The following is a 126,783-nucleotide window of genomic DNA, read 5'->3' as shown; positions in this document are numbered from 1 at the left end:
TTCGGTCTCTGTAGGGCTGAAACAGTGAGCCACTTGAAGGCGCACAGGATCCTCTGCAGTTAGGACTTGCAGGGCGACACAAGTGTTCCCACGTAATACTAGAGGGGTTACAAACCTGCAGGAAACATGGCGTACAAGACAAATATATTGTTGTGTTGCTCTGGTTATGTTCCTCTTATACTCGCCTTACGGCAATATTTTGGACACCTGCTTCTGCCTGAGTGATCCATAATGGGTTATGTTTGACTCTGGCCACAGTGGGTCCGTGACACAGGCCAGCTTTTCCACACTGCAATAGGTCCATCTGGTGGACAAATCAGAAACACTGTGTAACCTGCTCATGCGATCACAATGTAAGTGATGGGAGACAAAATCCACAGTCCTCATTCTGTGCAAAAATACGATCCAGAATTCATCTGAAGTTGATATAAGGCTTCAGCAGTCCGACTTAGACAAATCAGGTATCTTAGGGGTCCACGTCCTTTTAGTACAAAATTAGTTCTTTATGTTACTGTCCCTCCACTACAACACAGTAAGGAAACACTGTCCAGGAAACACAAAGAACTTGTAGAAATGTGGGATTTTCTTCTGCCTTCATATCCTGTAAATGACCACAGGACCCCTGTGATCGAACTCAAGGTTGTGGTGGTCCCGCCCCTCAGGCTGTGAACCACTGCTTCAAGAAGCACAACATCTTCCTGCTAGTTTCCCAGGTAGGGTCAAGGAACAAATTTTGAAATAAATATTAATCAATGACTAGTTAAATAGTCCTTGAATAATGATGACATTTAAATCCAATGTATATTTAACAGAGAAAAACAACTAATAATTATTTCATTATTTATATAAATATATACTGTATTTCATATTTTTGTGCCCCATTGTGTACCATTACTTTGTTCATTTGACAGTACTGTATCACCAGTACCAATCTGACAACGAGCTCTGATATTTTACTGGGAACGCACCTCTAGTTAATGAACGACACAAGACAGAGAAAGTAGAATTTAAAAAAAAAGTATTTCAAAATATCATATTGCATGCATTTTTACACTTGTATGCACCGTGTCTGTGTGCGTTATTTTCTAACATAGCCACACCAGATCCTAGCTATACTAACTATATACTAAATTTGATTTTTGTAATATAAAGATTATTTATTTATTCATTTATTTATTCAATGATTATCTCATGAGTACAAGTACACAAAACTCAGTCAAAAAATCATGACAGCAAAAAACACACACAATGATACAATAAAGTTACCATAAAGCTCAATGACAAGCACCACGTCAATCATGAGTACACGACTGATACCTCTCAGAAAACTGTTTCAGCATGAGTTTAAAATGATCTGTTTCATGGTCCATTTTGAGTGCTGTGGGTAAGAAGTTCAACATATTGATCCCTCTGAGCAGAAACAGAAAACAGAAATAGTGTCCTAGTAAGGTGCTGGGCTATACCACAAGCCTCCAGAACAGCTTCATTGCTCCTTGTCATAGACTCTCCAGGTCCGAGAAAGTCTGCTGAAGGGATGTAAAACCGTTCTTGATGCAGGTGGAGGGCGCTGTCCAAAACAAAATTACGCTGAGGTTTTTACCACGTTTGAGAGCTTCAACATTCATCTTCACCATTTTCATAGTTATCAAACCATGCAGTGACCCCTTGTTCCCTGCCTGCAGGGAGTTACAATTGTTATGGCTCTCCAGTCATTTAATCAGGTTTTTCTCTGTCACTTTTCTGTGGGTAGCCAGGGATCCATGGCTCGCAACGGACACGTTAACTTCTTCACCATATTTACCAGTTTCATTTCTAACAGCTGCAAGACATTACTCCGGCTCAATGATGATGCAAAGGCTTTGCAAATGCAAATCGTCCGAACGTCACTTAACTAAATCTCTCTGAAAAACTCTGAAAAACTCCAAGGGCTGTTGTTCCAGCTTCGCCTCAGTTAAATTTGAATAATTTTTTTCTGGTACTTGTTGTAGGTAGGCAGTAAATGGTTGTTTCTGTGGGTACTGTTAGTGTTGGATATATCTCCAATCATGTATACTAAAAATCATTGTTACCAAGAGGGATGTGAAATGTAGTTTGGCTCACTGATGAGGATGTCACCTTCTCTTAACCCTCTCAGAGAAAAGCGTCAGCCACTTTTGCAATTCTTTTGGAAAAATATCAAATAAATATCAAAACCCAGTCAATTAGTGGTGATGCTAACTGAACATTAGTATGAGTGTGTGTATGTCTGTGTGAGAGAAAGAAAGAAAAAGAGAGAGCGGAAGGCAAAAAGGTATTTGTGAATGACCATAAACTCCCGTCAGTGTTTCCATGGAAACAGTGGCTGTGAATTATATGTGGTCTGACAAGACTTTCTGACAGTCAACTTGGCTTGGCTCGAAATTGCACACACGCAAACACGTACAAGCAAACAGAAAGTAACAAATTCTTACACTCAACATTTTTTTCGGCTCCCGCCGTTTTTATTTTTTGGAGAACAAATACATAAACAAGTAACGGAAATATGCTCAAAGGTATGGCCTCATGTATTATAGATGACTGCCCCTGATGTGCACACAGATGTGTGCTTACTCACACATTCACACACACACTTTCACAGACATCATCAGTCAGTGACCCTACAGGTGCATACATAATTGTGCACATTTGTGGATACACACACACACACACACACACACGCCTGTGCACATAAGTATTCAGGCCCAAATGTAAAGAAAATAGAATTTTTTTTTTATTTTGTTTACTAATTTGAAATTAAATTACATGTCAACAACCTCTCTCTCCCCTTGTATTTCCTGCCTTTATCTACTGTCTCTACCAAATAAATGAAAGAAATGCCAAATAATAATCTCGAAAAAGATGTTTCAAAATCCATCTTAATTCATGTACAAACAATTCAAACACTAGTTCAGGATCAAGGTCAAATTCATAATACACAGTTCATTTTTCATTGACATATTATTCTTGATTCTTGATATTTATCAAGACCATCAACAATCAACCATCAACAATCAACCTTTATTTACACTCAAGAAGGGAGACACTCATTCATAATAATTTTTAGTCAAATTACATAAACAAAGAAAAGGAAAAAAACAGCAAGGAGATAAGCCAATAGAGAAAAGGCAGTACCACACCTATCTAATGAGAAGTCATTAAAACATTCCAAATAGATTAATATCACTTAAAATGTAAACGTAAAAAAATAAAGAAATTAAATAAAGAAATAAGTTATTGACACATTGCAAAATAGTGCTGTAAATGTTTGTTTGTTTTTTTGTTTTTGTTTTTTTTTTAGAAATAATAAAACCTTTTCCCGTGAATAATTGAAGTCTCTTCTTTATGTTTGCCAGAGCAACGTACAAAATGCTGGACAGCCTGAGGCTGACTCCGTAGACCAAACACACAGTATAATATGCAGTCCCTGTCCCTTTGAGAGAATGTAACAACGTGAAGCTGCATGAGTCAATGTTTGGCCACCAGGGGACAGAAAACATCAAAACAAGCTGGCAGACATATCTCTGGCTTATAGACAAAGGTTGTTTTAGCTCAGACTTCAATTCATTATGTTGAGATTTAAGTCCAATATTCAACCTCCTTTTAGCTCTGTTTTGGTCTCCACCAAGCCATGCTCTAGCTAGATTTGGCAAGATTCTCAGCTGTGATCCAGCAATTTTTGGTGCTGGGCTGGTACTCTATCTGTTCTTTTGATGAGACTGGGGGACTGATGAGACTTAGTCATAAAGAGCCAATTGAGTCAGTGTTGGAGTAATATGAATTTTAAAAAAAATTCATGCAGGCTTTATATGTCTGTTGTCTCTGTACATGTGACTTCCCTTGTACTGTACTGACATATGTTAGCATCATGCTCTTTTTTGCTACTACATCAAGTATATTTTGATTGTCAAAGTCAGTTTAATTCTAAAAACAACACTTAAACAACCCAAACATGCACTGTCTTTATTTTAAATGCTGCACCCAACAGAGCTCCTCAGCAGAGAATTAAGGGTTGAGTCATTAGGAATTCACAGCACTAACTATTCATCCTCCTTTCCTCATTCAGTTTTACTTCTCTCTTTTATGCAAATATAATCCTCCATTCTGTTTCCATCTGTGTCAAGTGCTGCTTCATTAATATTTGATGTGACTTAGGATAATGATGCACTTAGAATCTATGTATGCATGCTGTGTGTGTTTGTTTGTGTGTGCGTGTGTGTGTTTGTGTGCCTGCAGGTGTGTGTGGATTTGTGTGAGACACTTGAACAGTTCTACAATTTAAAGTTACAAACTGTGCTGTGCTTAATTTAGGATGCACCACCAGAGGCCAGTATGCAACAGAGTAATGTGAGCTGTGTGATTTGTGCAGACATTTACGCAGATGAGCATACATGCAACACAGTACATTATTAATGAACTTGAAGGGTATTTATACATATTACAGTCAACTGCTTCCGTTTCATGGTCCAGATGAATTGCAGCAGAGACACAATGAGGTTTTACTCATTGTTCCCATGGTTTCAAATTCATTTCCAAGCCAATATTACAGATGAATGATTTATTAGATGTTGTAAGATGGCTGTAATTCTCAAATCAAACTCTCACTTCATTAGTTTTAATGTAATTTCATTTGACTTTGTGAGACTCCATTAAATTTTTATTGAGGTGAACACAGCAATGGAAATAGACACTGTAGAGAAAACTTCAGGTTTTAGCAAACACCTTTTCTGTGTTAACATAAGAACAATATCGACCATTACAGGCCAAAGGAATCAACGACGCAAAAGGAATGGAAATTTCTCTTTGCACACTCTGTTTATCCAAAATAGTCATCTTTTAGCAGCAGGCAGGAAGATCTGGATGTATGTCAGCCTTCAGATGGAGAAGTTTTTATTTAGTAAAACAGGGACATTGCAGCCAGACAGCATTGTGCTTTAGTGTTTTGTGTATTGTGAATACAGATATAGCTAACTATGGCAACAAGCCTCTTTATAACAGGTCTCACTAAATATGCTTCACTATTCATACTATGGGAAATATGTATTAGGAAATATGCTTGCATCTTATCCAGAGTTAGGTGAGCTCATTATGCATTCATAATCCATGTATGCATGTATCTGTATGGTTTCTATGACTAATCTTTATTTTCAAAAATATTTATTAGATGTACTGTTTTGTTTCGCATCATATATGATGATTTCAATCATTCATTTGAAACTTCACATACCTAATTTTTCATATTCTCTTAAGGTAAATATTGTCAGGGATTTTGTATCTGTTCTTTTGCATCTGTAACTACATCCATATAAATTTTGTTTTCAGTCTTTCCTCCATGAGAAGATGATGGGATGCGTTTTGACAGGATGTTAGCTTTTGATAATTTCTGACAGATCCTGTGTCATTACACTTAATCAATTCCTCACCAATGCACTTGTCTGTGAAAACCTATACAGAGCTGTGGTCCCACCTTGTGCCTTTTCACATGAGCAAACTATTGCATGCAGTTAGCACAAACACACACGCAAAGTAGGTCACCTTGACGTGTGATGTTGAGCTCAGCTGGTATGTCTGTGTGCGTATTTGCGCTTATGCACCCTCGTGGATTGTCTTTTGTCCTTTTGTTTTCCTCTCTATGTCCCCGTGGCCCCAGAGAGATTCGAGTCATTAGACTGGCTGTAAGTCACTTAGCCCAAACCCTAATTCAGTTACAGGACCTGAAGTCCAATGCACTTACAGTCATGTTTGCATTCACATTGATATATGCTGCACAAGGTTAATAGAGCGGAGGGTCCATAGATATGGTATAGTGATATCATTCCGTGAGTGAAAACATGATGGAGTGTAAATGAATGAGCATGGGCTGTCATCATGTAGGTCCATGAGTAAATATGCATAAAGCGCATGAGTCCAATAATCTATCACCCGTGATAAACAGAGCACTATACATGTCATATTGTTTGTATCTATGTAACGCCATGAGGATAAATGAACACCCATGAACCATCTAAATAAACTGAAGAGTCCTTCAGCCTGAAAATCCTTGAATACCACAGGGAAGGACAAGACAAGGCCATTCCCACACCAGGGTATAGGATTCAGGCTCACATAATTACACGGACGAATAGACACTGGCTACTCTTTTACACACAAGCTGCTCTGCCTCTGTCCAGCCACAGGGTCACATACTGTTGTAATTGGGGGTTTTCTGCAGCCGGTTGCATCTCCCAGTGTTGTCCCTCTATTACTTACATCTACTAAAACTATCAGACTGTTGTAATTACAATCTATTCATTCATTAAATGATCATTAAAAACACATACCTCTGGTGACAAACGAGACCTAGTGTATTTTCCTATAACGCAGTGTCCATTTGGATGAGTCAAGCAGGGATAACTTCTTTTTAAAGTCATATTGTCCCCGTGCCTCATGAGCGCTGCTCCGCTCTGGCAGTAGTATGAGACGAAGGACTAAAACACAAACAAACACGTATGCGCTGTCAGTAAACTGGCCTTACTCTGTTTTCAGTCCCGGTCAGAGAGCATCCAGCCCACATGGTCACGAGATACCACTCAGATCTTAACGAAGTTATGTTCCCCCTGTTATTTTAGCCCTGGCATTTGGTTGACTGAATCCATTGGAAAAGGTTTGGAAAACGGAACAATGAACGGTAATCTGCCGAGACTGGCTCGCGCAGAGACAGACTGTCTGTGTGGATGGGCATTTTGGTTTTCCAGATGGAATTAACCACAAAGTGATGGGTCCCTCGAGGGAAGGGGGTGGGAGAAGGAGGAGGGGATGTTAGCGTTTTCGAACCCGAGGAGGGGATCGAGCCAAGCCACAGATGAAAACGCCGCCTCCATCGCAGCGGTTCCGCACAGACACCGTAGTGGCGGGCTGCGTTTGGCCCAACCCCAAATGACTGCCGTGAGAGGGAACGGCGGTGACGACAGCGCGTAAATCGGCAGCTGGGAACAAGAGGTGCTCCAGTTGCGAGGTTTGAACGGTGAACGCAAGTGCCTGCCAGTACGTTACCCGGAGGCTCCACATCCAAGGGGACCGGGAAGCTTTGGTTACGCGTGCGTGCCCCTTTGGATCTGGGAGGGATGTTACGCTATGTCTCTCTCGTCATCTACTCAGATTTTTTTTTTTGAGATGCGGCTCAAGGCGTGCCATCCTCACATCTTTGCAGCGCGGTAAACTTTACGGGCTAATGAGTCAGGTTTGACTATTAAAAGTGCCATAAGAGACAGAGAAGTTTCTTTCACTGAAAATGTCCACGACGCACCTCAGCTCCCCGGCGCCAAACCGGAGCTACCTTTCCACTGCCACCTACGAGAAGACCGACCCCTCGGCGGTGGAGAGGCAAATTCGCCTGCTGCTTTTCGGCTTGTGCGTAACCATCGCCACTGCTACCTTTGTCGGAGGTGTGTATTCACTGCTCTCTCTCCTGCGGATGAGGAGAAAAACCTCCCTGTGTCTCATTGTGGCTTCCATGTCGGTAGACGACCTGCTTAGTGTGGTCCCCCTCTCCTTGTTCACGCTCCTCCAGTGGGAGACGGATGGAGGTGGGGGGTCGGGCAGCCTCTGCACTTTGTCCGGACTTCTGTACGTGTTCCAGGGTGTTTCCAGCAATATGAAGGCTTGCCTAATAGCAGCCTATACTTTTTATGTCACCAAGAGGTTTGGAGTGCTCCAGTCTACTCGCCGGCCCCTAAGAGTGATGTGGGCTATTGCCGGCGTCTGGGCGGTCAGCCTGGCCGTCAGTGTGCTACCTTTGTGCGGATGGGGCAGCTTTACGCCGGCCTCGCTCGGGTGTTTCCCTGAGAGCGACAGTTTTTACATCCTGCTGCTTTTCTCGCTATATTCCCTGTGCTTCTGCGGCTTGTTATTTTTCTTTATCCCCCTCACCTACCAGCTGCTGTGTTCAAGAGAGCCCCAGAGGACTTTACTGTACCCCAGCTATTTGGAGATGACAAGAGGACTGAGTGGTTCCGCTCCCCTTTGTGATCTTCAGTCCCTTTCCCGGGACAGCCTGAACAAAAGTTTAGGTGCCTACAACGAGCTGAGCCCAAGTTCGTGCGTGACAGAGCTGAGGGAGAAAGAGGACAGCGGCGTGTCCCCATTGTCCGTCCGCGGACAGAGGACACCTGCTGTCGGAGACACACCAGTGGTGTTTGCACAAAAGCGCTTCTCCATGATCCTGGCGGTTGTCCGAGTTGTTTTATGGATGCCAATGATGGTAAGCAGCGAGATCAAAAGAGAGAAGTTGAAGCCAAAAGCAACAGCAAATAACTTTTAGAAAATGCCCTGCCATTTCAAAACACTCCTGCCAAACCATTTATCCAAGAGCTTTTTTTTTTTCTTTTTCTGAAAACACTTAACATCTACCAGTTGAGTAAGGTTTGCACGTATTTCCAATGCAAATAATGTTGTTTCCAGACTTTTAAATGTTATTTAGTTGGAATGGAATCCCCCCTTTTGGCATCCACAGTTGTTTCTAGAAAATTCATAAAAGTAGTCATCATGAAAATTAATGAAACTAAACCTGTCACCCGTTTAAAGAAAAATAAGATTACACGACTGAATCTTAAAATAACATCACTTTAACCCAAATCTCCTGTTTGTCCCTGTTAAACTCACTCAGTTCGTTTCTATTATTTTGGTGATTTAAGTTCTTTGTGGTGGAAGATAAACAGAACTGAGCTGTTTGGGTCAACCATCTGTATATTTGACCCAAACGAATCAGAAAGGACTAAGTTGTCTTAACAGACATCTAGAAACTCGTGCATGGGCCTCTAATGTAAAACAAGCATGCAAAACATTATAATGTTTTAAATCCCCAAATCAAACCAAACAGTTCCATTGTTGTTTGTGTAGAGGTTAGGAGCTGTAAGAGTTTATAATGTGGACAAAAGTAGCAGAAAGTTTAAAGTCAGAATAGAAGTGTATTTCTTAAAATCCTTTCCTGTGATGAAAAAAATAAATAAAATTACTATTCCTTTTTTTGAGATTAAGAGACCCAGATGTCCCCAACTTTGGTAAACACTACAGTGCTTTTCATTACAGCCAGAGTCCCACTAAATTAAAATTCCCTAAAGGCCTTGAAAACAGTAGCTGGCAGGTTTTAGTCAACAGCTAAAGGGCAGACTTCATTAGGTTGCATTGTGAAATACTTGGCAGGCTTGCTTCTGTTACAACATTTGGTCTTGCTCAAACTAAAAAAAAGAAAAGAATTCTAGGTGATAAAATTCATCCGTTTCTGCTGTGCAGCCAGCAGACAAAGATGGGCAAACATAACTGGCGTTCCAAACCTTCGACTCTGAAAATGAGCAAAATCACTGGAAATGATTAATACAGAAAATTCCAAATTTGACTCATCAGAAATACGATGAACTCGCAATGCATTTCTTTCTGTGGTTGTGAATATTTTTTGATGTTTTTTTAAAGAAATAAACAAGTCTTAACAAACATGTGTTGCCTAAGATGTATCTCTTTAGATATCTGTTATTTGTATCGGTGTTTGCAGTTGCAGGTATAATGATTTTCTAGAAAGCTGTAGAGGTCAATATTTGCACTAACCTGATAGTGTATAAGTAATATTTATAAAGGAAAACTTTCATTTTCGAATAAGCAATACACATTTCTACCTTTATTTTCAATTTAGTGAGCACATACACAGCACAATAGTGCAACTCCCTAATCATGATGCATTTTGGTTCAAATGGCACTTGGCATACTTGAATACAAAACAAAAGAAAATGAAGAGCAAAAAAACCCAGTATGGGCAAAGGATCTGTGGAATGTCTTTCTATTCATGTGTCTCACTCCCCCCATTTCCTCATCCATATTGAATCACTGACTCCTTAGTGAATTCATTTAACCTTTCCCCTTCATTCACAGACTTTGGTTCTGGTGCGCCATGCACTGAATGCACGCAGCTTGTCCCTGGAGACTCTGAGCTTCTTTCTGACTCTGCTTGCCCCCGCGGTCACTCCGTTATTCATGCTGTCTGAGCGCTGGATCCACATGCCATGTGGCTGCTTCATTAACTGCAAACGGGAGCCAACACAGGAGCCCCCAGGTAGACCATGACGTAACACAAATTAAACAACACTGCATCATGAAGTGTGTTTCTACACAGTGAACAATTTCAACCAACGTGATATAGAGCAAAGGCTGCTTTTTTTTCTGTTTTTGGCATAGGATGTAATGAAATTATCCTCGATTTCTTTTTTTTTACAGTGATGAAAAGAAGATTTGAGTTCAATCTTTCCTTCCAGCAAGGCTATGGCATGTACAAGATGTCACATGCCACCATGTCTCATAACAGTCCACCCCTTGAGAAGCCTACCTATCACAGCCTCCTTAACTGTGAGTTCCCTAACGCCCGCCTTGATGCGCTAGAAAGTAGCGGGCTCTCCAGCCTTGGGCCCGATTTTGATTTCAGCACCACATGCCCAGTGGACAGCTCCTCTCATGCAGACCTCCTGTTGGAGGGAGTGGCCGGAGGAGGGGAGGTGCTGGCTGATTGTCCTCCTCTTCTCAGTGAGAACGACGGAGATGACGATGACTTCCGCTGCGTCCCATTGCTGTCTTCTCATCACCGGGGGCAGGATCACAATCTCACTGACACGTCGTCAGTGTTCGAGGGGCCGGAGAGGAGGCTGTCGCATGAGGAGTGTCGTAAAATCGAGCTGACGGATTGGGAGTGGTGCAGGAGTAAATCAGAGAGGACACCCAGACAGGTAGCCACTGTCCAGAGTAGTCTGTTTATTAGTCTGATGTTGATCCATTAGATTAAGTCATTTGCATCTGGCTTGTGTGATTTATGGCTGGCATTTATTGATTTTTCTACACTCACAATCTATCACTTCCCTAAACTAGTCAAACAACTGCTGCGTTAACATGCAACATATGGTGATGTACTCTGTACGTAATCTTTTAGGAGTGATTAGTGATTACTGTCTCTTTCTGTGTTTACATTTTGTTCAAAAGGAAATTCAATGTTTTCTTACTGCAGTGCACCTGTACAGAGATACAGAGACACATAGCGTGGTGGACTCGGATGCAGTCTTACACAGTCAGGCATAGACAGGCTTTAAAGAAGTGTGTGCGTATTTGTGTGGTTTTGTCTGTCTGAATGCCTGTCTGACTCTCTGTTTGTTGGTCTGCCTTTCTGTGGGGTTTTCCCACATCTGCAAATATATAATCAAGCTGACAGACTGGGAGCTTGATTTAAATAAAATGGTTAAAATCCCCTCTCCCTTAGCCTCTCTCCTATCCTATCCTCTGCGCTCTTTTCCTCTCCAGTCCCTGCATATCTTTATCTGTGCTAAGCCTCAATTGATTCTGACTAATAGTGCAATTGATCAAGATACTATCAACAGCATACCATTTTTTTTAACAATAGTCCCTCTTTCAAAACCGATTATTCATTCATTACTGCTCCACAAGGGTCAGTTTTTTGGGGGGCTTAAGGCAGTCTTGGGCAGTGTACAGTTTCAAGGTCAGTATTAATGAGATTTATCCACTGAAGCTTTGTGTGCCTGCAGTTTGGTACAAATTTGGACTGAAAAGTGAATGAAAATTTCAACAGAATCAGTTTTTGATTCATGTTTAGTGTAGGGTCTATATCTGTGTGTGCAGTCATCAGTATAAAAGAACTGCATGGGAGATAGCCCTTCAAACACATAGTGGCCAAATTTTAGGGGTTCAAAAGTAATTGGGCGGATACACATAAAGTCAAACAAAATCATCATAATCAATATTTTGTGGAAAATCCTTTGCATTCGTGTATGCCTGAAGTCTTTGACTCATAGACATCACCAGATGCTTTGTATCTTCCCTGGTGATGCTCTCCCAGAGCTTCACTGCCGCCACCTTCAGCTCTCACTTGTTGGGAGTCTCTCTGCTTTTAATCTGGTCTTCACCAAGTGGACTGCTGCTCAGTCAGACTGAGATCAGGTGACTGACTCAGCCAATCGAGGATATTCCACCTCTTTACCCTTAAAAGCTCTGTGGTTGCAATGGCCGTATGTTTAGGATCATTGCCCTGCTGTACGGTGAAATGTCGTCCTATGAGTTTTGATGCATTTGACCAAATCTGAGCACACAGGATGCTCCTGTATACCTCAGCATTGATCGTGTTACATCCACGAGCAGTGAAATCATCAATAAATGCCAGTGTGCCAGTTCAATTTGAAGCCATACATGCCTGAGCCATTTTCATATGTTTTTGTGAACTGCAGCCTGACCTTTCCATTTTTGAGGTTTTCCAGGGTTTTGCATCTTGTAGTGAGTCCTCTGCATTTATGGTCATTAAGTCTTCTGTTGATTGCTGACAAGAAAACATGTCCGCCTATATCCCGGAGAGCATTCTTGACTTGCTGTGCAGTCATAAAGGGTATTTTTTTCACCATGCAGATGATTTTCTGCTCATCCACAGAACTTGTGCTCCTCGGCCTACCGGATAGTTTGCCATTTTCCATTTTTCTGGTACACACCTCCTTTTCTGGAACGTACCCAGCTGCTCATTTTGGCAAACCAACTACTTTTGATATTTCTCTGATAGATTTATGCTTTTTTTGGATTCTCATTATTATCTACTACATTGACATGGTCACCTCTTCTCTCCTCACATTGACAGACACTTTCCAACTCAATCTAAATGGCAACCCTCAACTTTCAGTCAACTCTGAGCCACGTGTCAGCTTTTTTTGTGCATGAACTAATGTTGAAACAACACACAGCTGCCCAAGAAACATTTAGTAGCTGACTGTCCAATTACTTTTGAACCCATAAAGTTTGGGCAACATGTGTTTGAAGGGCTATATCTCCCACACATTTCTTTCTAAATTGATGTAGATCAATATAGGAAGAAAAAAGCTGAGAGTTGGCACTATAATATAGCATCCATTATTTATTTCAAATTGAATGTGCTGAAGCTCAGAGCCTGAAGAACAAAAAAAAACATGTGTAAATGTCCAAACACTTCCAGTCCTGACACGGTATATAGCACAGTTTTGTCTGTCTGCCAAGACCTAAGGTTGTGCTCACAAATTTATTATTTGCGCCATCACTCAGTAGTTGCTCTATCCAGCAGATGCCAAGTGAGAGAGCACTAAATGTAAACAATGTAACTCAGGACAGTTTACAAGAAAGAAAAGAGAAAGAAAGTGAAACACTAGCCATTAATCAATTTTAAACAATTTCTTCTTTTGTTCTTGAGTTCATGTGCTGTTGTAGTACCAGAAGCTTAATTCTCTCTGTGTTTTGTTGGCTAACTGAATTTTTAAACAAGGTCACCACAGTATAGGCTTAATGATTATTGTATCCTGGCATTGGATATACCAGACACGGATGAGAGCAATGGCCTCATTCTGGCCAAGAGAAACAGAAGAGCAGCCACAGACATTAGCTTTGAAACTGACAGCAAAGTGATTGTGATTTTTAGAAAAGTAACACAGTGGGCTTGTTGCAAACTCAGAAACTAACTGGGACATGAACAGATGTGGAAACATGTACGTGTACATGGTCAGAGACACATTTACACTCTACCTCTGTCTCTATTCCTCCAGATTTATAAGTCTGAGGTGTTTTGGTTTGGAAATCCCTAATCCCCAAGCTTGGCTTTGCCACTCACTTTGCATCATGTATAATGGGACTGTGACGCTCACTGCTGGCATGTGTGTGTGTGTGTGTGTGTGTGTGTGTGTGTGTGTGTGTGTGTGTGTGTGTGTATGTGTGTGTGTGTGTGTGTGTGTGTGTGTGTGTGTGTGTGTGTGTGTGTGTGTGTGTGTGTGTGTGTGTGTGTGTGTGTGTGTGTGTGTGTGTGTGTGTGTGTGTGTATGTGTCTATCCTATGTCTCAGTTTCTTATTTGCAAACTCTGTGTATTATGTTCCCTTAGGCCTTATTCAATGATTGGGGTCAGTAGATACAAGTACAATTACAGTATGTATATGCAGTAATACACTGCATATACAAACAAACATGAAAACACATGCACACACATGTGTACACACAGCAGAACAGCAGAGACAAAAAATTACAAAATTAAGCTGCACAGCAACCCTCCCTCCCCAAACACAGTCACAATAGACATAAAGATCAAAATTAGCTCACAAACACACACAGTCTAGTACTACTGTACTGTATATACACACAAAGGCAAACAACAGATGAAAGCCAAGCCTAAATAGTTTGTGATTTATAGTGTTTCCTGGCTTTGCTGTTGTCCCGCGTTATCAGGCTAGCTGTCATTACCCAGCGTCTCTCCTCCTTACTGTCAGCCCTTCTGGCCTTCAGCATCCACAGGGAGAGGTGGAATTACACCTTAAGGACATCTTTACCCTCTCTGTGACTTTATGCTCTCTGTTAGCGAGGACAGAGCTGGGGGCGCGTTCACAAGTCCTCTCCCCGAGGAGAAATGGAGATCTAATGTGCATTCAGATGCAGGGCACTGAAACCCGTTTACCCTTCTGAGAACACATCCAAAACTGTAAATTAATGTTGTTCTCACCAATGAGGCTACAGGGTGGAGAAGGCAAAAAATTATTGATTTGGAACAGACAGGGAAATAACACAGCTGTAATCAATATACTGCCGGATCCACAAACTTCAATATCAGACATTTTACAGTAATGGCACTTATTTAAAATAGCTGTTGTATGTTGACACTTTAAGTCATCTGTTCAAAAATGGAGTCTACAGCCACAGTAGCAGCTCTGTAAGAGTGTTCTTAGCCACTGCGGTCCTTTGAGCTAAATGCTTAAATTAGTATGCTAACATGATCACAGCAACAATGTTAACATGCTGATGTTTTGTAGTTATAATGTTTACTATGTTTACCACCTGCGTTTAGTGTGTTAGCAAAGTACAGCTGGGGCTGATGGGAATGCCATTAGTTTTGCTGGTAACATGAATGCGTGTGCCAAAGTTAATGGCAATACATCATATAGTTGTTGAGACAGTTGTAACAACAAATGTAAATCTGGCGGAGGCTGTAGAGGAAAAGTCACAGGAACCATAAATGTCTGTATAGAATTTTTTGCCAACCCATCTTGTAGATGTCGAGGTATTTCAGTGGATAAATGGGAACCTTTCAAACTGCTGGTGGTGCTGCAGGAAAATTCAGGGATTACAAATATTCTTAGGATACATCCCCATGGCCATATGATTTTTCATTTCCAGATCTTGTATCAATCCATTTAATAGTTGGCAAGACATTTCACAAAAAAGAAAAAAAAAAAAGCCAACCTCATGGTGATGCTAGAGGAAAAGTAAGGGGATCACCAAATCGGTAGGCAGTGGGGACACTGAATATCTGTAAAATATGTGGTCATCCATTCAAAAGGTGATATGATAGTTCTAGAGCCATGCCGCAAAAGCAACACCAAAGTGCACAATGGGAATGTTTACATTCATGTCATGCAGGCTTATATCAAAACGATTTAGAGGATTGCAACATCATATTATATGTAATAAAAGTAAGCAAGTTATGTGAATACAAACACAAACACATCCATGAGTGTACTTCCCCCACTGATGGATTCTGAGCATTATTTGATTTACTTGACTCAACATTGCAGTCTCACTCTCTCCCTCAGGTCTCTCTCAATTCACAATGATGCAAAGACAATAAGAGGAAAACAGACAGAGTCAGTGAGCACAAGAGATTGACATCCTCTTTTTTTCTGCTGTGCGTCATAGTCACAATTAGATCATTACATCGAACTATACTAAATAATTTAGAGGGCTTAATGAGACCTACCACAATCTCCCCACACCGCATGATGCTTCTCCTTTCCCCTGCCAGCAATGTATATTTTCTTCAAATGCATCAAGTTGACAGAGGCTCACTTTGATGTACGGTGTGGTGAATCAATCTTTATGAAAACAATATAAAAATATGAGTGGAAAACATGAAATTTGATTAAAAATGTGAGTGACATAAATGAGCCCTGTAATTGAAAAAAGATGGCAACTGATAAGAAACCCAGAAGAAATTTGATTGATGCATTATACACTGATATTATGTTATATATTATTTAGATTATATTAGTTAATGAAAAAAATTCTGCTAACTAAATGGCTTATTGAAAATGCCTCCATCTTTGTCCTGTGAACCTAAAAGGTCTCCGGTCGCTTCTATATGTACAGTGCCCTAACACCTCATTTTACCTGCAGAGTGCTGTTGACAGGACTCTTACACGTAAGCCTCATTAACTCTTGGGATAGAAATGGTTGGTCAACACACATTAATCTCCCTGCCCTTGACAGCCTGGACACAATCTATGCTCAATTAGTTTGAGCAAAGGGAACGAGACGCAATAGGACTTGTAGTTGATGTAAGGCATCAGACGCTTTGTACTTCCTGTCAATACCATGACGACCAGCCAAGATGGAATCTAGTAATATGTATAATAGTATTTGTTAGTTCTTGAACATTTATTGGTCTTTTCTTTGGTTTTCCTATGCAGCGGTCGTCAGGTGGTCTGTCAGTCCCCTTGTGCGCCTTTCAGGGCACTGTATCTCTACAAGCACCCACGGGGAAAACCCTCTCTCTCTCCACTTATGAGGTCAGCAGCGATGGACTCCGAATCTCCCCAAACAGCGCCAAGAAGGTAAAGGCCCCCACTCCTCCTCTTCTACATTTTTTGAGCAAAACAGGGCTCAATTCTTTCATTTTAGGCAACAACATTTCAAACTATTCCTTTAACAGCTGTCTTCAGTTATAACAATTACTGTCACAAAACAACTATTTTCTCACAGCAATGTTATACGTTTTGTAAAGTTTGCATAGGTTTTTTATGCTTCCCATTGGTATCTGGGGGCAAAAATCAATGAAAGTTATAATTATAATCATTTAGGAGTCGAGACAAATTAACAGCCTTATAAAAAGTCAGTGGCATGATTTGGTACAAAGGAAAACAAGACATTGACATACATCGTAATCCAAGACAGAATATGATCAGACTTGAATTATCCCTGTCGTACAAATGGTATTATTGAATAAAGCAAATATTTTAGTTTAAAAAAATAATTATCTGTTGCATTTTGAACTACACTCCATAATGTTCTTGGATAACCTAGATTGTAAACCTCTCTCTACTTTAAAGGTGGAAGTGTATCGCTCCAAATCAGTCGGCCATGAGCCCAATGCAGACGACCCAGCTTCAGGAGGCCAGGCCAGAAACGTGAATGTCAACAGTGTAGAGATGGGCATGGAGATAGGAATGGGGATGGGGATAGGAGCAGTGGTGGGGGACACCAACGTCAAGATCCACCTTGAGGTTCTGGAGATCTGTGACAACGAAGAGGCCATGGATAGTGTCTCCATCATCTCCAACATCAGTCAATCCTCCACCCATGCTCGCTCACCATCGTTGCGCTACTCGCGAAGGGAGAACCGCTTCGTCTCCTGTGACCTGGGCGAGACGGCTTCCTACTCTCTGCTGATCCCCAGCAGCGGCAACCCTGAGACCGAGACCATCAATATCACTATACCTGACACAGTGGAGGCTCACCGCCAGAACAGCCGACGGCAGACACAGGAGAGCTCGGGATATCATGAGGAGATACAGCTGCTCAATGAGGCCTACAGAAAGCAATCCGGGGGGACGGAAGAGTGACATACATACATACAGGATAACAGGAAGGTGGTTCTCAGGAGGAGGTAGAAAGGGAAACCTCTGTCACCGAAGATGAAAAACAAATTTTCCTAATCATTCCACATTTACTTTCTGATCACCACTCAGAACTGACAGGTGACCCAAATAGAGACTTAGATTAAGCCTTTTATGATAGTCTGTTTGCCTACTCTTGTACTTCCTCTTCAGATAGCATCATGAGAGCACATGCATCTTCTGTCTGTAGAGTACATAGAGATAGATTAGCCTGTAAAAGAACACATAGTAGTAAATTGGGGTAAACAGCAGAGAAAGAGACAGAGCCAAAGGAAGGGGAGGATAGGAGTGAGAAAAAGTATTCTAGCAGAACGTTTGTAGTGATGCCAAGATTTTCACCAAACGGCAGCATATAATCATAAAATAAATACATCAAGAGAGAAACTCACATAGACATGGAAAAGGAGGGGCCACGGTCTGGTCACGTCTGATATCAAGCAGCTCCTTTAGACTATGTCTCCAGTGACTCAGCTGTGAAGGGAGGGGTCACCTGACCCATGTGTCTGACTCATCCCTGTGTGTGTTTTGTTGTGATCTTTGTGTGTGAGAAGTAGCCTAGCCCATAAGGATGAGGGCATACGTATCAGACTAATGGTTTGTGATGTCTACCAAGAGTATTTATACGTTTCCCTTATAAGAATGTGTTTATTCTGCATATTACTTTAACTTAATGTGTGTTTTTCTTTGCACCCAGCTGCTATGTCCATTATGTATTACACAATTAATGTTGCTACTTAGAGAGAAACCACTACCCATGCCGAAAATCTGAAACAGGAGGAGCGAAAAAAGGAAAGGAGAGTCAAGCATTTGAGGGAATGTACAAAAAGAGGTTGAGGGGACACTTATGCAGAGCAGTTTTCTGCCTCATGCACATTCAGTGCAGTTTAAATGAGTGACAGTGCGCATATTTTAATACAGTAGGCAGCATTTGAATGTACTTTCCAGAGCCACTTTGGTGGATCATCTCTCTGCCTGCTCAGTTCACTGCCCATCGAATCAGTGAGCCAAAGGGGCATCTCATTTTCTCTCAGATACATGCATGCATTCCGGACTGGGATAAAATTTTCATAGACAGTATTGTGTATTTTAGTACCATTTTGAATGGTTACATGGACTTTGAACATCTTTCAGAAGCAAACAGATCTTAACTCTCTTTCACTGATAATATCCGTATATCTATCATTACCTATATGCACATTTACATGTACATGTGTGTGTACAAACAGCAGTAAACGTAAAATAGGTACAATAGACTAATTTTAGAATATGTATGTAAGTTTGTTATATGATGGTGTCTGTTATATATCAGCTATTTGGTTGCTTGATCTTGAAAACAACATTGGCACGTTGTGGACTTGCAGGCTTTTTTATTGTCCTTCAGTGAGCCCGCTTCATCAGCCGCAACATGTCCCATCCTCCTGAAGAATGTTGTCATTAAAGATTCATGCTGGAAAATTGCCTCTGACAAGGTTGCCATGCATTTCTGTTTTGAGTGCTCCTGGGGAAAATGTAAAAGAAAATAATGTACAGGCATATGAATCATAATGAATGTAAAGTTGTATTCAGTGTCAGCCATTTCAGCTGTTACTGGTGCCAAAGGTTTTTAGCTGAGAGGGGCTTCATCTCTGCAGCCTAACAGAGTGGAAGTAATTTGATCATCTGCTTATTCTCACTTTTAAACAAGACTATGGTTCAGCTTCTGGTCAAACATTCTTATAAACCATGTTGGTCAATAAACTGTTATTTGCCTTGTTTGTGGGAATTAGGAATTGCACATTCGCTGTACAAGTGTTTGCATGTTTATTTGTTGTTCACCTCAACCATCTGGGCAAGGTAATACATAAACTACTCAAATGGGATTCTTTATTACAGAATAATAGCAAATAAAGCACAATACTTAACCCCTTAAGAGACTGACCTACATAGAGTGAACCCATCGTTGGTTGTTGTGCCTCTAGGATCACAGCAATGTGACTAATCCACAACAGCTGCATTCAACAGTATGATATTTGTATGTGCTCTTATCAATGTTTGAGCTGATATGAAAATAGCAAATAACTATAATAGCAATAACAAAAAACATAAAATATGTTCTTGTGTTTTCGGAAGGTTTCACAAATTATAAATTATATCTTTTCTGTGTGTACATGCAGACATTTAGAGGTGTAGTCTTTGTAGAAGGAGAGTAGCAGGACAGAGACTGGAAAGACAATAGTAGGGGGGGGGCTTACAGCAGCAAAAACAAAAAGTAAAATATTATAAAAACTAATTATCAAAGACTTGACCAGCAGCTATTCATAAGGTTTTATTATTTTGGTCTGATCCAAGGACTTTAACCTCCCACTCACAACCTCTCATTATGCCGAAACAATAAGGTGCAGGTAAGCCATCAAATGTAGCATCAATGGCACTGCTTGAGACCTCTAGTTCAACACATGCACCTTCAATGATTACAGCATACATTATTGAAGATGTAAGCCAAAGCCAGAACCGGAGAGAAACCAACATATGTTAAAACATGATGCTTTTCATCTGAGGTGTTTCATCTTGGCTACATGATTCATTAGGGTCAGATTTCATTTGTATGCATCACAGGTTGCCCTGAGGGTGTGAAAACAAGGTGTGCAGAAGAATGGTACATCAGTACTGAGAGGAGTAGGGGTCGGGGGGTTCAGAACATATGAAACATGCTTTCTCCTTTCATATCCCTTTGTTTTCACAACCCCTCCACCATTTAAAAAACTCTCGTATTTCTCCCCCTCCTCACACATCTCAGCTTCATTCTCAGCAGGATCTTATACTTTCCACGACTAGTTTCGCATTATCGTTCTGCATTGTTTTCACAGACGTCAGCTCATTTTGAGAGCCTCACCTGTTCCCTTTAAAGCAGCCAGCTGAGATATTGATAGTGCTCATATATGTCATAATAATAACACAGATAAAAGTATTGGAAGCTGAGACGAAATCCAATGAGTCACTCCTAATTCAAACAAAGTTTAGTGGTTGAGTTTTTTCTTTTTTTTTCAGACTGAGCCCCGATCAAAAGGAAGACTGAATATGTTTCTATCAAAGCCAAATACTCAATCATTTTAAAAACAGACAGATACAGTGTAGATTTAATGTGAGAAAGCTGATGAAAACAAGCCTTTCAAAGAATAACTGAAACAAAATCTCACATAAATTAGGCTTATGTTTCACACAAAGTGACAATAATTCATTTCATTCAGACTAACAAATTTTCTCAGCTCTGGAAATGATCTTCTTCTCCTCTCTTTGCATGGTTATCTGTGTAGGCAGCTGGATTTCCTTAGTTAAAAAATGGTTGATGACATCATGAATGTGGACAAGCTGCACATACTGTCATTTCACAGTTGATAAAATTAAGCGTATCATACCCTTGGATGTATCATTGCCATGATGACGAAAGAACAAGAGAGCGTGTCAAAGGAGGAAGTTAATTTACAACTGGTGATGCATGATATTTCTAAACAACGACTCAGCTTAAGGGTTGAATCTGCTTTGCAACCTCCCATGAGCATCATGCACAAACCCTGTGAATGACTCCCTCACACCTTTCATCCCTCTTTCTATTGTCTTGTCTCTACCATGTGCTTGATATTATATATACTGTACATTGTTTTAACTTTGTGAGACAAAGATAGAAGGAGAAACCAGGGGAAAGAGAGAGAGTGAGATAGGTAGGAAATAATGCATCTTTCACTCATTTGATACACCAGCTAATTTAAAACAAAAGAAGGCTGAGTGAAATCCAATTAGACGTTTGCTGCAATTTTGATGGGAAAGAAATGAGAAAAAAGAGCAATTGCTAATCAACACAGATTTCAGAAATAGGAACAAGGCAGAACTAGTTATTGATTGAAAAGAATCTGTTACCTGCTGACTGTGTTTCACTGATTTTACTGTAACCGTGCCGTGTTCAGACTAAGATGGGATTTATTAAAAACATTTAGCCTCACATGGAGCAAGCTATGTAGTGTTAAGGTTACATAAAATGCTAGATATGTGTATTGGGAGAGGCATTGTTTTGCTAATTTTTGATGCTATTAATCCAGTGTATTTTCAGTTAAAGAGTAATACACTGCTAGTGTTAATTAGGTGTTACTGGAGTAGATCAATTACAATCACATATTACCATCACAACAGAATAGAACAGACTTTAACTGAAAAGCTGCAGACTTTTTTTAATTCGAGGCGAATGCTTTGAACCTGCTGATAGACAATATTCCCCACAATGTCCACAATACAGCGGAGCCAGAACCCTTAAGGTGATACTGTCTATAGCAGTCATGGTAGATCTTTTTTATTTGTCTGTAACCTTTAAGGTCCAGACAACAGGTCATTCCCTGATGTTCTGTTAAGCTTGAAGCAGGATGAGTCGGTTGAAGCAGTTACATTGACAGCACAGACTGTCTCTGTCTGGACGTGTTCTCCAATGTGGAGTTTTAGAGCTTGAGGACATTTTTTAAAAAGTCAAGATTTTTTGTTTGTTTATTTTTGAATGTGTGCCCAAGCCCTGTTTATTTATGGAACACTCAAAATTGACTTATTCCTAACTATTGACTATTGACATATGATTAGGTTCCAGGTCTGGGGCGTGAATAGCCGGAGGTTCCTCACATTTATTTTTATTTTAGTTTGTTTGTTTTTTTTTTGGTTTTTTTTGTCTTCTGGCATCATAAAATAAACCAGAGCAACATGACTGATAGAAAATCCAAGTTAAATGAGGAGAAAATAAAACATGAAAATAATATATAATTAATCGGGTATACTGGGAATGAATCAAATATATATTTCTAAGAAAATTAATTTTAATCACTTCAAACGTAGGAGGTTACTTATATAACTTATATTTTAGTAATTAATAGTTTCAGAGCAGAACTTTATTGTTTATAAGATGTTAAACCATTCAGTCCAATATTAAGAATAAAGATTCCATAAAACTGACACATATTACAATTTTGTTGTTTTTTGGGCACACACACAAAAAAATGTCCCAATAACATAGATATTTTCTGTTGACAGTGAACCGTGACAAACATCTGCTTAGAGGAGTCGAGTCAGTACATAATAATAGTGTTTACTTTAAATAATAAGTAAGTATTATAAGTGGGGATTTTTTTCATTCTGAAGGAAAATTGAATAATAAACATTTTACTCTAATTTTGTTCTGGCGTTGATGCTGCACAGCCTGCTACCTGATGGGAGGGGCGCAAACAGTCCATTAGCAGGGTGGGTCTGAGTCCCTGAGAGATGATGCAGGAGCCCTTTTTCCTGCAGCTGCTGTTGTAAATGTCACTGATGGTGGGCAGACTGCTGCCAATGATCCTCTCTACAGTCTTTACCACCCGCTGCAGTGCCTGTCTGTCTGCAGCAGAGCAGTTACCGTACCATATGCTGATGCAGGAAGTGAGGATGATCTCCACCACACACTTGTAGAGGGAAATGAGGACTGAGGTGCCAGTCTCAGCAAATGTCAGCCTCCTCATTAAGTAAAGGCACTGGTGGGCCTTCTTCACTATGCTTCTTCACTATACTGACTGTTGATTTTTTTTTTAACATCAATGAAGAGGTTGTTTACTTTGCACCGGGCATCCAGTTTTTCCATTTCCTGCCTGTACTTAGACCCATCACTGTGAGTGATGAGTCCCACCATTCCCATGTTGTCTGTGAACTTCAAAACATCATTGCTTGGATGCTTGGCAGAGCAGTCATAGGTCAGTAGTGTGTACAGTGGGGGGCTCTATTTGTTAAAAAGCCCAGTACCCAGTTGCACAAAGATGAAGTCAGTCCACGTAGTGTAAGTTTGTCTATCAGGGTTTGTGGGATGATGGTGTTAAAGGTGTAACTGAAGTCCAATAAGTGCAGTCTGACTTAGGAGACTTTGCTCTCCAAGTGAGTGAGGGCCAGTTGAACCAATGATAAGATGGCATCTGCGATGGAGCCGTTCTATCTATATGCGTATTGGTGGGAGTCTACTTTGTCGTCGATAGTCTTCTTCGTGTGTGCCATGACCAGCCGTTCAAAGCACTTCGTGATTATTGGGGTGAGTGCTACTGTGCGATAGTCTTTCAGGCCATAAAACTATTGAGCTTTTTTGGACAGGGATAATAGTTGTAGTCTTAAGGCATGTTGGGACAAGTCAGGTGTTAAAGATGTCCATTAGCAACTCTGAAAGATGGTGTGCATAGTCCCTCAGTACCCGGCCTGGGATGTTGTCTGGGCCTGCAGGCTTGCTGGGGTTGATTTTCTGCAAGGACCTCCTTACATTAGTTATCTGGTGGCGGTGGTGGTGTGTATGTGTGTGTGTGTGGGGGGGGTGTCTGTTATGTCTGTTATGTTGGCATGGTTGAAGTCACCCACAATCTCGCACTTGCCACCAGAGCAGATGTTATCACAAAGCTCCCTGAGCATGTCATTAGCATTAGCACTCTGGGGGATGTAAACAGTGACAATGAACACCACTGTGAACTCCCATAGCAAATAATGCAGACAGCATTTTATTCTTAAGTATTCTACTGTCTCAGAGCAATGGCTGCTAACCACTGAGCAGTTTGTGCACCAACCTTTTTTTATATATATGCAGAAACCACCTCCTCAGGTTTTCCCTGACAGGTGATTCCAATCTTTTTTTATGGGGCAGCTGCCAAACCTCACCTAAAGAAGACTAGGACAAAACCTAGTGTATGGCTGGAGCAGTCAATGTACAAAATTGAGGACGCAGTTTTAAAACTGTTGTGGAACCGCTGTAAACAACTACTTTCAATGAAAAATAGCTAAAGCCTGCTGGAAAAGTTGCTAAATGTCGCTAGATGATGAAATACACTAATTAGCATATTCATGACTTCAGTGCATTGTATTTGCATTCCGCGTCGTGTCAGCCAGTTTAAGCCCTTTATCTGTTTGCTTCTCTCCTACTCTCTGCTCTCACATACACTGATTTTAATACAGCTGAATTCCCAATAAAGCTGTTTTCATTTACATGTTTTTCTGTTTCTGTTGTCAGACAATGGAAAAAGTATAAAATAGTGACCTTAACGCCATACCGGCAACTTTCTTCTACGGAAGGAGCTAAGGTTTGTCCAAAAAGTCCCTAGATTTGTTGCTAGGTGCTTTTGTGAAGAAGAGATGTTAAAAGGGTGTGAAAAATCAGTAAATCTAGCAACAAAGGTGCTAAATTAGCAACACTGCCTGTAAATGTTCCCCCTAATGACGTAATAGAAACTGTTTGTGCCAATTCATTTTAAAAGAACAATGGCCAATGGGGAAAGTCCAACACTCAGCCGGCCGACCAATTGTGCAACTTCATCACTCAGTCAGTAGCAGACATGCCAGTAATAAATCTGATAGAATACAAAACAACGCTGTCAACTCAAAATAATGTTGTGTTAGTAGAATTGGGAGAAATTCCACCAGAGCTCAGAAGGGACAAATTTTCATTATCTTAATTGATTCATCTTAGAGGATGTGGGGATAAAAATACCACTAAACCTGACCTCAATGAAAGCTGGGAGTATAACCGATTTAAGGGAAATGGTTTTGGATAGAAGATAAAAGATATATCAGAAGAATATGACATTAAGAAACAAGTTTTAATTCCCTAATGTTCCTGGATGGCTATTTCCTGAGGCTAAAGTTGAATTTAGTGTCGTGGAGCCAGAGGAAGATTAGTTGCAAATCAAAATAGGATACTGTGCAAACCAGTATATAAGGAATAATTTTATAATTACTTACAGATAACAACTGACGGCTCAAAAGATCAAGATGATCATACAGGAACAGGAGTGTAAATCCCACAATTTCAAATTCATCAAGGGAATAGAATTACAGATACATTTTGGGTTTATACAGCTGAGATGACGGCAGTTTTTGGTCTTCAGTGGGTGGAAGAAGTAAGACCTCTCAGGGTGGTGCTGTGTATTGACTCTGCAGCAGTTCTTTTAAGTTTACAGACTATGAAGTCAATAAGGGAAGATCTAATGTTTGACATTTTTCAGTGTTTATTTAGAATACAGAGGTTGGGAAAAGATGTAGAAGTTTGTTAGGTTCCCTCACACATGGGATTAAAGGGTAATAAAATGCAGACAGGATGGCCAAAAGATCACAAAATATGAGGCATATAATGGACATTCCAAAATATTCCAAAAATATTGGAACCGGCAGAAAGAGTGGGATGAGCAAGGTAAGGGCACAACATACTGTTACAGTACAAAAGACAGTTAGAGCACGGAGTTTTAAAGGAAGAAGTAGAAGAGAGGAATTAGTTCTATCCAGATTAATGTTTGATCACACTATCTTAAATAGGACACCATTTCTATTTGGAATAGTAAATTCAAAAGTACTTGCACATTGTAATATAACTGAAAATTCTAAACACATCATAACTCACTGTGTCAAATATAGAAAGTGTAAGTTCGCAACAAAGGGTGAGAGAGGCTGGACGAGGATGGGATTTGGAAAGCATACTAGAAACAAATGAGATAAAATGTGGGAAACTCAGAGAGGGGTCATATAAATCTTAGTAAGCACCAGATTGACATTTAATAGAATATAGTTTTTTTGTTTTGTTTTTTTTTTAACTTATTGTATTTCCTTATTTTAGACTAATTTCAACTAGATCCTATTCTACATACTCCGGTGCGGCAGGTGGCGGCATGCAGCTAAATTAGGTATTGCAAAGAAAGCGAGGAGAAGAAGAAGAAGAAGAAGACCGACGTCGATACTGTGCGACGTGCCGGATGGAAACGATCTTTAGAACTGCTACATTTTGACAGCAGCATCTCACTGTTGCTGTCTTACGAGTGAATTAGTGGGTCAGAATTTAAATTGTACATGTAGATATTAAGAATTTAACTGTCAGTAGCTACATGGGTGTAGCCTCATATTTTGGACTTAACGGTCTAGTCCACAAATCCATCCGGCACTGCGTGTATCTAAGTGACGCAACGTTTGTTAGCATCCTAGTTACCGGTTAAAGAATATTTGCTGCCACCCCGGCTTGTTTGTGACGGCGCCATGAGTTATGGATACGGCGGTGGGGGTGGAAGAAGGGGCAGAAGGGGAGGTCGAGGGTACAGAGATGGCAGCAGAGAAAGGTGGGACAGAGGAGCAGACGCAGGAGGTTCCAGAGGACAGAGTTCCGACTTTGACCAGGACCGAAGTGGAGGTGGACCGCGGGACCGTCCTCCTCCACACTTGAAGGGACGTGAGATTGGTCTGTGGTACGCAAGATACGGAGCCGTGAGGAGGAAACAGGCTGACCGGAGATCGGTATGGATTGTGTTTGGGTGCATCCATTTGCACGTTGCTGCGTGCAGGTTTTCAGTTTATTAGCAGTGGCGAAAAGAAACAAAGTACATTATTTATTTATTTTTTGTACATAAAACAGCATATAAGTTTATAAAATACAACACAATATTTAAGACTAAACCAGTGATTTCACAAGCCTTCTGGCCTGTCACCTCTTATATAAAATCAGTGTCTAATTTGGGCCCCATGTCATGTTTACAGTGGCTCTTAGAGACATTTCTTCTCTAAACTTCTCACAGGGTTTCATTTAAATAAATGTTCAACTTATATTTCCAAACTAATTAAAGATTATAGAAATGTCTGAAATATAAATACAAATGTGTGTATCAGACCTTTGTTTTTCTTCCTTCCTCTTCCATTAATCATCTCAAGACCCCTCAGATTTATCTTGAAACTCAGCAACAACGGTAAGATGCGAATTGCACGCTGTTGCCTCAGTATTATTAATCTAATAATGTCAGGCAGAATAATTAACCAGTCAAGGACACTTTTACTGCAGAACAAGTTCTTTTCCTTTTGATACTTAAAGCACTTTTTTTCTGTTGATACTTTTGTGCTTCTGCTTAAGTAGGCTTTAAAATGCAGACCTTTTACTTGTAGCAGACTATTCTAAGTAGAGGATCTGAATACTTTTTCCATCACTGTTAGAAACCGAGATCTTGGCCTTCAGCAGAGATATGAGAGAGACAAAAGATACAAAGAAGGTGACAGTTATTTCCTCAATGAGTTATTAACTTCTGCTAGAAAATAGGTCTGCGCTCTGAAATTAAATGTCAACTGCAGAGTATGAGGCATAGGCATGGACTGTGGCCAAAACAATGAACACTTTTCCTGAATGTCCCGAAACTTTATTTATTATATAGGAATTTTTTAAAACAGAAGTTACCAAGTGCTAATTGAGAAGGTAATCCTTCAGCTGTCACTAAAATGCAAAAATGACCAAACTTGGCCAGAATTATGACAGAAGCACTGCAAATTACTGATACATGGATTTCGAAGTTTCAGATTCAGTGGGGAATTTTCATTGGGATAAAATCAAATTTGCCAAAACACTAGGAAAGATTGCTTCAAACCAAGCCCTGGTATTACATTAGATAAGGCTAACTGCAAGGTTATGGCTGAACTTTCCCCTTTCCATGTCTGTGTACAGCGGGCGGAGGTCCAGATGGATGAGGCGAGAGAGCAGAACATTACCAAGCTGCTTAACTCTGTCCAGAATGACCAGCCTGGTCCAGAGAGAGGTGGCAGGGATGCAAGAGCCTCCACGTCTCACAACTGGCAGGCAGATGCCAGTAGAAGTAGTCACTGGTGAGAACAGCTTGCATAGCTTTTTTTATCTGAGACTTGCATTGTTTAGTTTTTATCTTACAATAAAGAAAATGTGATAAGATTAAAATGCCTGGAGTATCAGTAATTTTTCAGCTGTGACTGCTGACACAAGTAGGACACTAATTATCGTGTCTATGACCTTTGCAGTTACTTTGATGGGGATATGCCTGAAGAGGATAAACAGATCAAGATCGAGATCAAATCTGAGGAAGAGGAGGAAGAAGTTAGTTCAGGCCAGAAGAAAGCAGCTTACAAATCACAACGGTAAGTAAATCAAACGCTTGCTAAGAAAGATGTGACCTGCTCCATAAATGTAGTTTAAAATTTGATGGTGCTCCAGGCCACAATCACAGAACAACCAGTCTTGTCTGGTGATCCACTATATTGCAGATATTTACACACTGCAATGTTTTTGTTTAGTTACTTTACACCGGGAGTCGTTAAAGATGAACCTCCGGACAAGTGGGACGAAGAAGAGCAGCAGCAGCAGCAGCAGCAGCAGCAGCAGCAGCAGGAGGAGAAAGAGAAACTGAGAAGGAGACACAAGGATCTGGAATTCTTATTTCAGGAAGTAGTCAGAGATAGTTCACTGGATGACTACTTAAAGAGAGACCTGCATAGCAAGAAATCAGATACAAAGTACAAAGAAATGCTGGTGAGTATAATGATTAGTATCAAGTTTGATATATATAGTGGTAAAAGTTAAGGGCTTGATGTTAGGCTTAGCTGTGCAACCTAATTGATATTTTTTTGATATTATATGATCAAAGTTCTATGATGATTTGTTTGGGGTTCCTAAAGCAATTGAGAGTGGAGTTGACAATACAGCAAAACGATAATTAGAGATTATGAAAGGCAGAGAGTATCTTTGTCTTTATAATTAATAACACGTGCCAGTTGGTTTGCAGGAATTTATTGCCATGTTTGCTTCTCTGAGATATACAGGTTGACAGATGTTTACCTTTACAGACCCTAATGCAGAAAAAAGCTAGGCCTTATGGTAATTTGTATTTCTAGTAATATTATGAAAATATTCCATATAAATACAAAATAATGTTACAAATTGTATTAGTCATTAGTCTGTCACAGTATCACAGCATTGTTACGTCATATTTCACTGAATGAATATTGAAGAATTCCTGAACTGTTGTCAAGCTACTAGACAGAATCTGTGGTTATCTGTGTTTATTAGAACTATGTAGTTGTTTTGATGTGCTAAAACTGTACCTTATATCAAGTTATAAAGAAAGAACATCTGCTCTTGATTCTGTTGATTTCACTAAGTGTTATCAAATGTTTGCTCATTTTTTTGTCTTCAGAAATTCCGGGAAAAACTACCATCTTATCAGAAAAAAGAGGTAAGTTTTTGATTACATACACTATTAAAGCAAATTCTGTCCTCCCAATCGTGAATGACACATTTCTGCTAAAACTAAATTTGTATCTGTTTTTTGAAAAATTATTATCCTCTATCCCCTTTTCCTCCTCCTTATCCCATTATCCCTCCACTTCCTCTCATCTGCTTCCATCTTTCTGTCCTCAGGATTTGGTGGACCTCATCAACTCTAACCGTGTCCTGGTTGTGAGTGGGGAGACAGGGTGTGGAAAGACCACTCAGGTCACCCAGTTCATCCTAGATGACTATATCACTAGAGGCATGGGCTCGATTTGCCGGGTGGTCTGTACGCAGCCTCGTCGCATCAGTGCCATCTCGGTATGTACTCTGCTGGTTTTTCAGGTCTGGCTGTGTCGGATCATATGTTGCTGTTGCTCTTAAATGTTTGTGTGTGTGTGCCTTCTCTCAGGTAGCAGAGCGTGTAGCAGCAGAGAGGGCAGAAAGTGTAGGGAATGGAAATTCTTGTGGTTACCAAATCCGCCTACAGAGGTAAGGAAGTCTTTAAGAACATATGTTGATGTATACATTTGAAGTAATGTTTAATTGGCACACACAGCATTTGGTTTAGTGATTGAGAAACCGACAGAAAAATCTGATTTCAGCATTGTTTTTGTTGCTGGTAAGGTTGTTCCAGCTAGCAAAGAGACTGTTTCTCTATGTCTTTCTTAGTCTGGTTCCAGACTTCTGAATTGCTGCCAATTCAGGTCTTCTCCAATGTATGTTAGTGATTAAAAAGATCTAGTGTTGCCTTCCTGCATGGCTGGTCGTTCCAGAGCCATGCTATTAACTTTGATGTGGTAGCCTTTAGATTTTCTTGGTACTAGTATCCCCACTGAAGAATATATTCAAATGATGGTCTTCAGATCATAAGATGACATACCTCTAAATGTGTATTGTTTTGCATATAGATAAATATATTAATGTAAACTACATGTGCTTGATGCATGCATCGAGACTGTCTTATTTTGTATTCAGAGGGAGTTTCTTGATGAATAGGCTCAATTAAGATGGATAAGGGAAATATATGGGATGAATGAATACCACAGGAAATTAATTTTTTTGAAGGACAGGAGATATAAGGATTAGTAGATGGGAATGATAATCTGAGACCATACACACACAGGAAGAGATGCACAAAGCTGGCAAGAAAGGCATTTGAACGGTACGCAGACAGAGTGAGTGGACAGTTGCAGGGGGCGAGAGGGAGCAGCAGTCTAAAGTGAAATATATACAGTAGAGTATGGAGTATGAGAGGGGATGAGATAGATACAGTAAGAAAAGAGGCAACTCAGGTGTGGTATGAAGGGAGACTGATGCAGGGGATGAGAGGTAAAAGAATGGGCAGAGAAAAAAGATTACTGACTGGCAAAGAAATGGCACAAATAACAAGGTGCTTCCACATTTTCTGAATCTTTACATGTGGTGCTATATTTTTCTGTAGTTACATGAAGTTACAGCAGTTGTGATTCAGAGCTCTCCATAAGGGAGAAAAACAATAACTAAAGCAAAATTTTGTATCAAAGAACTTAAACAAAGACAAAGCAATTCAGAAAGGCATCATTATGAGCTGTATTTTTACTGCTGTGCTGTCACTGCCTACTGTCACTTTCAGTAATGGAGACCATGGGTGTCTCTCAGTTGGTATATGCAAAAACTGGCAATTTGTACTTCAAGCTTTGTTAAACTTCTATTGATGCGCTAGCTCCCCCACATAGCAGCTAATATAAAGAGGTCCACACTTCTGCACTCTTTTCTTATGTTGGTCTCTCAGTGGGTAATCAGCTTCTTTAAAAACTGAATACAAATTGGCAAGAACACATTTAATCTTGTCTGAAACAGTGTATTTCTCTACACAACGCAGTCAGTGCAGACAGTCATTGCAATAAATTCGTTCTCTCTGGTGCTGGTATAGTGCAACAAATGATGGATAATTATAATAAACCTAAAGTAGGAAACTGTTTAGAGTAAATAAAATTAATCAGATTCATAATAATCTCTCTCAGCCATGAGATTTCAGAACTGTCATATAACTGTTAGATGGTAGAGAACTTGTACTTTGATGTTTAGAAAGAAAAAAAAACTTGGAGCTTACAGTAGCTAATTTTTAGCCTCTTCTCAATTTCAGAACTGATGTACTTTAAGTGATCACTGAGAAGTATTCTGCTGAATAAACACCTAGCTACTGTTTTTTGAAAGCCTTAAAGTTGGTACTTGAGGCTGTGTCTGGAAGAGGGTCCGTGTGATGAAACATACTTTTGTTGCAAGTTTGTGCCTATATGTAGCATATTACTAAATTAATTTGTTATTAATCAAATAACCACAAAGCAAAACTTTTGCTAAGTAATATTGCAATATAGAAAAGCTGCACACATTGCACAGAGAGTGGGAAGAATGGGTAGGCAATAGCGGTCCAGCAGCTCCTATTTGCCCTGAGGCCACTCAGCATATTAATCCAGCCAAAGTGCCTGGCCCCTGGCAAGCTTTCCCTTTAGTAGTTTCTTTTAATTTTATAATAAACATACTACTTACTAAGTTTATGTGTTAAAATAAATCGCTGTTATCACTCTATTTTACTATCATTTATTTTCTGTATGTTTTTATTATCAATATGCTGATGTATCATTGCACTGGGTAACCGATATATATTTATCAGTGAGGTCTAATTTCGCCCATTGTTTGCTTGTTTCACTGCTTTAGTTGTTATATTATACTATTTATATTGTGTATTGATGTTCTGAAATACTTTGTAACCCTGTTTCAAAATGTGCTTCATAAAAATTTATTTTATTGTTATTAGTGTTATTTCTCCTGAAATGAGTCTAGGTTCTGTTGGACCTATCACATTTGCATCAATTTTTTGCAAAAAAAGCCTTTAATGTGCTTCAATTGTCAGAGTAATTTGTTTTTATGTATCATAATAGAGGAAGTTGCTGCTTTTGGGATTAATATATAACAATTTTGGGATTAAAATAAATGGGATGTTATTTCAATGTTGCTATTCATTGGATAACCTTTTCATCACTGAATAATAATTATGGATATATGTGTCGTATGGTATAAAGATATTGTGTACACAAGTGCCTATACCCTTATAACCTATTACATTAATTATTAGATAGGGTGGAAATATATGAAAGACAATGGCGTCTTTAACAGTAGCACACACAAATGAAGAAAAATCAGCGAAGAAACTCATCCTGGCAACCTTTGTCTTCACTTAACACGTTTTTCTCCTCCTGTGTCTCAGCCGGTTGCCACGGAGACAAGGTTCGGTCCTGTACTGTACAACAGGCATTATTCTTCAGTGGCTTCACTCAGACCCGTGAGTCTCCGTGCTTCCTCATCCTCAGCAAATCTTCTCCCAGCATTTCTTCTTCTCAGCTTTTCTTCTCAGTGTCTCTGTTCCAGCTGTTCTTCCTCCCTTCTCTTATTCCTTGTGTGTCACTGTTTTTTCTCCATTGATTTGTGGTTGACTCTACTGTCTGTAGAAGAAGCATTAGTATGGGTCTCCATTCTCATTGGCAGAGAAATGAAGACAAACACACACACACACACACACACACACAAAGCTCGTGTTGACTCATCCCTGCAAATGCATCCTTGCATTCTGAGTGTCTTCAGAAAAACCACAGAGACTAAGTGAGCGTGCCAGCTTTCCTTGTTGTCTTGCTTTACGCTCTTTCAGAATTGGGATGACTCTAGTGAGTTAGTTTAGGACTACAGTTGTCTGACAGAATGCTGCAACTTTTTGTCATTAAGGTATATTTACATAGCAGCTGGCCTACAAGCTGACAGTCTATATGGGCTGCACCTATGTCTACATTTGTCATTAACCTTTTCAGTTCCCCAGACCCTTTTTACTCATTATTTCAGACTACTACTATACAGATAAGCACAAAAAACAAAGTATTTTTGGTTAAATTCAAGTATAGATCGCAAAGATACCACTTTTTTTTTTTTTTTTGAAAAGTGAGAAAAAACTGTTTTGCCAATAATTCAAATTAGTGGCAAATCTCTTTACGCAGAAATGGATGTGGCCTCTAACCAAGATTCCTTGGTAAAAATAAAATAAATTTGGATCTACGCTTCATTGTTGAAGAATTCTGTGGCCAAATGTGAAAAAAAGGGAAACATTTGACAAATAGAGCTACCCTCTCGACGAAGGTAGCAAATACAGCCGTACACAGGAAACAGAATAGCCATTTTTCAGGCCTAGTTAGGACATACAGCCTCTTGACAAATTAAACTTACCACTGATCCATTAGATTTAAAGCTTGTCCCCTGTTTTTTTTCCTTCTGTCAGATTGTTGTCCAGTGTCAGTCACCTGGTTTTGGACGAGATCCATGAGAGGAACCTGCAATCGGACGTTTTGCTCATCATTGTGAAGGACCTACTCAGCGTCCGGGACGATCTCAAGGTCATCCTCATGAGTGCCACGCTCAACGCAGAGAAGTTTTCTAAATATTTCGGTACGCAACCCACAGAGTGACATACCAAATTTTGTTCAACAAAAATGTTTCAATTTAGTTGGTTTGGATTGTTCCTCCTTCTCATCTACCCCTTTCCTTGTGTCATACTCCCTTTAGACAACTGTCCAATGATCCACATCCCTGGTTTGACGTTCCCAGTGGAAGAGTTCCTACTAGAGGACATTGTAGAGATGACCAGGTAGAACAACTCTACGCCCAAACACACACTTACAAAATACAGATGGAACCACTATGTCCCTTTCCTTTTATATAAACTGGTTGATGTCTCTGTGCCAGGTACCGTCCCCAGAATCAGGACCGGCGCCCCTCATGGAAGAGAGGCTTTTGGCAGGGGCGCCACTCCAGACCTGAGAAGGAGGAAAAAGAGGAGGAATACAAGGAGAGCTGGCCTTGTTATGCACGCACACTGCAGGACAGGTGAGTTGGTGAGGACAGCAGGGTAGTTAAGTTGGCACCAGCAGCTGCCAGATTGCAGCCCTTTTAAAATAAATAACTCCCTTTAATAACTCTTAGCTCCACTTGAGATATGTTTCTCTTCTCAGTAACACTGAACAAACATTCTTCCTCATTTAATACAACTACAGTATTTGCAGTGCAGTCCCTTTTCATTGCTGCCATTATTACTGTGAAAGAAGTGAATGTGAGAGAATGTAAACATGATTGCTTCTGGTGCGCTGCACCTGGTAGAAAGTCTATTCAAACACAACACTGCCTGTGCACATACGATCTTACAACGATGTGACAGGGCTACAACAGTCAGTGGGCACGGCTCTAGGCAGAACTATAGATAACTTCCTACACTGCATGCACCTACAATGCCTTCCTACGCAGTATGCAGGTATAGAAGGTCCTTGATGCCAAAGTTATTTTCCGGCTTAAGTGGCAATGAGGGGCCCATTTAGCACTTCATGGCTGTGACTTAAAGGAGAGGTTCAGGCTTCTTTTGTGAAGCTGTTCAAATATTATTTGAAGTACTGTGTAACACAACTAAAGTAAAACACCTGAGAAATGACATCAGCTTATTATGCTTCACATGCACGAAAACGAGAACAGAAAGCACTCATTTTGTTTTGTATAGACTCCTGGCTGAAATGCCTGTGGAATATAAAGATCTTTTTCTCACTATTTGGAATAAATTGCCTAGTTTTTATTATGTTTAACAATGCAGGGACCGTGACAGTCCTATACAGACATCGAAAAGTCTTCATTCTCTCACTCCGATGAACCGATTAATGACCTGTCAATCTCACATCGAATGCGATGAACAGGGAAGAGCATTTCCATTTTTGGAAACTTTCAAAATTATTTGCAACAATTCAAACCCGTGCATTAGAGCCGGGAAATAAAGATAATATATCAAAAAAAGAGACAAACAGAGAAACCGATTAACAGTTAATGATTGTGTTTATGGAGAATAACCTCTGTCTGCACATGCATAAATCTCATGAATCCATAACAAGAAAGGAAATAGTTGGAAATTTGGGAACAGCTTGTTACCATGTTAAAGCATTGAAGAAGGTGGATTATTTATTTATCCATTGTCTATGTCCTATGTTTTACAGATACTCTGACGACACCATTGCGGCACTGGAGATGTTGGATAATGATGAAAAGATTGATCTGGAGCTAGTCCTCGCACTAATCCGTCATATTGTGCTCAATGAGGAGGTGAGTGTAACGCTGGATGTCTGGTTTCAGGTCAGGCAAATTCTGGTGTCTGAAATTAGATTTTTAATAAAGCACATTTGTACTCAGAGATGAAAATGGGATTCTAGGTAGCGTGTTATGTGTCTTGAGTAGTCTAAAAGCCTGGAGTGCTCGTGTCACTGAAACTTGTCTTGTGGTTTTTGGACCTATTAATTTAGAGGAAGATGGTTTCAGATCAAACTAAAATTACTGCGTCGTGGTTGTATGCCTCTCCCTGGATGTCGCTGGCGCGGAGGCATAGTAAAAGTTAATAAAAGGAGAGAAGTACAGTATATTCCTAGTCGGAGCAGATGGAAGGATCAGGAGCATTAGTTTCGAAGAGCGACATTAGATCATAGGAAATAACTCAGATCCTGGCAACAGATCTGTGCTAATGAGTTATCGAACAGATGCTCTCCCAACGCATGTTTTTCTCTTTCCAGTTCATGCTAAATTTACAAATTTTTATCTCAGCGTTGTATCTGCATCAGGAGTTGTTAGTGTGGGAACAATTTGGGGATAATCAATTAATGCAAAAAAAAAAAAAAAAAGTTGCTATTTTAGTAAATTCCCTGTTCAAATATGTATTTGCAGACTGTTTATTGTATTTTTCCCTTGTCTCTAGTCACAGAGTCATGCAGACCATTACTAACAAATGCGAGAACAGACGTACACAAATGAGCAGAATATCTCAAACAATACCATTCAATGCAGCCTATTGTCAATATTAAGAGGAGAATAATGAGTGAGAAGAACTTGCTCTCATTTTTTTCTGCATTTTCCAAGTGAAGTGGAACTAGTTTAAAGTATTTATGTTGGTTTGTAGCTGTGTTTGTGAAAAACATATATTAGAGAGGAACAGAGCAAAGAGACAGGTCCAGAATGATGAGTGACTAACGCAGATAGACAGAATGATTATCCCTTCCCATATGAAGCTGTACTTCTTTCAGTCACGGCCACCCTGAGCCAGTCAACCAGCTGATTTGCCGTGGCATTGTCAAATGGCTGAGAGGGAACCGGTGGATCTGCTGTGACTGCCTGGCTTTCAACTGTGATGATTGGTTAATTATGTTGCAGGGGTCTGTGATTAGATACCTAGGGGGTTGACATGGTGGCAATAATGAACGCCTGCTGGATGCAACTGTGTGTGCGTGTATGTGGGAGGTTTGGTGTGTGTACATGCTCAATAGTGGGCCAACTCAACAGAGCTTACTTTACTGTTACTTACTGTTTTGTTGGAATTCATTAGGGACCTGTCAATACTGCATGTCTGTCAACGTGTGTTTCTGTCAGGTTGTAACGAGGCACAGTGCCTGCATCTCTGCTTCTCCTCTGTCTTTCACACACGTACACATGCACAGACATTAACACGTACATATACAGTCCCACGTGGGTGCCAGTGGTTGAGCACGGGTAATAATAATTAGCTTTAATTAAAAGGCAGGGGTGCTCAGGTCCCAGAAGCTTCTTTTTATGTCTTTCCTCATCTCCTCTCAAGAAATGAATAGCAGATTCCTTTTTAAAGACTGCGTTAGTTTATACCAGCTTAATATTATCCTGAGAATCATTTTTGTTTAAATTTAGGTCTTTGATGTGGTGAAACAGCATCTCCTGAAACGAATCTCCACTGATGAGAAAATAAAAATTTAAATTTGCTTATGTTTCAGATGTTTAGAGCTTCTTAAACTATTATTAGCCTTTAGTTGATATCTATGCCTTAAAAACATTATGGAAGACAAATATGCCTTAATATTCATCTCTGACTCACTCTTTTCAGCATGGTGCATACAGCATTGCCCTTAGGAGCTGCTCTGGACTGCTTTGTACAATCTGTTCTAAATGTGTATGTCATAAACTGCAACCTTCATATTTATGTCAAAGTTCAGTCACATATTTCTCATCAATGTTCAAGACACCCTGTTGCTTTAGCTTATACCTCTGATAATGTTAGTATTTAGTAATTCTCGAGCCGGGTATCAAACCTCACTACTTTTTGAGTACTGACTGAAATGTGTTTGTAATGTGAGTAATAAAATCTGCCAACATTGTCGTCAAAATCCTGGTTGGGTTCTGTTTACTTATTCTTTTATCAGATATTTCCTGCCCCAATTTAGGAAATTGGAAACTTTTCTAATTTTAGACAGTATTTTATCTATGTAAAGTTCTTGAATGGTTACTTGTATTAAGCAAGGTTTATAGAAAAACATGTTTATATTTCTAATAAGCAGGTGATTGGGGGGGTATCTAAGTAGTTTGAGAACATTTTCAAATTGTCCCCAAAAAAAATCACATTTGTATATCTGTTCAATCTGATAGTGGAGGTGTGCTTTAGTTGTTGACAATTAAAAAAAACTTCTATTATTTGTTGTAACCTATAAGTTTCTTTTAAATATTCTGTCTAGCAGGCTAGTTTGATTAATTGTATTCCCTGTGTCCAATTTTTTTTGCTGTTACAAGAACAGAATTGCTCCTCATTAATCAATAAAGGTTTCTGTATCTTATTTTACCATGATAGCATCACTGGATGTGATGTTGTCTTTATGGCTGAGGGGCGGACACCTACTGTATTTTAATTGGTCAGTTATTGTGAGATTTGCTCACACTGGAGTACCCCCAACCCTTAGCCACCATCATCCATTGTCTTGCTGATATTTTCTTAGCTTGCATTGGTTTGCCTTTATTTTCCAGGTGACTAATTGGTTTTCTTTTATTGTTGCTTTGAGAGAATCAAGTCTGTCCCTGGGGTAAGGTGAAGCAGAAGATGCCCTGTAGTGAGAAGATGTTGTCATAATGATGTTGGCAGTGAGGGTGCGGGACTGTTGTGTGGCTGAATTTGGAGGTTGGGAGCTCAGGGCAAGTCATCTCTATTTGCCGTGGCTCAGCTCCTTTTCAGGACACGGGCACCTTGTTCACTTGTTGCTTTTCAGGCTCCTCTGGCTAATGGCTGTTGGTTTCTGTTGGCAGTTTTTTTCTTCTTGTTTTTTTTTTTTTTTTTTTTACTAAAGCCCTGCTGGTTTGTGTGTGTCGTTCAGCTGTTAAGTGTTGTGCAATGTCTTTTTCTTTCAGGAAGGAGCAATCTTGGTGTTCCTGCCTGGCTGGGACAACATCAGCGGTCTGAATGACCTGCTCATGGCTCAGCAGATGTTCCGATCAGGTACACACACATTGTAACACACATCTGCAGAGTATGTGACATGGATACAAGTATATGCATTTGTCATATATGACGGTAAATTGAGTACCTCAGGTTTTGGATGGTTGGTCTGTCATAACATGCACACAGTTTTTTTAACATTTAAGAGATTTAATAAATAATTGATTAATCAAGAAAATACTGGACAGGCTAATTGACAATGAAAATTATCATTTGCAGACCAAGATTAATCATTTAGTTGATTGACAGAAAATTAATTGTGTTCTAGAAAACTTCAGTGGGCATTTTCACTATTGTCTGACATTTTATAGACTTAGCAAATAACTGATTAATCGAGAAAATATTCTGCAGATTTATTGATAATGAAAACCTTTGTTGTTGCAGCCTTGGAAGTGTGATGTGGAAACTTGAAAGCTCCAGTGCACATACACTGTTAATGCACCTTACAGTAAAGTAGGAGATCTCTTGTGTCCAGCAGACACATCACATCTAGGGCTGCTAATTAACCATTTTTCAAATTTAATAACAACAATGATTATGAGATTGCAATCCACAATTAGTTATATTTGTTTAGGTGTGATTTTGATGCTTTGTTTGGACTGATTGCTCTAGTGTATCATAAACATAGGTAAACTCTGACCAATCACAGCCATTTCATTTTAGCAAACTTTGATTAACTGGTTTCTGATTTCTAAACTGTTATAAAAATAACATACATACATTTATGTGGCAGGAGGACATCATGATTTTTTTTTATTTTTAGGTTTATTAAAGTTAACTCAGTTTTCTGTCTGTATTAAATAACTATACAATAATATTTGTTTCCAAAGATGAGTAAATAATTGTGGTAAATTAATTTATTCTCAGCATGTAACAGAATATTCATGGTTATATTTGTAGACTCACACTGGCACTTGTATCTTACATTTGCAAATGGTGCTTTGTTTGAGTTTTTCTTTTGTTGTCCTGTTGTGTTTCAGAGCGGTTCGTTATCATCCCTTTGCACTCCCTCATGCCTACCGTTAATCAGACACAGGTCAGCATTCTTCTGTTTCTTTCTTTGTCTGTGTCACAGACTGTGTCTGTCTCCCTTTCTGTTGATTATCCTGCTTTATTCCCTTTTTCAAGGTCTGAAAAGTCCAATCTCATCTTTCTCTCACACTTTTCTCAGGTGTTCAAAAGGCCTCCTCCTGGAGTTAGAAAGATTGTGATTGCTACCAATATAGCTGAGACCAGGTATGTGTGTGTGTGTGTGTGTGTGTGTGTGTGTGTGTGTGTGTGTGTGCGTGTGCGTGCGCGTGTGTGCGTGCGTGCGTGTGTGTGTGTTGTTTGGCTTGTCCAGCCTTTGTACTTGCTCCCTTTGAAAATGTATTTTTGGCTGTTACTTTCTGGTAAGAAAAAAAACAAGTGATGACACTTTGTCATATTAGGTAGTGTATGTGTGCGTTTTTGTGTAATGCAGTGGGTCCTATACTTTAATGGAAACAGCAGATTTCGGGCTAATTAGCATACATTTCTTGGGTTGATTACGAATACTGTGATATTGGCTTGGATTGAACACACTGAGTCTCTGACAGATAATTTGTTAATGCTCAGTTTGTGTGCGTGCAAGGTGTGCAGTCCCCTCACATCCCTACACTAAATACAGACTCTAAACCTACCAAAGGCCTAAATTTTATTTTTACTTCTGAGTGATTGTGTGTGTGTGTGAGTTTTAGCTAAGCATTTTTTGACAGACTCCTTTGAAGTGTTTTTTTTTTTTTTTTCTTCTGTCTGATTTGGTCTTTATTCAATCCCCTTTTTGATTTCACTCCCTCTTTTTCTCTCTCCACTCTTCCTCACAGCATCACCATAGATGATGTTGTATACGTGATAGATGGAGGGAAGATTAAGGAGACCAACTTTGACACCAACAACAACATCAGCACTATGACAGCCGAGTGGGTTAGCCTGGCCAATGCCAAACAGAGGAAAGGACGTGCCGGCAGGTGTGTCTGTGTTTGTCTGCACACAGGGGGTTTTGTAGATATTTTTATAATGAGGACATGCTGCATATTAGTGCCTCTGGGTATGCAGTACTAATCTGAGGAGGATTATTTTTCCTTCAATTTGTCATCTCAGCTCTCTGGCAGTCTTCCCCATCAGCCCACTCCTCCTCTCCTCCCGTCTGTAAACACTGAGAAAGGCTGAATGTAGACACTCCCGGGTTGTTTCCAGTCTGTGATTCGAGACGTCTGTTCTGTTAGCTAGTTCTGACATCAAAGCGGACCAAGGCCCGATTAGCAGGAGCCGTTTACTGTGTGCAGTTTCATCCTATTGATTTTGAAATACATATCCTTTTCTCTCCCAACTCTCTTCTTCCCTACTTATCTCCAGAGTATGTCCAGGGAAGTGCTATCATCTGTACAATGGTCTCAGAGCCAGCCTGTTGGATGCCTATCAATTACCCGAAATTATGAGGACACCACTGGAGGAGCTCTGCCTGCAGATCAAGGTTGTGTATATGCAGAGAGAGAGTGAGACAGACTAACAGAGAGAGACAAATAGGTGTTGGCTTGGGAGTTGAGATGAGGACAAGATTACTGTGAATGAGTTTTGTGAGTGCTTGGGGGAACGAGGACAGTGCTTCTGTTTTTGGTCTTCCATTGAATTACAGCCTCTGCTGCCTAATGAGAACTAGGGATGAACATCCTGGGCCGACTGGTGCCCCTTGCTCTCCAGCTCTTTCTATCTCTTTTTGCAGACAACTTAATCACTCCTCTTCTAAGCCCTGTTCTCTTACATGAACAGTCACTTTCTTCTTTGGTTGCTTAGAATTTTTTTCCCCTCCTATTTTTGCTTTCACTTTTTTAAATCCTCATACTCCAGTCAGACATATTTCAACCCATGCTAATGGAACATTAAGCCAAAGTTCACCCAGATCTAGTGTTTGCAATGATTGCTCTCACTAGTGGCTTTATGGATATGCGTTTGAGTGTGTCTCTTCCACTAGTTCAGTTGGATATATTTGAGTATGTGTGTAATGTGGTTTTTGAAGCTAGTGGGTGAGAGGCGGACTAATGCATCAGACTGCCCTTAATGTGAGAGAAAAACTGACAACATGCTAACCCCGAGTAGACTATCAAATGCATAAACACTCCAACATCAACCAATTAGTCAGACATAGAAATGTGTTCGCTTCCTTACTCTTCAGTTTGCTATAGGTAGATGTTTGGTCTATTTAAAAATCACTTTTTGATGTGGAAATGAGTACACATTTAGAGAATGTGGATATTAATAGAATCAGGTCTTACCACATCTGTACTGTGCTCAGCCCAGCACTTAAAGAAGCATGTTGATGTGGTTAACACTACACACTGTTGGCTGTTTTGTCCCATATGTCTTGTAAACAGTAATGTGCGCAAACCATGCCTCGTACAGTATGCCTGTGGGAAGAAGACACACATAAAGCTAATTGCAATAGACCTTGTATTGCACACAATTAAGTGTTTGCCTCCAATAGATATCAGTTCCCTTGCCCTTTTCTAAGGGACTAATTCCCTCTGAAAAAGAGAGGGGAATTTGATGTAAGAATTATGACATGCTGTAATGTGATGTGGTCTGTGTTGCCTAGATATTGAAGCTTGGGTCTATAGCCCGATTCCTGGAGAAAGCCCTGGACCCTCCCACTGAAAAGGCTGTCAGTTTAGCCATCAAGAACCTCATGGACCTGGTAAGAAAGAGTAAACATTCAAAAAATTTGAAAAATAAAAGGCTAGGTTAAGAACAAACCAGGAACAACAACTCATTGGCTGCAGCTAACCAGTATATAGGTGATCAAATAGTCTGTCGATTACTTTCTTGCTTCATCATTTGCTGTATGAAATGTCAGAAAATGGTAAAAAAAAAAAAAAAAAAAAAAAAAAGAAGAAAAAAAAAAAACATAAAAATTCCTAAAATCCAAGGTAATGTCTTCAAATGACCTGTTTTGTCTAATCAATAGTCAAAATTCTAAAAATGATCAATTTACCAATACATAGGGCTAAGAAAAACATAAAATACTTACAGCTGAAAAACTGAAATATTTGGTATAATATTTGGTATTAATTTGGTATTAATCACCTAATAAATTAATGGACTTTTTTTCAGCTTTTAATAGCTTAATCTATAATGCCAGTATAAAGAGTAAAATAGCCATTTGAAAAACTTGCATCTCATGAATAGAAAATATCCCTTGACCTGAGCTTGTGGTTTCAAGGTCTCCTGTCTGGAAACATTATCTAAAATCTGCTAGTTCATAGGATGTTATTTTGTAGCATACCCTCTGGTGGAGGAGGAAGAGGGGAAAAAAAACCGAGGACCAACAGAGAAATCAGTACTTAATACATCGGTTAAGAAGATAAAACATGAGCAATATTTCATGCTAACAAACAAGGTTAAAACAAAAAATGAAAATCAATTGAGGAAGCAGTACTTGGATCTGACAGTAACAAAACTAAGCAGTTGCTCCTGAAAGCTTACAGAAGAGTTCATTAACATATCAACTTGTTAAAAGCAACACTAACGCACACTGACTGTACACTGGTCTTCTGGGAGAACCTTGCCTTTATTAACCTGTTGCTACGTTAATAAAGGCTTTTTAGTTTTTTTCCACTTTAACAAAGCAGTGCCTTTTGAATATGGGAGTATCCATTCCTTTTCTTGTGGTTTTGTTTAGAAAAACCTTGTGCTGAGCTGAAGATGACTAAACGAGTGCATTTTGTTTGGGTTTATTGTGACAATGTTGTTTGTTAGAATGCCCTGGACCATTCAGAGACTCTGACAGCGCTGGGTTTCCACCTGGCTCGCCTGCCTGTGGAGCCTCACATTGGCAAACTCATCCTGTTCGGAGCTCTGTTGGGCTGCCTCGACCCCGTACTCACCATTGCTGCTTCACTCAGCTTCAAAGACCCTTTCTTCATACCCCTGGTAGGGCGATGAGTTCACAGACATGAAAGCTTATGTCAGCAGCGACACACACGCACACTTCAACACATTACTGCACTCTATCTTCTGAATTTTTTCATTGCAAAGTCAGCCTTAAAGAACTTGTCTTTAATACATGTGTCCCTCTCTCAGGGTAAAGAGAAGATGGCAGACATGAGGAGAAAAGCCCTGTCCAGAAACTCTAAGAGTGACCACCTCACTATTGTCAATGCTTTCCAGGTAAAACAACCCACATCTGTCAATTTCCTTTCATCTCTGTCTTCTGTATGAGTGGATCATGTCTCAATTTATCATCCATTGATTGGCCAGGGCTGGGAGGAAGCGAAACAGCGTGGTGCCAGGTATGAGAGGGAGTACTGCTGGGACAACTTCCTGTCTGCCAATACACTCCAGGTGAGCCAGGCTGTTTGTGAATGCTGTGCTGAGCTCTACACTGAAATTCCTTGAAAATAAAACCAGGGGTAGTCCATGATTACATTTTCAGTTGGACTTTAATTTATCTTCTTATCATTCAGATGCTGAACAACATGAAGGGTCAGTTTGCTGAACACCTAATGCATGCAGGCTTTGTTAGCAGCAAGGACCCCAGAGACCCCAAATCTAATGTCAACTCAGGTAACTAAGTTTTTTTTGGGTGTGAATAGTCTGTCAGAAAACATTAATTCTTATGAATCTTAAAACCAGGCTGTGTAGCAGTAATAAAATACAATATGGGAGATGTAAATGTAGCAGTGCTCATTTGTTCTTTCTCTAACTCTCACTTCCTTCCTCAGACAATGAGAAGTTAATCAAAGCAGTGATTGTAGCCGGCCTGTATCCTAAGGTGGCCATGATCAGACCATCTCACAGCAAAAAGAGGCCAGGGTGAGTCTGCCAATTCAAAAACGGAGATGAGCAATGACAGACAGGAAAGGGCTGCACAGCACAAGAGAGAGAACTGCACAATCATTCTTATTGATCTGTAGACAGAAAAATGGCCGTCACACTATAATATCTGAATAGACCTCTCAGGTAAGAGTTCTGTAAGGGTCCTGTGACAATTACCTAAGGCTGTGCAAAGACTATGTTAGGAAAACTCTCAAAAACAGAGGCGCCTTTGCAGCTGAAGATCAATGCATTCATCATAAAACTGCCCTCAGGCAACTGTCAAAGGTAGCGGCTGTGACCAGTGTGCAAAAGACAGATGCACACAACAGGGAGACAGACAAACTCTCACAGTAGGGCTGTCAGTTTTGTTTTCATGTCTCTTTGACAGCTTTAGACCCAGTTGCACAGTGAAATTGCCAGGGTCATTTCCTTTGCGCAAGTTATTCACAACAGTTGTGATGCCAATACAGTTGTAAGTTTTCACATGTCCACACCACAGCTCAGCAATATTTAAATAATTCATTGCTCGATAAAGCACTTTGTTTGTTTTTGCTGATAAATCAGAGCACTGGTAAAAGCAGCTTGTTCCCTGCAGTCAAATAGTCGGTTTTGTCTGGCTGACACGTAGGAGTTTGGAACGCAGCCTTACTTTCATGTTAAAGATGATTTTCTGACTGCAGCACAATTTCTCTTTGGTACCCTTCATGCCAAAATGGCCAGTTAAAAAAATTTGATGCAGCAGAAACATAATAATTGTTTATTTTTATCAACACTTTCTGCTTTTTTTGTCAAAACCTGCCAACAACATTGCCCACAATGCAACTTGACTCAGTTCACTTGACTGGACAGATTCAGGTGTTTTGTGCAGGTAGTGGCTAATGTAACCTCACACCACCAGTCTCAAACAGAGGTAAGAGGCGGGCTACAGAAGTCTGGTAATCTCGCTTCTGTCAAACTCCACAACCCAGATTTTTTTTATTTTCAGACTTGTCTTTGGCCCCCGCTAATACTGACTCAAGTGACATCACTTGAGGCAGTTTATTAGACTTAGAGTAGATGCCTCTGGAGCCACAAAAGGCCACAAAAGGCTTAATTCAACAGAACATTAGTACTCCTCACGACCTGGAAACAAAGTCTGATGTGCAAAGTTGGTGGAGTTCCCCTTTAATGACCATATACTGTAGTGCCTGGTTGGTAGTCGCATACCAACAGATGAATGCTGATGGTTTGAATTTTGCTTGATGAATGACTTAAATTATTAATCATTTTCAGGATCGTTACCAATTAATTTTCCGTAAACCAAATACTTTTTCATCTTTATTTTTCAACAGATTCATTTAATGAGACTGAAATATCATGTTTCACTTCTTCTTTTTGAAGGGGGGAAAAAAGTTCAGTTTTCTCCCTCCATCTGTAAAGGGAGAAATCAAAAACATCTATGACAAAAACAACTTCAGCTCTGATGTTTCATCTTTTGTTTTTTTAAAATCAAGTATTAGGCGTTTGACTTTTACCAGTACAACTCACACCTAGTCACACACTGTAACATCTTATCTTTCTCAGGGTTAAGGTGTACACCCAGGCTGATGGAAAGGTGTGTATCCACCCGAAATCTGTCAATGCTGAAGAGACAGACTTCAACTACACGTGGCTCATCTATCACCTCAAGATGAGAACGAGCAGTGTGAGTGCTACTTAATCCCATGTTTTACCATTTTGTGTATGAATGTTGTGTGTTTTTACGTTTGAGTGTGTTGCTGCGTGTCTTTTTGATTTTGTGTGTCCCCCCCTGAAGTGTGTATGTGAGTGGAAAGAAGAACCAGTGGTCAAAGGTTAGCAGTGGTGCTACGCCACTGGATGAATATTTGATTAAAATGCTGTCTTTCAACTCTCTCTCAAAGGCTCTTGTGCTTCAAAGCTTCCAGACACAATGTAAGATGTGGCGGCGTGGGCGTGGGCGTTAGGGGGGGCAAAACGGTCAATGCAGCCCCCTGACTACCACCCTCATTCCTGTCCCTTTTCCTGTCTTTTTCTCTTTTTTTTGCCCCTCTTCACACTCCCGTTCTCCCCTCCCTTCCATCCATCTGTCTTTGTTCTTTCTATGCTTTCTCTCTTTGTGAATATTACTATTCTGCAGCAAAACACCTTTCATGTCCCCTCTGATTGCTGCCTGTGACTTTGTCTCTCACTTTCCTTCCTTCGTTTTTATGAAGAAAAGTATTTTGCTGGATTTGACCATCATTGCCACTATTAAATGTTTTTTTTTTTTGTAGTCTTTAAGTGGTTTTGTGCACAAGCCACTGCATTTGTATCTATTATAAAAGTAGGGTATTCTAAGAGTGGGAGATTGTCAAGTTCATTATTTTACTGAGAAAGAGAAGGAAGCCGAAGAACAGTGCTATAGAAAGAAGGAAAGTGAGGGATGACTTTAAACTATATCTCCTGATGCAAATGCCCCTGGTGGTACATCACATTAGACATTCATGGGGCAAATGCAGTTGTCCCTGCTCTCTCTTAACTTCTTTTTTTCCCCTCTTCTCCCACCATCTCCCTCCACCTTTCTCTACCTCTCTGATGCTAATTTTCAACACTTCCGCCTGTTACTTCAAAGCTGTAATAGGGTTTGTTTTACCTCAGTCTGCTGTTTATGTAGTCTCTGTAGCTTTCGACCTTAAAGCTTAGCAGTTTTTGAGTGTGTGCATAGAGATCAGTGCATTACATAGAGTATCACTTCTATTTTCTGTCTGCAGTATTCAGAATTTTCAGTAATTTGTGAAAAATATTTACTTACTTTGGCCCTTTGTTCAGCAAAACTCTATTTTTCATTTTTGGTATCATTAGTCAAACTATTCTACATAAGCAGCTGTCAGTTTAGCACAGGGAGGAAAATAGATGGGAAAGAGTGTAACACATTAGCGAGTTTCACAGACAGGGCAAGATGACATTTATCGTAACACTGGAGGCACTGAAACACATTTCAAACTCGCACAGCCTCTCTTCACTAATGGGACACTTACAGCCCACACCACAGAATAGCTGTTGGGCACGGTGTCATAATGATGCTGCTCCATGTCACTAAGTGTGTTAGTGTGTTTGTTGTAATACTCCTGTTGTTGTGTGTTAGCGACATCTCTCTTTATGTCCTCAGATCTTCCTGTACGATTGCACTGAAGTGTCCCCTTTCTCGCTGCTGTTTTTCGGAGGAGACATCACCATCCAGAAAGATGAGGACCAGGAGACCATCGCAGTGGACAAATGGATCGTCTTCAGGTCCCCGGCACGCATCGCCCACCTTGTCAAGGTAAGTGAAGGACTAACTCACATGAACACACACTCATAATCTCAATTGTGATGAGATTAGTTTTACTAACCCGCCTTTCCTGTCTTTTCCACAGAGATTAAAGAAAGAGCTGGATTCTCTACTGGAGGATAAAATCCGTAACCCGGCTCCTGTGGACTGGCAAAACCGTCAGTCCAAAGACTGTGCTGTCATCACAGCCATCATAGACCTCATCACCACCCAGGAGAAGCCCACAGGCATCACTAAGGGCTATGGAAGAACATGTGCATCTGCCCCCAGAGGACAACACGTTTACTTCAATGACGACGACGATGACGATGATTAAAAGCACAGGTTTTTGTCCATCTATGAATAGAGGAGAAATGACTGACAACATCCTTGGACACAAAGGTTAGTTAGGATATTTGTGATAACCAACTGCCTTCTGTAATAATGCTCCCTGGATGATCCCAAAGGCCAAACACAGGGTGCAAGAGTACTAGAAATGTTATACACTTGAATGACTCCCATTATTAGTTTGTTTGCCTGTTGGGTCTTTATTTTGCAAGGACCAATCCATGTTCAAATACACATGTTCAAAAATAGTAACTGTTTTGTTTATTGTTTAGGTTGTATGTTTTTGGTCTGGTTAAGTAATGCTCTTGTTTTCAAGCAATGTCACTTAATGGACTGCGCAATAAAGAACGGATGTACCATAAAACACTGCGTAACTTTGTCTGCCTTACTAGGCTAAAATATAGGAATTCAAAAACAAAGCTAACCATTACCTTGAAATATTGCTGGCTTTATGATGGGAGGACACCATTTGTTCTGAGCTTTGAATCACTAAAATCACCTGAGTAATATTTGGTTGGAATGTACATCTGCATAGCTCTCAACGTTAAGCAGCACACAGTTGCATACCCCCGATTTAACTGCGGATATCACATCAATATCTGAGAAAGTGCTACTGGCCAGAGGATTTATGCACATTTCTGATTACCCCATGCTGAAAGTCCAGAGAGCAAATGGCTTATGTGTTCCTCCAGTAACTTTTGGAACAATGTAAGTGGAGTAATTTTCTTTGGTCTGTGTAGCAGGGGAACTCAGGGAAAGGAGATGTCATACTGATCATTGAGAATACATGACAGTACCCAAGTAATTCAGCTTTTATTAATAGTGGCTAATTAAAATATATAAGGTTGACTATGCAAATTTCTGCAATATAAATCTGTATTTTGGAAAACATACATGGTACAATTCAGGCTGTTTTACATATTTACACGTACACAGATGATTTACAATAGTTACAAGGACAGAAAGTGACTGAAATAAACTCAATTCATGCTTAGATGTGTGGTATCACATAGCTAATTTTCCCTGAGTGCAAATGCAAAGCTTCGTCTGCTCTCTTAAGAGTGTCAATACTCTTGTCCTTCCTGCAGGATGCTATGCCCACTACTGTCATACCTCCCTTCGTGTAGCTCAACAGTTGTGGTTGTCATTTGGCCCGGGGCTAGAGCACTGGGCTTGATAGATGGCGTTATCCCCAGACTCTGACCAAGCCATTCATTTCCTTTAGCTTGACATGGCAACACTAAAAAGATGAGTCACGGCGGCCAATCAAATTAAAAGCAGGGCCAGGCAGGGCCACTCATCTCTTACCATCAGCACACGCAAATTAATTTTAGCTTTCCTCTGTAACATCACAGATATAAATCCTAAGGGGGGGGGGGTATTTATATGTACACCTCTAGCTGGCATCAAGTGTGTGTGATAATTCAGGCTGTCCAAATCATTGAGTGGATGGAGAGAATGATGGCATTTGTGACACAAATGCAGAGTCTGAGTTACGAGAGTTGACATTAACTGGTGACAAATAGCAAGGTAGGAAACAGATACTCGGCCCTTCTGCTTAACCATATGGATCACATATGAGATTATATCTCCCAGATGACTCTAATTCTTGATATTATCCAATTAATTATGAGTTATTCTATTTACACAAAGTGCCTCGGGCTTTAGACAAGTAGCAATCGTTTTTTCTTCAGCATCTAAACATACACCCAATTGGATTTTGTTGTAAATATCACTGTAATAGTTTCACTTGCCATCAGATGCCACTGAAACAGCCATAGGAGTTTCTACACCAACCCACACACTGTAAAGAAGCTGCCAATCTCACCCTCTTGCCTTATTATCACTTTCATTGTCAACATCTTCGAAGTTACATTGTTACTGGCAAAGCTCCTCCTAATGACATGGCCTGAGCCTCATTAACAGCATTCATCAGCCTGCTATCATTTTCCACACTATTTGGTCTAACTTACCTCCTATAGTGGTACTGTAGTCTCAATGATTACGTCACACATCACTTATACTCTAGAAATATGTTTGGAAAAACAGCAAAATGTACAAATTTAACACCAACGGTTGTTGTGTAGCGGGGTGTTGAAAGCGGTGACTTTGGCTGTGGGTGTGAAATTAATGAATGTGTCATATCCCACTGTCCAACCATCCCACTCACACGAGGACCCATCAGTAATTACGTAAATCTCTGTTCTTCCACTGGGTTCTCTTCTGAACTCATTCTTTGCTTTGAAACTCAGACAGTGTGCCTGAGATTTCGTGAACGCTGAGCAGAGGTCGGAATTACGGCTTCATCTTTATTCCCTTTGTAAAGGGTCCAGAAGCCACACAGCTCCCATACTGGTCCGCTTGGTCCCTGAAGACAGGTCACTCATGCTGTTACCGAACTCATTTCTCTGGGTTCACTGCTTAAAAAGGGTCACTAAAAGCCGAGGAAAGCCCTCCGTGGTTTAAGCAGCTGGCTCGTCATGCTCACACATGAGTCTCCAACCCCTGCAGGCGGTCCATCCTCTGCATGTTACGCTCAATGGTGGCCAGACATGTGATTGGTTCGGCACACTCCGCGAGGAACCAGCCCCTTTCTCCGTCGCGCAGTCGCTCACCTTCACACCAGCCTAGGAGGAAAAATTGTATTCACGTGAAAACTGACGCCTGTGCTGCGTTTCCTGGTGCTATTACTGTCTTAGTGCTTTTTTTCATGCTAAATGCCGTCTGTTCTTTAACAAGAAAGTCTGTTGCTATGGTCACCCAAAGGGAAATGACCCTTGGCCCCTGTGCATTTGTGTAGATTTAAAACCACATCATCAAACAGGGATCAGGTCCATTATGTGGAAAACATGGGTGCTGAAAAGGAAACGTGTAGAAGTGCACGACGGAAGGACGTGATTGAAACAGGAAGGAGGACAATGAGAAGAATACTAAAGAGCGTGAGTGGAGCTGTACAAAGAGCAAGAGAACACGACTGAGCAAGAAACACAAGGGAGGCACTGAGAGCTGACGTACCGTCTTCTACCTTCTGCGAGACCAGCACCACGTCAGCAACCTGCAGGGACAACTCATCTGGTTGCTTGGCTGTGTAAGTTCTGATCACCTCCATCTGCATGGCATCTGGAAGAGCACGTACGAAAACCCAAGTCAGTGGACCCGGAGAGGAGACTTTGGGTCCATAAATAACATTAGTTACACTGGCCTTTTTTTTTTTTTTTTTTTTTAAATATACTGTATCTGAATTAACACACACATTCCAATGACATCAAGCTGAGGGGAAAAAAAAAAGTTTCATTTAGTGACCACAAGGTGGTACAATAGCCTAAAAGGAGAAGTCAAGGAGCCCATATGTATATGTCAAAGTTTGTTTGTGCGTAACTCACTGATTCTGTCCTGACTCTTCTGGTTGTTGACATTCTGGCCGAGAGCACTGATCCATCGAGCACGCTCATTTCTAAAAGCACACATAACAGCACATTAAGAAACTGTTAAATATTTCTGGCACTTAAAAAGTTCTGAATACTAAGAAGAGTTGGATCAACTTCACAACTCCCAAAGCCTGACAGTGCTGTGGGAGTTGCTCACTCCTTAAATTGTGGTTAAAGGTGCTTAACTCTTTTGATTTTGTATTACATGTGGCAAATGCAATGTTAGAGATGTTTTTGGGAACATACATGCACACAAGCAAACACGCTACTGAGGCAAATTGATGATTTAGTTGACAACAAGTTTTGCCTTCCCTCCCTTCTCTCTGTCCCTTGTCAGAGAGAACAGAGGTGTGTTTTCAGTCGGGAGAAAAATGAGAATAAGCACAAAGGCTGCCTCTTGGGAGCTGCTTTTGCTTTCCCTCTCTCTTGTGTGCGTCAATTGGGGGGGGGGGGGGGCACTGGGTGGAGTCGCACAGGTCAGATTCCATGAAACACTGAAACACTATATCTCATTTCACCTGTTCTCAGCCACTACAGAATGGAGAGTAGACGGGGATATTTAGAAAAAAGGGAGAGGGAGAGATAAAGGAAGTTCAGGAAATGAACCATAGCTGGTTTATTGAGGCCCTCTGTGACTCAGCACCATTGGCCTGCATCATGCCGACGGGTACAACATGCAGACAATCACAGGCTGACCAGTATTTGTGTGCGGACCCTCTTCACAAGGGCATCAAATGGACCTCAAAACAGGCAAGTCCCATGAGTCAGACCTCATTATTGTGGTCCCATTGTACACATGCCATTCAGATCCTATTCAGGAAACATAAGCTGTAAAATAATGGGTCGCGTCATCCCTCAACTGCTAACTGGACAGTATGAAATCACCGTATAACGCTGATAAACTGCTACTGGGAATAAAATCATTAACTTAGAAGCCATCAACGTGTACACACGATATTATGACTGGCATAGAATAACCTTTGGGGTTTTACAATAAATTTTACATTCTGGGTTACGCTAGGACAGATAGTACTTCTCAATATGTATAATAAAGATTGCCATTTTAGATTTTTCCTGGGGTCATACTCCTGGTGGGAGTAAACACAACTGACTAGTCGAGTGATTTCATTGCTTTTTATAATTTATTTTTTTATATTCACCATTTGATATGTGAGAGAAAGACGATAGTAACACCTTTACCGGGTATCATTATCTTTACATTACTCATTGACAAATAGGGGCAGCAAATCTTTATGTAGTTCACCATATTAAGTTTATAATTGTCCATGAAGCAAAGCATACCATAGAGAAAAAAAGGGGAGGGAGACTAGGTGGAGGAGGTGAAAATGGAGGATGCAAATGGCCACCAATTCATTATTGAAACACATACTAATTATTTTACCCAATTTTTAATAGACACAAATGAGGAGGCCATATTCTGTTACAACTTTTTGTGTGAAAGAGAGGAAGTCACTGATCAGTTTGGGTATTCTTCCACCACTGTGACTTTCCTACTGGTCATCCCATGAGAACATGAAATAAATGCTATTCAAGTGAAACCCTATTACACAAATGTAACAGAAATGCGCTTCGCCGAACGGCCTGGCTTCGTCTCTGTACTGGATTTGCAAGTTCTTCTTACATCCGAGCTGCTCTGTGGGAAAGGCAGCTGTTAGTCGTTGCTATTGACAGCTGGACCCACATGCCGGCAGCCTGATACATGTGCAAATACAGAGCACGCCATCATGACAGGTCGCCCCTCTCACACATAAACAGCTGCAATACTTTATTGGAACTATGAATGTACGCGTATTCAATATATTGTGCACAAGTGCACACAGACAACCATGTGTGTGAGAAGCACTTAATGGTTATCTGTGGAATGTGAGGCATGTACCAAAATAGGTTTAAGGTTAAGAAAAAAAAAAAAAAAAACAGCCTTCAAATTGTAAGAGTGTGTGTTTACATACAGGCATGTGAAAACTGCATATGCACAAACAGCAGGTGCTTGCCCTCTTCCTCGCTAGATGACTCCAGACCTGTGCAGGATCAGTCTATTCATGGTAGTAAAGCTCCCTTTGCCCTTAACCATTCATCGCAAACAGCAAAAGAATGCCAAGAATCATAAATCTATTGCCAGAGCTTCTTGTTCCACCTCTGAAAAGAAGAGAGGCCTCACTACTGCACTGTAAAACCTCTTTCACAAAAGAAGATTAAGAGTGATGACAGACTTGCTAACTTTCCCTCCTCTGCTAACTTAAAATCACCAGCAGACGACTGTTTTTCATCTAATTTCATCACTCCCTCTCCCCTCCTCACCCTTTCTGCTAACGCCTATCAATTTGTATACCATATCAGCCAAATCCCTCCCTTGTTTCTACTTAACCACGGGTCAGAGAAGCATTTGGGTACAATTCCCACTCCTTCGACAAAAACATGACATCTCTCTGCCCTGAGCAGACCAGCCAGGGAAACTCCCAAGCGGAGGGAGCGATTCTCATCAGCAAGTTTTCCGTTATCATATAAACAAAACCAGACATAAGAAAACCCCAAATAAAAACAGACGAGAGCAGACAGAATTTTTAAAAAAATAAATAAATAAATAAAAAATTCAAAAACAATGCCAAAGTGTGTTGCAGAAGTACAGACTCCCTCCTCCTGGCTGGGGCTGTTACACAACCGTTGCTGCCTTGTGTTATAGCTGCATATCTGACTAACAGAACTGTTCTGCTGCAGACTTCTGTAGCTGCTCTGTTCCACTACTAGAGAAGCACTATTCACTGCCTCTGGAAAGGACACAACATGAGGGTCATGGGGAAAGCGCGCTGACATGCGCACACCGAACAAAAGGATACACACAAACGGACGAGGACACGGACGGAAAAGAAGAGAATCATCAAAACGATGCTGGAGAGGACTGTCTGAGACCAGCCACACAGGCGTCCTTGTGCCATCTCCAATCCAGCTGTCTGTCTGAATTCCTGTTGTATTACGCCACTGCTGAGGTCAAAGATCATCTATTGTATGCATCTTTCTCAGCTTGCACAGTGACATGTGGGCCACAGTAGACACGGGTGAGGCGTCGGCGTTAGAGTTTGCAGGTAGAGAGCAAATGGAACTGAAAGCAGAAGCGCCCACACTGGCAAACACCGAAAAAGTCCACCTCTACGGTTTCGTTTCCGCAAAATAAAAAAGATAAGACCCGCCTTTGGTCAGAATGTGTGGAATTTCACATTGGAACCCGACTTGAGCTGCACTGAAGTTTAGAGGGGAAGTGAACAATATATGTAGGCATACGCGACACAGCCACTGCCTTTTCAGTAGAGAACATTTAATTCCTTAGAACCACTGATGAATATACCTGCTCTGCAGAGATCATATACAAAGTAGGCCTGCATTTTTTTGGTAGTCTTTTGAAGTGTGACAGCAAGATCAAATCAGCTGAACGCCTTATCCTATCCAGTCAGCAACTTCCTTCCCAGGCTTTCTGTGGCTTTTTGTGAACACTGAAACACACCACGTGAAAAGGATTTGTCAATCAATTAGTTTGACAATATTTTAGCTTTACTTTAGTATTATTAACACACATTGTGCACTTTGTCACAAAAAAAAAAAAGGTTGGTATTCGTGCTGAACCTATTTCTTTAGTCACTACACCACTACATAACCTCTTCACTCGGATGAAATGGTTGGTCGATTGAAAACAACAGAAAATTACCCACCAAATGTGGCAAATTAGTCGTTTAAGTCATTTAGCAAGTCATTTACTCTGTTTTCCTTTATTGCAAATTCAATGTGTTTTGATTTTGGGCAGCTGGTCAACAGCGCAAGCATTTGAATTCGAAACCTGCAGCTCTGGAAAACTGTGATAGACACTTTCACAATGTTCTGGCATTTTACTGACTAAACAATTAATTGATTAATTGGAAAAAAAAACAATATTGACAGACACATCAGCTGTGAAAATATTAGTTGCAGCACTACTAGACTGTTGCTCCGTCAAGAGAAGCTATTTGACGATATCGCCTGGGTCTCTGAACTTGGGTAATGAAACTAATTATTAGACGCAGCCATGATATCGCCCATCCTTACAGCAATTTCCGAGAAAGTCTAAACACTCATCATCTGTCCTCTCTACTTCATTTAACTCTGATAGAAGACCAAAGTAGGCTGAATTATGTAGCACCAATTCTGTGTGTCATGTTGGGTTAGATCACTGAACTGGAGTGAATGGCTGGAGGAAGAGGAAGTTATTCCCTGGTCATCAAAAACAAAGAGCAGACACTGGCTGCTGTCTAAAAGATGAGACACGGGACTTTGAAGAAGAGTCGGGGAGAGGGAAGTAAAAGGGCGGGTGGAGGGATAGTCGTGGGAAACAGCCCACTTAACAATGGGCTGCTACTAGGCAACAGCTTAAACAATGCCTAGCAACCACTGCAACAATGGACCGTTGCCAGGGTCCCCTCTCCTCAGCTCATTCAGTACTACAGTGAGTGGAGCGCTACTCCACACACACACACACACAACACTACATCTCAGCCAAGGGCCCCGAGCTATCAAAGGAGGGAGTCTAGGGGCTTTCCACGACAACACACACTAGACAGAGGGGGCAGCTAGACAAGGGGACCCCCACGTGTATACATGGGCAGTATCTAAAGGCTCAGGGGGCAGCACATTTAAGTCATGTCACTAAGATTGCCTCCCACACAGGCCCATAGCAGTCACACTTAACGCTTTTACTGCTCTCGCTTTGTCCGGTATTCACAGCGCAGCAGCTAATACGAGCATCACACACCGGAAAACTAGATTTCATTTTGAACAGCTACAGGGAGCAAACACAAAATTGGACATCGGAGATGTGTGTGATTTTGCAACTATTTCAGTTTATCAGGACTGAGTAGGGATTATGTGTTAAGGTGTTTCTTTTCACAAAAGAACTACTGACTGCCGTCCTCACACTTTGACATATTTCCGTCAAACAAGTATTTTCATTATCGGTTCATCCGTCAAATATTTTCTCAATAAACTGCTTAATTGTTTGGTCTGTAAAATTTCTATCCCAGTCTTTCAAAAGTCCAAGGTGACATCTTAAAATGTCTTGTTTTGTCTGACCAACAGTCCAAAACCCAAAAATGTTCAATTTACAAATCACAGAAGACAGACAGGGAGGGAAACCAGAACATTTTTACATTTGAGAAGCTGGGAGCAGAGAATTTGGGTTGTTTTTTTCTTACAGATGACTCAAAACCATTAATCCATTTTCAAAATTGTCGCTGATTAATTCTCTGTAGATTGATTAAATGGATTAATGAATTCCTTCTACTACTTTTAACAATTTACAGTTTCATAGGTGTAATCAATTTTTTGAAGTAAAAATCAAAATTTAAACTTTCACGGATTAAATCTTTACAACTGTAGTCAAAAAAAAAGAAAAAGAAAAAAACAATATTTGGCTGATTCAAGACAAATGCTACAAAAAGGCTTTAAATGAGTTGAGAGCCATGTAAAGGCAGAGTTTCGTACAGTGGAGCTAAAAACCACAGCTTCTATAATGAGAATACTGAGGGAGGTTCTCTATATCTACACAGGAATGAGGAGGAACAGGCCCTGTGCATATGAAAACATTCATATGCACAGCAAATAATTACAGCGAAAACCGAGTGTGTGTGAATGTGTGTGTGTGTGTTTTCGAGCATATTTGTGTACGTGTGTGAACGTGCGCTGCATTTCCCAACGCTAACTAGAACAAATTCACCCTGCATTAAGCCCAATATATGACAGATCCCCTTTGTTTGTACTGGTTATGTAATCTATCTAAACAACTCGCTCTGTAGTCTCTTCGCCGTACAAAGAGATGGAAATGGGCGTGCTGCACATGCAACAAATGTCAGCTGTAACCAGTAGACTTTAAACAAAGGAAGTTGCTTCCCTAGAATAGATGGTTGGGCTGCAAGACGCCCAGTCAACAAAACAATTATCTGGTACAGCCGGTCTGCGTTACAGTACAAATGAAGAAAGTATGGTTGTATAACAGACTAATAAACTTCATTTCCTAGGTCACATAAACAAGAACAGCGAGGCTCGGGATGTGTCTTGAGAACAGAAGTAACAGAATATCCCTGTGACCTGTAATGGTCCAAAAAGAGACTAAGAAATAAGAGCTAAGGAGATAGGGTTAAAGGGATTTTCTTACTGTAAGTTAAAGAGCATATTAGAGCACATAAAAGGTTTCAGGCAGAAGAGAAGGTCCTGAGCCGTTTCTCACAGAGACGAGTATTCAGCCATGGAAAAAATAATAATGATTCGAGACTCACTCTGTCTTGACTGGAAAGCAACACATCAAACCTTATGAGCCCCCTGCTCTACTAATATGGATGTAAAAGATGCAGGAGTAATGTTATGTCAGAGGCGAAAATGACTCACCAGCTGCTCCACAGCAGATCTCGTAAATCTGTAACGGAGCACAAGTGAAACAAAAACAGCACAGCAAAGCGGGACAAAGGTTAGAAAATAAAGCACTCACAGCAACTCCGTCCCCAGGATCATGGGCACCTTTTCACCGGAGTGGTTGCTACGGAAACGCAGGCGGAAAAGATGATTGGCGCCGGCTTGCCGGGAGCTAAGCATGCTGGTGGTGCTTCTGACCGCTGACAGGTTGAGATCCTCCGGCTGGCAGGAACCCACCCAGATGTGGTCCCTCAGAGCGTAGTCTATCACAGCATAACTCTCGTCACTGACAAGAAGGCAGAGAGCAAAAGGAAGGTTTAATGTTTCATTTCATGCATTCAAGATGGCATAACGGCTTTCAATTCACTGGCCTTCACTCAATTGAGATTAAATCACGTTGATTTTGAAGTGCGACAGAAGTTTTGGTGATGGAGGCCTTGAAATGTGTAAAGTGGACTTGTTCATCAAAAGGCTGCCACTTTGGATCTTTACTGCGGCTTCAGTTGGGAAGCCACAGCAAAAGAAATCCCCTTTCCTGTCATGCAGCCACCAACAAAACCATTTTTACATGGAAATGCACAGTGTACACAGTACACCACACATACAAATAGAGCTGTACAGTTGGTATTCAAACATTAATGCGGATTCAGCTGCTTTTCTCCACTTTTTTCAAATTTTCTAACAAATATTTGGACAAAGAGTAATTTAACAAAAAGCTGTTTTTCATTTTGACTTTTTGGAATGAAGATGTTATCTTCTTTATGCATTTCTGTTCCCAAATGGCTCCTGTGGTAGTCTGCTGAAAGCCCCAATCCAAAATTGGTGTAATGTGCCCCTTCAGTCCTACATGTTACAGTCTGCATTCCTGGATATGGTACACCAGCCATCAAGTGGAGCTTTGATAAAAATATACTATGTTGTTGTTCGTTTTTTCACTATTAAATTAAATCAAAATCTTTATAAATAGTGAAACTAATGTCTGTCATGGCAATATGTTTTGTTGTCGTATTTGTTAATTAATTTAAATCAAATTAAATAAATATCATAGTCAAATATCCAAAGCTTAAAAGAAAAATAAATAAATAACAGAATCACTTTGTTGCAATAATGAAAAACAAATGTACAAAATTACATGTGAAATACATGATATTTGCTGGTTATTGTGTACCTGCTACACCATCCACCCTCACACATCAAATTTAAGCTCACTGTTTTCAGTAGAGATCTAGTTTCTTGGTACCTGAGCTAATCATCCCCTGAGAGGCTTAAGGCCGTGTGGTTAATAAAATTCACCTGGATTAATAAATCAGCTGTCACATTATGTCTCATAGTCTGTGCCAGTCAAAAGTCCAAATTTTCAGCTGTCTACGTATCCTTACACTTAATCAGCTGCCCTCTGGTTTCTTTAGCACACGCCTACATTTCCCATGAGTACCATCACCTGAGCATGACCCCGTGTCCAGCAGTACACAGACTTAGTCAGGAACATCTGGAGTTGATTGTGAAACATGCTACCTCTATTGCGGCGCTGAACTTGGAGAAAACGGGTGTGTGTGTGTGTGTGTGTGTGTGTGTGTGTGTGTGTGTGTGTGTGTGTTTGTGTGTGTTTTCATAGTGCTCCGAAGAACAGGAGCTCAGGTCCAGCCCACGTGTGTTTCATCAACCTGAAACTGGAACTCAAGTCAAGCTGAGAAGCTACTGGACGGGAACTAGCTTCAACAAGGAGTTGTTGTCAACAAGCTACACACACACACACACACACACACACACACACACACACACACACACACACACACACACACACACACACACACACACACACACACACACAACAGCGGGGGCGAAGGTAGCGGTTAAACAAACAGTAGTGAACAATGTATCTGTCCATGTCTTACTGTTTTACTTACACACACAAGCCCTGGACTCCGGGGTCATGACTGGTTGGAGAATCCAGTCACGGTTGGAAAGTTCTCAACAAGGTTCAACTGTTACAACTCAGCCCCTATTATCCACCAATCAATCAAGTTAAAGCCTGTTTCCCACAACCAATTAGACTTCTTAGAGGACAAAGAAAGTACAGGGAGAGACAAATCAGATAAAAGCAGAGGGAGTGGACAGGAAAGAGGGAGCTGACAGGAAGTGATAGAAAATGCGAGAAAAAGATACTCCTTACAATGAACCTGCATCTAACCGCTCTGTGCACCGGGAAAACCGGACTGAACTGAAGCTTAAAGAAAAGGTTTGACATGTCAGAAACTATGCGTCTTTGCTTTCTTACCACTTCAATATTTTCTCTGTTAAATATGAAGCTGCAGAGCCAGGAGCCGGTTAGCTTAGCTTGGCAAAAAGACTGGGACATGAGAGTGGTATCAATCTTCTAACTCTCAGCCAAAAAGCGAATAAGCATATTTCCCAAAATGTTAAACTATGCAGTAAATCTTTTCTAGCTCATACCCCTATTTTCAATCCGATTTACTAACCTACAACTTTATCCCAGTCGGTTTTTGTCAAAAGCTTACATGGTAGTAAAGAGCTTAAAGTTCGCTGAACTATACCTTTGGACCACCCAGCACTATGAAAATGGATCACTTCTTTTTTTTTTTTTACCTTAAAAATTTTTCCCATAGTTATGTATCAAAGGTTTTATAAAATTGATTGTAAGGGATAATAAATGGATAAATGTTTGTATTGTAGTATTTTAAGGTATTTTAATGTATTGCACAGTTCAAGGGGTTTTAGGGGGTAAAAAAAAAATCATCATCAAAATCATGAAAACCTCCCCTAAATTTATACCTTGAAAGGACCTCAGGGATGGTTTTCAATGGTTTTTTGTCAGTTTTAAGAAATTATTAACCCTTTAAAAACCCTTTAAATCATGCATATGATCCATTAAAAACACATTAATGTATGACTATTGATTAATATAGCTCCATTTTCAGGGTGAACCCCTAAATTTGCACATGTTGTGAAAGTCCATGTAATGTTATTTTCGAAATTTTAAACCCCTAAACCTTTCCCCTTAAGAATCCTTTAAACTATCCCCTTTATCAATCTTTTAGTAAATCCATTAGTTTACCTATTAATAAACCCAAATCTGAGATGTAAATACCTGAATACTGTTTGGAATACAAATCCCTTAAAATATCATTCATTTTCCCCAGAAAAACTTTTCAGACCTTCACGTAAACCAAAATCCTTGTTATCCCGAATGATTTCCTACAATAAAACACTGAATAATTCCAAATATTGTTTGGTGGTAAAATGAGAATTCCTTTTTTGGCTGGATTACAGGGTCGCCAGCATTTGGCTCCCGACTGCCCCACAGGTAAAATGCCTGGAATTCCATTTACATGACACTGGGGAATGGGATGGGTGAGGAATCCGTATATTTGTGGGATGAGTTTTCTCGTGTGCGGGTGGGGCTGCAGCGTCAGATTATTGCTAAATAGAGGAATGCAGGTGGGAAATGGTTGAGAAGTCCTATGTCGAAACATGGAAGAGAGGCGTTCAAATCTGAAGTGGTAGGAGAAAGAAACGCTATCCAGTGTTTGGCAGTCACCCCAGATACACTGCTGGTATGAAAATCGCTCCACTGTTTGAGATAGCGCAGGCATCTAGCGCACGTCATGACGACTGTGCAAGCCACCATCTCACTAGTGTACAACCAGTTCTCCGACACACAGACAGAACTAACACAAATCCTCAGAGAGATGTCGAGATAGGACTCCAAGTCAAGCGTGCATGCATACACATAACCGCACACGGTGAAGGCATAATGTTCTGGTGCAAAGTGGGACTGTTGAGACTATGGCATAGTCAAACAAACAGAGGGAGGGAAAAAAAAAGTAGAGCAGAAAAATGTCGGGATTATAGACTCGCACACGTACACACACAGTTAGGACAGACAAAAAAGCCACAATGTCACAGCCACCAAAAACGAAAAGGAAAGGACAGAGTTAAAAAAACAAAAAAAAAGAAAAAACAAAGACAAAACAGAAAGATGGAAACTTCAACTTCAACAATACTGAATGTTTAGATGATGCCCAGCATCACACAGGAAAAAGGGGGGAAGTGAAGATGAGAGAGGAGCCAGCTGGTGTGGATGCAGTGTTATGTAAGTGTTCCTGTGAGCCAGAGAGCAGCAGATCAACACTTTCCCTCGCTGCGTGACAATAGCTCGGTCTGACATGGAGTTGGTTTCCAACAGACAGATCATTGCTTTCAGATCCAGTTCAAAGTTAATAAAGCAAGCAGACTGGATAAGCCTGAAGTCTATTAATCTCTTATTGAATGTTTTATTCCCACTCCTTTCTACAATTAGCAAAGAGCAATGAACAAAACAATACAAAATATGTAAACAAACAAAACCAGAGGTTTCAATTATTGAATGTCAAACTTAGTTCTAAACTGCTTAGAAACAGGCTGCAACTAATGTTTCTTTTTATTTTTGTTAATCTGACAATTATTCTCTCAATTAATCGACTAACTGTGGTCTATTAAAGCTCAGAAAATAGTAAAAAAAAAATGTCCACCATAGATTCTCAGAGCCCAAGGTGTTTTTCTGCTGACCGACAGTCCAAAACCCAAAGAGATTTAATTTACATCGATATAAAACAGCACACCCTCAAATTGGAGAAACTGGAACCAGTTTGGCATTTGTGCTGAAAAAAGAACTTAATTCTCAAAATAGTTGCCAGTAAATTTTGTCAGCTGACTGGATTTACGACCTTTAATACCTAAACTTGTTCAACACTGAACCGATAAAAGACTTATTAAGACATCTGAAAAATATTTTGATTCGATAAGCAGATACAATACTAAATTTATTTTCAGTTTAATGCTACTGAACCCTAACCAAAGACGGAATTTTATGATTCGCAATCAAGAAACGCATGGTAACACACACACACACACACACACACACACACACACACACACACACACACACACACACACGTGCTCTCTTTCTCCTGCATATTAAGAAATAGAGGGCTATAAAAGTGAAAACATTCAAAGGTTTTTTCTCTACTTTGTTCCTAAAGTGTAGCTTTGACCTCTTCACCCCTTCCCTCTGGTTTTCATGGTATTCCTAGACATGTAAGTGAAAAGATTTCAAGCATATAACTTTATTGCATTTGGCAATAAAGTGAAGTTAGCTGCTTGTAAGACCCCCCCCACCCACACACACTCCCAGTCATTATGTACCAGAAGGGTTTGTGACCTGGCGGTGCCTGGCTAGCCTTGTGTACCCCTGGGGTGTTTTTGTTTTGATTACTGCAGATGGAGTGCAGTAGAGTAGCGTGCCACAGCAGGGCTCCAGTGCTCCCCGCAGTACAAACCAATATTATAACAGCTTCTCCAATTCAAACGTGCACACACGAACAAATACACACACTGATTCCGGAGCAACCCCTTTTCCAAATCCCTCTTCAAAACACAGGTTTGACACCACACACTGCTGGATTCTGCCCACCTGGATCAGATTCCCAGAAAAATATCATATGGAATGTTTTTTTTTTCTTCTTTTTTTTTTTTTTAATGATTCTTAGGAATCCTGAGTCTGTGAGTCGCGGGACAATCAGTTCCAGACACAGGGGGAGATGTACGGGAAAGAATTTCTTTGGCACAAATAGACACACTTGTGCACACACACACCCGCACTACACACACGCAAATGAAAACCACATTATTTCAAGGAAATCTTCTTGATGGCTTGCCTCATGGCGTTGCCTAAAACTAAAGGAAACAGAGGAGGGGAACGCAGACTGACTGACAGGGCTGACAATGAGCAGGTCTTCTAGTTTAGGATGATTCACGGTACCGGGACGTGTTGGAACTTTGACAACGTTCGTAAAAACAAGCTCACAATCTTAATGCCAGATCGCAGTAGGTTCAGGTAATTGCACCTGTTCATCTTAATAAACACACCCAGGAAGCAAGGGGGGGTGGGGCATCGCGGAAAACCAGTCGGATTGTACAGTGCATCTGCAGGTGCCAATCCCTCGCAGCTTTTTAAAAAATCTTCTGCAACCCTGCTGATAATGACAATTTCACACTGTGGTTGTGACACAATTGTTATTGCCATCGTTTCATGTATTTTCACAGTTTAATTTTATTCTATTCAGCATGGACCTCATTGTTTTTCATTGGAAAATGCTCAATTCCCAGGACAAGTTCAAACACGGGAGCAATGTCACACGCCCTGTACTTAGGGTCTTAGCCATATGCAGTTCGTACACACACACAGTGAAAACCAAGGGCCCACGGTTACACTTTCACCCTCAACATGTCCGAACAGGTGACGTATGGGCAATGCCGGCACATCAAGGCCGCACTCACGGTGCACAACAGTTCCCTTGCTTACCTCTTCTTCCTGGTGACGATGAGGACGTCGTTGAAGAGGAAGAAATAAACCTGTTGCCGTGACGTCCGCTTGAGGAAGATGCCGTTGTCCTCGACAAAGGCCGTCAGCTCTCCTCTCTTTACCATCCACCTGGAGGACGAGACCAGGGGGAAAGGCTGGAGGGGAAGAGGAAAGAAAATGTTATGAATGGGAAAAGACAAGAAAAATCGATACAAATAATGTATTTTTAAAATGTCGGTGCTGTCAGGAAATGCTACATCACCATTTGTGTGCGCATGCGTGAACAGCTGGCTATGCAGACTGAGAATATGTTCACTAGACATCTGTAAGTCCCAAATGTACCAACAGCTATTTCCAACATTACTTAGACACACAGCCTGCCAAGCCTTGTGTGCATTGCATATATAGATACTCGTCAAGGGAGTGATGTTGGTGTGTACGCTTTCTGTTAATTATACGCATGTGTGCACATCAATGTATGACTACATAAGGCAATGTTTTACATACTTGATTAATGCCTACTTAAGGGAATAGTTTGACATTTTGGGAAATATCCTTGATTTTGCTTTGTTGCAGCATGACAGACTAAGTTGGTTGACATTCTGCAAGAAGGCAAATCAGTGCATTTTCCCAAAATGTCCAACTATCACTTTGAGGTTGTTCATGTCAGTTGTTAACCAGAATTATGTCATTTTCAAATGAAATACCATTCAAGGTGCAAATATGTATCAGTTTGATGTATTTTACACCATGTCCATACCTTAATCTTGAACTCCAGCTGAGAGTTGATGGTGTACATCATTTCTGTTCTCTCCATTGTGCGAGCTCCCTCATTACACTTTCTTACCACCTGCTCACACACACACACACACACACACACACACACAAACAGTACAAACAGTATCTATTAATCACAGTCACTCATATGCTGAAATTTATGAAGTAGAAGGGCTGTACTTGCTATTTTTATTGCGTTTTTGCCACAGATTTTTCACCAAAATACAAAATTAAAAGTGACTGTCTCCGAGCCCAGTCCTAATCACCATGAGGAGGTTCTACATATATATTATGTGTATATATATACATATACACATATGCATATACATACATATACACACATATACACATATACATACATATACACACATATACACATACATACATATACACACATATACACATATATATATAAAGGTGAACATTTTTGAAAATATAAAAACATAAAATACAGAATTGATTTGATGTAACATTTCAGGTTGACTCCTTAAACCTACTGACCTTGCTCACTGCTTGCAAAGCCTTCTTACACTCTTCATATTGTGCTGAGTCTTTAGGTGTCTTCTGACAAATTGTCTGCAACACAGGGAGTCAGGGCACAAATAAGTTACACTACTTCATGCAATAAAAAAGCCACATAAAACACATTCATGCACAAATACCCAGAGGATTCATTGGACGCATGCACACTCCACTCTATCAGAAGCCTGATAAAATTTGAATGCCTTAAGGCACTGTGGGAAGAAATGTATTGAAACCAAACTTTCTCAGGATCCAAAAGCCTCTGAGTTTACAAGCAGAAAATCCAGAGTCCCTAGGGAGAAACTGATGGAAGACGGGGGAGAGGAGGATGAAAGTAGAGCAGCAGAGAGAAAGAGAGGGAAGCACAGTCGGGACAGAATAATGTGGTGCCGCAGGAAGCATGAAACTAAGTAAGAAAAAAACATTAAAAGAAAGTAAGAGGAGAAGTTAAATCAGGTAAGATTATTAAAGAATGATATTAGGTTACACAAACATCTGTGAGTTTATAAAAAATCTGATGTAGAATTATTCGGGGCAGTTTGAATAAACAAACTGTTGCATAAGAGTCAAAGTCTTCTAATTCCAAAGTTCATGCTACTGTATGTCTTCAATGCACTCACATCCATGAGCAGGGGCAGACGAGTGATCCTCTGCATGGGCAGGATGAGGAAGGAGATCATCGGGAGGTTCCTGCAGTCTGGGTGGCCCTCTATCCTGGTCAGCACCTCCTTAAAAGCTGGATTCTTGGACCTGCCAGAGAGGACGGAGGGAGGCCGGGTGTTCAGAAAGAGGAGTAACTGACGATATACATAGAAGGGGGGGGGGGATGAATGGGAGGAAGAGCAAACTCCCTGGTTCAGAGTGTCAAAACAGTCATGTTGGATCAAATCCAGGAGCGATATGATAAGAACATCTGTCTGTGTGATTTCTCGGTCACTCACACCAGCCTCTGCAGGGTTCTCTGCTGGTACACCTCATTGGAGCAGTATGTGACGTAAGGATCAAAGGTGGACTGAGCATGCTTGCAGACGATGTCGCTGATGTCGTCGATCACTATGTTTTGTTGATGTTTTTCCTCCAATTCCCTAAAGAACCTTGGCAAAGGACGGAAAAAGGGTTAGTATGTCAGGGATTCCTACCGTACATGGCAACAGCTTGAGTCAGACGCTGACAAATCATGAGACATCCCACACTAGGGAAAATATAGGATATAATGACAGGAAGGCAGGAAGCGCTGGCAACACCTTTCTTCTAAACCTGCTGTAAGATCACAAAAGAGGAACTCCCCACCTCCTAAAATAGACATAGCCTACCATTAACCATAACACAGAGGCTTTTCCTCTTCCTGAGAACCACCAGATGGCCGGTTTAACAGCACGCCACATGTCCAGCTTCAAGAGAATAAGTGTTTTTGCATGTGCGATCCAAGGTGACAAACAGGAAACTGTTGCACAGACACAGGACGCTGACCTTAACGGGGTGGACCGAGTTTGGGCTCGTCTGCAAAAGCCCCTCTTATGCCCCTACCCAGCCCCATCTCTGATTACTCCCCACACACACTGTGTTGTTACTATCTATGGGAAACCATGCTTCTTGTCGACCATGTAGCCTTGTCTCCATGCCTGACCCTTTGCCCTTTGAACTGTAGCCTTTCTATTGAGGGCATAAGCACACAGGATAACAGAAAACACACGGAGACACACACACACACACACACACGCACGTTGCCCTGTCCTCTGGTCCATGTCCTGAAGGCGGAGTCATGGCTTTAACAGGTCAAGGCTGCTCAAGTTCAGGCTGCGCTCCCTCCTGGGGAGAAACTCACTGACCCCATTAACAGCAAGGTGTCATGAGGGAAGAGGTCAAAGGACGGGAGTTAAATAAGGGCGTTGATAAAAAAAAGAAAATAAAAAAAGGAAAGTGAACGCCCAAAATGAGACTGCTGACCAAGAATTATGAATGAAAATGAAACATTCTACCAACATGTACTAAAGAATAAAAAATGTATTAGCCCCCACAGATATGCTCTCTGTCACAGTTTGTCTTGGTGTTACTGTATGTTGCTGTATGTTGTCGTATACCGAGGGCGCAAGTGAAATACAATCTGTAACACACCTGCATGTAAAATACGCACTATTGCACATAGACTATACAGAAGTCTGCAGGTGGAGTGACATTCTGTTGTTTTCTTTGAGAGGCTAAACTCGAAGCCTGACTATCTCTTCCAAGTAAAGCATCTTATTTAACCGGTGTAACAGGCCATTTTGTATCTTAAGGTCCTCTGTCACTACGACTCTCTGCCCTCCACTCTCCTCCCTGGAGCTATGCAGGTCTAAGTATTTAGGCAGGGAGGGTAAAGTTTCGCATTAACGTGTGGGGCATTTGCATAGGAATGAGAAAGGAGTGCGAGATGGGCTGCAGCACGTCTGAACACAGAAAGGAATTTTTGGGGAATTTGCAGGTACCCCGAATCATGTGGGAATGAGGTGTAAATAAGTGTACAAATACTGCCCATGTCAATCCATATGTATCCAGTAAGCTGCAGAATGCAGGGGGTAATATTAGTAGGAGCTGCTTTTTTTTTTCCCTGATATTGGAGATAAGTCACATGGACATGTAGATGGCATATTGTATGCAAGGGGAGAAATCTTTCCCTCTGAGGACGGGGCTGCAATCCTGACATGGAATCCTTGAGCAAATGTCATGAACAGTTGCACATTGGAGGCAGTGAATGCTCTGCATGTATGCAGACGCGCGCGCACACACACACACACACACACACACACACACACACACACACACACACACACACACACACACACACACACACACACACACACACACACACACACAAACACACACACACACACACACACACACACACACACACACACCTTCACTGAGACAGCCATGATAAACTAAAACTCAGTAAATGGTCTTAAAACAGGCTTTTCAGACTTACATTTTTCAGCCCTGGGTAAACTTACACGCCTGGCAGGGGAAAAAGGCTACCTTAACCTCATTTTATGCTTAGATTTATGAACCCAAAGGTTCCAGCTCCAAGATCCTGGTATTTGACTTGGCTACTCTGTAGCAGGTCACAATTAGCTGACCAGGCAAGAAAATGGTCCTTTTTTTTGTTTTAGTTTTGATCTCCACTTCAGGTTTTGTTTAACAATCTCAAAAACTTGGTAACAACCTGTTTGTCGAGTAGTGCTAGAGTACTGTAAGCCTTGGACTAAATGTGGTCTAAAGCAAGGCCTCGGTGTGGTCAACAGTCCCTATAGCAGGCTTGTAGACTTGAACCACGGTAGACAATGACTTCAAAGAAGGACATGAGACTGCTGCAATGATGAACAGCTACTGAAGAGCAAGCTCTGGCGCTATTATCATTATGAATACGGACCTGACAAACAGGTCACAAACTGAGCAATAGAATTTTAGTCGAACCATATCCAAATTAACAGTGATCTAGCTACACATTACAGCTCAACCACACACTTACTTTTTGCTAGCCTCACAGACGTCGGTGATGTTGGAGAAGAGGTGGTGGTGTTCAGTCTTGGTCATGGCCTCGCTGAGCTCTGCGGAGTTCTTGAACATGCGGATCAGGATCTCCAGACTGTGGAGGTAGGAGTGCTCCGACGAGATCACCTCAAAAATGGCCTAATGAAGGACAAGATGTTCACCACGTGCAATTTTTGGTTCAGTTACCCCCTCTAGGTCCGGACAGTAGGCTGTCATATGAGGGAGGCTCTGACCTGAAGACACTTGACATACCTGTGTCATGTTTGGCATGCTAACAAACAATACCGTGCACAACTACGCACTTACATCAATCAATTCATCAGTATCATCATTCTTATTATGACATGGATTCAAGTAAATATTTATCGGTATTTCAGTCCTTCTCCTCCCCTTTACAATGCATTCATTTTAAAGTTATAATAGTCCATGATGCATGTATCCTGCTGTTCTCCCTTAATGGATTTTTTTTTTACTGGAGTTGAAACAGACCGAATGGACAGCTATACTTCCCGAGTGCATGGTAAGTCTTACCCAAGAGCGTGTGTGGTGCAAAATTAGATTCTTCTCACTCTGAACAAAACAAATTATAAAATACGATTCCTACCTCTTGTCTTTTGCGTTCCTCCTGACTCATCCGGTCAGACAGACCACTTTTCTTTACCTAAACAGAAAACACACCTTGTGAAAAATTAGGATAAAAAAGGAAACGGAAGGATTTTAAAAGTCATGAAGATTGCAAGCGCATAGTCACACTTATCTGACCACTCAGTGCAAAGGAGCACTTTGCATACCACACTGAATAGGCAGCCAATGTAGTTGTTGTAGAAAATGTGGAAAAAAGGATCTTTGCTGAATGAAGAGGCACAGGGTGAGTGCAGAAATAGGGAATTTGTTGTATCCACAAAATTCTAAAGGTAAAATAGGCTGCTCTTGTTCTCATTTTGAAAGTGTATTTTGGCCGAAATCTTACGGTTAAAAGGAAAGTGTATGTGCGTGTTGGTATGTGGCTGGCAAGACTTGGTCCAGAGATGTTTAAATAGGACTGAAACAAAGCAATCGTTTGGAAAGGACAGGGTGTGGGGAGCTATCGAATTAATCAGCCAGTGGCTTTTCAGATTGAAGGTAAGGTTGAATAAAAAAAAATAAAAAAAACAAGCCTCCGCCTTGTGTTTCCCAAAATACAACCTATATGACCTGGGGCACATTCACATTATACTTTACCAGATCACACATGCAGTCAGAAATCCTGAGAGGCCATATTTCCTCACTTCCATTACCTTCTCATCCTGTTTTTGTGTAAAGTCACAAGGAAGTGATACTGCTCCTGGAGGAGCCTTCCTTCTCTCTAGTATCTGCCCTGAAGCCCTCGGCAGACACTGAAGAACCAAACCAACCCGCAGTGGACAAAAACATCTCTCTGAAAGTTTCTAGTGCGCCTTGTTGTGCAAACTGAACTTCACCCTGCTTTGCAGTTTCACTGGGTGTAACTGGAACTCAATCAATTAGGTATCATCATTCAAAATGCAATTATAAGTTCCCCGTTTGAAGTCTGAACCTAGGTTTTCTTGTTTGAAGTTGACCAAAACTTCATGCATCAGCACGATGTTAAGAAGTGTCTCCAGGAGAGAGCTTTCCTTGCTGAGACTACACAGTTCCCCTGTGTTTTGTTGACATACACGACACAACCAGAGACATTTTTCTTAACATTCTCTAGTTTCAATTCCAGTTATTAGAGTTTGTGTGCATGCTATTCTCTGCCCAGCAATCTCAGAACTAATCCTAAATACCTCAATCTCAGCTATGGCGCGTTTTTGCAAATGGGAATGCCTAACTAGAAAACTAAATTAGCTCATTCCCTTCCTCTGTATCCCTCCATCCTTCCATTCCGATCCCTAACTATATTATGTAATGCAGAGCCATCGCACTTCTCACTAGAGGCAACATTTTGAGCATATTTGCAGTCTGACAAGTATGTAGAGTTTGCCAACACATTGGCATTACGCCCAGCAGTGCTTCCAAGACTTCCTGTGGGTCTGGCTGACAGTCTGCCTCCCTGCCCACCCGGGTCCTAAAAGAAATACTCCTGTACTCCATGATAAACAGAGTCAGGGGCAGACATAGGAAGAAACAGTGGGAGGATGGGTATGGACCGTGGCCAAACTGGATATGACAGCATTCTTCAGAGCACTAGCATTCCAAGACTCCACAGCCACAGCACTGAGTGTGTACTATATGTTTGTCTGTGTACTGTGCCTGTGTGGGTGTGTTTGTGTGTGTGTGTGTGTGTGTGTGTGTGTGTGTGTGTGTGTTTTATGTCTGACCACACTGAGCTGGCTCCAGGAGGTGCGTATGGGTCTGTACTGCACCACGATGCCATTATCAGCACTGGGTTTTGTGGAATCGGCATCCTCATCTGAATCATTATGCAAGGCCTTCTCCTGGTAGTTCTGATACAGCTCCTCTTCTGAAACAGTCAATTTTTTGGACAGAAAGATCCATCATGTTTTAGTTCTTTTTTTTTTTTTTTTTTTTTTTTTTAAAGTTAGCTACTGTTTGTTTGAGAGAGCTACAGAAATGGAAAAAAACAGACAGTAAAAGTTAAGAATAAAGGGAAAAGTGTGTTGGAAAAAAAACAAAAACAAAAAACAGATGGGTGTTTCTCACCCTCACTGTCAAATGTCCGCTGAGTGGTCAAAACGTTCTTCCTATCTGGATTCTGAAAGAGAAAACCCAGCACAAATGTAATGACTGTAAGGACAAACGAAGGGACCAGCCAGATACACACGCACATAAAATCGAACAGGAGTGTGTACCGCTGTCACCTGGCCTTGCCCTTTCTGGTGACATCCTTCACTGACCCCTGTCTAATTACAGAGCCATTGTGTATCTAAGTGTGTATGTGTGGGCACTGTGTCACATTACGTCATGCCTCCCAACAACCGCATTAATTGTTTCCTTGTAAGGCCTCGTCCCACCTTCTGCTGCTGCTGCTGCTAAGTATGCTCCACAATACTCAGTCTGTGTTGTAATTTTATAATCTGGACTTTACCCTCCAATGCTGAAAGTCACTGTCAAAGCAATCTTTGTGCACAATCAAATATAAACCCATCAAGTGGATTATGATCAACTGACTCAAGAAATCTCAAATCTGCTACAGCAGAGGGAAAAAAAAGTCCACAGCACATTTACAGGGCTGTTTTTGTGTAATGATAGCTGAGTTCAGCAACAAGCATTCAGGGGTGATTTGCTTTGCAAATGAACGCTTAAATTAATATCTTTGGGCATTTATTTCTTTAAAAATTGTTGTATAGAGCTTTTCAGGGTGTTAGTAGATATTCAGACCTTACCGCATTAAGGTTAAATTGCTCCTTTTCCCATATATGTGTGAATGTTTTGGGTTTGTTTTTTTAATGGTTATTGCAGGATATTTCAACCCTTTTTTCCTCAATAGCACCAGTAGTTATTTCTTGGGTGCATTCTAACACTTCCCCTTTGAACCCACCACCACTTTTTAGGACTAACAGGTTTACCCACCTTGTTTTTGCCAGTGCTGGGGGGCTTCTCTGTCCCAGGACTACAAGGCTTTGAAATCCTGGGGCTGGCATGTTTGGATGTCCCAGGACTAACAAGTTCCGGGGTCCCAGGGCTCGCAGGCTTGGGTGTCCCAGGGCTCGGAGACTTGGGTGTCCCAGGGCTCGGAGACTTGGGTGTCCCAGGGCTCGGAGACTTGGGTGTCCCAGGGCTCGCAGGCTTGGGTGTCCTAGGGCTAGTGAGGCTTTCAGTGCCAGGACTTGCTGGGCTGACTGGTGAAGCTGGATAATCCTCATTTAGCCCTTTGATGACAGGCTGGTACAACCGATGGACCTTGGGATCTACCGATGGGACCTCTAAGTCTACTCCACTCACAACAGCCCTCCTATAGGATGTACTCCTCAAGCCTCTCCTAAGTGTCCCCGGGCTCTCACTCTCCCCCTCTGTCCCCTCACTGCGGTCCCCTCCTGTGGAGAAGTATTCTCCTGTCTCCACCATGCTGAGGGATTTCAAAGCTCGCTTGGAATGATCCAACCCCAGCAGCCCTACCAAACTTTGGCCTTGCTGCCCGGAGGGAGGCCCCTTGCTCTGCCGAATATCGGATGCTAAACCCTTGGGAATCAGCTGCTGGGTGCCCATCTTCAGGGCAGCTGGACTGTGGGTGCTGAGAATGATGGAGGGTAAGATAGATGGGGAAAGACAAGGAGAGAGTGAGTTGGAAGAGATGGAAGAGGAGGAAGAGGCATGCCTTGTGTCCTCTGAGGAGGCAGGCGAGGATGAGGACTGTCTGAGGAGCGCCTGTCCTCTGTCTGCTGGTGATGGGGAGCGTGGGGTCGGGGGGTCTGAGGAGGTGAGGGAAGAGAGGGAGGGGATGCTGGAGGTGGAGCTGTGAGAGGGGGTAGGGGTACGACAGGCTGGAGGAGAAGGGCTGGATGCGGACGAAAGGGAGCTCGGTTCATGGTGGTTGTAGTTGTTGTTGTTGTTAGGAGAGCGTTGAGACAGGACAGGAGAGGAACCGTTAGGAGGAACAGCTTCTGGTGAGGGTGAACTCGTCCCAAATGCTATCTGGTCTTTCTGTGAGCTCAGATTGAACGGACTGCACATGAGTTTCCTGGAGCCAAGGGGATGCTTTTGAGGCCATACTGTCTCTCCATTGCTGTTTTTCCTCCTGTCGCAGTCTCCATTACACACTCTATTGTCCAGTGAAGCAGATCGGCTATCCTCAGACCTAAATTTGGACAGTGAGAAGCGTCCATTGGAGAGGTGCCCGATGCTGATGCTTCGAACCACTCGGGATTTCCTGGATGGTTTGTGTAGCGTGTGCTTCAACACCGCAGTGTTCCTGCCTGAACACGGGGCCGTGACCACCAGTCTCTCAGCAGGTTGGCTCAAGGTGAAGGAACACTTTTTGTCCTCCACAGGGAAGTCCGTCGTCATGACCCCATTTATGTGGTAACTGAGGGGTCGCGGTTTGGCTTTGCTTGAATCCTGGGGGTTTTTACAATTGTCTGTGCGGCGTTTCCACAACGGAGTGATGTTATTATTGGACAGATCTACATCATTGCCGATATCCATGGTTGTAATGTACCTGCGTCCCCTTCACTGTCTATCCAAACACACAGGTCACAGTGCAAACACCGCAGCCCTGTAGAGAACTGATCTCACCCTGAAGATAAACACAGGAGGGCAATACCAATCAGTATCAAAGAGCTCAGTGCAGTGTCCAAATTCCCAAAGTTTACTCATTAACAGGGATTCGGCGCGGATACTTGCAGCTAAACTTTGGGAACATGAGTGCGAACAGAAGAAGCCAAGCTCATAACCCTATTGTATGTGTTCACTGTTGTGAAATGCCCTAATTCCAAGCACAGAGCTGACAATATACGGTTAGCTGCGAGCAATCGGTCTTATTCCAAACGGGAAACAATGGTCCGCGGCAACAGCGAGTTTAGAGACCCAGCACTGTTTTTATCTCCTCGATCACTTAAAATCCCAACAAGTTGCACTTCCGTTTGCGCATCCGTGCAAAAGTCAACTGCGTGAACGGGTATGTTACCGTTACTTACTGTGGCACCAACAGACAGTTTCTGATCCAGCTGTAAGAGAAAAGAGCTCTTCAGCTAATTCGTCTCAAGAGTCGGACGCAACTTACCTCTAATCGGTCGCTCTGCTGCAGAGTGCGTTCATCGTAACCTGCGCTGTTGGGAAAAACCACTTTCTTCGGCCGGCTGGGCTTAATCCTGCATGGCATCGAAACCCGAATCAAGTTCGTGGGAACCAGAACTGCAGCGGCGGACTTGCCGAAGCGACCGTGCGCCCGACGACGAACTCGTGTGCGCGGTATCGAGCGCGTCTGAGGCGCTGCCGGCTGGGCTGGGGAGTTTCTACGAGGAGGAGGAGGAGGAGGAGGAAGAGGGCGAGGAGGAGGAGGAGGAGGAGGAGGAATAGGAGGAGGGAGACGACGAACTGGACCTGAGCAGAAGTGCCCTCACCTGTACCCCGCACGTACAACATGCAGTGGTTAACCAAGTGGATTCCGGAGAAACCAAGAGACGCGATTTCACTTTACATTTAGCGTTTAGTGAAGTCGCACAGTAAATTGTTTCCTGATAAACTTCAACTGTACAAGGTGTGTTTAAAAATAACGTCGAGCGAGGAGTGTGTTAATGACGAACTATGGTGTGAACAACTGTCTATAAGTTTACTTATTATTTCCTTATCTATATATTGATTTTATTTATTGATTGTTTGTGAAAATTTCGTAATAATAGCATAATTTCACGCTACTTTGTAATTGTATTTTCCACTTATTCCATATATTTGTTTTCCTAGACATAAGAACAATCGTGTCGGTGACAAGTTAATTGGCCTATATTATCATTTTAGTTTATGTAGCTGCCCCAGGTCCTGGTCTAGAATCGTCCATTTAAAAAAATTATTACAAGTTTAGTAAACGCCTGCAAAGATACTGCAGTAAAATTGGACTTCTAAACTGACCTGTTGCTGTTGTGCGCCATCGTGTGTTTTGCGGCGCAGTTGCAACAGGAAATCATCGCATTCCTTTTTGTTTTTTAATCTTTTCTTTAATCTTTTCTCTTTTTTTTTTTTTTTTTTGATCAACTCACAACACTGTATTTCCAAAACATTTCAGCACAGACTCACGGTGTGTCCACTCATGTCCTTATAATAACCTTATCCTGCCTGATGCTTTATGCTTCTCTCGTGTAGTATCCATATAATACCCCTTTTGTGTGTGTGTTTTCCAGGGACATTAGCAGAAGCTTCCAAAGAGAATTGAGTAAATAGCGGATCTTGAAGGATTTATAGCTTTTCAATCACGCTCTCATAAAAATGCGTTGTGCAACATGTGGCTGTGGTTAATTCATGCGCCGTTGAAAATTTAAGATTGCAACATTTTATGTGACAAAAACACTTTTTCCAAAAGCTCCACACGTCGAAAGAACCCTCCTTCGGTTTCTAAAACATTTGACAGAGAAAGCGCGTAGCTCGCCAGTGCTTCACCTATTTCGCCGCTACGGGGCGCAATTGTCACGTTTCACAATTACTCATGTGAAAGCAGAGAGTTGCCTTTAGAACTTTTACTTAAGAAGAAATTATTTAGACGGTGGTCACAAGTTATGCTCTCTACGACTGCAGTCCAATGACAGACCAAGAAATATCCACTATTTCCATCATGAACTGTGTATTTTACACAGCTTGTTCCTGCAGTCAGCTGCATTGTGGAAATTGTTTGGTTGTTTTTTTTTTGAAAATGTAGAAGAACAGGTTATTAAATGTAGGCCAACACTGTTTTATTCTGTATATTTTGAAAAAACAGTTATAATGAATAATGAATTATAATCATTACTTTTTCCCTCTTGATGTTTATCACTTGTGCAACATTGCCAAATTACTCCCACATAAATCCACAGCGATATTACTGTAATGTCATCACCAGCGACGTTACCACCACCGCAATTATCAGTAAAATTCAAATTAACGCCATTATCATAACTGCCGTCGTTTATTACCAAAGCAATATTTCCCCGCTAATATTCATCAATATTCATCCCCCATTCGACTCCTGTGGTGTGACAATCCTCATTATTCTGTAGAGGAAGTGCAGCAGCCTATCCTGTTGTATTGTTCAGAGGAGCTATATGTTTCCACATGTTGTTTGGTTAAAAAAAAAAAATAGATGCTTCCTCTGTCATCACGCGTGACAATCACCTCCGACTGAAAGGCCCAAATGCGAGCCCCCCGAGCCGGCAAAACATCCGCCCCGGTGAAGAACTGTTGAGCGATATAGTGAATCTCCACACTTTTCTGTAACCAACCCTGACTCTGAATGTTGAAAGAAAGTCTGCTTTTAAAACAGTTTGGAGCAGCAAAGTTAAGTTGAACGCAACTAAGGTAAAAGTAGTACCTATCTAAGTGGTCTAGTTTATCATCAAATGAGTCGTCTCTGGTCTCTACTGCAGGTATGAACAAGTGACCCTGCTGACCTCCTACGACTAGAACTTAAATGATAGTGCAGTCCAGCGCTCCCTGCAGGTTTCTAAGACAGCTTAGCTCCAATGACAACAGCCACTAAGTTCATTAAGTTCATCCTAAAGACAACTCTGAAAATTGTTAGCAATGTACGTAATTCTTAAGCTCTGCAAACATTCAAGTCAAAAAGCAGCAGATTCTGATCCAGATCTTTGTTGAACGACAAACAAAAACTATAATCTAAAGAAATGCTCACACAGAAAAGGCTTTAATAAGGCCCGCAGCATAAATGTAGTGTACATTACAGGAAGAAAAGAATATCTTGTTATACCAAGTGCCAAGGATTACGGTCTGCCTCCATTATTTTGTATTTAAGCTGCTTAACCTGCAGGGTTTAACCTACAGTGTTAGCTGCTGTTGTGGGCATTTACATTAAACGGTGTCAGACTCTGCTTAAGTCTGGAAATCTTATTTTAGATATGTGATCTGTTGAGGGTTTGACTTAACTGAACCATTTTTCCCTCCTACAAAGTATGTAACAAGGACCACAAAAATAATGCAAACGCATCAGTAAAGCTCTCGATGAAGGCAGATGTACAGTGTGATGGTATCCAATCAAGATGGACTCAGCTCTGGTACTGGGTCAGCCTTATGTAAGTACAACTGTTGTCCAGAATATGCTCATCTGATGGACAAAACTGAATCTGCTCAGTGCTGATATAAAATGCGAGACAAGAACTAACGCACACACACCAACCCAGCAAAAGACTGGAAACATGTTGAAAAAGAAGTCAGAGCTGTGTATATGAATAGCTTGCATTACTGTGGTGTCTCTTTTTTTCCTGCTGGGTGGACAAAGTAGTGTAGCATATAATTCAGATAATTCACAGACAATGGGGATAACAACTGTGTGTGTAGCCTTGGGAGTCAGGAATGCATATTGATATTTCCGACATTTCTGCTTCTGCAGGGGTTAGATGATTCCTCATCATGATGTTGGCGTGGCAAAAGAATCAATGAACGGGGAAGCAGGAGAGACAGTTTTCTTGTTGCAAACTGTGAGGAGAAACATTTTGCATTAAAATGCTAATTACCTGTTAAAAACAGACTATTAACATGTATTCCAGGAGGAGAAATTCACGGTTGTAGGTCTTTTACTACATTTTCATGTTGAGCCTCGGTTGAGTAGTGCGCCCACCCTCTCTCCTCTCTGCAACGTGAGTCACCTGCTCAAGTCCTGCCCGGCCAGATATGAACATTAGAGGAATAACACGGGGAGATAGATAGCATGAGCACAGCATTCCTGAGCTTTCTCAGTCTTCTGGCATTTTAAAAAAGCCCTGCACACTCTGACCTTTTTCTCAGCATACCTCTCTCTTTCTCTGGCTGCTCTCGCCTCATTTTCCTCTGACTCACAGCCCATTGTACTTCTCCTACTCAGCAGTGCTGTGTGCTCGCCGTCCTTGCCTCCCCTCCCCTCACCCTTCACTGCCACCCACACGTCTCCTCATCCATCCTCTCAAACAATACAGAGGAGAGCTAACAACTGTAATTACCGTATCCATAAGTTACAATGGCTGGGAAAAAAGTGCGTACCAAGCGGGAAATGCATTCAGAGGCTTGAGGAAAAGCATGTCTAATGCATGTATGGATAAACATTAGGTGTGCATATGACATGGGTTACAAAACCAGGACAACAGCTCATTATAGTATGTGTATGGGTGTACGTGAGTTCACCTCAGCTGAAAACAGCGCTGTGCCTCTTCATGCATACACCCGCCCACAGTATAGCATTAATGCAGCGAGCCCGACTATGTACACAAGTGCATATGGAGCCAACGCAGGGGGCATCTGCCACACATGCACGTATTTTGAACCCAGGCTAATCACCATGGTTACGGGCCTTTCGGCTTGCGCTGATTGGCTGACGTTATTGCAATGACCCGTGATTGACTCCCCCCTGTGGGTTCTCATTGGCTGTTTGCCCCAGGATGATGACGTCATCACGTGTGGCATGTTGCAGTAGATGTGGCATTGAGACATGCACTACTGGGCATGGATGGAGAGAGCAGAATTAGATCAAAGCTGGAGGTGATGGCTGCGTTTGTATAATTTTACAGGAGTTCTAGCTTCCTGACGGCAGAAGTGCATGACCCAAATGTGACAATGATTTTCGCAGGCCTGTTTTGAAAGCTTTTTGTCCGGATCAGATTTCCTGGGAGATTAGCAGGACAGTTTAGGAATACCATATTACCCAGCTAACTGAAATAATGCCGATTATAACCAGTAGAGGGCGTATTTAGAAAACAAGAAAGAAAGATAGCAGGACAGTAGTGAGAGAAACACACATGCAGACGCTTGAATTTACATGTTGTTATATAGGTGTCATTTTCCCCTTTTGACGGATCAATTTCCCTAGAGCCCATCAGAATATATTACCGCCACAGCATATTGTTGGATAAAATGACAAATGCATTTTCATTAATTATAAAAACTTTTGCATTTTACATTTTTCAGCCCATCTGGTCTTTAAATAATGACTGTATTTGCATAAAGACAAACACAGCGTCATGCATCTGGTACGCACAGTGATCTGTTCTGGGGCTTCACTTCTTATAGTGTATTTACCTTCTCCTAGAGTCAACAAACCGCACTCACTGATGAGCTCTGTTCCTGTCATTAACAGAAGAAACCAAGCGTTTGCTCCAAAGCTGGTATAAATGAAGAACAGCCCGCTGACTGCACTGCCTTTTGTGAATGACAGTCTGAAGGTGGAATTAACATAAGTCCCTGTGGAGCTTATTATGTGGCCATGGATTGTGCAATTTGAAGTACAGTAAGTTTTGACAATAAATGTGATAATTGGAATTTCTCTCTCTCTCTCTTTCTCTCTTTATATATATATATATATATATGTATATATATTGTCAGCCATCTTTCCCCAGCATCTTCATTAGAGGGCCCTCTATTGTCTTCTTACCATGTGACCCCATTACTCTGTCACTCCTCCTTCTGCTATTGCTGCTGCTGCTGAGTCATCGTGAACCCACCCGTCCAGTCCGCTACTCATGACCCCCACTTCTGCTCCAATGAGCCCATCAAGCCAACTAATTACTCTTCTCAGGGCTGCCTAACAAACCCCTTTAATTAAATAAAACTGAAATCTCTCTTCTCATGGTGCAGTGACCCACACCTTCTCCAGACCTGCAGAGGAGAGAGGCACACTGCCTGGGGCCAGTCTGGATGAAGTTTACAGAAGTATAAGCAGGTGTGAGAAGCGAAGGTAAGAGCAGTTTACTCAGGTACTGTTTCAGCTAAGCTCCACCACCACCAGCTGTGTTTATGGGCCTACAGCATCGTCGCTGGGCTATAAATTTCAGTCAGTCTTACTCACTGACTATCTTGTAATAAGCAATACTAGTGGTGTGTCCGCATGAATGGCAATGGTGGTTTATCAGTCCCTCATTTTGGTCTACACTAAGATGTCTCAACATCTCATAATTTATCTAATTCATTATAAATCTGAGTTATGTAATCTATCTTTTTTTTGTTCTTCTTGTGCTGCTGTCTTGGCCATGACATCCCTGTACAAGAGACTTTTAATCTCAGTCGAGGCCCTTTCTAAATAAGTTACGAGTTCTCACTTCATACTGCACATCCATGGGTTGAGAAAAGACATAAAAACAAACGGAGGAGGAAATTTACCATTCATCCATTTATCATGCATCGGTCATGTGTTCCCCTCTGTTGACAAACAGGAAGACGTCAATATACCATAAAGAGAATCTCATTCAAATGCCATATACTGGAGCACACCCATATAAGTACATAAGCACATATATGTAATGTATATACACCCACCAGGAGGACCAAGAAACCAAACAGGAAGAGGTGATAGCATCACGTCCTCCCTGATAACTATGGAGTGGAGTCTGCAGTTGAGTGTGTGACTGTGGGAAAGAGATTGTGAATGTGTGTGCGCGCGTGTGTGTGTGTGTGTGAGTCAGTGATAAACTCATTCACTCTCCACTGCTGCAGTTTCTTCACACTGCTGGGGGGGACTGAGGTGATGGAGCTTCACCAAAACTGCAAAATGAACATTATTTTACTGGTTCGGTGTGAAAGCTGATTAATTGATGAATGTTGATATCTCTGCAATATTCCCTGAGTGGAGTTCTCCCTGCAGCTCCTGATTCATCATTGTATTTTAGGTAAATAGCTGTAACGACTGAGACCCAATGGGAATATGTTGGCTGTAATTAGGGATAATTGCTTTCCGTTGGGATTTTCTACAGCCAAGACACAAGTCCCAAGGTTTGCACCTCTATGTCTTTCCACTCACCAACACAAACACACACACACACACACACACACACAGTGCAACAACAGACGTGCCATTAACCCCGCAGCTTCAGTCTGAGTCATCTGGTGGCAGAAAACCTCATGTAAAGTGGACATATGTGGAGAAAGAGTGGTGGAGAACGATGAAGATGCTCTGGAAAAAATGTTATTTCTGGACGATAAAGCGTAAAGAGAGAGGAAGTAGGAATGTAGGTGTATTGTAAGGTGGATATGTGTGTGTGTATCTGTGTTTGGATGGGAGGTCGACAAACAACTACTGCAAATTACCCTCGGAGGATACGACCAAAAAAAAGTCCTTGTTTAGTTTTCTCCCAGACAGCAAACAGGCATCACAAAAACACACACACACACACACACACACACACACACACACACACACACACACACACACACACACACACACACACACACACACACAAGCTCAAAACCAGCTGATAGGTAAATCAGGGAAGAAACAGTCATGAAACTAATTTTCTCAAAACTGCATGATAAGCAATATCTTTGTATTGGAGAAAAAACAATGAAACAGCTTCATGTTGCAGACAAACACACACACACACACAATAGAGGGCAACATCTATGTCCCTCTGCAATTAAAGTCTTAGTCATACTGCGCCAAAGGCTATTTCAGTCCTCTTCCAGCCCAGTTTCCTCAGCCATCTTCATATTTTTTTTTTCCTCTTCCATATTTCTTTCATACCCTCTTTCTCTCTCTTTTGCTTGGTGACAAGGTTGTGAGTCACAGTCTATTGATGCTGATTATTATTGACGCAGGCTACTGGGCCAATCTGAACCCACAAAACTGTCTGCATTTGAAGAAGCTGTGAATGTGCGTGACTGTATTTTGCGGGACAGGCAAAATTGATCTGTTCATTCCTGCCACAGCACACACGCACATTCTTATTGAGAGGCAGAAGCCTGTCCCGTTTGAAAGCTGTCACCTGCTTGACATGAGCACACGACTATCACTTGAATATACATTCTTCTCACACACCTCACTCTCCTGTCACTCAGTCATAACACACGGAGGCTCTCTGAATAAGATCCCTCGTCACGGTTTCTTGTCAGTCTTCCCTCCTACACCTCTCAGCTTGCCGTAGATCCACTGTTCCTGAGCGGCCCGGAATAACGCTGAATGACAGTTCTGCCCAACATGCCACGTCTGCCACTGACAAATTTGGCAGTATCCCTTTCTCTCTCATCTGCTCACATCGCCCTCCTCTCAGGCTACATTCCTGTCTGTCTGTTTCATCTGGTTTTCATTCCCCAGACCTATATTATTTTTCTCTCTCTATACAGTAGCATTTTTTTCCAATATATCCTCTTTTTACCGTGAGGGTCTATCTTTTCCTTGGTCAAAGTTGCGAAAGTGCACACATGCTTTGTCACATAAACCTTGTGACAAAAAAAAAAAAGGGTACAACAACAGCCGAAGGAGGGACATGACACTCACCACCATGTCAATGCTTCCCAGCACTTGTGACACATTATGAAAGCAACGCAGCAGAAAATTTTCTCTGTCCTTCTCCAAATGTGATTTTCCGGAAATACCTTGTGGGATGTTTTAACACAGCGCACACTCTGAGACTGAGGCAGTGGTATGAGGTCACTGTCACATAATCAAAGTCTGCAGGGTGCGGAAGTTATCTACAATAAACGATTTAAGATGGTTTGCCTCCACAAAAACAATGATATCATCAGGGCGTACAGACTGACATGACTAACAAATTTACACCCTCCACTGCAGTGTGACTAAAACGATAGAGGGATATCTATTAGGATGAAGGGGTTGAAGTTTTAAGTCAGCACAGTGAGGAACAGGTAGAGGGGGGGGTTTAAAAAAAAAGGCAATTCTGGCCGTGACTGATCAAAGACACTGCGGCATGAGCTCATCAGTGCAAGAAGTGAGCTCATGTCTTAACTGTTAAAGTAGTAGTCCTTGATATTCTGATTTTATTTTTGTTTTTGCAACTTCTTCGACAAAAGCAGAGCTTTGCCCGGATTCATTACCTAAAAACAAACAAAAAAAAAAAAAAACATATATATACATATATATATATATATATATATATATATATATATATATATATATACAAATTACACAGCACTGACACTGACAAAAAATAACTTTGTAACAAAATATGCAACAATGCTGCCGGTTTCTGTAGTATCATTGCCCTGTCATTTCCCCTTGGTCTGTTCAAGCAAGGCGGCTATCAGTTTATATATTAGCTCCTGAATTCTTTCACTATTTGTTCCAAATGAATGGTAGTTACCACATCCAGAAATACAAAGCGTATTTCAAACTCATTAGTATTACACAACACTGGGCAACTTGCAAGAGACATATTAAAGGGGTGCTTTACCAATTTTCAGAATAAAAATCGGTTACTTGTCATGGAGAGCAGTAGTATGATCAGCCTGTGAAAATTATAGTGAAATGTCTTCTGCGGCTCTAGAAAAGTTGGCTTGAGACTTGAGATATTTGACAGAAAAACCTGCCTTATCAACTGGGTGTGTGAAGTTTGAAAGATGAGGGAATTTAACTGGCAATGGAAGACGCTATAGAGTAGCATTTTCAGAAATTTGGGATCCAGGTCTCCTGGAGTTTGCTGCAAACCAGGGTCTAGGAGTCAGGATCTCTCAGGCTCTGCTCCACCAATTTTGACCATTTTTTTTTTTAAATCTGTCACACACAAGCACCCCAATTTAATCAGAGTGCAATACTAAGTTGTTGGAGTATTTAGTCACTTTTGTGGGTCAAGCTCCAGAAACACTAGACTGTACAACTGCCATAATGCAGCTCCGTAGCATTGGTAATTACACCCTTTCTGCATGGTAATTGCCCACATCTTGAAAACTCCATACCTCCACTTTGAACACAGGCTTTCTGATGAAAATCTGATGTCTCCAAGCCTAATCTGAGATAACATGGATAACATCACCAGGTTTTTTTTCCCCCCTCAGATGTGATAAAGTACCTCCCTGTGCGAAGAAAACCGAGCTTCATGTGTGTAAACGAGTGCCCCCTTAAGGATATTCCAATATACCGACCATACCTACCCGGTTATGCCCAGTTTCAAATGCAGCCTTTCTGTTCAAGATATGTACGTTGTCTGCAAGCTCAAGCTGAAATACCCGGGTGAAGTCACTTGAGCAACTTTTTTCAGCCTCAACAGAGCCCATTCAGAGCCACATTATACAACTGTTTTCATTGTCCTCCCAGCTGGTAAATTGTCTTTGAGATGTAAAATCTTAGGCGAAAATATGACAGATTATCACATTCATTATCATCCTTGTCCCAGTATTTGCATATTCATCATCTTGTTTTATGTCAGTCATATAAAGAGTTGTGCTGTAATGCGGATGCCTGCACTTCATCTCAGAACAATGTAAAAGTTCTGCTGACTGACACTTTGCATGCCCACACAGTAGAAGACAGAGGCAGAGGAAGGAGAGCAGAAAACAAATATTTATTCTAGGTAGATAGATAGATAAGCAGATAGATAGATAGATAGATAGATAGATAGATAGATAGATAGATAGATGGCTCTTAGCTGTCCACTTTGCTCAGAGCAACGGTCTTTGTGATCTCTCGTTTTGTATCTTCCTGTCACTCGTCTGCAAAAAGGTAAAATAAAAAGCCTGAAGGTCCAGAGAACTCTAATCTGTTTTTCCTGCTCCTACACATTGTGAGTCATCTTTCCACACTCAGCTAACCCCTCCTTTATCTCCCTCTCTCTAAGGATGGCACATTGGAGGAGAGCCCTCTCTCCTGGACGAACTGTTTGACTGTGACCCCCACAGACTAATGGAACACTTCACCATGGCACCCTTTCACATCTCAAACTGAATTGGAAAACTGTATGTAAAACAGGCCGCAGGGTTCACTTTGCTTGCTGATGCCCCTAGAATGCAGGTAGTGATGGATTCAGTACACTCAGTGCTTAGCGTTATTCCATATTTCTGAGGTCTGTGCTTGTGGTAAGGAGAAAGGAGCTTTGTTTCTCATTGTGAACACACACACACTACATCTATTGCCCCCCATTCGGTTTGTCTGAATTTGCTCTGGGAGTCATGACACCGTATCATCTGGGCTTATTTTCACTGGGGAGTCGTAATAATTGCGGCCTAATGTTATGAAATGAATTCATCGGATATTTGGAGCAACCCCTCACCTTGTATCCTGTGAATTCTCTCACAGCTTTCCCTCAATCCCTCTAACATTCATGATTAAAATGATTTTATCTTATGTGAGACACTTCATACTTTAAGAGTGAATATCTGAGAAACCTGCAACAATTCAGTAGATTATAAATTTGGTATTCATGCCCTGTTACAGGACAAATTTTAGGTGAGTTTTCTCTAATACTTGAAGTCATTGTAATGTGATTCTGAGTCTTACAGAAGGACTTTATGGACTTGGTTAGCACACATTTTTCAGTGCCTTGTACTGAAATGCACTGTTTTTTTCCACAACATTTTCACATCTGTTCACTATGTCCTGATCCTGTCATCATCTGAGGTGTTTGTGAATGTGTTTCTCATCAATACCATAAAAACTATTAATAATTATTATAATAATTCATAATAAAATGTCCTAAACTGTAAAAATGCATTCATCTTTATCATCATACTTCTGCTAGTACTACTAGGAGATTAAGGAAAGTTTATCTCTTACTATTAGATTATCAAATTTAATTCATATTTTTAAAAACTTACTAAGACTATCTTTTATATTCTATTACTTTTCATTCCTAATATACAGTATTGGCTGTTTTACGTTACTGGTTTCAGTCTATTTAAAATTCTGATGCCTGTTATCATCCCAGTTGTTGATGCTTTGTGTAGAATAGCTCTACGGTCAATTGCGAATTTATTAGGTACACCTAGCTAAAACTATTCCATCTAATATTATGTCCACCCCATTCATATCAATGAGGGTAAACACCTCTCAGTATAACACAATATATTTCAACAGCATAACAAACTACAGCCTCCAAAACGACCATAAAGTCTCTAGTTCCAACAAAAAATGAACATTACACCCTTCATGACGGTAGGATTTAATACAGAACTGTTGTATTGGATCGCATTACTAGCAACTGAGTGTATAATGATGCACACTCTTTTACACAAAATGCATACATGAAATCCGTGTTGACCATGTCCAAAAAGCACATGTACCTGTTTTTGAATTTATCATATGTAGCACTATCAAAAATCAATCAAAATCAACATAGCACTTGAACCCAGTGACTTGGATAGAAAACAGAGCTAGGTCAGTTTGTTTGTGGCTCTACGACAGGGCCTTCATTCAACAGAATACAATCGTGTCAGTTAGTACAGTCGCCCCACTGTCCCGTCTGGTGGCCAAATGGCAGAATGCAGACTGACCTACAGTATGGCTTCTCTCTCTTTACTCTTTTTTGGGGCAGACACTCATTCACACAGAGCACAAGAGCCAGCTCAGTCCATGAGTGAGAAGAAGCATTCATCGAGGGAAAACAGTGAATTTGGGAAACCGTTTGGCCAGAGTTTGACAGGAGGGGAGAGGGCAAACGTTCAAAAAAGCACCACACACACACAGACACAAACAGGCACGTAGATTTGGAGGCACACCATTCCAGCCTGTTTCAGTTTCCTGTCAACAGCTACAATAGTACCTGCCTGCAAGCCGTGCAACTCAACCCCATCTTATCAACTGCAGGCTCAGACACGGCCACAAAACTCTGCAGTATGTGAGTGTGGAGTGTGTGTGTGTGTGTGTGTGTGTGTGTGTGTGTGTGTGTGTGTGTGTGTGTGTGCGCGCGTGTGTGTTTGTGTGTGTGTTTTCGTGCGTGTGAGTTTATGTGTATGTGTGTGTTCCCCAGGAGGCATAGGGAATGAATTCACTTCATAGGAATGCACAGCTGAGCCTGGCTGTTTTTACATCAAGACACCTACTGTATGGTTGTTTTGGGGTTTTTTTTTTTTTTTTTAGTATGGCTAGTTTCTCCCCATTTCTTTCTATTAAAGGGTGATCTACATCCTCAAATTTGACTAGAAGCCTGTCTTCAAGCATATTAAAAAATACAACAAAGGAGTAAGGGGGGTAACGACTGTAGGAGGCAAGACCCGGTGGCTACGTAGTGTGTGACGTAAAAGGCAAGGCACAATGGAGACTGACTGACCGCAGCTGGAACAGGAGGATATAGAGCTAGTAGTCAGCTAACCAGCCATGAGAAGCTGCTGTCAGACTCTCTGTATCTTTGCTGGAAAGACAAGGAGACTGGTGGAGCCGTGACTCCCAGTAGAGGCCTGCAACTCTTCACCAAGAAGCGGCTCCAGCAGATTTGTGTGTGCATGGATGTGTGCACGCATGTGTGTAACAGTGATAAACTGCTGTTTATCACTGTTACACACACACATTACTGTTTGTAAGCCCTAAATATCTTGTTAAGCTCTGAATATAATTATTGTTGGTCCCATGTGCTCTGTTTACCGCCACTGTAGAGGCATGAATCTCGTTCATCAACATTGTTTTTTTGCTCTTATCTGGTATGCTAATGCTAGCGTCACCAGCAGCCAGGTGTGAGAGGCCCAAACTGAGGTCACGGTTAGCCAGTGCTCTGCTGCTTACACTTGGTGCAGCAGCTGCGGTCGCAGTCGGGAGGTCAATGTAAAAAATAGACCTCAGAGTCTTGCCTTTTTACGTCACAGTCACTTACAGAAACTAGCTAAATTTGAAGACAAAAAGCTCTTAAAAACGTTTTTACACACAATATTAATTTTGTTGGAAAAATAACCTGTATGAATATCATAGCCAACAAAACTCTATGTGATTATGTGTACAGCACAAAAAAAGAGAAAAAAATTACGGTGTAGTTACCCTTTAACCCCTGTGTTTTGTTGACTTTCGCTCCTGGTTTTTTGGGGTCCCATAGAGCGCAAAGACGTTTGTAAAATAACAATAATAATTACAAAATCTACCTTTTCTTTCTTCAAAAATTGTCTTTCTTTTCTTCTGACCTTATTATAACCCATTATGTAGAAAAGTTAAAACAAAACGGGCTTACGGTGGCAAGGTAACAAAATACATAAATTAGCACAAAACATGATATACAGCGCATTCAGAAATTATTCAGACCCCTACCCTATTTTTCACATTTTGCTATGTTTTAGCCTTATGCTAAAATAATTTAAATTCACTTTTTTTTTTCTCATGAGTCTAGACTAAATACCCCATAATGACAAAGTGAGAGCAGAATTTTAGAAATTTTTGCAAATTTATTACGAAGGAAAAACTGAAATACCACATTGACATAAGTATTCAGATCCTTTACTCAGTACTTAGTTGAAGCAGCTTTGGCAGCCAGTCTTTTTGAGTATGACCCGACAAGCTTTGTAAACCTGGATTTGGGGATTTTCTGCCATTTTTCTCCACAGATCCTCTCAAGCTCTGTCAGGTTGGATGGGGACTGTCAGTGGACAGCCATTTTCAGGTCTCTCCAGAGACGTTTGATTGGGTTCAAGTCAGGATTCTATCTATCTATCTATCTATCTATCTATCTATCTATCTATCTATCTATCTAGGCTTGCAGTTTTTTCTGCTTTTTTACTATAAGCTATACAGCAATAGCTTATAGCGTTTGTTGTTGTTATTTATTCACATGCAGGCTCCTTTCATCCTATATATCCACTGGAACTGTGATTCGTATCTGCTTATTGTCCTCTCCTCATGCATGTAGTTCTCTGTCACTGCAGCTGTTACATTCTTAAGAGAACATCTCCATTTTGTCCCGGCTTGAATACTTGCTCTTTACCGCCTACAGTTCTCTGAAAATAAACAAATAATCCGTGGGGAGCCTGACACATCCAGAGCTCTGCACCTTGAGAAACAGTAAAACTGCCATGTGCCAACTATGGTACCATCGTCTCGTCTCGCTCTTAATTCGCCTTCTCACTTGTGATCACTTAAAAACAGTTATTACACCAAATACAGACACTGAAACCTTCAGAGAGGATGATTAGACAGAGGCTAAAGATGAGACACGCTTGAAGTGAAATGTCAAAACCAAAAACATCCTTTTCTGTTTTAAGCTTGCCAGACTTGGACTTTGTGTGTAAGCCTTGAGCCAGACATGTGAATCACATCACCAACCGAAAAAATAACGACAAAACCTTTGCTAATTTCTTGGCTCTTAATTGCTCGTTACACTAGTATATGCAAATTTTATATGTATGACAGAAAAAGATGCCTGTAGCTTTTCAAAACAAGAAGTCACATTTGTAGGAAAATGAGCAGAGAGCTTATCTTACGTCCAGTAACAACAGCTTTTAGGAGTTAAATAGGATGTGGGATAAACATGAGACACCCATTCTCTCATACATGCAAATACAAGCCAGTGTGATCATACCTTCCCTATCGTTACACAGAGCCATCCTCTGTTTTTACTGGCAATCTGCCTTGCCTGACTTTTCAAGAATTCTGTGGCTAAATTATATCACTTATCACCTACTGACTCACATACCAAGTAATTGCTTTCAAAAATCACTCACTTTGCACTCCTAAGTCTTCAAACTGTCTGGTAAAATAAATATTGAATTCAATATATACAGTACAGGCAAAATATCCCAGACTCTTGCAATTCATGGTTAGTTATTATATTGGTGATCTGAAAACTCCAGCCTAATGTGATGTGGCAGTAATAGAAAGCTGATCCATACTACAATATTACATTACAAACCAAACACAGTAATATATACCATACTGTGGGCAGGTTTGTGCTGGTACATGATACCCACAAATCACAGTGTAATTATATACTGTACACAGAGGGAGTGGATGGAGATACAACAGACAAGTGCAGACAGCACCAATTAAATGCTGGTTTAAGTGTGTTGTTGTCATGGTGACTAAGCTAGAAGGCTACCTCTGAAATTCTGTTTCATATTAAATGCCATTGCTTTTGTTCCTGTGCCCTTCTCTTTATCTGTAACCTCCCGCCTCAGTGTGTTTGTCTCTCACTTCATGCTGGCTTTTATCCATCTGACTGGCTGAAAAACAGTCAAAACAGTCTCAGTTAACCAGCTTCCAACTGCCTCGTCTCCTTTTCCGCCCCTCTCTTTGTACGTCTCTTTCCATTTCTCTTCGAGCTGTGCCCTCATCCATGTTAACATGTTAGACAGTTAGCAGACATTGTGGCACAATATGTAGTGGGGGTGGACGATTGTGTGCCATGGGGGTGTACAATCTGTCTTTCCCCACATTTCTAAAGAAAACACCATGTTTCATTGTTTACCCGGGTGTTCAGAGACACCGAGGTAAATGGTTTTATGTGATCTGTCTAATCTTAGAGAGAAAGCCTGACTAGAGGAGAGGCGTGGGAGCTTTGGAGTACTTTGATTTCAATGACATTTATGCAGTCTGGATCTGCTTCATGTTTACGCAGGTATAAAACACAGACAGACAAACTGTCACACAGACAGAAACACACAAACATTGAGCAAGTGAAAGGATCTTAGCAATGGTTTTGCAACATTTTTGCTCTCTATTTTAAAATGCATGCTGTATTTTGGATTTTTGATTTTTTTTTTGATAAATTGTTCCTGACAGCCATTGGTTTTCATTCATTTCCCAATGAAAATCAATTAGCAGTCTGAAAACTTGCTTCAGATGTGTAATCTATTACAGTGAACATTAAGTATGCATAGATTTTTTTAAAAGTTACATTATTGCTGTTATTATTGCAGTGCAGACTTTTCAAATCAGCTGCACTTAAAAAATAATTCTGGTTGACTACAACATGGGTCTTATTTTCATAGTTTTGGCCATAATTTCCATCAGCTATTATACCATTGTAATCAGCAAAGTGATTGATGAGATCTACAAACACAGGAACAGCAAAGTCGGACAGGACAAGAAACATGAGGGGGTCAGACAATCAGTTTGTAAACTAACCAATGGTTAAGACAGATTTTCTAAACCACTCTTTTTGGGGGTAGACCAAAAGCGAGTAAATGGTAAATACGGCGGGTCAAAGTTGAACCAGGAAGTTGGTCTGTAAACTGTGATATTCTGTATGTTTGCAACAGACAGTTTCGGTGATAATTTTACCTTTCCTCTCTGTTTTCTCTACCAAATACATGTGGCTAATTTAGGGGTTTGACAATCCAGATGTGCTGAGTCGAGAGCAACTGGACTAGCTTAGATTCTTGAAGCAGTTCTGCCTCTCATCCAAAAGGCCTCCTCAGATCCGTCTAAATGTCTGTTTGTGTTCATTGCCCCATTACATGTATTTCTTTTAGCAAGCAGAGCAGACAATAATGAAGCTTTGAAAATACGGACCCATCTTCAAAACTTTGAAAATAAGACAGCAATATAGGCAGACAAGTTTTGTGACTAAATTGAAAAAAAAAAATGCAGACTTGATAGTCATTGTGATGCAATACACAACTCAAAGAAGTTATTAGAGCCTGGTAATTGATTTTCAAACCATACAGAAATGAAGGAAACCAATGATTGCCAGGGAATGATAGGCAGAAATACAGTAGAACAACAGCAAGATTTTCAAAATGGTTAGTAGTAATCTGTAGTCTTCGTAGTAAATGGCCTAAAACATGCAAATCCCTGGTATGGTCCTGTAAATTGTAAAGTTTATGCAAGAGTTGAAATTTTATAAACATAAGCAGTCAGATAGAAAGAGGCAGAGAAACAGTCGGAGGGAGAAAGAGATAAAAAGAGACACAGTGCAGAGAATGTACAGCTCTCTGAACTGCCAAAGTAAACTTCTATACGGGTAGTTGCATGTGTGGGAGGAAGATATGAGTTGACTCCTGCATTATGGCTCTGGAAAGGCCTGATGACTCAGGTAAGCTGGGGGCAAGCTGCTTCAGACAAAGATGGAAAGCATTAGATGTAGACAAGTATAGGCAGGCAGACAGAAATCATGTCAGTCAGAGGAGGAGGGTAGGGTGTGTGTGTGCGTGTGTGTGTGTGTGTCAGAGAGACTGACAGATAAACACAAGACAAACCTGTTGGGTATTGCTTTTATACAAACGACGTGAAGGTGCAGACTAATGACAATGAACAATACAAGTACATGATACTGAGGTTGGGGTGATTGTGTAGAGCATGTGTGTGTGTGTGTGTGTGTGTGTGTGTGTGTGTGTGTGTGTGTGTGTGTGTGCTGGTGTCTCTGCAGCCTTTGTATGTGGGATTTATCTTTGCCCAGCAGGCAGTGTTGTACCATATGGTCCACAGAGTAGATATTCCTAAAACACACACACACACACACAATCAGACACAAAAACACGCAGGCTCACACATCAAGACAGACATGTGATGGAGAGGAAGAAGGAGGATGAGAGAGACAGAGAGTCATTGGTGAGCAAGTCAGAGCCATCTGCCCATCCTGGATTGCTGAAATCCACAGCTCACAAACCAAATAATAACCACATAACAAGCTAACACTGTACAGAGGCAAGAAATGAATATTATTTGCTTACAAATGTGCAGAACGACAGGGCTTAAATAAAATCAGATGGGGTTGGGAAAGTGACGTAACAAAGAGATGACAACCCCCTCAGACTTTCTTTCATTCTCCAGACAGGAAGTTTGAAGCCGCTGAAAAGATGACAAGATGCCCCTAAATTCCCCTCAAACAGCAGGTCCTCCAAGGGGGGCTGACTGGAGGTCCACTAAGCCCCTCAGAGTCCCATATGGTCTGGAGGCTTACACACCCTGAGATGACATGAGAAGGCAAGCCCAGAGGCTGGTTTCCACGGACAGGAAGAAGAAACAGGAAAGAGGAGGGGGGAGAACTGGTGGCATGTTACGAGCGTTTAGAGATGTGCGCTGATGCGTGACCCGCTCTAGGAAAGGCGTAATTTGCACAAGTCCCGTGTGCGTGTGTGTTTGGATAGCCATTTGTCTGGCTTCAAGGCTACAGGGGTTTGTGTGGGGAAACTAACTCTACAGGATATCTGACTTGGTTGAACTTACGTGTGCGGGTTGGGGTAAATAAAAAAAGAGCAGTGATGAGTGTGTGTCATATGATCCGCCTGCACGGTGACACTAATGGCATTAGCCTTAATGAGAGACCTGCAGCGTGGCCTCCTCTCGTCCCTCATGTCCCAGTGTGTTCTCCCTTCGTTCCCTCTCTTCTTCTTCGTCTTATCTGTCAGTTCCAGCTTGTCCCCAACACTTTTTCCTCTATAATACAGCTGCAATTATCTGTCCCATCTTGTTTATTGACTTGTCAAAGATTGTTTTGGACAGACTGTTGCTGCAGTTATTAGGCGTACTCACCTTCAAAATTGGTTGACATCTCATTACAACTGACAATTCAAACACTCAGTGAAAAACCTCCCAGATGTCAATCAGTATTGTCTTGTTGGAGTCAACTCAAGAGTCCCAAACCGAAAGAGGATCAAGGGAGGTAATTAAGATATTAATGACGAGATGTGCCTGTTTAAGTAATTATCCTGAGAACTGGCTTTGTGGTTTTTGATACGTCAGCCTCTTATTGCCTCTTTAGTTCTTTTACTTGTGGATAACAGCTTTGAAAGCATGCTGTTTTATGGATTTGCTTGACATTTTATTATTTCCTATTAAACAAATACAGAGCACAAATTAAAAGAATAGTTTGACATTTTGGAAAGTTAGGTGAGAAGACTGATACCACCCCTATTCCTGTAGAGTAAACCACAGATACTGCTGGCAGCTGTAAGCTTAGTTTACCATTAAGCTTAGAAACCGGGGTGAACAGCTAGCCTGGCTCGGTCCAGAGGTAAAGATATCTGTCTACTGGCACCTCTAAAGCTAACTGATTGTTACACAAACTCTTGTTAGTGCAACGAGGAAAAAAATAATTGATTTTTTATTATTTATTTGTGGTTTTATGGGGCGTTGTATGAACTATTTGTCAAGAGGGCACAGCGATTTCCTGGAACCTTGTCAACATGTGCCCAGCCAAGAAATAGTCTGGTAGACGGATTTATACCTTTGGACAGAGCCAGGTTAGCTGTTTCCAGTCTTTGTGCTACGCGAAGCTGATCGGCTTCTGGCAGAAGCTTCATATTTACTGTACAGACAAGAAAGTGGTATCAATATTCTCATCAAACTCTCGGCAAGAGTGTGAAAATCCTATCTCCCAAAATGATGAACTATTCCTGTAAAGGAAAAACAGGCTCAAAAACCCTGCAATATGTATGTAAAAAAAAAAACGACTCTTGCAGCAAGCAGCTAGTTGATAACATGTTGACTTTTCACGACCTGGACAGGTGGTCAAACAAAAGCCATTGAAGTAAATGAAGAAAAATATGAATGAGAGACGTCGGTGAGGAAAGGCGTAGACATGCTCTGGAGGAGAGCGGAGGAGAAGAGTGAAGGGAAAAGGAAAAAGAGCAGCACATGGACCAACACTGAGTCACACAGCAGGACAGGAAGTCTTAAATGGAGACACCCTTCCTTCCTGTTAGCACACTGATCACCAACACTGGACACCATTCAGGCTCAAATCACATGACAGATGTGACAAGTATTATGGTGGACAGTACCATGCGTTGTATGTTTTGCAGTTTATTTGGAGTGGTACTCAAGTGTGCGTGTTGCCTGTAGTAACTTGTTTTAGTAAAACTGCTGCATCAAGTCCAAGACTGTGGATCTGCATGAATCCGATAAGTGTCCAGTCTTCTCAAGGAACGGTGGGTTTTTCCCACCTTCTGCTTTTGATTTGAGTCCCTATGATGATAAGAAAAAATTATCTCTGGGGTTTTTTTTTTTTTGTTTGTTTGTTTTTTTTATATCTGTCCTAGTGGAGTTTTGTTTTGGTAAAAGTCCACAGGCAGCAGGATTAGGACACACTGAAAACTCAGCAGCCAGACAGTGAATTTGAGCACACCCATTGATCAGCAAATTACTTTGCAACTGAGCTTAGGTTGCCAAAGGCAGAAAGGAGCAGTGAGCTCCAGATTTATGTGCAGCTCCAACCTGTTAACATGCCTTTCAGTTGCCTTATTGTGCCTGTAGCACAGCAAGCTATTTGCATATGAGCACAAACAGATTGCAAATATTATTTTAACACCTTTCACAGAAGTGAACCGGACTGGATGCAATTTTCACAGGCAGATACTGGCTAAGTTAGATCACAACACTAAGAGTGTGATCTGTCATAATAAAGGAAAATGGTAAATAGCCACAGTGATCTCAAATTGGATACCACACACACACCTCCCATTGCTCCACTATTTTGGCACTGAGGGACTTGAATCGACTTATGCCGAGTTTGCGTCATATCACTCAGACCATTATTTCATGCCACCGCATGGGAAAGTCACGTCAGCCTATTACTTGTAATTCAGAGTCTGAGATATTGGGAATTTCTAAAGAGTGAAAAAAGCTGCAAAAAATGGTGGCAGTGCAGTGCCAAGAAACATAGAAATGCACAGGCAAAAGGCAGGGAAGAAAATGACTGCTAGCCTAACAATGTATTCACAATGTTTAAAAAAAAAAAAACTGGCCTAAATGTTTCATGAGGAAGGAAAAACATTTACCATGTCTGATAGGCCTCAAGTATCCGAATAAAGTGTTGTTCGTTTACAAGAAAATTCCACAGGGTAACTTCAAGTATAATTGTGCCAACATAACAATGCAACGTGTTCTCCAATTACTGACATCAAAATTATTATGACTTGCAATTAAAATTTTCATTGATCTAAAGTATATATTCTAACACTGCAAAGCAACAGTGCCAGTGACCATAGAGTAGCAGGATCCAGAGTCCAGTAATGTGGGTCAGTAGACTGGAGATTCCCAGTGTCACTGGAGACTTCCTCTTCCACAGCTCCACACAGGATATGAGCAATTTCCTCAGAGCCTAGTCTCTCCAAAATTCCCAGAAATCAATTCAGTGTGGAGGGTCATATCTAGGGCATCTTTTATATATTTTAGATAACACATAAACTATGATGACACGTTCGTGTCAGACCATTATGCCCTTGCATGTGGGAACAATGAGAAAGTGCACATGCAGGTGTGACTGCGAGCATACATATTGTCAGTACAAAAAATATCAGAAGTGGTTTCAGCGAAAATGAAACTTGCCTGTGACTCATGTAGTAATAACCTGGGGTTATGTGTTAACAGTGATTTGGCTGTAGAGGTATGAATGTTTTGTTCTGACTACTGCACTGTCACATTCACTTCCTGCTGCAGTGTGTTGGTGTGTGAGACAGATACTCTGGCATTTGGGGTGGGGCTGCTGTGTAATTTTACGGGGGAAAAATAAGTGAACACTCAGCTGTGCCACATGCTGATTTAACTGAGCACACTTCCTGTCAGACCCATATTTGGAAAATCTTTCCAGAAGGTGCTTGGACACCTTGGCTAGTAGTTGTGTTACTGTAAAAACAACAACAACAACAAAAAAACCTCTAAAATATAAGAAAAAACACTGTACAAATCACATATTTACATACAAAAACTTTGCACCCTTACAAACTTTCCCAGACATGTTTTTGTGCTTATTATGTTGGGACTACTTCAACTGTGTTTGCAAGACTCAAAATGAGAATAAATAAAAAAATGAAAAAAATCGGCCACAAATTGCGAAGAAATAACATTAAGTCATCCATGTCCTTAGACTGTAAGGCTGGTTTGTTTCCGGGAAGCTTATTAGACAAAACCCAGGATAACTGGATTGTATTTTATTAATTAAAAGAAACAAATCCAGCAGGATGAGTTAATTGTTAAATGTTAAGGCAGTAAGGCATTACACAATTACTTCTTGATATACATGAAAATTTCAGCTCTTATGTTTGTAGCTGCTCTCCCCCATGAGGTTCTTTTTCTGCCCCCTGGTTGGTTGGGTTATAAAAGACGTTGCATAAAACCTGCCTGCGGAGAAAAGTTTGATGATGGATCTGGACGCATAACTGGGGGAAGGGAGGAGGCAGATGGATAGAGATGAGGAGTAGATGAGTTAATAACCAAATAAACACACAGAGACAGTAAAGTGATTGCTATCTAAAAAGCTTCCTCACCTCTTGCACTACCAAGGAAAACACATACTCTGAACTGAAAAGGCCCAAAGTGACAGATTCCTAGAAAGGCATAACAAACTAAACTGGTAGAAAGAGGGAGCCGGAGTCCCAGAATATAGAGTAATGACAGGAACAGTCAGAAACAGAGAAGAGCAGGGGGGGGTGAAGGAATGAGAAAAAGAAATAGGATTGCAGATGGGGGAGGAAGGTCACGAATGTCACGGCACGTTAGTCAGAATGCTGAAGTTGCCGTGGTGACTAGAGGGCAAGGCCAGGGTGGTGGGAGGCAGTCACATGACCCAGCATCAAGCCCTGAAGGAGGATGCCACAAACCCTCCTCCCTCAACCACAGATGTACCAGATATAGGGGGATGGAAAAGAAAGGAGGATGAAACTGAAAGTTGATTGCGAGTTAAGATTATGTGCAAAAAGTTTGATTCGGAACAAGACTCTATCTGATACTGGTTCAGTTTGTTTTACGGCACAGACGACTGGCGAAGCACGTTAATATAGTGGGTGAAGACAGATCTCTTTCACCAGAAGTCTAAGGCTCATGCCCCGCTGACATCAAGCATCCTATCTGGTTGAAGTGTCCGTAGGAAGACCCTAATTCCTGCCAGGAGCCAGTTGCGCCAGCTCATCGTAACTTCCAACTTAGTACACATACTTATATTACAACTAGGCTAAGTGCAGATTTACACATAACTACATTGTAGCTACAGTATGCAAACCTTTTATAATATTTTTTATTTGAAATATACTCCAGAATACATCTTAATGTGGAGAGGTGTCATCAAAGGCTTCTGTGACCAGGGCTCACTGAACAGCCGGGCAGCAGCGCAGAGATATTCCCTACTAAAGCGTTTGAGCAAATCTCGCCTTTCTAACCAATCGGAGAAGGCGGCTGTCAATCAATACGTAAACTCACTTTTGGTCTGCCACTCTTCTCGAAGGCTTCGAGCTAGTATTACTTGCTGGAAGATGTCGCTAGGGCTGACTCACAGGCTAGCATGCTCCCGATTCCTGCATTAGCTGAGAAAGCGAACACAAGGAGGATGTAGGTGAAGGGCTGGGCGGAGTGCAAAGCAGCAGGGAGAGGGAGGGGTGGGACTTAAGAGTAACATTTGACATGATACTTTATCTAAATGCTGTTTATAATGACGATGAAAATTGAGAATATTTCAAAGTATATCACAAAAATAACACAACATACTTTAAATTACAAACCGTTATGGTAATAATGGCAAATTTAATCATTTAGCCAATAATCAGATGCTTCCCACTGATTCTGAAAATATAAATTTGCAAGTCTGTATGTGTGCATGTATAAAGGAAAAAAAGCAAAACAAAGAAAAAACAAAGTAGTACCTACAGTTACAAAGAAGTCATGTTTGCTCCTATAAGCCCCCCTAAAACTAATATTTAGAGAAGTTATGTTACAGCTAGTGATGCTACAATTACTTTGTTGGACTACAGATGTTTTCTTGCAACCATTTCACACATTACTAAAGTCTTTACTAGTTAAGACATTTCTTAAGCTTGGACAGTGCAACCCAATCTAGGAAACCAACAGTTTGAAACTAGCTAGTAGTTACTAGCCCTGAGACGTCGCTGTGGTGTTGCTAGCAGTGGTTAAGGGGTGTGGGTATTATTACATTTTAAAAAAATCTCTCTGAACATTATCACAACCAATAGTTTAGAACTTCTGTGGTTTCACCCAAAATCACGCAAATAGCATGTTCAGGTCCAAATTATGTTCCCTTTTTTCTAAATATGACCTAATGCATCGCTTCTAAACATCTTATGTAGGCTTACGACCAAACAGTGTCACAAACAAAACTACAAGGAAATATTTCGCGGCCATTCACTTCTCACAAGTCCTCAGGCAGAGAAGCTGGCCAGTCGTTCAATTGAAAACCACACCCAAACCTCAGGAGCTTCATCTGAAGCCCGCTGTGGAGCAACAGCAGCCAAGTGACGGAGACAGTGTCTGACTCCCTCAGGCCGAAGGTAACGCTGTATCAGAGGGGTTACTGATATATGATTTATAGGGTGTCCTATAAATCTCAGAATCTATCCAGGCACCCCAAGATACTAATTATATATTTAATTATACCTTAAGATAAAATTGCAATCTGCCATGGCTGCACAGGCTTAATGACCGTATTTTTTTTCCCCCTTCCTAATTAAAACACTGATTGTAACTTAGCTCAATTACAAATCAGGTCCTTAAGCATTACTTGTCCTCACTGACACCAGTGAACAAGAGCTATTAGTCCACACAGGGGGGATACTGCGAGCAACTAGTCCTGTCTGTCCGGCCCCTTTGGCCTAGTTTCCTTTTCGGACCAAGCTCTGGTGTGAACCAAGGCAACTGTGCTATGGTTATCTAAAGATTGGTATAAAGAGCAGTTTGACAGTGTGCCCACTGGGATCCATCTTGTGACACAGTGGGGCGGTGTCTGGAGGCCTGTTTAGACAAACCCTGCACTCTCTCTTTTATCTTTGATCTCTGCTGCTCTCCCTCTCTCTGTCTCTACCTTTGTGTTTGTTGTAGTTTTCTTGGTCATATTCCTCTATCAGAGTTTTGATGAGGAAAGACAAAACAAGGAAACACTGGGAGGAAACTGGGAGGAAGCCATCAGGAAAAGCAATTTCCAATCACACATTAAGGCAAAATTGCAGGGCCATGAAATTAATCATATCAAATACCGCTCCTCGTCATATCCCAACTTTCTCCCCTCTCTTCCATCTCTCTTTCAATTCAGGCTAAAGACAAGTCCAGACATTACAGTTGAAGGAATGACAGGAATGAGAGGAATTCCGGGGCATTCCCATCTAGGCGCAGTCAGCTCTGAGTGAGAAGGCCACTCCCTGATTCACAGAGAGAGCTGAATGAAGGAGCTAACGGATGATCCTGCATGACGCTTACTCTCAACTGATCCTTGTTATGTTTTACCCAGTCCAGAGGACATACGCAACCAAAAGAACAGAGTTTACACTGTCAAGTCCACATCTCTGCACAGAGAAAGCAAAAATCTCTCCAGTAGATTTCTCCAGCAAAATTTACATATTTGAAGATCTCTCACAACCTGCTGGTAATTGTATGAGAGGATGTCACAGTTCAAGGTGCAGTATGGTCCAAGAATATGACATGGTCACATGGATGAACTAATAACTGGGTAATAAGTAGAGTGTCAGATCTAATCCAGCCCCCTGTTTCTTGGTGAATTTGTAGCAACAGAGGAGGTGAGTGATGCGTCTGCTGCTTGTGTCTGGACAAAGTCTTGGTGTTGGAATGCTGCAGGAATCTCAACTGCAGTGTGTTTCAATGTGCACAATGAATGTTTTTGCACATGTCCACTGTGTGTGTGCGTGCGTTCGTGTGTGAGTGAAAGAGAGAAAAAACAAAGCTCATTCAGCCTTTGAGGGGAAGACAAACAAGGAGAGAAAGGGTATTCCTGTGTTGTTATGGTAATGCCCACCACAAAAGGGAAATAACAGTGACACTGACTGATTAACAATGCTGCTGCATGTAAACTAAATGAAAGCACTGTCTGATGTATTTCTTGTTAAATTAAAAGTGTCAAGTGATGTGACATGTCAAAATAAACATGTAGAAAAAGAAAGGCTAATGGAGTCAAATTGATTTCAGAGCGGATACTCCCTTAGACAGATACAGTACATAACAAGCACATCTGCCAAGAAAAAAAAGGCAAAACCACACTCATGAACACAACAGAGCCTCGAAAATAGCATGATGACGCTGGGAGAGAAAGAGAAGCCTGTAATTCAGCAAGGAGCCTATATAGTGATTAAGTCCCATGTAAAAAAATGCAAACACGCACCACCCACTCTCCCTGTCTGTTGCAATACTTCCTGTCAGAGCAACTGCTTCAAGCAGCAAAAAAAAAAAAAAAAAAACAACACAGATAATGAGCAAGAAACACACTCAACCCTTATCTTAATCATTAAGAAATCAATATTTAGTTTACTGCAACCAAGGAAAGGAAATTATTTACAAAAGACTGTAAAATATGCCTCTGCAATTCTTCAATTATCTCTGAAAGTAAAGTCACACTTCCTGTCATGAGCAAAGAAAATATGTTTGTGGCGACTGAGAGAAAAATGATCAAACAGACCGACACCCTCCTCTCTTACAGTCACCATTCCAGCAGTGACTGAACTCCCATAGGTCACGAGGCCACCCTGAGCAGCCATACCACATCCCAACCCCCCTTAACCATGGCAACCACATCACATGACCATCTCCCATGATCAGCAACCACTGACAACCCAGGCCATCTGTAAACCTGGACACTACTGATTTCCTCTTGGCTGCAACTGAAACCAAGAGATTTAAAAATAGCTTAATTAAACTCCTTAAAATAATTAAAAAATACACTGAAATTCAAGTATGCAAAAATGTGGTTGCAAAATACTGAATCTTAATACATAAAAGGCTGAAATCAACTAAACTTACAACCACACACAGTCAACATTGGTACTGAGTGAAAAAAAAGGACAGGAAGTGAAACTTTCACCTACTCACTCCTTACAATGAGATAGATAAAAAGTAACAGGAACCTGACAGGCCCCTCTCTCTCTAAAGGGCAAATTCTTCTGCTATCAGATGTTTATACCACAGCAAGAGATTGAAGCTGCACAGCAGTAGAGGATAGGAGGTGTACATTTACAGTATCTGGGGCAAAGCTGTAATAACTTTTCCCTCTCATCCAGTACCACTTTAACCCTATTATTTTAAGGCAGAGTTCAGTTTTTTTTCTGTTCATGTCTAATCTCACAATCTGTATTAAGACCATAGAGGAAACACGTTATTGGTTTTGACTTCACATAGATAGCATAGTTGTAATCTAGCCGTGGCTTGTGGTGGATGTAAGGAAGACGTGAGCCCTGCCTTCAACAGTCACACAAACACAAAGCACTTCTGAGAAGAACACTGAAGCTGAACTAAGTTGTAAAGCTCTCTTTTCAGCTTTAAGGAGCGAGAAAAATACACAGAGTGTGTGTATATGCACCTGGATTTCTACTCACACACAGAAAATCTGCAAATAATGTAACACTAGGGCTGAGCAATAACTCATTATTATGGTTTATCAACTCTCAGTATTGTGATGATATAGATAGTAAAAACTTGTTTTATCACTTTAGAAAAATCTTATGTCTAAGTTAATGATTTTAAGCAAAATATAACTTAAAATTTAAATAATTACTAATTTACACAAGGAGTCTTGTCAAATGTAATGCATAGGAGTAAAACAGTTCATTGCAATAAATATTAATTTGATTACTTTATATGCGATTTGGCATACACTATTTTGTGATATCTAATCAATTTCAAAAAATAAATTATTTTATTATTACGATGCTGACTTCAACCATACTGTCCAGTTCTGACATACGCTCCAATTTGATCGCACCTGTGGGATGCAATATTCACACCGAATTGCCCCCTCACACAACCCTTTACCCTGACCTCCCCACGTCCCACCGTCACATGGTGCAGGCAAAACCAAGGAATACATATGATACCATTGCTTACACTGGCAAACAGGCACAGATACCCAGGCCTTCAGAGTCCAACATAGGGGTTCGAGCCTGTGCTGGACACTGACAGGCGGACACATATGCTCAGACTCATAAGACACACTCGGTACATACCACAACGCAACACACATACAGTGCAGCTTAAAGACCAGAACAGACCAGCGCATATCTACTCTCGGAAAGACTGGACTCTATGTGACGCTCGTCTTCTGTTTGTTTACTCTCTCCCCCCCCGAAGCCATTCTGTGGTCGTCCAGCCAGCTGGGGCTAGGTAATCCCCATAGGTAAACAGAAGCATAGCGGGGCCTGCTCAGTCGTACTGGCCTCTCCACATCACACCACTACACCCACACACACTGCACGCAGGCTGAAGCTCTGGGCTGAAACAGTTCTACACCCACACAGTTAAAAAAGACATTTCTCCGGAGCGGAATTGCCTGGCCTTTTCTATTAATGCATGTGAGGATGTACGGAGTGAGTTGAGGCGCATTCATCTTAATGCCATTTTGTTCACGGATACCTATAAAATGAATCAAAGAAGCAGGGATGACAAATTTCATGAGGGATTTTCCAATTATCTTTACATTAATTCTTGCTGTTCAGGGACTTTGTATGCGCTTTACTAGCCTGAAAATAACCATGCTTCGATTACCAGTTTCATGTCAACAGAATAACAGAGGTGAGTCACTCATCTCTTTTTCAAGCTAGTCATACCATAAAGGCACCTCTGTCTGTTTTCTTTCAGCTTCTAATTTTGCATGTGCACTACAGTGGTCTCAGCGTTAACCAAATGGAAAGTTTTGTGTTTGAGAAAAAAAAAAAAAAAAAAAAAGCATAGCTAGGCAGTAGTAGAAAAATAAAACTAGATTTTTGGGGAAAACAGCAACATAGCTTTCATGATACAACTAAAACTGCATGAAATAAAGCTTTCTTTAAAGGTACCCAGTAAGTTTGTCCAACACGAAACTCAACATACACACTGCATTTTCCTTTTGCATTCATATTTCCTATTGACCTGTGGCTTACCTCAACTATCAAATAACTCATGTAAATTTGGGTTTTGGGGGAGGTCAGGTAACTGCAAATTATGCACACAACTGAACATGTACTTTTTAAAACTACTGTATTACTGTGAGTATTTGTAGTAATGTAGTTATTTTTGTCTATTCAAACATAGTAAGCTGGTGTTTAAGCAATGACACACTCTTGTCCAAACTGTACTTGACAACTTTGTTTAGGCTCAGCAAACTGGCATTTGGCCATCGTGGTAAAACGCTTAAACAAGTAGATGTCAACAAAGAGAAAACACAGCCTGGTTTCTTTTTTTAAAAATGCAATTTGTATTAAAAGTCTTATTTTTAAAACAGACAGCCCACTGTTAAAGGGCTGGCCTGAAATTAAACTTACAATCAGGTTAGATTTGTCAACAGTACATCATCACATTTCCTGTTAAAAACAACAAATTAAAGAGAACAAACAGATTTCCTTTGATGTAAGTGGTCTGGCAGGTAAGCGTTTGGTGTTGTTATCATGTCTAGGAGTTTCCAGTACCTTTGCATTTCAAGATAAAGGTTTGGCCAGACCAAGCAGACATTGCAAAATGAACACCTTAGACTTCAAAAAGCCCAACGTAAAACATACAGAAAACCGCCATTCCATTAACAAAAAGCCTATTGTAGTTTTTTTTTTTTTTTCAGCCTCCACCCCTACGAGATTATCCAGGAGAAAAGTTCACTAGTTTGTGGATTGCCATGTTGAAGAGTTCTTTTGGTGATACATGTAGGTTGGCACTAAATCTGAACAGCTGATTTGTTTTGGAAAGGCACTCGACACAAGGGCGATTGGGTCACCGTCCCCATGTCACTTCAGTTAAGGTCCTCTCTCTCACGCGCTGAAGAGGAGACGAAGGAAAAAAAAGTGGCACTCATCGCGTTCACTCCACCAGCAGATAAGTGGTGTCAATTTCTTTTGACTTTTGAAAAAGTAGGATTTGGGAGTGTTGCGGAGCATTGCTCCCAAATGGGTTAGGCAGAGACATCACCCAAATCTTTACCTGCCCCAGACTGTGCAGTTATTTAACAAAATATACTTTGTCTCTCTATCTCTGTCTTCTTCTTATACAGAAATATCCATTTATGAGTGTCTCTAAGTGTTGCTCTCCATATCTTTTCCATTGGGGTTTAGTTCCAGTTGGGAGTACAGTTGGAACTGGCGAGGAGGTTGTTGCTGAAACTCTGGATCTGACACTGTGTTGACATCGACGGTGGACACTGATCGTGCAGCAGAGATACTCCAACCCAGCAGAATTCCTGAAGAGTGGACCCCTCCCTCTGTCTCAGTTGCTCCCTCCTCCTCCTCCTCCTCTCGTCCCCCTGCAGCATTCCTCCTTTCATTTTCCTCCAAGGCCAGGGCGAGACATGAAGAAGAGCGCAACAGTACACACTTGCTGCAACACACTGCCAAAAACAGGAGATAAAAAGAGCCATGAATGAACGACAACAACTTCGGACAAAAGAGGAAGAAAAATATGGTGCTTTTCAATGCTAATTTCGGGCTTGGCTCAACAAAAACCAACTTGCTGACCCCTGAATGTAGGCCATTCAAGAGCACTGGAATCTCCCGACTCCTGCTAACCTCATTCTGGAAAAATATCATCTGAGCAGTTGTTTAACAACTCAAGACTCTAGGTGTACAGATTCAACCGCTGACTGCGTAAACCTAATTAAAAATCAGTCACAGCTTGCCTCTCCAGTTCTGCAAATGAGTCAGGCACTTCCCCAGCCTGCCCAGCAAAAACAATAGATTGCAAGTGTCCCACTGTAGGTGAGCAGCGAAAAACTTAATGCTGAACTCCTACTGTATGAACGACAACTGACTATAGGCTAAAAAAAAAAAATGAAAGGCTAAACATCAACATGAATCCAAGTTGAGCACACATCCGGTATATTGTTGTTCACTACTCTATACTTAATATGGACATGTGCTAAGAAAGGATTTCAACAACAAGTTTATAAGACGGCTACTGGTTATATGCTGTCACTGGATAGAAGTATAACTAATGTCAAGTGAACGTTTTGCAGTGTAGGGTGTCTCAGCTTACCATTGCAAACTTAAAAACCGAGCAAAGAATAAAACTTTATGGTTGTCCTTTTTCCTTAAAGAATGACACAAGACGAACAGCACTGGTCGTCGCCATTTGGTGTTGAGGCATAGTTCATCTGTCGGACTATCTCTGCAAACAGTTCGTCCACGGAGCTTTTATTTTTGGCCGAAGTTTCCATGAACGGGCAGTTCCAGTCGTCCGCCAGTGCCTTTCCCTCACCGGACGAGACCTCCCGTTCCCCCTCCAGGTCCACTTTGTTTCCGACCAGAATCATCGGCACTCTCTCGTACCTTTTCACCCGAATGATCTGATCCCTCATCGGTTTGATGTCCTGGAAGCTCTGCTGGTTCACCAGGCTGTAGACCAGGATGAAACCCTGCCCGTTTTTGATGTACAGGTCTCGCATGGAGGCGAACTGCTCGGTCCCCGCCGTGTCCAGGATCTCCAGGACGGAGGGAGAGGAGTCCACCTCGATCTCCTTCCTGTAGAAGTCCTCTATCGTGGGGTCGTATTTCTCTATGAAGGACCCCGTCACGAACTGGACGGTCAGTGCGGATTTTCCGACCCCACCGGACCCGAGAACCACTACTTTGTACTCTCTCATGGTTCCCAAAACAGCCGACACTCCCGCTTCCTCTCCGCCGTGAGCCCGCTAGCCGCCCTGCTGGGTTTCCAACCGCTCACCGTAGCGCCTCCGCCAGCAGTTCAGTACTGGCTCCGGTCTGTGGGCGCGGGGCGTGGCCGTCGACTACTGCCGCTCGGGAGGTGAACACGGTTGTTTCGGACCCCCGCTCAGCATTTGTATTGTGGCATGCTGAGTTCCCGACGACAGCCCAGCGGATTCTTGTGCAAGCTTCCCTCCCGTTTTCGTTCAAGTGTGCACCGTGTGCCCGTCACTCTCTTAAGGCAGAGTCAAGTCGGCTGCAACGGAAAAGCCCGCCTTCCGGTCCGGGCTTTCAACATAAAAGTGTAATGGCGCGATGTGACCTGCAAAGTTAATCCAGTCGCGGTTTCGCTGCTTGTTAAATAAAAAAGTTCACGAAAAAGTTCCTAGAACTGTTGCTGTATCAGGTAATCTCGTCGCTAAAGATTATTTTAATGTAATAAGTTTACCCTCTTGAAGGGGAACGATTTGATTTCCAGTACACCTCTTTCTAACTTCGGCCGACTTGACGCCGCGATCTCTCCCTCTGTCTCTGCGCTTCCTGCCCACACTCAGGACGCAGTCTGCGTCCCACGTCACTCAATAAATACTCTCCAGTGTTTAGTTAAAGGTGCAGTGCGGCTGTTATCGCACAGTCAGCGCGACTGCTGCTTTCAGTACCCACGCAGACCTGCCACACCTTGGTTTCGACACCGCCAATCCTTGGGCTTACTACTGCTTGACTCATTCCCCCAAAACTTACTGGAAAGGCCTGTCGGCTGCAATTTCTGTACTCATCTTATTGCCTAACTCCCAAATGCAATGTGAGTCTGTGGTTTTCTTCATCTCTTGAACTCTGGGTTCATCCCATGCGTTTCAGTATTACCAAAGAAATAAAAAAAAAATTAAATATATCATATATATATATATATATATATAACGATGAATAACACACGTTGAAAGAGTTAATATGTGGATTTTAACTTTAGTGATGTAGCCTACATGCTGTTCAAAAATATCTGCAAACCTAAATGACATAACAAAAACAGCGAAGAGGGAGTGAATCACATCACCATTTCTGTGAAGCAAGACCCCACATGTGAAACATTATAGGGCTTTGTCTTGCATAACAGTCCTGCGCTTATTTTGTTTTCTTGATGCAGCTCAGTACCAGATTTATCTTCATTTCCTTGTTCACTGACTTGAGCCATTGAGCCACTTTTTTCTGCGGCCAGTCAGATCAATATCTAAACCGCACTCAGACTTACCGGGAAGGAAATCTGTTTGTCCTCTTTTTGTTTTTCAAACATATTCTGAATCTGAAAGTTATAAATGACTCGTGATCTGTGGTGTAACGTTTAATCCAAGTGAAAAAGCATGTGATGAGCTTGTAATAAAATCAGTTATTTAAGTCTTTGCATTTCTCTGTTTGTGTGTGCATGTGGGTGTGTATAAGTTCATCTCCACAACCCCTTTTAAAAACTGTGAAATAACCACTGTTTCCAATCAATGCGTGTCAGCACAACACAGTGATGACTAAAACCAGTGGCGTGACCTCGTCACCTCAAGGGATGGCTGGGAAAACTACTGGATCAATAAGGTTTTAATTCACCCACAAATCACCACCAGCAATACAACACATACTCATGCAGTGCGGTTAGACCGTGAATGGAGAAGTAAATCTGTGAGACAGTACGTATCAGTGTGATTGCTGAAGTTCAGAGAATCTGTTATAATGTTCATTCACAAACACACATGATTTTCATACACCGGCACACAGGTAGAAGCACAAGCAGCTGCAAACCACTGCCCAAATTCTGAGGATTTTGCCACAGTTTTGGTTTAAGATAACATGAGGTGAAATATGTGGATTGGCCTGTCATGTGGGCTTTCGAAGTGCCCTGCAGGCCAGCCCCTCCTAAGATCCCATTAAGAAACAACAAGCCAAAGCCTATATGACGACAATCAGCGCTCTGCCCCGTGGGGAGCCTTGTGATGTGGATTGTCACATCTGTGAGAGTGATCACACTGGATGTAAGGAGCAGGCTGTCCTTTTCAGAGCAGAGTATATTTTCACACACCACTGATAATTAGATAGACATGGCCACTTTATCAGTAAATGCTATGCCAAAACCCCCATGTGAATTCCCAACAACAAACTAACAAAGAGCTGGATAAAGTTGATGTGTGGCCTTTCACACAGTTGCAATGGTGCTTAGAGCTTCTGGCTTGACTGTAACTAGTCTGCTTTTGTGCTTTTTCTCCCTCTCATGCAAAACATACACACACATACACACAGAAGTCACATGGCCAAAAAAAAAAAAAAAAAAAAAAAAGAAAGAAACATTTGCTGCATAAAGTTTCCTTGATGTTAGTAAAACAGGTTCCAAGTTGTATGAAATACCCTTATTTCTACCTGCATTTTCTAAACACATAGATACTGTAAGTGCAAGAATCTATGTATAAGATCATTATGATACATACTACTGTACCATCAAGCAATACCCTGTCTCCATATGTACATTGAAACAGTTGCTGGTCACTCTTTGTGTTACTGTCCCTCCACTGCAACTCAGCACGGTGTGAAACTTAAAGGACTTTCAGAATACTATCACTACTAACTTTCAGATTTTAACCTTGCTTTATTTGGCTAATTCAGACTGCTTAAGCCTCATATTAGCTTTGGCTGAACTTTAGATTGCATTTTTAGGACTATGGATTTTGCCCTCTATCTCCTGAACTTTATGGACAGCATGGAGAGGGAGAATGATCACAGCAGCACTGAAAAAGTTTGGCAGATGAACTCTGTAAATGAACTCATCATGTAAGTGTTTTATTAAAATCTGGCCCTATCTTTGAAATCTGCTTTAAGTGATGTTTTGGCTACTTCAGGGCAGGGGAAACAAGCTGTATGAGAGCAGTGAGACTGAACCAAACATTAAAGTTGTAGGCAGGAAAACCAAAACAATGAGTTAAAAGAAACAGTCCATAGAGCTCAGGGGAACTGCAGAGCTAGGTGATAATTATCTGATTAGCGACATCTAATGTACAAACACATAGTCATTTTAGCCATTGTTGATGGAAAATATTGATTATAGCAGCTTTAAGGATAGGGTATGGGAGCGTTAGTGTCTAAAGTGTACTGATTATTTTTACTTTTTCCTTCACATCTAGGGAATAATGTCAAAAAAAGAGAAAAACTGGTTCCTTAAACATCACAGTATTCTTCTTTGTTTGCATTGCTAAAACTTTCTTAATCCACAGATCCTAGCTTTCCTTGTTACAGCTCCTTGTAACCTCTACCAAGGGGCCTGGGCTCATTGCCCCTCACCTAATACCACTTTCATCTCATATCATCCCCAGCATGCTCTAATTGAAATAGCTTGAAATAGCCTGGGGGCGGCCCCTGTGTGATCCATTCAGTAACAGGTAAAGATCTACAACAACACATTAAGATGTACAGCGACAGGTCTTTAATCCTCACTCCTGGTCCTGTGAGTTGACAGTAGACTAATTAAAATGTCTGAGATCTCTGAGCTAATTAATGACAGAGATAAGTCCTCCCCAATGTTTTCATCCCACAGGGACTCAGACGCCTTTCAAACAACAAGTTTAAGGCTGTGATTTCAAAGAGGAAAGACTCGTGGCACAAATTTTTATTACTTGGTTTGGATGTAGTGTTTATAGCCTCCTGACCTTGAATCAGTTAATCTATTTCATAGTTTTTCTTTCAGCTCATCCTCTGTGGTTATGTATGTGTTTTGATTTGTGAATTATTCAGAGGGTGGAAGATGCCCATTCATCACTTCAATTGCATCAGAGCAGTCCCGCCGTCAGGGAGGGTCAAAGGATACAGATCACCCTGTTCCAAGGCCCAGTGAGGGCCTATGAAGAAGTCATGCAAAGTAGGTCACGGTTGACCCTGAAATGGGATCAATTACGACAATTTATTTACTGACTTATATCACTGACAATTCAATTTATATGTATTGACATATAAATATGTGTTGAAAACATGTGTGTACAGAATACACATTTGCCACAAACTAGACTAGCTAAGTCAAAATGCCAAGTCACCAATAATCAGGGGGTCAAAAAAGAAAAGCCAGAGTAAAGAGTGAACGAGAAAATGAAAGGAGCAAAGGGGCAATGGCCAAATTTCTGGCCAAATAAACAAACAAAAAAAAATGTGGAGAATCACCAGGTTTGCAAGCCAAAGCCGAACATGGCAAACTAGCAAATAAAACTGTGGCTAGCTTAAACTTTATGTAACCTCAGCACATTCACTTAAATATATTTTAAAAAGACTGCTGCACTGCCCTTATAGAGTTATTATATGGCGTGTTTTTCTCTCCTCCATTTTTTTCCCTCCTGTTTTGTTTTAAGGTAGAAAGAGGAATATAACTGTCACGGTCTAATTTGACAGATTTTTTTTAAAATAACTGACTTGACCTTTTGTGCTTTATAATCATATTGAGTGTATGTATGCAAAACAGAGCATGGCCTAGATGGGCCACTGGATTTGGAAATGGCTGTTAGAAACCCCATTGGTGTCACTACAAGGCTAATGGTAAAGAGCTTATTTGAAATTGGACGTGTTGCTATAAGAGCTAAGGCTGGGGGGGTGGTGGTGGAGCTGGAGTAGGTGTGGATGGGGGAGCCAATTTGGAAAACTTTGTCCCCCTGTCCATAATTCCTAACAGCTAGCCTGCACCAGAGCACAGTGAAATGTTTTCCATAGCCATGTTGTGATTATGATTCACAACTATAAAGCCACATTTGTGGCCAAAATGTGGCAGCTATGTATTATACATTAGGGTTTCCAAGTGTTACTCTTTATACATAATAACTCAAATATAGGCTACGAAAGGTTGTTATGTCTAATATGCCCCCTCTTTTTATTTCTTCCTCATATTTGTTCCCAACAGTTCTTCTTTTCAGTGTTAGCTGAGTTGTTCAGAATGTTGTCCTCACAGGTCCCAACAATTTGTCCATTGTTGTATGATGCAAAATGTTTTCAAAAAGGTTGTAAAAGTTCATTCTTGACCCTGGAATACAATTTTGACAAAATAGACTTGAGCCAAATTTTCTGTTCGGTGTCCAGGAGACACAGGCTGTCTTAACAGCTGAAAAACATATTTAACATTGTTTTAACAGCTTCATACTTAATGACTTTAACAAATTTTATGGAAATTGCTTATAAACATGATTTTGAACTGATGAAATGTTTCAGTACCGCTACAGAAAAGTACACATTACTTCTTCTGGGGTCTCAAAGGCCCCATCTGTAAAACACATACAATGGATTTTCATTCACTCTGCTTCAGGGATTGGTGTTGACGGTACTTTTTGTGCTCTGCTACCATTTCCAAATTCTGGACAAATATATTTGGATTTCTGTTATCAGGGTTTTTAACAGGGAGTTAGACCTTTTCGATATAATTAACATTTATATACTGCGCATTTCTCTATTTTGTTTGTGAAAGACTTCTTGGCCTTCAAAATAAATTTGTTCATGCGTAGCCCATGTCACATATAAAACATGAAATAAAGTTTGAGCAAACTGCATTCGGAATATTTTGTGCACACAGCTCAAAAAGATGGGAAAGACTGAGATGAGTGGGAGCTATCCTGAACCAGACACAAACCCTGTCACTGTTATGACTTACACTTTAGACCACTGAGTCACTGGGACCCAAAACGAAGATTGAAAGGAGAGATAAAGCCAAAGACTTCAGAGTAGAATTGCAGAACGGAGCAGTGGTTCCCAACCTGGGGGTCAGGACCTTCTAAGAGGACGCTAGATCAATCTGAGGGGTCACAAGATGATTAACAAGACAGGAAATTAGAAATATCTAATGGATTAACTACATTTTGTGATTTTTTTTTTTTGCATTTCATCGTGAAATACTGGGGAGCCATACCTTCTAGGGACTATAAAAACAATTCAAACGAAACAATCTAAGAGAGGAACATCACTTCAAAACTGATAACAACTAAACTTTGCTTAAAGGGGTAATAAACTGCAAAGATTGCAAACCACTTCTGCCTCTCCTTTCTGCGGTGAGGTACTTAGTCCAGTGGAGGGCAGCAGACTTACATCCAATCATGCGAGTGCAGACATTTGCTGCATGAACCCAGATGTTGTTCGCAGCTCAGGTGAGCAAGAGACTTGACACTGAGGCGAGAGTGCTGTGACATGTGCAGCGTATGTGCCATTTTACACAGAAAATAGAATTGCATGGAAAACTTATGGATGGTCACATAAGAAGTAAACACTAATATGTGGTTTTATTTTTATTAATGTCATAACATGTTTTATTGAATAATATACTGGTTTTACATGCATATGTTAAATATACACAGGTTCACAATACTGAAAGAGACACAAATGAAATGAACATCTTGCTGGATGAGATTTCACTATTGTTCAAACTGAATAAAGAATGAAGACAAAACGCCATTATGTTTACCAACAGAGCTGGATCAGCCAGGAGAGAAACTGATAAAGTCATTTACACTGTGACATATAACTTTTCAACTGAGCTGATTACAAAATTAATTTAAAAAAAAAAGGAGAGCAATAGAATACATGATGTAAGACAAGACAGAGAGCAGAAAATAGAGAAAAGTAGTAAATAGAAAGAAAAAGGGTGACAGCGAGAGAGTAGACACAGGGTCTTTCATCCAGCCCACAATGCCAGCCTTTCATGTGTGGAATTTGGCCATCATTAATAATACGTACATTTCTATCCAGTTCACTACAGTTGGCTGCTGGGGGTTAAAGTTTAGGGTTCAGAGTCACAGTAGCCATCATCACAGAGAGGAGTCTGACATTCTCACTTCCTCACTGCAGCTGATGGGGGGAAGTACATAATAATGAGAAGTGCTGTAAGCAAGTGTGTTCTTTTCATGGTTTGGACCTTGAAGGTTTCCTCCGGAGTGTGAAGCAGTTTTGTCAAGTCCTCAGGCAGATATGAATATTCTTGTCATAACCAGATGAAATTCTGGGGGGAACGTCAATCTATGGTTCAGTGCTGTGGTCATAGACAAAATGACAGAATCCCAGCAGCGACGTAATTACTGCTGCTGCTAACACAATGGGAGCAATTCATCCGAAAAAGGAGGTGTGTTTGTGTGTGTGTGTGTGTGTGCGTGTGTCCGTGCACTCTTCTTCTAACCCATTCCACATACGCACAAACAAACACACACACACACACACACACACACACACACACACACACACACACACACACACACACACACACACACACAATCTACTAAATAGGAATTGGAATTGGAAAGGCTCTGAGGTCCATTGGGGTTTCATGGACTTCAAATAGACAAATAAAGTAACTAACTTCTCACCTTATATAATTCTGCCCACTGCCAATGCAGTGAGTGCTTGGACGATATGTAAGACCTGTACACACAAATCAGAAAAAGGCATTTGAGTGACAAAGGACGTCTTTAGATAGTTTTCTTTGTTGTTCAATCTACAACGGCAAAACACCACTGAATATCCTTAAATCTCACCTTTTTCTCTTCTTTTGGAAATACGTTTATTTTCTTTCTTGCTGAGCGTCAGATAAAAAGATCAATACCGCTGTCATGCGCTCAGTCAGAAGATGGTTAAATTAGCTTAGCATGAAGACTGGAAGCAGAGGGAAACAGCTAGCCTTTGTTCAAAGCTAATTAAAAAAAATAAGCTCACTAATTAAGCTCTTATAAAACCGAAGTGTAAAAATGACAAGTTGCAGTGTAACAAGGGATTATGTGCCTATGTGATTTCTTGCCCTGGCGTAGTGACCCCCATGCAATCACTGTGAGGTTGCCAGGCAACCAGCTGTTTCCTTATGTCTCCAGTCTTTATGCTAAGCTAACCGAACTGTCTCCTGGCTTTACTTTTATACTTAAAGGGCAGCCATGAGAGTGACATCAGTCTTTTAATCTAACTCTCTGCAAGATAGTAATCAAGTGTATTTCCCAAACTGTCAGATGTTTCCTTTAATGGCTGTAAGTAAACCACAAAATAGTAGTTTGACAATCCCAACTCAAGGACAACTTTCAAGCCTTTTAAGAAGCTTTTAGTCATATTTCATGGTCTTCAACAGCAGATGTAGGTCAGTTGTCATAGAAACGGATCTGTTGACATGAGAGCTCAGGAGCTGTTTTATCCATAGCACTTTCAGGACCTCTCATCTCAGAAATAACAGTTTGACAAGATAACTCAGTGTCCACTGATCAGCTTTTCCCAAGGCTTTCAACCTTTTCACATGCTGCATCATGACAGCGTGAAAATAATTCATTACCACAAACATCTACATAAAAAAATAAATAGTGTGTTATTAACGGTAAGAGTTTGATTGGGTCATTTCCAACTCTCTTTATGATAAATTTTGTTGTTGTTTTGGTACAGTCTACTACACAGTATAAAGACTGTCCTCCTGTAAATAAACAAGCCTAGCCCATTGGTTGTTAGTAAAAACAGTTTATTATAACCCATAGTTATGTTTTATTGTTAGGTGGACGGGGGCAATAGAAGGAGTCAGGTTATGTTGTATAAGGAGCAACAAAGTCCATGTTAGGAGGAAGTTGTAGTGGATGGATGGGTCAACAAAACACACACAGGAGACCGCCGCATGTTAATTCTTGTAACCATACACTGAAGGTCCTCTAACCTTAAGGAAGTACTTAACTTAACCCAAACCACGATATTTACCTAAAACTAACCATGTAGTTTTTATGCCCAAACCTAACCAAACCCTTACCGTTCCACAATCAGGTACGTCTGTTGCTGATATGCTCCCATTGGTCGTATCTGAAGGAAGGAACAAGCCACCTATATGTTGGAGGACTTGTTGCAGTACAGGTGTTTCACTGACATAAATGTTTCTGATGTTATACACCTGCATGAGTATAAATGATTGATTTGACCAAGGGTCACTAAAACATGATGACCAACTGCATTTCCTGGATTTAGCTTTGGCATAATTGATCACATTGTCTGCATAGTTTTTCAGTCATCAGAAAATAGGCCCCTTTTATTTTTTACAGCAGATATTTAATTTGTCATAAGAAGAAAAGCATATTGTTAGTGTTACTAATAACTTTAACAATGTCTCTGTACTATTCAAGGGTCATGATAAGCCATGACAGTATCACAGTGTGCAGACATGCACAATGCCAGGACCATAAAAGTGAAGTAGCCAAATGGAATTCATCCATCATTAATTTTATTATTTACACCGGAGAAAGAGAGAAATACATCTCAGTTACAAAACCTGCATTGTGTGATTGGAAATAAGTAATCACAAAGAGGTGGAAGGTAGATCATGTGGCAATCATACTGGAAGCTCAGGTTTCCCATCCAAACCACAACGTTAAACTTTATTCACTTTGCAGAGCAATTTATGAAACAAATAAACAAACTAAGAGCAAACTGTCTCCAGTGGTCAGAAATACAGGCTAGCTGTGGATGCCTGGGCAAAACTAACTTTATTTCAAATGTATCAGCTTTAGTGTGGAAATGACCTTAAAACCACTGTCTGATTATAAAACCTTGGAGTCCAGCCTCTGTGACTCACAGTGCAGCCACCCACCCATGTCCCCTGCTGGATCAATATTCATTTGCCAGGTAAGTTTGTGTGGTGTGAGATCAGCAGGCTGAAGCAACAGGTCCTCAGGCCTCCTTTACCCAGACATAAGTGCTCGGCCACGGCCAAGATCCGCTGAGTGAACCATGCTGATGACCACTCAGTCATGACTGCAGTCACTTGGCTAAGTTTAGCTGGGAATCCAGGACAAATGGATCTGCTTACAGACACACACACACACACACACACACACACACACACACACACACACACACACACACACACACACACACACACACACACACACACACACACACACACAAGCATATACGCACATGTATTAGCCCAGAGGGGAATCACAAACAGAGAAAACAGTGGTGTACAAGCAAAAGCTGTACAACCAGTATTCAGTAACAGTTTTTTGATACAGTTTTGTGGCAGTTCCTCAAAAAGTTTTAAGCCGTTAAGGGCAGCAATAGTAGTTTCACAATTGTATTCCCCTTTAATGATCCATAGTTCCTTTCAAAGTTCATCACTTTCAACTCATTTCCACTACTTCCCCATTTCACTTCCCTCTTGTGAAACAGACCCATGAGAAAGAGGCAACCTTGTTCTAGAGTCTGTTTCGGTCCATACGTACGAACCCCTCCTCTCGCCATTTTTCACCTTGCCTAACCCAGATCAATAATCATTCACGGACATTCAGTGGACACTGCACTCTCACACTGGCACCACTTATAGTTCACACAGACAGCTATAAACACACACACACACAGTGACAAACATGCACACACTGAACAGATAGAATTAATAGGGTGAGGCAGCCAAGCAGCACAGGATAATAGAATCTAAACAACCAGGCTAGAGGGGCAGAGAAAAGAGGAAAGGAGGAATAGGAAGGGGTGGTGTCAGGAAAGAGAGCAACTAATCTGCAAGAGGTCAAGAAAGGGGAGATGAATTCGTGGTCAAGAAGGAGAGGTCAGAGGTGAAATTGGTAACACAAAGTAAGTGTTGGATATAAAAAATGCAAATTTCATTTTTTTCAGGGTGTTTGTGTGTTATTCTTTAATTAACTCTCGCTCTCTAGATATGTATGTAGGTGTTAATGCTGTAGTTATAGAGGGCAAAATGTTTTGTCAGCTGTTTTCTTGAGTGGAGAATTCACTCCACTGCTGATTGCCTCTTTCTGCTAATGGATACTGGAGGTGTGTGTGCGTGTGTGCAGTGTGCAGATGCATTTGTGTGTGTGTGTCAGTAGAATTCAAAGAAAACAGAAAAGACGGTGCGAGACGAAACTGATGTTTCTGATGTTAGACGTCAAATAAAAGAGTGAAAATGACTTTGGCATAATTTTTTTTCTTTCATATAAGTTACCATTTTTTATTTTCTGGGTGACTTCATTTCTGCACCAGGAGGCTGACAAAATCTTATCACACTTTAAACAAACCTAAAGCAATGGAGCAGCAGCAATAAAAGAGTCAAGCACCTGAGATTCACCTGCCAAGCATGCAAGGTGTATCTCTGTCTAATGAGCTGGGAAAACACACCTCCCGGTGGGAGCTTTATCTGCGGTGGATCATTAACACTCCTGGGCCAGAATAGGAAGAACAACACATGAGCTAACAGCATACAGGTAACGGTAACTGTATGCATGTGCAGGAGTCTACACATACAGTATGGAGAGGGGGAAAGTGACAAGCTAATGGAGACCCAGAATTAAAAAGAACTTTGAAGTGATTAACTTTGAAGTAGGTTGATCAAAAATACCAAGGCAAAGTTAAATGCCAATTAGCACCATGTGTCAGCTTCAAAAAAAGATCTGCTATCACTGCTTTTTGATATTATTTTTCAAAGCTGCAGTTTTTAATTAGATTGCGAAGGGTTTTAAGCCCTTCACTAATATTTTGAGACGTTATCATTTTTGTAATGTTTAGTATTAGTTCGCATTAAAGTTCTACGTGATACCAACATTTTGACTTTTAATTTTTACCAGCAGGATGTTCCAAAGCGTGTAGCTAAGCACTAGACCCTTGAGAATTGCCTTTTATTTCTTTGGATAGGTCGCTGGCATAAAAAGGCACTTCGCAGGAAGTGGCTGTTTTTGTTTGTTTGTTTTTAATGAACAACAGTGATACGAAACATACTTGTTACCATTTTAAATAAACCAGTTTGATCTCGTAGTCTTAGGAAGTATAGTTATTTACTGTCCAGTGTCATCAAAAGTTCAGCAAACTGCAGCTGCGGATTCTGACCTCCTGAGCCAACTTGAAAGACACATTAGTTTGATGAAGCCCCCGGGAACGGTTTCCTGAGCTTGTAGTGCTTTCCTTAAGAAACATTTTAAGATATGACGGACCAATAAACACTGCTGAACAAGCTCAAGAGTAGCTTCACGAACGCCATTCAAGTGAGAGTTAAACAAAACTGCCTCTCCATGGGAGGCGAACACAGGGTGTGTGGAGACCTCCTAATCCCTTACAGAAACAGAGGTTTATGTCTTCCCACCACAGACAGCTCAAAACCTGCCTGACGGCAAACCAAAAACCGCTGAGGAGGAGTGAACCTGTGACAGTGAATGATGACCTTGCATCTTACAGAGACTACATATATGGTTATGTTTGTTCTATATTTTCATTATATACACGCTGTATATATAGATATGCCTACACAAAGCTTACCGCAAAGCCCTTTCCCGTCATACACACAGGTTTATTCACTTTCTCTGTAACACACACGCTGACACAACATGAATATGGAACAGTGGATGTAATCCGCTGGTACATAAACTTTACATAAACTTTAGTCTTAAGAGATTTTTCATCCACCCCGCAGCAGGGCAGTGGGCAGACTGACAGGTTGCCAGCTAACAAAAGCGTTCGACTCTCAGTGGAGTGCATTGCTCATCACCCTTTACAGGAGTTTCACAACTTGAAGATGGTTTACAGACAAGCTGCAGGCAGAGTTTTAAAAAATGTCTTCTTCTTTTTTTTTTTTTAGTTACAGTTGTCTTCATAGCATGGTCTGCCAGTTAGGCCCTCTGTATTAATTTTATCCTTACATAGTTTTGGGTGACTTTTGTTTGATGATTTTATTAAAAAGTATTTCTTGCAGCTCTTTAACTATGTTCTTTTTGGTGTCATGAATAGCCCTTAGTTTTTTTTAATGTATATTTCACTGTGATTTCAGTTTATATTTGGACATACAATATAAAAATATTCTACCTATTGGGGCAAGAGAAAAGAGCACCAGACATTAGGCAACAGACGGATGATGTGAACTGAAGGGCAGAGCAGCAGAACGCGCAGAAGCCTGTGCAGTTATTGATGTGATTGGCCTAACCTATTAAATTAAGCAAGTCTTTGTTTTTTACCTTTACTTCTCAACACCTTCTCAGTATTTTATCCATTTTTTCCTTTTACCACTGGTCTAAGTCAATCTACCTTCATGTGCCCTATTATTTTTACCTCTCCTTTTTCTTTCTTCTTCTTTCTTCCGTCTTTCTCCTGAAGATTTTTTTCTATTCCTACAGCACATTTGGATCGCTGTAGTTCCCAGCTTCTTGTTCTCACACCTTGCCATATCTTGTCTGTCTCATATTCTTCCAAGCATCAGGCACCCTTTTATTTAGCTTCAGTTCATTTCAGAGCTACACTTCCTATCTCATAACTCTTATCAGACCGGCCAGCCCATCTGCGCTCTGTCTGACAACGCTCTTGTCACCCAGCTGTGTCAGTCTGTTTGCAAAACTGCACCCTGGGACATCTTTCAAAAGAGAAACAGTAACAGCTTAATTTATATACAGTATATAGCATGAAACCTATAGGATGAATATCAAACAACTTCAGACATCTTCCTCTCCGGCCAGGTTAAACTGCTTGATTGGATCATTGTGACCCCACTGTCTAAAATCAAAGATGTAAGTTTGTGGATGTCAGCCAGTAAGCCGATGATTCAAGTTGATCGATGACAAGGCCAAGAAGCGGCAGAAAATCGACAAGAAGCCAGACAGGAGTGGCTGCAGAGGTATTGATCATAAACCGTATGACAAACAAAATATGACAGCCCATGCTCTGTCTCACACACCCTCTCCCACTTGTTCCTCCAGTCTAACTTTATATACATTAACAGTCTAATAATATTTTTACTGGTAGCAGACCAAGTCGAAAGCATGACATTACACTAACCTGTAGAGTTCAAAATAATGACAGTTCCAGTTCATTGAAATGCTTCCACCATCTATACAGTAACAGAGCAAAGAGAGTGTCTTTCATTTTGTTTATACTTGTTCATACAAGTGTTAGACCAAGGCCCATATTTGGCTTTAACAGTCATATATGTACAATGACAATATGATGAAAGTCAGGTCATTTCATGGTGTCAAAGTTGGCCAACAGCAGAGGCGACAGTAAGCATATTGCGCTGAAGAAACTCATCACAGTCTCATTTCAAATAGCTCTCACTGTCAAGAGCAGCCACACCTGAGGCCATTGTTACTTTTGAAGGCACATCATTCATTCTGCAGAGCTGTAACTTTTTTTTTTTTTATCATATCAGTACTGTTGTGGACAGTGGCACCGTGGATGTAGACATACAAACACAACAGAATGGATGGTTACAACAGCTCAAAATGGATGGTCACTATTGGATCATCCAATTCAACTGAAATTTTTACAAAAATCTGTTCAAGACTCACTTATATTCATTATTACACATATATAGTACATTATTACACATCAAAGATCATGAGATTTTTATCACTATCATTACTGCATTAAGATCTAAGCAGCAGTTTAATGTTGTAGTTGGCTGTGGTGGAGCTAATTTTAACTATTTTATATGCTGTTGGGTGGTTTAATTTGCTGTACAACATTGCAGTGTATTTTATGCACCCAGTGACTCTAAGTATCTATAGCAGCCATGGAGTAAGAATATAAAATAGCGTATCATTAAAATACTATAGTAAAGTACAAGTACAGGTACAGGTACTTGCATCAGTACTTGAATCAGTGTAGTTTGTATACTTCCATCACGGGTTTCAAATGCATACTGTATAATTTTAAGAATGTAACAGATCTCATGGGAATGCTTATCTGGTGACAAAAGTCAAAAATATGAAAGAAGTAGAGGAATATACGTTATACTGCAAGTTAAGAGAGGATACTGAGAGACAGAATGTACAATAGGTTACAGGGCTGAGTTTTATGAGCACCACATATTTACTGAAGTACTAGACCACTTTTAAAAATTCCTTCTGTTGACAGGAACCCTGGGAAGACAAGTTTGAGTGTAAACACAGTCCCTTATTATGGATACATAATCATCTCTGTAGTCTATAAAAAGACATTTGTCATCCCACTTTCTCACATGGGTGATCACGTACAGCAGCAACAATGTGACAGCTTATTCTCTAGTACTGTCGTTCATCAGGGCTGTAGAATGTTATTACTATACTTTAGCATTAATGTTTGTGTGTGCAAATGCATGCGCATTATATACCATCCTACTGCATGTCAGTACAGTCTGACGTTACCATAGGAGGGCAATAACGATCCATAGGTGCTCTGGTGCTGGGCCGGGTGGTAGGTTGATGTTTGATTGGAGTAAGAGCAAAGAGTCATTGAAGAAAATACTTTTCTAACATGTTTACACAACTGCTGCTGTTTGAAAACTGCTCTCAAGGCTCTGCAAAGCCTTAATAGTGCATACTGGTTTTCTATAAGTACACTGCAGAAAAGAATTCCAAAAAGCATCATGCACAAGTGTAGTTTATTATCATGTCAATATTATACAATAAAGTATTATAAGACTTCAGGTTATTGCATGATTCACATATGATACAGCAACAATGATGGAATTGATATATATGGGAAAGTTTATTGTCCCGTGGTTTTTACAGCACTGCCACGTGGTGTCAATGGATGCAGTAGAGTTTCCAGGTTCAACCCATCACTGTGACCACACCCTCCCATGATTGTTTGTATCACGGGTTGCTCACCAAGGACCACACGCTGACACTTTGATTTCGTTTGGTTTTTGGGAGGTTTGCGGTAGTTTTTGGCCCAAGCAGACAGTGGTGTATTTTAGTTTAGCTGTCCTGATTGTGATTACACTGTAGGGCCCCCCTCGGGAAAAAAACACACGCAAAAACTTTGTTTACCACTACTGCCATGGCTCCTCACGCTCAACTCTTCCTTCTGTTCCCCTCTGTGTTACTGAACTGTCCCCTCCAAACACTTATTCAAATAGTATTGCCCTGAAGGTGGTTAAATGTAGTGAAGAAAAGCCTTTTCCTAATTGTAGATTCGGATTAAAGAGATTAAAGAGAAAAGAGGTGAAAGGTGGCTGAGTGGGGAGGGAGGAGATACTGGCAAGCATCCCAACTTTCTGCAAGTCAAGAACTGACACTCAGGCTCAAAAGCACTGACACTGGCTCGAGATTTGGCACTGGCTGAATCCAACTTTCATTTCATCCAAACGTGTGTACACAGAGCACAGAGGCTATATATCCCACAAATAGAAACAGATATACATATGTATTAATACGCTTGTGGTCCATGTGCATGTCACAGTGCCTGCCTTTGACAATGGAACAACAACCAGTAACCAATAAACAGAAATAACGGCTAAAACAGCCACCTAGTCGAATAAGGTCTCCATTGCCTTCAGGCTCAACACAGAAACACACAGCTACACACAAACATTTGCCAAAGCCAGCTACGCTGTTTGCACCTTAAAGCCAGGAAATCAAAAGCCGTTTGTATTCGTGAGCCCTGTCTGGAGGAAGGAAGTTGGTCGGTTTTCTGTGCCCACAACACTGTGCAGCCCTGGGGTCCTGGCGACAGCCTCACACCCCTGTCTGCATCAATAACCCCACGCCATTGTGATGGACACAAAAGCTGTCTTAGAATAAGCCGCGAGAAAAAGGTGCCACTCTTTATTCCTCCCTCGTCCCCTTGCTTCCTCCTGGCTCTGTTGAAAAAGAAAGTCAACAGTAGCACAGAGAAAGAGGCGGAGCAGTGAGAGGACAGAATTCCGCACAAATGTCTCCAAAACCAACTGTGTTTGTTCGCTCATTAAAAGTGCACACATTGGACTCAGAACACATACAGCTGGTGCAAACACAGCGACATAAATGCTATAAATCAGAATTAAAATTACCCACCATCTGAAAAGAATTATTTGAGTCTCATTACATTGTCTGGCAGTTTATAAATATAAAAATTTATTGACAAAGAGACACGTGGCCCCGAATATCCTGTACAGGTGATTCACTTCCTTACTTCACAATAGCTGACCACAGTACATATTTACAGATGTATTAGTAGAGACATTAAACATCTATGTGGTCCAGGGTAAAATATATGCTGCGAGAGCTCCACAATCATTTCTCCAGAATGACTACAACAGATACAAAACAATGATGAACAATTATTATCTGCCAAAACACAAACACGGTGCAGTAGTTACTTTGAGGTATCTCATACAAAAAAAAACTCTTCAATATTAATTGAGTCACAAAGTAGGTGATTGGGTGTGTGCCTGTTCTGCTCCTTTATTATCTATCATTCCCTATGTTGCAATAAACAGTTGAGCAGTTAGAACCTGCCGTGGCTAGTCAGTGTTTAACTGATGGGATTTGATACCGGACTCATGCACTAAAGGTGTGGATTAGTGATACTGACTTGAGCAAAACAGTTAACAACACAAACTTATCTGGAACATCACAACATCCTGTACAGTACACCTAAAAAAAAACAAACAAACCATTAATTGTAGTATCATATACACGAAAATACTGTAAGTATTATTTTCCCTTTTTTTTCTGTAGGGAACAGGATAACCAGAAGAGAAAGACTGTGGCAACCAAGCCGTCGCAGACCTTAACCTCAGAGCTGTCAAAATGAAAAACTAGTCCGCCACATTCCTTGCCCAGTCAGTAATAGATGGAGAAAGAAATGAGGAGTGATAGGTAGTCCTCTGAGCAGAGATTCCCTGTTGATAGTGCATTACAATGTCTGCATGGCACATCCCTGCAGCAGACTCAGGTTCAGTGCATTTACTTTTTTCCTCTAAAAGCCATCCCAGGTACGCTTCCTCAACCACAAGTTCCCACCTGCTTAATAGCTATTGATCAACCACCAGCTCAGTAGCTAGAGAAGGTGCTATCCATTCTTAGTCCAATTTTTCCCCAACAAATTGATGAACAGGGCATTATTGCCTGCAGGGAAACCTATTTCCCCAAGCTTGCCTGATCATAATGTTCATTTTGCTCAAGGTGTAAGCAACACTAGCTATTCGACAAGAATGAAGAGTGATGGCTCTAATGTTTAAAGTACAATACATGTACAGGACAATACGGTACAATAGCTTATTAACATCGACAGGCAAGCGATGGTTATCACAGGGTTAAATGCAATATTTATCCTACAGTTCTACAAACCGTTGTACACTAAATACTACACACAGCCTTCAGTCCAAACAGTGCATTTATTCATCCCATACCAAGTCCATTGTGGTTTCTAAAGCTAGCAGAGATTCAAACCCAGTACTAGGCACACAGAGGTGCCCTGTCACAGCCTCCGGTCCCCATTCTCCACATACTCAGCCAGGCTGTTGAGTGCTGTCTCCTCACTCTTGGACTGAAAGACATTGTCCCCCTTCCTGGAGGGCTTTTTAGTGGCCCGTGACAGCTTCCTCCTGAAGGTATCTCCCGCCAGGAAGTAAAGAATAGGATCCACGCAGCTATTTAGGCTGGCCAGCCCCCGTGTCACCTGGTAGGTAGCATAGACTCGGTTATTAAACTCACACATATCAGGGCTCTGGAAGTACAGCCTGGCCCTCATGTTGAGGTTCTTCATCACATGGAAAGGCAGGTAAGAGACGGCGAAGACCGCAAGCACGATGATAACCAGGTGGATTGATTTCTGCCGCAGGGGCGCATTGTTCATATCATTGCAGATTAGGGCTTTGACGATCATGCCATAGCAACAAAATATGATAATAAAAGGGATGCAGAACCCAAACACAGTCAAAGTCATGCTGTAGATGAAGTAACCTGGTAACTCATCCTCAGTGGTGGTGTCATAACAAATGGTTGCATTACGCTTCAAGCCAGTCCTGGAATAATAAAGGATGGGGGAGATACCTATTACAACCACCACCCACACCAACGCACTGGTAATAACCGCATTTTTTTTCTTCAGTCGGCCGAGAGACTTGAGCGGGTGCACCACCCCGGTGTACCTGTGAACACTGATGCAGGTCAGAAACAGAATACTGCCATAAAGATTCACATGGAATATAAAACGCTGCAGACGGCACAGTACATCCCCGAATATCCAGTCGGTTTTGTTGAAGTAGTAGAAGATGAGGAAGGGCAGAGAGAGAACATAGCAGAAGTCAGCCAGAGCCAGGTTGAACATGTAGACAGAGATGCTGCTCCAAGGTCTCATGTGGCACACAAACATCCAAATGGCCAGGCTGTTGCCCACCAGCCCCGTGATGAAGACTATGATGTAAACGGTGGGCAGGTAGTAGAACTGGAAACCTGTCTTGGTGAGGGAACATTCTCTTGTGTGATTGTGGAGATCTGTGACATTCAGCAGGGAGGTCAAGTTCAAGTCTGTGGTCATGGTGTCAGGGGCCGAGGCAGGTCGTTTCACTGCAGAAGAGGGATGGACAGATTAGGAAATGGTTGATGTTTAATCTTGTATTCGGTACTTAAGTGCAACCATAGGCACAGAGCAGTACATTGGAATGGCGTAGTCATTCGGTGTCAATTCACATGACGGATTTTTTTTGCATTCAAAATCAGCCGTGCACAGATTCGGCGTTCGAGCTCCAAA

At 41.1% G+C, this 126,783-nt stretch overlaps 5 protein-coding genes across 5 annotated transcripts in view; 2 read left to right on the top strand and 3 right to left on the bottom strand.

Annotated features, from left to right (window-relative positions):
* The first annotated feature begins 7,285 nt into the window (after positions 1–7,285).
* On the top strand, positions 7,286–18,516 carry LOC120792112 (probable G-protein coupled receptor 149). The gene is made up of 5 exons (XM_040131158.1): positions 7,286–8,254; positions 9,916–10,096; positions 10,258–10,760; positions 16,495–16,638; positions 17,134–18,516. The coding sequence occupies exons 1-5, from the start codon at positions 7,286–7,288 to the stop codon at positions 17,644–17,646; spliced, it is 2,310 nt and encodes a 769-aa protein (XP_039987092.1). The 3' UTR covers positions 17,647–18,516.
* Positions 18,517–26,414: 7,898 nt separating this feature from the next.
* On the top strand, positions 26,415–48,937 carry dhx36 (DEAH (Asp-Glu-Ala-His) box polypeptide 36). Its single transcript, XM_040129906.1, has 26 exons — positions 26,415–26,988; positions 28,178–28,335; positions 28,504–28,620; positions 28,777–29,011; positions 29,676–29,714; positions 29,900–30,070; positions 30,162–30,241; positions 33,000–33,074; positions 34,056–34,222; positions 34,340–34,421; positions 34,520–34,660; positions 35,806–35,911; positions 38,996–39,083; positions 40,064–40,119; positions 40,255–40,319; positions 40,928–41,071; positions 41,460–41,577; positions 42,697–42,795; positions 43,857–44,030; positions 44,181–44,267; positions 44,358–44,441; positions 44,564–44,663; positions 44,822–44,912; positions 46,479–46,599; positions 48,064–48,216; positions 48,311–48,937. The coding sequence occupies exons 1-26, from the start codon at positions 26,734–26,736 to the stop codon at positions 48,539–48,541; spliced, it is 3,237 nt and encodes a 1,078-aa protein (XP_039985840.1). The 5' UTR covers positions 26,415–26,733; the 3' UTR covers positions 48,542–48,937.
* A 445-nt stretch (positions 48,938–49,382) lies between these two features.
* LOC120791502 (rho guanine nucleotide exchange factor 26-like) lies at positions 49,383–75,529 on the bottom strand. The gene is made up of 15 exons (XM_040129908.1): positions 75,302–75,529; positions 73,153–74,815; positions 72,283–72,334; positions 71,940–72,082; positions 70,223–70,279; positions 69,596–69,756; positions 67,032–67,184; positions 66,711–66,840; positions 66,070–66,144; positions 65,552–65,641; positions 64,792–64,946; positions 58,504–58,713; positions 51,936–52,006; positions 51,568–51,672; positions 49,383–51,179 (listed from the first exon to the last, which is right to left on the bottom strand). Exons 2-15 carry the CDS (start codon positions 74,722–74,724, stop codon positions 51,037–51,039), a joined length of 3,117 nt encoding a protein of 1,038 aa, XP_039985842.1. The 5' UTR covers positions 74,725–74,815; positions 75,302–75,529; the 3' UTR covers positions 49,383–51,036.
* A 29,254-nt stretch (positions 75,530–104,783) lies between these two features.
* Positions 104,784–107,925, bottom strand: LOC120792302 (ras-related protein Rap-2b). The gene is made up of 2 exons (XM_040131387.1): positions 106,697–107,925; positions 104,784–106,052 (listed from the first exon to the last, which is right to left on the bottom strand). The coding sequence occupies exon 1, from the start codon at positions 107,301–107,303 to the stop codon at positions 106,752–106,754; it is 552 nt and encodes a 183-aa protein (XP_039987321.1). The 5' UTR covers positions 107,304–107,925; the 3' UTR covers positions 104,784–106,052; positions 106,697–106,751.
* A 14,808-nt stretch (positions 107,926–122,733) lies between these two features.
* Positions 122,734–126,783, bottom strand: part of p2ry1 (purinergic receptor P2Y1) — a 4,438-nt gene continuing 388 nt past the window's right edge. The window contains exon 2 of the mRNA XM_040129852.1: positions 122,734–126,599. Within this exon, the coding sequence (XP_039985786.1) occupies positions 125,509–126,570 (1,062 nt within the window). The 5' untranslated portion in view covers positions 126,571–126,599 and the 3' untranslated portion in view covers positions 122,734–125,508. The remainder of the gene's footprint in view (positions 126,600–126,783) is intronic.

This window comes from Xiphias gladius, chromosome 7 (assembly GCF_016859285.1).
Source record: "Xiphias gladius isolate SHS-SW01 ecotype Sanya breed wild chromosome 7, ASM1685928v1, whole genome shotgun sequence".
Lineage (NCBI taxonomy): Eukaryota > Metazoa > Chordata > Actinopteri > Istiophoriformes > Xiphiidae > Xiphias > Xiphias gladius.
This window is presented reverse-complemented; position numbering and strand designations above follow the sequence as displayed.

Coding starts and splice junctions, on each gene's coding strand:
- dhx36 (XM_040129906.1), top strand. CDS start 26,734: ATGAGTTATGGATACGGCGGTGGGGGTGGAAGAAGGGGCAGAAGGGGA. Junction 30,071..30,161: donor GTCGCATCAGTGCCATCTCG/GTATGTACTCTG, acceptor GCCTTCTCTCAG/GTAGCAGAGCGTGTAGCAGC. Junction 41,578..42,696: donor AGCTCTGCCTGCAGATCAAG/GTTGTGTATATG, acceptor TGTGTTGCCTAG/ATATTGAAGCTTGGGTCTAT.
- LOC120792302 (XM_040131387.1), bottom strand. CDS start 107,303: ATGAGAGAGTACAAAGTAGTGGTTCTCGGGTCCGGTGGGGTCGGAAAA.
- LOC120792112 (XM_040131158.1), top strand. CDS start 7,286: ATGTCCACGACGCACCTCAGCTCCCCGGCGCCAAACCGGAGCTACCTT. Junction 10,761..16,494: donor CAGAGAGGACACCCAGACAG/GTAGCCACTGTC, acceptor TTTCCTATGCAG/CGGTCGTCAGGTGGTCTGTC. Junction 16,639..17,133: donor CCCCAAACAGCGCCAAGAAG/GTAAAGGCCCCC, acceptor TCTACTTTAAAG/GTGGAAGTGTATCGCTCCAA.
- LOC120791502 (XM_040129908.1), bottom strand. CDS start 74,724: ATGGATATCGGCAATGATGTAGATCTGTCCAATAATAACATCACTCCG. Junction 66,841..67,031: donor AGAACCCTGCAGAGGCTGGT/GTGAGTGACCGA, acceptor CCTCTCTGGCAG/GTCCAAGAATCCAGCTTTTA. Junction 66,145..66,710: donor GTCTGCCCCTGCTCATGGAT/GTGAGTGCATTG, acceptor CCTGTGTTGCAG/ACAATTTGTCAGAAGACACC.